General features: G+C 53.3%; 3 protein-coding genes, 1 long non-coding RNA gene and 1 other non-coding gene across 5 annotated transcripts; 2 read left to right on the top strand and 3 right to left on the bottom strand.

Moving 5' to 3' along the window:
- The first annotated feature begins 10,203 nt into the window (after positions 1-10,203).
- On the top strand, positions 10,204-21,500 carry WDR5 (WD repeat domain 5). The gene is given in 14 exon segments (XM_075324336.1): positions 10,204-10,344; positions 10,926-11,059; positions 12,631-12,739; positions 13,110-13,183; positions 15,185-15,274; positions 15,654-15,743; positions 16,349-16,432; positions 16,824-16,879; positions 17,533-17,567; positions 18,734-18,809; positions 19,023-19,056; positions 19,538-19,612; positions 19,756-19,843; positions 20,013-21,500. Coding segments are annotated over 13 exon segments (993 nt in total). The 5' UTR covers positions 10,204-10,344; positions 10,926-10,978; the 3' UTR covers positions 20,114-21,500.
- A 25,691-nt stretch (positions 21,501-47,191) lies between these two features.
- On the bottom strand, positions 47,192-47,320 carry LOC142253847 (U6atac minor spliceosomal RNA). Its single transcript, XR_012726878.1, has one exon. It is a non-coding gene; the product is annotated as a U6atac minor spliceosomal RNA (small nuclear RNA).
- Positions 47,321-72,355: 25,035 nt separating this feature from the next.
- LOC142250710 (uncharacterized) lies at positions 72,356-81,977 on the top strand. The gene is made up of 3 exons (XR_012725260.1): positions 72,356-72,443; positions 78,312-78,452; positions 81,431-81,977. It is a non-coding gene; the product is annotated as an uncharacterized LOC142250710 (long non-coding RNA).
- Positions 81,978-82,328: 351 nt separating this feature from the next.
- Positions 82,329-104,254, bottom strand: INPP5E (inositol polyphosphate-5-phosphatase E). Its single transcript, XM_075322910.1, is given in 15 exon segments — positions 82,329-82,689; positions 84,383-84,519; positions 85,525-85,640; positions 85,925-86,086; positions 86,941-87,048; positions 87,246-87,365; positions 88,695-88,819; positions 89,219-89,316; positions 95,968-96,069; positions 96,071-96,092; positions 96,967-97,013; positions 97,015-97,083; positions 97,086-97,604; positions 97,606-97,797; positions 104,155-104,254. Coding segments are annotated over 14 exon segments (1,821 nt in total). The 5' UTR covers positions 97,669-97,797; positions 104,155-104,254; the 3' UTR covers positions 82,329-82,556.
- Positions 104,255-105,702: 1,448 nt separating this feature from the next.
- SEC16A (SEC16 homolog A, endoplasmic reticulum export factor) lies at positions 105,703-121,647 on the bottom strand. Its single transcript, XM_075324338.1, has 24 exons — positions 121,589-121,647; positions 121,251-121,389; positions 120,621-120,860; positions 120,050-120,147; positions 119,722-119,803; positions 119,534-119,651; positions 119,317-119,428; positions 119,072-119,177; positions 118,858-118,998; positions 118,467-118,580; positions 118,181-118,382; positions 116,765-117,007; positions 116,524-116,606; positions 116,391-116,438; positions 116,163-116,312; positions 115,827-115,904; positions 114,820-114,879; positions 114,619-114,733; positions 114,343-114,480; positions 112,664-112,755; positions 110,756-110,815; positions 109,992-110,051; positions 107,243-107,329; positions 105,703-106,472 (listed from the first exon to the last, which is right to left on the bottom strand). The coding sequence occupies exons 1-24, from the start codon at positions 121,642-121,644 to the stop codon at positions 106,404-106,406; spliced, it is 2,691 nt and encodes an 896-aa protein (XP_075180453.1). The 5' UTR covers positions 121,645-121,647; the 3' UTR covers positions 105,703-106,403.
- Positions 121,648-123,571: the final 1,924 nt, after the last annotated feature.

Here is a 123,571-nt window from a genome sequence, read left to right on the forward strand (position 1 = left end):
CGTGCAATATTATTCATCCCCTGTAAGTTAATACTTTGTAGCGTCACCTTTTGCTGCGATTACAGCTGCAGTCGCTTGGGGTATGTGTCTATCAGTTTTGCACATGGAGAGGCTGAAATTCTCGCCCATTCTTTGTAAACAGCTGGAGCTGAGTGAGGTTGGATGGAGGCGTTTGTGAACAGCAGTTTTCAGCTCTTTCCACAGATTCCCGATTGGGTTCAGGTCTGGACTGTGACTTGGCCATTCTAACACCTGGATACGGTTATTTGTGAACCATTCCATTGTAGATTTTGCTTTATGTTTGGGATCATTGTCTTGTTGGAAGACAAATCTCCGTCCCAGTCTCAGGTCTTTTGCAGACTCCAACAGGTTTTCTTTAAGAATGGTCCTGTATTTGGCTCCATCCATCTTCCCATCAATTTTAACCCTCTTCCCTGTCCCTGCTGAAGATAAGCAGGCCCAAACCATGATGCTGCCACCGCCATGTTTGACAGTGGGGATGGTGTGTTCAGGGTGATGAGCTGTTTGGCTTTTACACTATACATATCGTTTGGCATTGTGCCCAAAAAGTTTGATTTTGGTCTCATCGGACCAGAGCACCTTCTTCCACATGTTTGGTGTCTCCTAGGTGGCTTGTGGCAAACTTTAAATGACACTTTTTATTGATATCTTTGAGAAATGGCTTTCTCCTTGCCACTCTTCCATAAAGGCCAGATTTGTGCATTGTATGATTGATTGTTCTCCTATGGACAGACTCTCCCACCTCAGCTGTAGATCTCTGCAGATCATCCAGAGTGATCATGGGCCTCTTGGCTGCATCTCTGATCAGTCTCCTCCTTGAGTGAGATGAAAGTATGGATGGACGGCCAGGTCTTGGTAGATTTGCAGTGGTATGATACTCCTTCCATTTCAATATGATCGCTTGCACAGTGCTCCTTGGGATGTTTAAAGTTTTGGAATTTTTTTTTAACTTTTAACTTTTTGTAACTAAATCCGTCTTTAAACTTCTCTACAACAGTATCATGGACCTACCTGTTGTGTTCCTTGGTCTTCATGATGCTCTCTGCGCTTTATACAGAACATTGAGACTATCACAGGGCAGGTGCATTTATACGGAGACTTGATTACACACAGGTGGCTTAGGCTAGGTTCACACTTCCGTTGTTTTGCATCAGTCACAATCCGTCGCCTTGAGGAATTACGGTATCCTGCAAATTATTTTGCAGGAATCCAGTTTTTCCCCATAGACTTCTATTAGTGACGGATTGCGACTGATGATGCTGCGTTGCATCCGCTGTGTTGCGTTTAGTAGTTTTTTAACTGACCGCCGGGCGGGTGCAACGCAGCCTATAACGTTTTTTGAGCAGCGCAATCCATAGGATTTTGCTGCGCATGCTCTCTCTGGCTCCCTGCACACGTAACCAGGATACACATCGGGTAACCAAGCAATGCGCTTTGGTTAGTTACCCGATATTTACAGTGGTTACGTGTGCAGGGAGCCAGCGCTAAGCGGTGTGCCCTGGTAACCAAGATAAAAATCGGGTAACCAAGCAAAAAGTGCTTTGCTTTTAGTTACTCGATATTTATCCTGGATACGTGTGCAAGGAGGCCGACACTTCCCCACTCGGCTTCGCCCCCTCCCGCACTCCGCATGTGTACACACTCACACACACTCACACACACACTCACTTGTCCCCAGCCCTGCAGTCCCTGCGGCACTGAAGTCCTCAGCGCCACGGCCACGCTTGGCTCCGCCCCCTCGCGCTCCGCCCCCCGCACACAACGGAGTTCGACAATGATTTCTGTTCTTTGTCATCCGTTGTACAACGCATCAGTCACATGCGTCAAGCAACGCATGTGACTGATGCAAAACAACGGAAATGTGAACCTAGCCATATATTTATCATCATCAGTCATTTAGGACAACATTGGATCATTCAGAGATCCTCAATGAACTTCTGGAGTGAGTTTGCTGCACTGAAAGTAAAGGGGATGAATAATTGTGCACGCCCCACTTTTCAGTTTTTTTGGGTTTTTTTTAAAGTCTAAAATAAGCAATAAATTTCGCTCAACTTCACAATTGTGTCCCACTTGTTGTTGATTCTTCACCAGAACATTAACATTTTTAACTTTATGTTTGAACCCTGAAATGTGTGAAAAGGTTGAAAAACTCAAGGGGGCTGAATACTTTCACAAGGCACTGTATGAGGAGACTCTCAAAGCAGCAAAAAACTAGAGTGTCTGACTTTTTGGGATTAGATCTGTTTTTCTTATAGACACACTACAGTTCAAAAGTTTGGGGTCACCCAGACAATTTTGTCTTTCCCATGAATATCCTACTTTTATTTATCACATGAGTTGCATAATGAATAGAGAATATCGTCCAGACAGTGACGAGGTTAGAAATAATGATTTTTACATGAAATAATTTTCTCTTCACACTTTGCTTTCGGCACAGAATGCTCCTTTGCAGCAATTCCAGCTTTGCAGACCTTTGGCATTCTAGCTGTTAATTTGCGGAGGTAATCTGGAGATATTTCACCCCATGCTTCCCCCCTCCACAAGTTGGATTGGCTTGATGGGCACTTTTTGGTACCATACGGTCAAGCTGCTCCCACAACAGCTCAATAGGGTTGAGATCTGGTGACTGGGCCCCTCCATTACAGATAGATACCAGCTGCCGGCTTCTTCCCTAAATAGTTCATGCATAATTTGGAGGTGTGCTTTGGGTCATTGTCCTGTTGTAGGTGGAAATTGGCTCCAGTCAAACGCTGTCCACAGGGTATGGCATGGTGTTGCAAAATGGAGAGATAGCCTTCCTTATTCAAAATCCCTTTTACCTTGTACAAATCTCCCACTTTGCCAGCACCAAAGCAACCACAGACCATCACATTACCTCCACCATGCTTGACAGATGGCGTCAGGCACTCTTCCAGCATCTTTTCAGTAGTTCTGCGTCTCACAAATGTTCTTCTGTGTGATCCAAACACCTCAAACTTGGATTCTTCTGTCCATAACACTTTTTTCCAATCTTCCTCTGTCCAATGTCTGTGTTCATTTGCTTATTTTAATCTTTTCCTTTTATTAGCCAGTCTCAGATATGGCTTTTTCTTTGCCACTCTGCCCTGAAGGCCGGCATCCGGGAGTCGCCTCTTCACTGTAGACGGTGACACTGGTGTTTTGCGGGTACTATTTAATGAAGCTGCCAGTTGAGGACCTGTGAGGCTTCGATTTCTCACACTAGAGACTCTAATGTATTTGTCTTGTTGCTCAGTTGTGCAGCGCGGCCTCACACTTCTCTTTCTACTCTGGTTACAGCCTGTTTGTGCTCTCCTCTGAAGGGAGTAGTACACACCGTTGTAGGAAATCTTCAGTATCTTGGCAATTTCACCCATGGAATATCCTTCATTTCTAAGAACAAGAATAGACTGTCGAGTTTCACAGGAAAGTTCTCTTTTTCTGGCCATTTTGAGAGTTTAATGGAACCAACAAATGTAATGCTCCAGATTCTCAAGCAGCTCAAAGGAAGGTCAGTTTTATAGCTTCTCTAATCAGCAAAACTGTTTTCAGCTGTGCTAACACACATGTACAAGAGTTTTCAAGGGATTTCTAATCATCCATTAGCCTTCTAACACAGCAAACACAATGTACCATTAGACACTGGAGTGGTGGTTGTTGGAAATGGGCCTCTATCCACCTATGTAGATATTGCATTAAAAAACAGACGTTTGCTGCTAGAATAGTCATTTACCCCATTAACAATGTATAGAGGGGATTTCTGTGTAAATTAATGTTAGCTTCATTGAAAACAAATGTGCTTTTCGTTCAAAAATAAGGAAATATCTAAGTGACCCTAAACATTTGAACTGTAGTGTACATTCAAAGGAAACAGTTGCAAAAAAAAAATCACGTATGAACCTTACAACATGAGTCCGGAAATTTTCAGGACCATAAGAGTAAAGAAACCTGTAACAGTAATCTACTCTACAACGTATATCGCTAGGCCGAGAATAAATCTTTCGTCTTTCCGTAATATCGTTCAAGCTGGAGAAACCTAGATAAGCAACGGGGAAATAACTGACTCCCCTCCTCCTTAGGCTAGGTTCACACTTCAGTTAAATTGTATCAGTCACAATCCGCTGCTCTGGTAAACAACGGAATCTGTTTAGCGGATTCCGTTGTTCCCATAGACTTTTATGAGCGGCGGATTGTGACTGATGATGCTGCGTTGCACCCTCCGCCCGACTGATCAGTTGTGGAACGACTGACCGTGGGGCGGAAGGAACGCAGCCTGTAATTTTTTTTGTGCAGCGAAATCCGTAGGATTTCGCTGCGCATGCTCTCTCTGGCTCCCTGCACACGTAACCAGGCTACACATCGGGTTACTAAGCAATGCGTTAGTTACCCGATATTTACACTGGTTACGTGTGCAGGGAGGCCGACACTTCCCCACTCGGCTTCGCCCCCTCCCGCACTCCGTATGTATACACACACACACACACACACACACTCACCTGTCCCCAGCCCTGCAGTCCCCGCGGCACTGACGTCCTCAGCGCCACGGCCCCGCTCGGCTCCGCCCCCCTCGCGCTCTGCCCCCCGCACACAACGGAGTCCGACAATTAAAAGTCTGTTCTTTGTCATCCGTTGTACAACGCATCAATCAGTCACATGCGTCAAGCAACGCATGTGACTGATGCAAAACAACGGAAATGTGAACCTAGCCTTACACATCAGTAGATCCAGAAATGATGAGTACAGAGTATAAAGATTACTTATAATATTCAGCAATTATACGAGACCAACATTTCTATAACACTACATATAATGAATACAGACTATTGAATATTAACCCCTTAACGACCACCGATACGCCTTTTAACGGCGACAAATTAGGGTACTTCTTCCAAACCGCCGCTTTTTAACGGCGGTCGGAAAAAAGGGTCTAGCACCCCCCAGAGTCGGAAAATGTCCGGGGTTTCAGCTGCCGGGGGTAGCTGAGACCCTGGAGATTATGATTCAGGCCGTTTTTTCCGGTCCCCGCTCACGTCATCACCGGTACACACCGTTTACCGATGATCACCGTAAATGACCGCGCCGGTAAAAAATCATTTATCTCCCATCTGGCATAAACATGTCAGATGGGAGATAAATCTCATCTTCGGTCCTCTCCGGTCCCCCGGTGTCGCCAAAGTGTCCCCCCCCGCCCCCCCTCCTCCCAAACATCCAACATGGCGCCGCCCACACCGGCGCGCACAGCAGCGCGCCGGCCGCATTTCCCCCTTTCCTCTGGTTTCTGTCGCATGTGCAATGACACATACGACAGAAAACTGCTCCCCAGGCCCTGCCAGGTCACCCCCTATTCCCACCCCGGTGTTCCCCGGGGTCCCCCGTACCTGTCTCAGCTCTGATCCCCCGCGGCCCCCTCCTCCTTCACAGTGAACGCCGGTCACACGTCAGCTCAGCTTCCTGCTTTGCTTTCAGAGATGCTGGCTGCTGCTCGGCACACTGCAGCTGTGACCCGGGGAGGGTGGGTGCAAATTCTTTGCACCCACTCTCCTCACATGGAGGGTCTGCACTCCTAGAAAATGGGGGATACGTTCCCTGAACGTGCCCCCCATATTCTAGAAGGTCCAGAATCGCCGCGGGACTTTCACAATGGATTACAGGGACCCGATTTTTTTTTCTTTTCAATAAATTGGTGAAAGAGGGAATGTTTTTGGGAAGTGTTTTTTCATATAATTTTTTTTTTTTTGTCAATATTTTTTTTTGTTACTGTCAATTAGTTATGTCTGGTATCAAATAGACACCGTGACATAACTAATTGCTGGGCTTGATGCCGGGTGACATTACACATCTGGTATCAACCCCATTTTTTACCCCGTTTGCCACCGCACCGGGGCAACGGGATGAGTTGGGGCAAAGCGCCAGGATTGACAGATCTAATGGATGCGCCACTTCTGGGGCGGCTGCGACCTGCTATTTTTAGGCTGGGAAGAGTCCAATAACCATGGCTCTTCCCATCCTGAGAATACCAGACCCCAGCTGTCAGCTTCACCTTGGCTGGTGATCTAATTTGGGGGGACCCTACGTTTGTTTGTTTTTTTATTATTTATTTATAAATAATTAAAGAAAAAACAGCTTGGGGAGCCCTCCAAATTGATCACCAGCCAAGGTGAAGCTGTCAGCTGTGGTTTGCAGGCTACAGCTGTCGGCTTTACCCTAGCTGGCTATCAAAAATAGGGGGGACCCCACGTCATTTAATTTAATTATTTTTTTTTCTTTTTGGGCTGAATACAAGGCTAGGCACCCTTTAGTGCCACATGGAAGTCACTAAAGGGAACAGCTTAGAATATGCAGGGGGGTGGGACGTTATATATGTTTGATATCTATCCATTCATCCATTGTAGCATTTTAGGCTATGTGCCCACAATCAGGGTTTGCAGCGTTTTGGGCGCAGAGTGTTTTCCCTGCATCCATAACGCTGCGTTGTGCAGTAGAAGCACAGTGGAAGGATTTTTAGAAATCTCATGCCCACTGTGCTTCTTTTCTCCGCAGCTGTGGCGCAGCTTCCCGAGCCTCAGCATGTAAATATATGCTGCGGAGATGAGTGTTCTCTGCAGGTAGAATAGAACTAAAGTTCACAGCAGCCTGAACCCAAACGTGGGCATGGGCAGCTGCGTTCTCCCGTGGACAACACTCACATCTCTGCAGGAAGGCTGACACTGTGCACTAGACGCCGTGTCGCTGGATCATGGCTACATAGCCTAACAGTGAGAATATTGTTGCTACAGCAACATTTTTGTGAAGTACCTGTGGATTCAAAATGCTTACTATACTCCTGAATAAAATCCTTGAGGGGTCCAGTTTCCAAAATGGGGTCACTTGTGGGGGGTTTCTAATGTATAGGTACCCAAGAGGCCCTGCTAATGTGACATGGTGCGCGCAATTTATTTAAACTTTTCCAAAATTCAAATGGTGCTCCTTCCATTCCAAGCCCTCCCATTTATCCAAACAGAGGTTTTTGGCCACATATGGGGTATCCCAGCGCTCACAAGAAATTGGATAACAACCTGTGGGGTCCACGTTTTGTTGTTGCCTCTTGAAAAAGTGAGAAATGTGATGCTAAAGAAACATTTTTGTGAAAAAAATGAAAATTTTCAATATGGCAACCTAAGCTTATCAAATTCTGTGAAGTATTCGTGGATTCAAAATGCTAAATATACACCTAGATAAAAGCCTTGAGGTGTCTTGTTTCCAGAATGGGGTCACTTGTGGGGGACCTCCACTGTTTAGGCACCTTAGGAGCTTTCCAAATGCGACATAGCGTCCACTAATTATTCCAGCCAAATGTTCAGTCAAATGGCACTTTTTCGCTTCCGAGCCCTGCTGTGCACCCAAACAGTTGATTTCCACCACACATAAGGTATCAGCATACTCAGGAGAAATTGCACAATAAATTTTATGCTGCTTTTTTTCCTTTTACTATTGTAAAAAAAAAAGCTATGTGGTTGAAGTAACAATTTTGTGGTAAAAATGTATTTGGTTAAAGTAACAATTTTGTGGTAAAATTTTATTTTTATATTTTCATGGCTCAACGTTATAAACTTCTGTGAAGCACCTGGGGGTTCAGGGTACTCACCAAACATCTAGATAAATTCCTTGAGAGGCCTAGTTTCCAATATGGGGTCACTTGTGGTGTTGTTTTGCTGTTTATGTACCTTAGGGGTCCTCCAAATGCGACATGGTGCCCACAATCTTTTTCAGCCAAATTTCCTTTCCAAAATTCAAATATTGCTCCTTTCGTTCCAAGCCCTCCCATTTGTCCATACAAAGGTTTCAGACCACATGTGAGGTATTACCGCTCTCATAAAAAAGTGGGTAACAAACATTTGGGTCAAATTTTTGGAATTACCTCTTGAAAAAGTGAGAGAATTGATGCTAAAGCAACATTTTTGAGAAAAAAAAATTACAATTTTCAATATGACAACGTAACGTTATCAAAATCTGTGAAGTACCTGTGGGTCCAAAATGTTTACTATACCCCTCGATAGAAGCCTTAAGGGGTCTAGTTTCCAAAATGGGGTCACTTGAGGGGGGTTCCTGCTGTTTAGGTACCTTAGGGGATCTGTAAATGCAACATGGTGCCCGCAATCTGTTTCAGCCAACTTTGCTTTCCAAAATTCAAATATTGCTCCTTTCGTTCCAAGCCCTCCCATTTACCCAAAGGTTTCTGACCACATGTGGGGTATCGGCGCGCTCATAAGAAAGTGGGTAACAAAGTGTGAGGTCCAATTTTTGGTGTTACCTCTTGAAAAAGTAAGAAAATTAGTGGTAAAGCAACATTTTTAGGTAAAATGTTAATTTTTATTTTTTTTTTCATTCCACATTACTTTAGTTCCTGTGAAGCACCTGAAGGGTTAATAAACTTCTTGGATGTGGTTTTGAGTACCTTGAGGGGTGCAGGTTTTAGAATGGGGTCACTTTTGGGCATTTTCTGTCACCTCAGCCTCTCAAAGTCACTTCAAATGGGATGTGGTCCCTAAAAAAATGGTTTTGTAAATTTTGTTGAAAAAATGGGAAATTGCTGATGAACTTTGAACCCTTCTAACTTCCTAACCCCAAAAAATGTTTCAAAAATTGCGCTGATCTAAAGTAGACAAGTGGGAAATGTTATTTATTAACTATTTTGTGTGACATAACTCTCTGGTTTATGGGCATAAAAATTAAAAGTTTGAAAATTGCAAAATTTTTACATTTTTTTGTCAAATTTCAGATTTTTTCACAAATAAAATAAAAAAATATCATCCTAAATTTACCTCTAACATGAAGCCAATATGTCACGAAAAAACAATCTCAGAATCACTGGGATCCATTGAAGCGTTCCAGAATTATAACCTTATAAAGTGACACTGGTCAGAATTGCAAAAAATGGCCTGGGCATTAAGTACAAAACTGGCTTCGTCCTCAAGAGGTTAAAATTCTCCTAACTAATTGTATGTGGGGTGGACCGCGTGAGGGGCGGACCGCATGAGGGGTGGGCCTCGTGAGGGGAGGACTGCGTGAGGGGTGGGCCTCGTGAGGGGAGGACCGCGTGAGGGGAGGACGGCGTGAGGGGTGGACGGTGTGAGGAGAGGACCGTGTGAGGGGTGCACCGTGTGAGGGGTGGACCACGTGAAGGGAGGACCGTGTGAGGGGTGGACCGCGTGAGGGGTGGGCCTCGTGAGGGGAGGACCGCGTGAGGGGTGTGCCGAGTGAGGGGAGGACCGTGTGAGGGGTGGACCGCGTGAGGAGAGGACCGTGTGAGGGGTGGACCACGTGAAGGGAGGACCGTGTGAGGGGTGGACCGTGTGAGGGGTGGGCTGTATGAGGTAAACAGTGTCTTGATTTTCACAGGTATACAGCTGCTATGGCGACCGTTCGTCACCTCACAAAATCAGTACGGTCTTTTCCTCTTACCGCTGTATTACCTCAGGTATCAAGACGTGTGGGAATCCCTTGTGGATGGAGACGCTTGTGGCGTCTGATGCTTAGGAGACCATTTTCCTCTCAGGACATCACTATTCTGCCAACTGTCCATAGCAACCAATCACAGAGCAGCTTTCATGTGTCACACCAGGTTGAAAAGTGAAAGCTGTGCTGTGATTGGTTGATATGGGAACCACAGGCTGAGGCAGAGTAGCTGAAGCCTATGGGTGTGTCTTCCAGGATCTAATTATCATATTTCTCCCGCCCAGCGCCGTCTCCAAATTGTAACGTCTATATACCAGTGGCCATTGGCACCTATGCGACGTCATGCCCATGTGACCAGAAGGGGCGTGGCCTCCGTTTACATAGTTCATACCAGGAATATTTACATTATTCTTCTAGGTCCACGTGGGCAGAGAGGTTATTATAATAGAAGCGGGGGGGGGGGGGGAAGACCCCCAAATGGTGGGGGCGAAGCCCAACTCACATGACTATGGTGGACGGGAGGAAACCACCACGCCCACTAACCAAGCCGGTCACGCCCACAGATCCTTCTACCCACTGGGTTTTGCCACAACCGGTCCCAAAAAGAACGCATGCGCAAACCCTGAGCGCCATTCACCAACGCCCCGCCTGAATGAGGCGCAGGCTCTATATTTTCTTTCGCTGTCGAGTAAACTGCGCATGCGTTGATCATGCGCCTGATTTCTGCTTCTGCGCACGCGGGCATTACGGCAGATTTACGCCTGCGCTTTGTGGCTGGCGAGTGTCGTACTGCGCATGCGTTGCTGCCGCTCCGTTCCCGGCCTGGCGCGCAGTCTCCTCGTTATTACCCAGCGCGGCTTCAATGAGCTGAGACCGAGACCGAACACCGAGGTAACCGGGGAGGGCGGAGCCTGGAGTGGGGGAGTCAGCGCGGTACGTGCTGGGACACATCCGTAATGCTATAACTGAGGCCTGCCCGGCACCTGGCGACCTGCAGCCCCGGGAAATAATGCTGAAACGTGCCCCCCCTCCACCCCACCCCGGGCCGGGCCGGCCCCCTCCACCCTCCCCCCTCCCCTCCCCTACTCCACCCCGGGCCGGACCCCCCCCCGTCCACTCCTCCACCCTGGGCCGGACGTCCCCCCCCCCCCCCCTCGTCCTCCGCTACCTCAGGCCGTGCCCCCCTCCTCCTTCTTCTTCTCTACCTCGGACTGTGCCCCCCCCTTTCCTTGTCCTTCGCTACCCCGGGCCGTGACGCCCCCTTCCTCCTTAACCCCGGGCTATGCTCCCTCCTTTACCCAGGGAAATGCCCACTCCTCTGGGCGCCCCCCTACCCCGGCGCAATGGACCCCTCCTCCTCCCCTGCCCAGGGCCGTGTGGGGGGGTCAGCATGAGTGGCCCGAGTCTTTCTTTTCTCCTTTCACCTTCCTGTCTTTTGTGTTGCTGACGCCGCTTGTCCTTCTGTATCGCAGCAGTCTGCACGGCCGGAGCTGACGTTGCCCACGTCACGTGACCTGCGTCCATCATGGCTACCGAGGAGAAGAAGCCGGAGACCGAGGCCTCTAAGACACAGTCCACCCCGTCATCCTCCAGCAACCAGAGCAAGGTCAGCCCCGGTCTGGACCCCACTGCGACCACTGGACCCACTGTAGAAGCTACGGTCACGAGCGCTGACTTCTGCCCACAGAATAATGTGGGGTAGCGGCAGCGCCGAGCCTGGGGGGCGGCCGCCGTGAGTAGATGAGCCTTGGGGGCGGGGGACACCTTCCAGGCGCAGGCACCTCTCGTCGTTCTCTGCTCCTCCTTCCAGTGACATGTCCGGACCCTGGGCTCCACACAATGGCTTTCCTTGTACTTATTGGATTGTGCACATTGTAGATTCAGACTGAAGGCAGTAAAACCACAAAAGTGAACAAGGAGTAAAGGAACACGTGTGGTACCTCAATTTTCTCCTCGGCCCCTATTACACTGGGAGTAGCTTTACACCCCCTCATCATCTCACACCAGCACTGGTTCCAGTGTCGTTTGTCCCGTTAGTTAATTTGTGGAATCACCCGACTTTAGAAAGTTTGTGACCGTCAGGTGTTTTGCAGTGTCAGTGCGCAGCGCTATACAGTAGCCAGAACCACTCAGCAATGCAAACCAGTCATCATGTTAAGATCTGTCATTTTATAAAACTGCTTGAACCTTGAAGGTATCCTAAAGGGCAGCTGTGAAAACCATCAATCAGTATGATGAGACTGGCTCTGATGATGACCACCGTCCCAAAAACGGAAGGCCAAGAATGACTTCTGCTGCAGAGGATAAGCTCATCAGTCACCGGCCTCAAAAACCACTGACTGCTCCTCTGATACCAGCTCTCATAGATGAAGCTGAGACCTGAAGTAGCCACATCTCAACATCAACTGAGGAGACTACAAGGAGCCATCTTTATGGTCAAATTGCTTCTATGAAGTTACTACCGAGGACCCCAGAAAGGAAGAGACTTGTACTGAGTGAGGAACACAAGGACCGATCATGAGATGAATGGGAATCTAACGACTCTGAGAAGCCAGAATCTGAGCCTCTTTTTTTTTTTTTTTGATGTGTGGTGCTTACTGTGAAGCGTGGAGGGGGCGGAGTGGTGGGGTTTCCGGTGACACCAGTGGTGGTTTATTATACAACGCTTCCCACGTGGCCCCCACAGTGTTTTGCAGCGACCACCACTCATCTGCTCTGCACTTCGTGGGTGCATCGTCCATGTTACAGGACAATGAACCCAAACCTCAGAAGGTGTGAGATGGAGGCTGCGTCAGAGGACGTGGCCTCCACAACCACCAACCTCCACCAATGGAGATGGTTTGGGAGGAGCTGGACGCAGACTGAAGACAAGGCGGCCACAGGTGCTCGGCACCTCCTTGAAGTCCTCCAGGGGACTTCTTATGATGAGGGGTGTACAGTCTCCATCAGAGTAGCGAGTGTATTTGAGGGGTGTACAGGCACCATCAGCGTAGCGGGGGTATCTGAGGGGTAGCCCCTTTCTGGAGCTGATTTCTCCTGGTGTCCTTGGTGGTTTTGTGGACAGTACACACCGCTCCACGTCTGGAGCCGTCTGCAGATCCCATCGTGCTTCTACTGTGTATTTCGCTGGACTCTCTTGATTTCATCTCATGTCTTACTTTTTTTTTTTTTTTTCAGCCCGCTCCTGTGAAGCCGAATTATACTCTGAAGTTCACGCTGGCGGGGCATACCAAGGCCGTGTCGTCTGTGAAGTTCAGTCCCAACGGGGAGTGGCTGGCGAGCTCATGTAAGGACGGGGAACCTCCTGGGGGGCACTTCACAGGAGACCTCCTCCCCTCTTCTGCTGTCAGGGACAATCAGATTCATTCTCGTTTTTCTGGAGCTTTTCGGAAAGTGAGATGAGCGAGTCTGTTGTCTCCCATCGGCAGTGACTCCAGTTTTGTCACATCTCCCGTACATTGAGCAGGATTCTCCATGAGTGAATGTGGTGTGGCCATAGACTGGCAGGTCCCGGAGGTGATACATTCCCCAGGCCTGATCCTGATTACACCAGAGAGCAGCAGAATGTAGCCCCCAGTAATGTGTGCACATCCCGGGCTCTGATCCTCCTCGGCTCCGACTTTGTTTCCTAACTTTGTTTTATTTCTCCTAATTAGCGGCTGATAAATTGATTAAGATCTGGGGCGCGTACGACGGCAAATTTGAGAAGACGATATCCGGACACAAGCTGGTAGGTTCTTCTCGCCTGGTCAATGGGAGTAGATCACTTGCCCATTGCTATAGATTCCTAGTATCTGGTGTCCCAGGATCCACACAGTGGGGAGAATAAGGATTTGATCTGCTGTCAGTGTTGCAAGTTTTCTCCCCACACAGAACGGAGCCGGCTGTAAATCCAGAGAATCCCATTGTAGGATTTATAAATAACTAATTTGCAATTTATGGCCCACTCCTCCGTACAGATCTTCTTCTTCAGAGCTTTCAGGTCACTCCTCCGTACAGATCTTCTTCTCCAGAGCTTTCAGGTCACTCCTCCGTACAGATCTTCTTCTCCAGAGCTTTCAGGTCACTCCTCCGTACAGATCTTCTTCTCCAGAGCTTTCAGGTCACTCCTCCGTACAGATCTTCTTCTCCAGAGCTTTCAGGTCACTCCTCCGTACAGATCTTCTTCTCCAGAGCTTTCAGGTCACTCCTCCGTACAGATCTTCTTCTCCAGAGCTTTCAGGTTTCGGGGCTGTCACTGGGCAACATTGAGTTTCAGCTCCTCCATAAATTTTCTATTGGGTTCCGGTCTGCAGAGTAGCTAGGCCTCTCCAGGACCTTGAAATACCGCTCCTTTTTTGCCCTGGCTGTGTGTTTTAGTTTCATTGTCATTCTGGAGATGCAGCCATGACCCATCTTCAATGCTCTTACTGAGGAAAGGAGGTTGTTGGCTGAAATATCACAGTACATGACCCCATCCATCCTCCCTGCAATACGGTACTGTCATCCTGTCCCCTTCGGAAACCTCTGATTCCACCCCTGTGCTTCGTGGTTGTACTCGCCCTTCTTCCTCCAAACACGTAGAGTGGAGTTGATACCAGAAAGTTCTATTTTGGTCTCATCTGATCAGATGATCTTCTCTCATGTCTCCTCTGGATCATCTAGATCAGGGTTTCCCAACTCCAGTCCTCAAGGCCCATCAACAGTGCATGTTTTCAGGATTTCCTTAGCACTGCACTGCTGTTGGAACCAGCACCTGGGCAGGTAATTACATTAACACCTGTGCAATACTAAGGAAAAACCAAAAACCTGCACTGTTGGTGGGCCTTGAGGACTGAAGTTGGGGACCTCTGATCTAGATGGTCATTGGTGAACTTCAACCGGGCGTGGACCTGTGCTGAGAGGGAGGACCTTGTGCCCTGCAGAATTTTAGTCCATGACAGTGTAGTGTGATATTAATGGTTATCTTTGAGATTGTGGTCCCAGCTCTTTTCAGGTCATTGACCAGGTCCTCCCATGTAGTTCTGGGCTGATTCCTGACCTGATTCCTGACCTTTCTCAGATCTTCCTTACCCCACGAGGCGAGATCTTGCATGGAGCTTCAGACCAAGTAAGACTGATAGTCAACTTTTGTTTCGTCCATTCTCTAATAATTTTGCCAACAGTTGTTGCCTTCTCACCAAGCTGCTTGCCTATTGCCCTGTAGTCCACCCCAGCCTTGTGCAGTTCTACAATATTGCCCCTGATGTCCTCAGACAGCTCTGTGGTCTTGGCCATGGTGGAGAGGTTGGAGTGTGATTGTCTGTGGACAGGGGTCTTTTATACAGGTAACGAGGTCACACAGGAGCAATTAATCCAGGTTATGAGAGCAGAGTAGGAGAACAAATACCAGGTCTGTGACAGCAGAATTCCTTCTGGTTGGTTGGTGATAAAATACTTATTTCATGCAATAAAATTCAAATTAATTATTATTTATGAATCATAAAATGGGATTTTCTGGAGTTTTTTTTCTTTTCTGTCACAGGTGAAGCTTCCTACAATAAAAATGACAGCCGGCTCCATTCTGTGTAGAGGAAAACTGCAAAATCCGCAGAGGGTCAAATATCCCCAGTGTACATAGCCATCCTGTGTTCAGCCTCTTGTGCCTGCCAGACACCATTTCGGGGTCCGCTCCTCGGGGGGGGCTCCATGACTTTGCTTCTTTATGAGATTGTCACCGCGTTTTCCGCTCTGATGCGTCTGACTTTTTCAGGGAATATCGGATGTTGCTTGGTCCTCTGACTCCAACCTCCTGGTCTCCGCCTCGGATGATAAGACCCTGAAGATCTGGGATGTCAGCTCGGTGCGTTCCTGCTTTGTATTTGTCCTAGCCTTAACCAGCGGCTCAGACGTGTGTGTGTGTGTTAGTTATATAGGAATATATACATTTATATACACGTGAGGGGAGCAATGTTCTACTTATATTTTGTTTTTTTGGAGGGGGGGTTTCAGTCTCCCGAACCCCTCTCTCATCTTACCCTTCCGTGACACTCCCCCCTCCCTTTTTGGCGCTCTCTTCCAACCCCTCCACCCTTTTCTCGGCGCTCACTCCCGACCCCCCCCCCCCCCCCCCTTTTCTCGGCACTCTCTCTCGCGACCCTCTTTGCTTTCCTCGCTGACGTAGGAGCGGTTTTCTGATTTTTCTTTTTGCCTCTCCTGAATAAATCCTCTTCTTGCTTTAGGGGAAATGTCTGAAGACGTTGAAGGGTCACAGTAATTACGTTTTCTGCTGCAACTTCAACCCACAGTCCAACCTGATCGTGTCAGGTTCGGTAGGTGCTCTGCTTTCTGCGTTGTTGCCGCCTCTGCTTATGTGGTTGCCATATGTTCCGCCGTGTCCGTATGACTCTGGGCTTTCCAGAAATTCCCGCAGACGCTCGGTCAGTCTGGAGAGAAGTCACCGGCACCACGGACGGTGTTATGTACCATCTGCCATTGATGGGCCGGTCCCCGACTCGCACAATTGTAAAAACCTGATGGTTTTCTGTGAAATTGCCCCGGTGATGGTGGTGCCGGGTACACCGGTGCTCAAGTGACATTGTGAGGCAGGCGCTGCTCACAATCAGCTGATGGGCTGCAGCGTTTGCACCTTCCTCACACGAGACCTGGATGTCTGATGGCAGCGGTGGAGGAACAGCGCGGCCGCTGATTGTGAGTTCCGGGCGGCCCCGCACCAGCATCACTGGGACGGTTTAGGTTTTCATACCGGCCTGCAGCATCTGGGGGGTGGGCTCCGTCTCCGCACAGGCTCAGATCTGGGATCCGCCATAGTCTTTCCCAGGGGCTTCTGGGAATTTGTAGTTTTCCTGCAGGGGGAGACCAGGGATCTACACGGCCTCCAGATCTTCTGATCCTGTGATCTCTTCTCTTCCTCCAGTTTGATGAAAGTGTCAGAATATGGGATGTAAAGACTGGGAAGTGTTTGAAGACGCTGCCCGCGCACTCTGACCCCGTCTCTGCGGTAAGATATGTCTGGAGCACTACAAACACCATCATCCTCAGCAGTGACCATCCTTATAGAAGCCCCTTATATAATGTATCACTACTCCCACCATCTCCGCACACAATCCCCCACCCCCCATCTATTACAATCACCACTGCTCCATCATCCCCACCCCCCATCTATTATAATCACCACTGCCCCCATCCTCCTGGTTGGAGCAGTAGTTGGTGTGGGGTAATGAGCGGCTCCTCTCCTGGTTTGCGCTCCATTATACTGGGGGTGTTAGGTTTCAGTCTCTCGGGGGGGGGGGGGGGGGGGGGGGGGGGGGGGGGGGGGGGGGGGGGACGTCTGCTGAGGACACAGGTGGTAATTGGCGTCTGTTGAGCTTTTCTTTCTGCCTCTCCTCCAGGTGCACTTCAATCGTGACGGTTCCCTGATTGTCTCCAGTAGTTATGACGGCCTGTGGTGAGTACACGCTCTAGCCGATGGTAGCACTGGCTCCTCGCAGGGCAGGGTCCGCTCGGCTTTGGCGGGTTCCTCGCAGTAATGTGTCCCCTGTTGTTACTGTTTTGTCTCTGGTCTCTCGGATCCCTGAATCCACAAACTGCTCAAATCTTGAGATCCGCTCCAGAATCCTCAGTCTCTTCCTATGTACTTTTATGGGAATCTACTTTGCTGTTCATAGGAGGAATTTTTTTTTTTTTTTTCTTGAAAATATTTTGAAAAATTCCTTGCGGGGGGGAGGGGGGGTGCGGATCCTTCCTAGTGGGCTTCACTGCCAACCGGGCAATCCAAAAAAATATTCAAGAGAAAATATCAGGTCCCCCCCCCCCCCCCCCATCCCGGTCCGAGGGATGTTTGTAGACATTAGCGGTGCACGGATATAATAGAATCAGCAGTGGAAGCTGGACCGCAGTTTTCTAAGTTGTTGCTGTCCAATCAAAAGGATGCAAATAAACCCCAAACCTCCATGTGAATATAAAAGATTTGAGGATGAGAATTATGAGTGGAGTCTGAGGACTGGACGCGGTTATGGGGCCGCAGCCTCCACCCCAGAGGATAAACCCGGTGACTATACATGCCGCCATTAATCAGTTCCACTTTTTATTTTTCTTTAGTCGAATTTGAGGGCAGTGCCTGAAAACTCTCATCGGTGAGTAGTGGTGCCGCTCCCCCCGCTGTTCTCCGTCCTTGCTCATCACTTGTCCCCTGCCGGTCTGCTTCTGCTGCTTCCCCGCTGGTCTCCTTCTTTGCTCCTCCCCGGCCGCTCCCCCCCCCCTCCCCCTCTGGTCTCCGTCCTTGCTCCTCCCCGGCCGCTCCTCCCCGGCTGCTCCCCCCTCTGGTCTCCGTCCTTGCTCCTCCCCGGCCGCTCCCCCCTCTGGTCTCCGTCCTTGCTCCTCCCCGGCCGCTCCCCCCTCTGGTCTCCGTCCTTGCTCCTCCCCGGCCGCTCCCCCTCTGGTCTCCGTCCTTGCTCCTCCCCGGCCGCTCCCCCCCTGGTCTCCGTCCTTGCTCCTCCCCGGCCGCTCCCCCCCCCCCCCCCCCCTCTGGTCTCCGTCCTTGCTCCTCCCCGGCCGCTCCCCCCCCCCCCCCCCCCTCTGGTCTCCGTCCTTGCTCCTCCCCGGCCGCTCCCCCCTCTGGTCTCCGTCCTTGCTCCTCCCCGGCCGCTCCCCCCTCTGGTCTCCGTCCTTGCTCCTCCCCGGCCGCTCCCCCCCTGGTCTCCGTCCTTGCTCCTCCCCGGCCGCTCCCCCCCTGGTCTCCGTCCTTGCTCCTCCCCGGCCGCACCCCCCCCCCCTCTGGTCTCCGTCCTTGCTCCTCCCCCGGCCGCTCCCCCCTCTGGTCTCCGTCCTTGCTCCTCCCCGGCCGCTCCCCCCTCTGGTCTCCGTCCTTGCTCCTACCCGGCCGCTCCCCCCTCTGGTCTCCGTCCTTGCTCCTCCCCCGGCCGCTCCCCCCCTCTGGTCTCCGTCCTTGCTCCTCCCCGGCCGCTCCCCCCCTCTGGTCTCCGTCCTTGCTTCTCCCCGGCCGCTCCCCCCCCTCTGGTCTCCGTCTTTGCTCCTCCCCGGCCGCTCCCCCCCCTCTGGTCTCCGTCTTTGCTCCTCCCCGGCCGCTCCCCCCCCCTCTGGTCTCCGTCTTTGCTCCTCCCCGGCCGCTCCCCCCCTCTGGTCTCCGTCTTTGCTGCTCCCCGGCCGCTCCCCCCTCTGGTCTCCGTCCTTGCTCCTCCCCGGCCGCTCCCCCCTCTGGTCTCCGTCCTTGCTCCTCCCCGGCCGCTCCCCCGCAGCGATCTTTGTCATGTGGCAGCAGCGCCTGCTCTGTCGTTCGCAGATGATGACAACCCTCCAGTGTCTTTTGTGAAGTTTTCTCCAAACGGCAAATACATCCTGGCGGCCACGTTAGACAAGTAAGTGGAGCGGTCACCGCATCCTCAGACGTCCGCACATTTATACACTTGTTGTTCGATTCCCGGTGACGGCCCCCCACCCTAGTGACTTTTGCACAGATGCAGTTGGGGTCCGGCAGTTTCAGGGTTGCGGTAGAGGCTCCTCGCAGCCATTGCCCTCCGCTTATGCTGCGGTTGCTCCCAGCGGTGTCTGACACTGTTTTTTCTTTGCAGCACGCTGAAGTTGTGGGACTACAGTAAAGGGAAGGTAGGTCCTCAGAGTCTCCACCGCTGAGGTCTCATCTGCTGCATGTAACTCGATACCGCGCCCCCAGCGCTCATTAATTAACGCCTTCGTCTCATCATATGCGCTGATTAGCAGCGACGTCCGCATTGATAGATCTGTTCTCCAGGTATCTTCCCCCGGGAGCCGCCATTGTTCATCAGGCCTGTGCCGCTAATTACTCACTAATTTGTGTAGACTCCAGAACCATCCGGCGGCTAGAATTAAGGCGAGGGGGGATGACGCTGCAGCATGGGGTCCAAGGGAATGTCTGACCACTGCCCCTATCTGAAGGGGGTGGTAGTACGAGGTCACTTGTAGCCCTGGACCGCCGCCCTGACCCTGCCCCTGCCTGGACCCCTGCCCTGACGGCGCCTCTCCTCCACCCTCTATATGTCTCCTCTGAGCCCGCTGCCATCTTTTTCCCATCCAGTATCACTAACAGCAATGTTCTTCTCCCCTCCAGTGCCTGAAAACCTACACATGTCACAAGAACGAGAAGTACTGCATATTCGCCAATTTCTCCGTGACCGGTGGCAAGGTGTGTCCGGCGCTCGTTTCTGGTGATTGCGGGGGGCCGGGGTGTACGTTTTCTGGTGATTGCGGGGGGCCGGGGTGTATGTTTCTGGTGATTTGCGGGAGGCCGGTGTGTACTTTTTTATTCACTATGTCTCTCTATTCCAGTGGATTGTGTCCGGCTCCGAGGATAATCTGGTCTACATCTGGAACCTGCAGACCAAGGAGATTGTGCAGAAGCTACAGGGACACACGGGTGAGCGCCGACAAGGGCGTCATTACAAGAGCAGGATTAGATTGTCAGCTGGGATCAGACATGGAGGGTTCCCGGGCTCAGGAATGATGGGAGTCATGCTCTCTGCCCAGGGTTGGTGCTGATGATGGCGGATCGCTCAGTAGTCACGTTTGTCTCCTCCATCTTTCAGATGTCGTCATTTCCACCGCCTGCCACCCGACAGAAAACATCATCGCGTCCGCCGCGCTAGAGAACGACAAAACCATCAAACTGTGGAAGAGCGACTGCTGAGCCCCCGCGCTGTCAGACTGTCACCGGGGGGTGCCACCTGGAGAACGTTTCTCCTTCAGCCCCATGGACAATGTGAAGCTCTCGCTCACCTCGCAGCCTCACAGCTGGGTTTTTTTTCTTGCCCACGTAATTTGCCCTTTTTTTCCAGTTTCTCCCTCGTTATCGTCCTCGCCCCCCCCCCCCCCCCCCCCCCAAACCCCCATCTTGTACTTGGTGGTTTTCCAGTATTGGATCACATCTGAGTAGCCAGCGATCGGTCTGTAATGCCGGGAGGTCTAACACGTCTGCACCATTCACAGTCAGAGCTGCGCTCACATCTCAATGCGCTTGCAGGACCAGTATGAACACTACAGCAGTGCGGACAGTGAGCCAGCAGGGGCCCTTGGCGTGCTCCCCCGGCCGCCGCTTGTGACTGCAGCTTTGGATGTGAGTGGAGTAAAGGATGTGATTGTGTATTAGACCGCAGTGGTTTCTGAGCAGTGTCCGCCAGATGTCCGGTGAGTGATTGCCCTCAGTCATGGCCCCTGCTCCTCGCCTTTTATTGGGGGTCTCTGCATCCATCGAGGCTGTGAGCATCTTGCAGTTTCCGCCTCTGTTTACTCTTCGTTTATATCAGTTTTATGATCATTTTATTTGTGACCAAAACGAGGGGAGAACGTCCAGACTTCCTCCTCGCCATCGCCGGTCCCCGTCTATGGTTGCTATAGTTCTGTGTTTACCTGTGTTCTGTGGGATCGACTGCTGGGAAAATCTGCAGACCCCCTCCCTTCCCCAACGGCCGTCACAATATTCTTCTACCAGCCCTGATTTATTCCTGCACTCACTGCTGAGGGTTTGTGACACTGTGATTACTGCCTACACTGTAACAAACCCTCCGCTGTGTAAGAATGTTTCCAAGTCCTGAAAGCTTGCAGAGGATGGAGCGGGGATTGCAGCTTCTGCCCGCCGAGGATGGAGCGGGGATTGCAGCTTCTGCCCGCCGAGGATGGAGCGGGGATTGCAGCTTCTGCCCGCTGAGGATGGAGCGGGGATTGCAGCTTCTGCCCGCCGAGGATGGAGCGGGGATTGCAGCTTCTGCCCGCCGAGGATGGAGCGGGGATTGCAGCCCCTGCCCGCCGAGGATGGAGCGGGGATTGCAGCCCCTGCCCGCCGGGGTTGGAGCGGGGATTGCAGCCCCTGCCCGCCAGGGTTGCAGCTCCTGCCCGCTGGGGATGGCGCGGGGATTGCAGCCGCCACCCATCATCCTTCAGCCTCTGCGGCTTGTCCTTCGTCCTCTTTTGCTGGATTGAGCGTGAGAACGGGAGGGCGATGGCAGCGTCACCGATTGTAAAAAGTATTTCAATGTAAAAAAAATAAAAAGGCAACTGCAGGTTTTGTATTTTGGAAATGTATAGTATTGTGTTGCTTCGGGCATGAGTGTATTTACTTCAGATTAATTTAATTTATTTTTTACATACAGAACCATAAGCTGGAATAAAGAGGTGGGTTTTTCGGTGAAGGCCTCGTGCGTGTCCTTCCTGACACAGTGGTGCGGGTTGCTGTGTGAACCTCTGATGGAGACAAACAAGGCTCAAAATTATAGGGGCTTTCCAGAAAAGCCTCTGTCTCCCAGATCCAATTTATTTAACAACAAAAAACAAACCCCTTACTGCCTTACTCCCCCTTACTGCCTTACTCACTCTCCCTGGGTCCAGCGATGTGTTTGCAGCACTGATATCTCATTGTTTTTGTTGCAACCAGTCGGTGAGCTCAGCAGCTTGTGCCAACAAGGCGAGCAGCACCGCTGAGCTCTGTGATGCCCTGCAGACAGATGGACACCTTGAGCAGTAGTGCAGACTCCATGCTGGACCTGGGGATAGGGAGCAAAGCAGAGTGAGGTTTTTGTCTTTTTTTTTTTTTTTTTTTTTTTCTGGTGGAAAGGGACAACTGCTCGTCGTACGTTGCGGTCTCATCCTCATGATATCTGATCCGGACCGGCCATGTGATCGCCGTCTATTTGATCCTCTGCATTATTACAAATCCATAACTGTGAGAACAGAGAGGAGCACGCGGGAAATCCTCTATTCACCAACGGTTATGGATTTGTAAAGGAAAACATAATGATTACATGTGAAAAGCCGGTTCAGCTTGGAGCTGGCGCCTGTTCACATTAGAACATCTTGCCATTATTTTCATTGAGGTGGAACACCCTGAAGACAATATTCACCCAAAAATTTCCTCTTAAAAAAAAAAAAGTACTGCCCAGTTCCCACCAATCTCCAGGCTCCCTCCTTTGCTGTTGCCCGGTCCCCTACAGGTCTCCACACTTCCTCCTCTGATGCTGCCCAGTTCCCTACAGGTCTTCACACTTTTTCTCTTCTGATGCTGCCCAGTTCTGACCCCCCCCCCCCCCCGCCATTCTCCACAGTTCCCCCTCTGATGCTGCTCAGTTCTCTACAGGTCTCGACACTTCCTCCTCTGATGCTGACAAGTTCCTCTCCCCCGCCAGTTCCCACACTTCGTCTTCTGGCTGCCCAGTTCTGACCCCCGCCATTCTCCACACTTCCTCTGATGCTGCCCTGTTCCCCACAGGTCTCCATACTACTTCCACCTGATGCTGCCCAGTTCCCCGCCAGTATCCACACTTCCTCCTCTGATACTGCCCAGTTACCTACAGGTCTCCACACTTTCTCTTCTGATGCTGCCCAGTTCTGACTCCCTAACCCCCCCGCCATTCTCCACACTTTCTCCTCTGATGCTGCCCAATTCCCGCCAGTCTTCACACCACCACCTCATGGTTGACACAGTCCTGTGGTGTCCGGCTGCAAAAGGTCGCAGCGTTTCGCTACACAACTGCTCTCTGATATTCTATTCTTCCTGCATCACTTTCCCTGGAGTCCTTTAAAAACCCACATTTCCCCTTAGTGTTTGCTGGTGATAGTTGCATTCCTATTCAGGCCTAGGATGTAAGCAGTCTGCTTGTATTCATCTGAAGAAATGTTGTTTGTTGCTGTTCTCGCTGAGTTTTCGTGGAGATGTTATTTTGTTCACTTCCCCGTGTGTGTGTGTTCCCTGTGTCCTTTTTAAAGCTTAGTGGAGTTGACTAAGTGCTCATCCTATCCGTTCCTTACCTTTGGGTCCTGGCCAGGGTCAGGTATCCTGCTCGGCGCACAGGTTCTGAACTGATCTATGGTGGTCAGGGGTCACCATCTCTCCCTTCCCTAGACACAGGGCTTCTCTGTCGCTGTACGTGTGGTACTTTCCCATACATAGCGTGACATTATCACCAGCTGTATATAAAACAAAACTGACATTCTGTTTTTGTTGTTTTCTTCGGCGCTCCATTGGGAGACCCAGACGATTGGGTGTATAGCTACTGCCTCCGGAGGCCACACAAAGCATTACACTAAAAAGTGTAAGGCCCCTCCCCTTCTGGCTATACACCCCCCGTGGGATCACGGGCTGCTCAGTTTTCAAGCTTTGTGCGAAGGAGGTCAGACATCCACGCATAGCTCCACTGTTTAGTCAGCAGTAGCTGCTGACTATATCGGATGGAAGAAAAGAGGGCCCATGCTAAAGGGCCCCCAGCATGCTCCCTTCTCACCCCACTCTTGTTGGCGGTGTTTGTTAAGGTTGAGGTACCCATTGCGGGTACGGAGGCTGGAGCCCACATGCTGTTTTTCCTTCCCCATCCCCCTGAGGGCTCTGGTGAAGTGGGATCTTACCGGCCTCCAGGCTCTGAGGCCGGGCTCCATCCACAGACCCGGAGATCCTGCTGGATACGGAGCTGGGTACCGTCAGGGACAAGGCCCTGCAACATTCAGGTACTCTGTGTCCCCGTACAGACAGGCACAGACACACTCCAGCGTTGCTGGGTGTTCTAGTGCGCCGGGGACAGTAGCGCTGCGCGCTTGGGTTATACTCACTGCAGCTTAGCTGAGTGAGTTTATGTGTGGGGAACTACCGCGCCGGCCGCCAATACCGGAGACTGCGGCGCGGCTGTGACTTGTGGTGCGCCGGGGACTTCGCGCCGACCGTGCTTTTACGACGGCAGCGCTTATAAATCTAGTCCCCGGCTTCTGCGGCCTAGTTACGTTTCGTTCCCGCCCCCAGCCCTGTCAGTCAGGGAAGGGGAGAGACGCTGTACAATAGTCAGCGCCGAGGGCTGGAGTCTTATTTACATACTCCAGCCCTCTCACTGGGCACAGTGGGACGCCAGTTTCCCGCTCTTTGTCTGCAGCACGCCCACGGCCCGCCCCTCTTCACAGGACGCCGGCAGCCATTCCTGCACGCAGTCTGAGCTGGAGAACGGACATAGCCCTGGGAGACCCAGACAGGGGATTCTGGCGACCACACACCCGCTGTTAAGCGGGCGGTAAGCAGCACCTAGGTGCTGACCCCACTAGTGCCACAGTGTTGTTTTGTGTACTTTTGTCTGTACCTATATATATATATATATATATATATATTGCACTGTACGGTCGCTTCTTGGCTTATACCCCTATATTGCTCTGAGGAGACAACAGCATGTCATCCGCAAAAAGCAAGGGTGCCAAGGCACAGGCTTTATATGCTGCCTGTACCGCATGTGGGGCTGATCTACCGGCAGGTTCCACTGACCCCCCATTGTGTGCAATGTTCGGTCCCTGTGCCACTTCGTCAGCCGGAGTCTATGCTAGTAGTGGCCCAGGCAGAGACGCCTGTGAACCCTGCCCCGGTGACGGGGACAGACTTTGCAGTTTTTGCTGATAAGATGTCTGTGACTATGACAAAAATTCTAGAAACTTTGCAGTCCAGGCCGGTCACTCAGACCATGGGCACTGTTGATTCAATGTTCCCCGGTCCCCCTCAGTTGGAACTAATCCGTGCTCCAAGGGGGTCCCAGGCATCACAGGCTGAAGGCTCTGACTCGGACGACAGTCCCAGGCAGCCTAAGCGAGCTCGCTGGGAGAGACCCTCGGCGTCATCACGCTGGTCAGGGTCTCAGCGAGAGGATTCTCTGTATGATGAGACAGAGCTAGGTGATCATGAGTCTAATCCTGAGACCGCTCTCAACCTGGATACCCCTGATGGTGACGCCATGGTGAATGATCTTATAGCGGCCATTAATAGACTGCTGGATATTTCTCCTCCAGCGGAGGAGGCAGCAGCACAGCAGGAGAAATTCCATTTCAGGTATCCCAAGCGTAAATTGAGTACTTTTCTGGATCACTCTGACTTCAGAGAAGCAGTCCAGAAACACCATGCTTATCCAGATAAGCGTTTCTCCAAACGTCTTAAGGATACACGTTATCCCTTTCCCCCTGACGTGGTCAAACGCTGGACCCAGTGTCCAAAGGTGGACCCCCCAATCTCCAGGCTTGCGGCTAGATCCATAGTTGCAGTGGAAGATGGGGCTTCACTTAAAGATGCCAATGACAGACAGATGGACCTTTGGTTGAAATCTGTCTATGAAGCTATCGGCGCGTCGTTTGCTCCAGCATTCGCAGCCGTGTGGGCACTCCAAGCTATTTCAGCTGGCCTGGCGCAGGTGGACTCTGTCATACGTCCATCAGTGCCGCAAGTGGCGTCCTTGACCTCGCAAATGTCTGCGTTTGCGACTTACGCTATCAATGCGGTCTTAGACTCTACCAGCCGTACGTCAATGGCGTCCGCCAACTCTGTGGTTTTACGCAGAGCCTTATGGTTAAAGGAATGGAAAGCAGATTCTGCTTCCAAAAAATGCTTAACCAGTTTGCCATTATCTCAGGACAGACTGTTTGGTGAGCAATTGGCTGAAATAATTAAACAGTCCAAGGGTAAGGACTCTTCCTTACCCCAGCCCAGATCAAGCAAACCTCAACAGTGGAGGGGACAGTCGAGGTTTCGGTCCTTTCGAGGCTCGGGCAGGGCCCAATTCTCCTCGTCCAAAAGGACTCAGAAGGAGCAGAGGAGCTCAGATTCCTGGCGGGCTCACTCACGCCCAAAGAAAGCAGCCGGAGGAACCGCTTCCAAGCCGGCTGCCTCATGACTTTCGGCCTCCTCTCTCCGCATCCTCGGTCGGTGGCAGGCTCTCCCGCTTTTGCGACATTTGGCTGCCACAGGTCAAAGACCGGTGGGTAACAGACATTTTGTCTCACGGGTACCGGATAGAGTTCAGTTCTCGTCCTCCGCCTCGGTTCTTCAGAACTTCCCCACATCCCGACCGAGCCGATGCTCTTCTGCAGGCGGTGTGCTCTCTAAGGGCAGAAAGAGTGGTGATCCCTGTTCCTCTTCAGGAACGAGGTCAAGGTTTTTACTCCAATCTGTTTGTGGTGCCAAAAAAGGACGGCTCTTTCCGTCCTGTTCTGGACCTAAAACTGCTCAACAAGCACGTGAAAACCAGGCGGTTCCGGATGGAATCTCTCCGCTCCGTCATTGCCTCGATGTCTCAAGGAGATTTCCTAGCATCAATAGACATCAAAGATGCTTATCTCCACGTGCCGATTGCTCCAGAGCACCAGCGTTTTCTACGCTTCGTTATAGGAGACGAACACCTTCAGTTCGTAGCCCTGCCATTTGGTCTGGCGACAGCCCCACGGGTTTTCACCAAGGTCATGGCAGCAGTGGTAGCAGTCTTGCACTCTCAGGGACACTCGGTGATCCCTTACTTGGACGATCTACTTGTCAAGGCACCCTCTCAAGAGGCATGCCAACACAGCCTGAACGTTGCGCTGGAGACTCTCCAGACTTTCGGGTGGATCATCAACTTTTCAAAGTCAAATCTGTCACCGACCCAATCACTAACATATCTTGGCATGGAGTTTCATACTCTCTCAGCGATAGTGAAGCTTCCGATGGACAAGCAGCGTTCACTACAGACAGGGGTGCACTCTCTCCTTCAAGGCCAGTCGCACCCCTTAAGACGCCTCATGCACTTCCTGGGGAAGATGGTGGCAGCAATGGAGGCAGTCCCGTTTGCGCAGTTTCATCTGCGCCCACTTCAATGGGACATTCTCCGCCAATGGGACGGGAAGTCGACGTCCTTAGACAGGAAAGTCTCCCTTTCCCAGACGGCCAAGGACTCTCTTCAATGGTGGCTTCTTCCCACCTCATTATCACAAGGAAGGTCCTTCCTACCCCCATCCTGGGCGGTGGTCACGACAGACGCGAGTCTGTCAGGGTGGGGAGCAGTTTTTCTCCACCACAGGGCTCAGGGTACGTGGACTCAGCAGGAGTCCACCCTTCAGATCAATGTTCTGGAAATCAGGGCAGTGTATCTTGCCCTACAAGCCTTCCAGCAGTGGCTGGAAGGAAAGCAGATCCGAATTCAGTCGGACAACTCCACAGCGGTGGCATACATCAACCACCAAGGCGGGACACGCAGTCGGCAAGCCTTCCAGGAAGTCCGGCGGATTCTGATGTGGGTGGAAGCCACGGCCTCCACCATATCCGCAGTTCACATCCCCGGCGTAGAAAACTGGGAAGCAGACTTCCTCAGTCGCCAGGGTATGGACGCAGGGGAATGGTCCCTTCACCCGGACGTGTTTCAGGAAATCTGTCGCCGCTGGGGAAGGCCGGACGTCGACCTAATGGCGTCCCGGCACAACAACAAGGTCCCAACGTTCATGGCACGGTCTCGCGATCACAGAGCTCTGGCGGCAGACGCCTTAGTGCAGGATTGGTCGCAGTTCCAGCTGCCCTATGTGTTTCCCCCTCTGGCACTCTTGCCCAGAGTGCTACGCAAGATCAGGTCCGATTGCCGCCGCGTCTTGCTCGTCGCCCCAGACTGGCCGAGGAGGTCGTGGTATCCGGATCTGTGGCATCTCACAGTCGGCCAACCGTGGGCGCTACCAGACCGGCCAGACTTACTGTCACAAGGGCCGTTTTTCCATCTGAATTCTACGGCCCTGAACCTGACTGTGTGGCCATTGAGTCCTGGATACTAGCATCTTCAGGATTATCTCAAGGGGTCGTGGCCACCATGAGACAGGCTAGGAAGCCCACGTCTGCTAAGATCTACCACAGAACGTGGAAGATTTTCTTATCCTGGTGCTCGGCACAGGGAGTGTCCCCCTGGCCATTTGCATTGCCTACTTTTCTTTCCTTCCTGCAATCTGGTTTGGAAAAAGGCTTATCGCTCGGCTCCCTTAAAGGGCAAGTCTCAGCGCTATCGGTATTTTTTCAAAAGCGTCTAGCACGACTTCCTCAGGTACGCACGTTCCTGCAGGGGGTTTGTCACATCGTCCCTCCGTACAAACGGCCGTTAGATCCATGGGATCTGAACAGGGTACTAGTTGCTCTCCAGAAGCCGCCCTTCGAGCCTCTGAAGGATGTTTCACTTTCTCGACTCTCACAGAAAGTGGCCTTTCTGGTAGCGGTCACGTCTCTTCGGAGGGTATCCGAGCTAGCAGCGCTGTCATCCAAAGCTCCCTTCCTGGTTTTTCACCAGGACAAGGTGGTGCTGCGCCCGATTCAGGAGTTTCTCCCTAAGGTGGTATTCTCTTTTCATCTCAATCAGGATATCTCCTTACCTTCCTTTTGTCCTCATCCAGTTCATCGGTATGAAAAGGATTTGCATTTGTTGGATCTGGTGAGAGCACTCAGAATCTACATTTCCCGCACGGCGCCCCTGCGCCGCTCGGATGCACTCTTTGTCCTTGTCGCTGGTAAGCGCAAAGGATCGCAGGCTTCCAAATCCACCCTGGCTCGATGGATCAAGGAACCAATTCTTGAAGCCTACCGTTCTGCTGGGCTTCCGGTTCCATCAGGGCTGAAGGCCCATTCTACCAGAGCCGTGGGTGCGTCCTGGGCATTACGACACCAGGCTACGGCTCAACAGGTGTGCCAGGCAGCTACCTGGTCGAGTCTGCACACTTTCACCAAACATTATCAGGTGCATACCTACGCTTCGGCGGACGCCAGCCTAGGTAGAAGAGTCCTGCAGGCGGCGGTTGCCTCCTCGTAGGGGAGGGCTGTTTTGCAGCTCTAACTTGAGGTATTAATTTACCCACCCAGGGACTGCTTTTGGACGTCCCAATCGTCTGGGTCTCCCAATGGAGCGCCGAAGAAGAAGGGAATTTTGTTACTTACCGTAAATTCCTTTTCTTCTAGCTCCAATTGGGAGACCCAGCACCCGCCCTGTTTCCTTCGGGATTTTTGGTTTTTTCGGGTACACATGTTGTTCATGTTGAACGGTTTCAGTTCTCCGATGTTACTTCGGATTGAATTGTTTAAACCAGTTATTGGCTTTCCTCCTTCTTGCTTTAGCACTAAAACTGAGCAGCCCGTGATCCCACGGGGGGTGTATAGCCAGAAGGGGAGGGGCCTTACACTTTTTAGTGTAATGCTTTGTGTGGCCTCCGGAGGCAGTAGCTATACACCCAATCGTCTGGGTCTCCCAATTGGAGCTAGAAGAAAAGGAATTTACGGTAAGTAACAAAATTCCCTTCTTTATAATTTGGGTCTGGTTACTGTTCTGGCTCAGGAGCTTCAGGGTCGGTCTCTGTAGGTGGCAGGTCTGCGGTCAGCTGTTCAGGAGTTGCAGACTCCTAATATTGGGGATTCTGCAGGTAAACTGGTTCAACCTGAGCCCAAGATTGCTCTCCCAGATAGTTTTGCAGTTTTAGGCTATGTGCGCACTTACCGGATTTTGCCGCGGATTTTCCGCGGATTTGCTGCATGTTTCGCTGCAGAAAATGTTCATAACATCTCTGCAGTGAATCACCAGCAAATCCTATGGAGAAAAAAAATCCTGTGCGCACTGGGCGGAATTTGACAGCTGCATGTTTTGCTGCGGAAATCCCGCAGCAAAAACAATTGCATGTCACTTCTTTTCCGCACATCGCTGCGGGATTTCACTCCATTGACTCCAATGTTAATCGTGAAATCCCGCAGGGAATAATAACGCAGGCAGCAAATTCTGTGCGGTTCACTGCGTTTTCCTGCGGTATTTCGCGGTTTACCTCCGGTAATGTACATCGCCTGTCTGCAGTTTTGCAGGGAAGTGATGTCATTACAGGAAGAGGAAGCCGTGCAGAGAGTAAACACACACACACATCACAGACACAGATCACACACACAGACATCACAGACATAGAACACATAGAACACACATAGAAAGAAAACGGAAATATAGGAAAAAAAACACGTGTGCTCCGCTGCATATTCACCGTCCAGCCGAGGTAAGCACACAGCGGCGGCCCGGTATTCTCAGGCTGGGGAGGGAGAGGGGCAGGGTTAATGTCCCCCGCCTCACTCCCCCTCCGGCAGCCGAGAATATCAGCCGCAGCTGCCCCGGCACTGTCGCATGCATTATGCGGCACTACCGGAGTGTCCTCGGCTCTTCCTGCCGCCGTGTAGCAGTGGCAGCAGGGTAATACAAGGGGTTAATGGTGGTGGATCACCGCCATTAACTCCAGGCTTGATCATGGCAGCGTCTATGTGACAGCTGACATGATCAACCCGTAAGTGAATAAAACACAGACACCGAAAAATCCTTTATTTTAAATAAAACAAACAAGCCTCGTTCACCATTTTATTAACCCCTCCTGTACCAAAGCTCCGGCGTAATCCACAGCTTCGACGTCCTGCGCTGCTTACATCCAGCCGCGACTGTCACAGACACAGCGCTGAATGAAAGCAGCAGACAGCAGAGGTAATTACCGGTCATTTCCCACGGCCGGTAATGTGAACTCACTGCCGACCGTGGGAAATGTAGCGATCTGTCCTCTATCTATCCCTCTATCTATTCTTCTGTCTATCTATCTACTATCTCAGAATTAAATGACTTTTTTTTTTTCTTTTTTCAATGTGCTTTATTGCATTGAATGCAATAAAGCACATCCTAACCCGCACGCGGCAATACCGCGGTGAAACCGCGGCAAACCGCATGCGGTTATCGGGTGCGGTTTGCCATGGTTTTTTACCGCGGGTGCGGTAATCTTTGAGAGCATGCGGAATTTTCTCAAGAAAATTCCATTTCCCAGTGCGCACAGAGCCTAAGAGACAAATGTTTGGTGTTCAGAGAGGCCTTTGGCCTTCTCTGGAGATAAGGAGCAGCGGGTGGGTATTGTGATATCACTGTTACAGGGGATCCACAATCCTTTCTCTTTGCCACATGGCTCCGGTTGTCTCTGGTCAATGGATGGATTTTTTGAGGCCTTGGGTCTCATCTCTGATGATCCTGACAGTCTCCTTGGCTAAGTCCAGGCTCCATCGTCTCCAGCTGGAGATCGGTCAGCAGAGATTACTGTTCAGAATTTCGCAGATGGCCACCGACTCCAAATGGCATAACCTGGCTCTCAGAACCCAATTCTGTCAGGGATTTTCAGAAAGCTTGAATGAAACCTTGGTGATGTATGAAACTCCTGAGTCCTTGGCCGCCGTGTCCTTGTGGATAGATGAGACTACCTTTTCTGGCAAGCCTTTCTCGGGGCGGCACCCAATTGCTTGGGGGGGGGGGCAATCTTGAGATGACCCATCCCTCATGGGTGTTGAGGAGCCTGTGCAGCTAGGGGGAGCCACTACTTCGCATGCTGCCACGGAGATCCACAAAAAAGAGAGGTTATTTTGTTTTTGTGGTGAGGGTCATTTTATTGGAGGCTGCCCCTCTATTCCTAAACAAAAAGGAACATCTGGGGCTCGGCGGACCCTTGGTGGTGTGGGGGTGGATAATCGGGGTGTTTGTCTTCTGCATGTAATTCTTTGTTTGTCCTTACGGCAGAGATGGTGCTAGAGAGCAGAACTAGTGGAGCAGGAGTTGATTAGACAATGCTTTGCCATTCAAACGAGAAAAAAGGAATTCCCTTTCTACAATGCTTTTATTTTAGTGTTCGAAAGAAAAAAAAATAAAAATTGGAACGTAGATCCTGTCCAATGTTTCAGCTTTAAATATCGGCCTTTTTTAAGGATTACATGTCAGGAGAGGTCTGGGAGGGGAAGTGACCAAAGATTGGAGAAGACAAGGCGACGGCCTTTCTAAGTCCGAAAGTGGCTCCACACCACAAGGTTACTGATGTGATGGAGTGTACTGCACAATTACTGATATTACCGCCATAGTGTAACCAGAATTAGGGGGTAATTATACCTGAAGTCACTATCTGTATATATAGGAAAGTGATAAATTGTCTGAGCCCTGCTTAGCGTAGCGGTATAATGAGGAAAATTTCCGCAATATTGCTTACAAGATAGGAATCTGCGCTATATATACTGTGGCGCCTGGTTATCCTTAAATGGGGCACATAGTGGCATGATATAACCTTTTTTTTTTATATAATGAACAATGTAGTAATATCCTTGTGTGAGGTAAATCCGGAGATATGACGATAAATCATGATATTCAAGTTATGTCAGGAAGCCCTCTCCTGGTGTCACCCCCCCTTTCCTTCACACAACTTGTTTAGCAACCCATCCCATGGCCATCTCCTGTGATATGGAAATTAGGTGATGTGGGAACAAAGGACACAGGATGACTCCCTGCCATCACCCTGTAACAAGAGTTGTATCTCATTATAAGGCTCTGGAACTAGCCAGACAGAACGACTCCAGTAAAAAATGGTTCATATCTCGCAAGCCATATTTCCGATAAATACGGCAACCATAAAAATGGTGTTTTCGCATGCGGACGATGCTGGCACACCTTTTTTATGGGAGCGGGAGCTTGGGAAATACCCCAGGCGTGATATCAGCCAATGTGGAACTAGTAGACAAGTCATGAAACCTCTCATTCTGTAGCTAAATTCATAACTGTCACAATGAGAGCATTGGCGTCCGCCTACGACGCTCCCAGGCCAAGTTATGGCCATATTCCATGTTGTGGATTTTGTCCATAACTCCAGCCAGGGGTGGAGCAGTGCTCCCTCTGAGGTCACGAAGGTAGGAGGGGACCTGGATTTGCCCAGGTTGATAACCCTACTTCGGCCATTTTCCAGTGTTCTTTCGCTGGGGGTCACGTGCAGGAAACATCTGTGGGAGTTCCTAGAAACCTGGTCTACAGCGCCCCCCTGTGGCCAGACGCACAAGGTAACTGATTGAATTCCATACCTGTTTGTAAACCATGCTTTATCTGTAACTGTACTCTGACATATGTATATTCTGTAGATTCCCTATTGTATATATTGTAGTTCTAGTGTGCTTTAGGCTGATTAAATTATATAATTAATCTTGGGCTGTTCTGTTATCTCGATCTTGAATCCCACGTCTGTGTGTTCGGCTAATAGTTACCGTGAAGCGGTTGGTGGCAGCGAGTTGTGCCAAGGATTATTGGGGGGAGGCCAGTGAGATTCGGGGAGGTTTTATATATTCCGCCCGCGGAGGTCGGGGGAATATATACCCTACTCTCACTGGGGACCCTTCAATAATCGGCATAAGTAGTATAGCGGCCTCCTTGCTTATTGTCGGGCAATTCCATAATTGGCCTGACTATAAGAGGGGCGCTAGAGAGCGCGTCACGTGCTCTGTCTGTCGGTCGGGAGGTATAAAGGAGGGGTGACCCCCCACTTGTTACCCCCCGATTGTGACGTACTGGTAGCCAGCGCGGGGGATTTCTGAGTGACCCCCCCGGTGGTTCGTGACATATTGGTGGCAAGCGGTGGGATCGAGATAATAGTGTGTGTGAGTGTGAGACCCATACTCCCAGACACTAAAGACTGCCTGCAGCAGCTGTGGCTGCTGGGGTCTTCAGACTAGCTCAACACTAGAGTGTCAGAGTGCAGATACTGTAAGGTGTGTGGAGGCATCAGGTGTCAGTTCTGTGTCAGTGACCAAAGTCTGCAAGAATGGCTGAGAGCACCAGGAGCAAAGCCAAAGGAATGGCCGATGCTCAGGCCAGAGACGATGAGGAGGTTGTCCACGAGCCCTCCAAGAGCCCGACGCCAGAGAACAGCTCTGCAGAGGACATCGCACAACCTGGCACTGCTGGACAAAATGAGGAGGAGCTCGCCCAAGGGTCCTCAACGAGCCAGATGCCAGCCCTCCGCTCTGCAATGGACAGTGAATCACCAGGCTCCGCAGCGGGCCGCAGATCACCACGTGCCATTCCACCGAGCCTGGGAGGCTCGGATAGCCTTCTTCAAATGGCTATGGCCCTTCTCCAGGCTGGAGACCAGGAGGGCTACAAGGAACTCCTGGCAGAGCGCAGGGCAGAGCGGCAGGCAGCGCGTGAAGAGCGCCAGGCAGAGCGTGAGGCTGCGGAGCGACGGCAACAGGCAGACCGTGACCACCAGCTGCAGCTAGCTCAGCTCCGGCCCTCATCAGCCACACGTGACCTTCAAGACACCAAACTTCCAAAGGTCCGTGTTGAGGACTTCCCAGTGCTGGAGAAGGATGGAGACTTGGACTCTTTCTTGACTGCTTTTGAACGGACTTGCTTGCAGCACCATCTGGACAAGGAGCAGTGGGCCAAATACCTGACCCCCCGTTTAAGGGGTAAGGCCCTGGATATCCTTGGGGACTTGCCTGCTGAGGCAGATCAGGGCTACGACACCATCAAGCGGGCCCTGATCCAACAGTACAACCTCACCCCAGAGTCCTACCGCAAGAAGTTCCGGAGCCTACAGAAGGGACCAAAGGACTCTTGGGCTGACCACAGGCGGGCACTTGCCCGAGCTGCCGACCACTGGACCCAAGGCCTGCAGCTTTCCACCGGACCGGAGATCCTGGACTTGTTCATCATGGAGCAACTCTTGTGGAACTGCCCTGAGGATCTCCGCCAGTTCATCCGAGACCAGAAGCCAAAGGGGTCCACGGCTACAGCTGCCCTGGCCGATGACTACACCAACAATCGGGCTCCTGAAGCCAGGAGAGCAGCCACCAGCAGCACCTGGAGAGGGGGTAAGATGAATTCTGCGACTGCCCCACCTGCCCCTAGACTGCAGGGGGTGTCCCCCTCAACTCCCCTCTCCAGGCCCGTGGCAGAACCAAGACGGTGCCACCAGTGCAACCTACCTGGACACTTCAAGGCCATGTGCCCTCAGCGTCCCAAGGCCCCGGCTCCGTCCCCGTCCCAAGGGCCGCCCAAGGTGTATTGTGTGGGTGGGGGTGGTGGTAGGTCCCTGGACAGCTTCCAACCTGTCACCGTCGGCCGGTCTGTGACCATAGGACTGCGAGACAGCGCCTCGGAGGTGACTCTGGTGCGGCCTGAGATGGTGTCCCCCCAAGACGTGATCCCTGGAAAAACCCTCGCTGTCTCCGGGATTGGAGGCATTGACCCGGCGCTGCCTGTTGCTGACATTTATGTGGACTGGGGCGCAGGGCGAGGGGTGAGGGAGGTGGGGGTAACTGATCGGATCCCCGCAAACGTGCTACTTGGGACAGATTTGGGGCAGATAACCTCCCAGTTTGGGCCCCAACCAAGGGCTGAACCTTCAGCCAGTACTGACATGCCTCCGGACAATGTTAATGTGTTATCTATGAATGATGTAAGGGAGGAGGGAGTGAACTCTGATATTTCTGCTTGCATAGACACCATAGACACACACACAGCTGCAGCTGTGACAGGGGAGGGGGTCAGAGAAAGGTGTGACAATGCCTCTACAAGTAATCAGCCTGTGAGCTGGGATCTGTTGCCCTCTGCAGGGATAAGCAGAGAGCAGGGTGCTGCAGGGGGAGGACCAGTGTGTGGGGTGGGGGCTACCACAGCAAATGTGGGGTCCCCAGAGATTTCACAGCGGGGTTCTGTTGCTGCAGGAGGGGAACAGGCAGGTGAGATTGGGGCCGGTCCAGGAGCGGAAGTGCTCCCAGGTAAGATCTCGGTGCATGGTTCCCCCACAACCGGGGTGTCAGGAAGCCAGGTAGGTCTGCCTGAACCGGCGACTTGGTCAGGAACGGAGGAGGAGCAGGCACGACCCACGGTCGCAGCGGCTGTGGCCGCTGTCACCCGCAGTGGGAGTGCTGGAAGCCAAGGGGCCTCCCGGAGGTCCGATAGCTCTTCCCCTTCTGACCAAGTGGCAGCCGAGTCAGGTGGAGGCCAGGACACAGGTCCCGGGGTACTGACCGAAGATGTGACAGTCTCGTCGATTCTGGCCACATCTAGTCAGGGGTTTCAGGCAGCGTTAGAAGCTGACGACAGCCTGAAAGCTCTTAAGGAGCAGGCGGCCCAGCCTCCCTCGGACTCGGACCCGGAGCGAGTGGTCTGGGACCAAGGACGGCTGTACCGGGCCACGGTCCAGCAGGGTTCACCGGAGGCGTGGCCCAGGGACCGACAGTTGGTGGTACCCTATCCGTTCCGGACGGAGTTGTTGCGGATCGCACATGAGATTCCGATGGCCGGACACCTAGGGATCGCTAAGACCAAGGCCAGGTTAAACCAGCATTTCTACTGGCCAAAAATGGGGGCCGATGTGGCTGCCTACTGCCGTTCGTGTGAAACCTGTCAGAGAGTGGGGAAGGCGGGGCCACACCCCAAAGCCCCACTAGTATCTCTGCCAACCATCGATGAGCCTTTCAGGAGGGTGGCTGTGGATCTGGTCGGCCCGCTGGCCATCCCCAGCAGCTCCGGGAAACGCTTCATACTGACGGTAGTGGACTATGCCACCCGGTACCCAGAAGCAGTGGCCTTGTCGTCCATTCGGGCTGACAAGGTGGCCACCGCATTGCTGGAGATTTTCTCCCGAGTGGGTTTTCCCCAGGAAATGCTCACTGACCGGGGGACCCAATTCATGTCCCAGCTGATGGAGGCCCTCTGTAAGCAGGTCCAGGTGCGACATCTGGTGGCCAGCCCGTACCATCCACAGACTAATGGCCTGTGCGAGCGGTTCAATGGCACCTTAAAGCAGATGCTTAAGATGTTGGTCGACTCCCATGGGCGTGACTGGGAGCGGTATCTCCCACACCTGTTATTTGCTTACCGGGAGGTTCCACAGGCCTCAACAGGATTCTCACCGTTTGAGCTCCTGTACGGGCGACGTGTGCGGGGCCCCCTGGCTCTGGTGAAAGAGGCTTGGGAAGGGGATTTGGCCACCCCTGGAGTGTCGGTTATCGAGTATGTCATGCGCTTCCGGGACAAAATGCAGGCCTTGACGCAACTGGTACACGACAATATGGCTCAAGCCCAGGCCGATCAGAAGCGTTGGTACGACCAGAACGCTTGTGAGAGGACCTACCAAGTGGGTCAAAAGGTGTGGGTACTGGTCCCCGTACCACAGGACAAGCTTCAGGCAGCCTGGGAAGGCCCATACCTCGTGTACCAGCAGCTCAACCCTGTGACGTACCTGGTCACCCTGGACCCTGCCCGTGGAAGGCGGAAGCCCTTCCATGTGAACATGATGAAGGCACATCATGAGCGGGAGGCATGTGCGCTCCCCGTGTGCAACCTGCCCGAGGAGGGAGAAGCGGAAACCCTCTTGGATATGCTAGCCCAGGTTAGGGCAGGCGGATCCATTGAGGATGTGGAGGTTGGCCACCAGCTCTTGGAGGACCAACGGTCCCAGCTGTGGGCCACCCTACACCCCTTCCGGGGGTTGTTTACCAACCAGCCCGGAAGGACTGACTTGGCTGTCCATCCCGTGGACACTGGGGATCATCCCCCGATCCGGCGTTCAGCATATCGGGTCTCCCTGGAGGTGCAGCAACACATGCGCCAGGAGATTGACGAGATGCTGAAGCTGGGGGTGATCCAGGCATCCAACAGCGCTTGGGCCTCGCCTGTAGTCCTCGTCCCTAAGAAGGACAGAACCACTCGGTTCTGCGTGGACTACAGGGGGCTCAATGCTGTCACGGTCGCCGATGCGTACCCAATGCCACGCATCGATGACCTGCTCGATCAGTTGGCCGGGGCTCAGTACCTGACCATCATGGATCTGAGCCGGGGATATTGGCAGATCCCCCTGACTCGCAAGGCCAGGGAACGCTCTGCCTTTATTACCCCATTTGGACTGTACGAGTCCACGGTGATGCCATTCGGGATGAGGAATGCCCCTGCCACTTTCCAGCGGATGGTCAACACCCTGCTCAAGGGACTTGAAGGGTACGCGGCCGCGTACCTGGATGACATTGCCGTCTTCAGTCCCACCTGGGAAGATCACCTACAGCATCTAGCACAGGTGCTCAGGCGGATCCACCAGGCAGGTTTGACCATCAAGCCGGGAAAGTGTCAGCTGGCCATGAGCGAGGTCCAGTACCTCGGTCACCGGGTAGGTGGGAGAACACTGAAGCCCGAGCCTGAGAAAGTGGAGGCCATCGCATCCTGGCCCACCCCCAGGACCAAGAAGCAGGTGATGTCCTTCTTGGGGACCGCTGGGTACTATAGGAGGTTTGTTCCATGCTATAGTAGCCTGGCAAAGCCCCTGACGGACCTCACCAAGAAGAAGCTGCCCTCTGCAGTCGATTGGACAATGGACTGCGAGACAGCCTTCCGGGCCCTAAAGGACGCCCTGTCCAGCCCGCCCGTGCTACAGGCAGCCGACTTCACGCGGCCGTTTGTAGTACAGACCGACGCCAGTGACTTCGGCCTCGGTGCGGTGCTCAGCCAGGTGGACTCTGCGAGCCAAGAGCACCCAGTCTTGTACCTGAGCAGGAAGCTGTTACCGAGGGAAGTGGCCTATTCCACAATGGAGAAGGAGTGCCTGGCCATAGTGTGGGCCCTGCAGCGTCTGCAACCCTATCTATACGGGCGCCACTTCATCGTGGAGACGGACCACAACCCCCTCAGCTGGTTGCACACCGTCTCTGGGACGAATGGGCGACTGTTGCGATGGAGCCTTGCGCTCCAGCAATACAACTTCACCATTCGCCACAAAAGGGGCCGTGACCACGGTAACGCAGACGGGCTGTCCCGACAAGGAGAGGTCGCGGACGGGCGCACGGGGGAACACCGGAGTGTGCTGCCCCCTAGCGCCCTCAAAAGGGGGGAGGTGTGAGGTAAATCCGGAGATATGACGATAAATCATGATATTCAAGTTATGTCAGGAAGCCCTCTCCTGGTGTCACCCCCCCTTTCCTTCACACAACTTGTTTAGCAACCCATCCCATGGCCATCTCCTGTGATATGGAAATTAGGTGATGTGGGAACAAAGGACACAGGATGACTCCCTGCCGTCACCCTGTAACAAGAGTTGTATCTCATTATAAGGCTCTGGAACTAGCCAGACAGAACGACTCCAGTAAAAAATGGTTCATATCTCGCAAGCCATATTTCCGATAAATACGGCAACCATAAAAATGGTGTTTTCGCATGCGGACGATGCTGGCACACCTTTTTTATGGGAGCGGGAGCTTGGGAAATACCCCAGGCGTGATATCAGCCAATGTGGAACTAGTAGACAAGTCATGAAACCTCTCATTCTGTAGCTAAATTCATAACTGTCACAATGAGAGCATTGGCGTCCGCCTACGACGCTCCCAGGCCAAGTTATGGCCATATTCCATGTTGTGGATTTTGTCCATAACTCCAGCCAGGGGTGGAGCAGTGCTCCCTCTGAGGTCACGAAGGTAGGAGGGGACCTGGATTTGCCCAGGTTGATAACCCTACTTCGGCCATTTTCCAGTGTTCTTTCGCTGGGGGTCACGTGCAGGAAACATCTGTGGGAGTTCCTAGAAACCTGGTCTACAGCGCCCCCCTGTGGCCAGACGCACAAGGTAACTGATTGAATTCCATACCTGTTTGTAAACCATGCTTTATCTGTAACTGTACTCTGACATATGTATATTCTGTAGATTCCCTATTGTATATATTGTAGTTCTAGTGTGCTTTAGGCTGATTAAATTATATAATTAATCTTGGGCTGTTCTGTTATCTCGATCTTGAATCCCACGTCTGTGTGTTCGGCTAATAGTTACCGTGAAGCGGTTGGTGGCAGCGAGTTGTGCCAAGGATTATTGGGGGGAGGCCAGTGAGATTCGGGGAGGTTTTATATATTCCGCCCGCGGAGGTCGGGGGAATATATACCCTACTCTCACTGGGGACCCTTCAATAATCGGCATAAGTAGTATAGCGGCCTCCTTGCTTATTGTCGGGCAATTCCATAATTGGCCTGACTATAAGAGGGGCGCTAGAGAGCGCGTCACGTGCTCTGTCTGTCGGTCGGGAGGTATAAAGGAGGGGTGACCCCCCACTTGTTACCCCCCGATTGTGACGTACTGGTAGCCAGCGCGGGGGATTTCTGAGTGACCCCCCCGGTGGTTCGTGACACCTTGTAATGGGAAAACCGCCCAGGGACAGAGGTGAATCTATGTATTGTGCCCTGTGGAGACGGCAGAGTCCACTGCAATCCCAGGAAAATAAGTGACAGTAAAATTAACACCAGAGCAGATGCGTTATCCCGGAGCTTCCCGGGTGGAACTGTTCATTGGAATCTTGGCCCCATTTTGCAGGAGGGGGTGGTCATCTCAGCCTTGTGCCCAGACCTTGAGGGGTTGGTGTTGGAGGTTTAGGGGGGACGCCCCGGCCTCTTCCCCTTCACGGAGGTTGTTTGCGCTACCCATTAGCGCTGTAAAATAATTGGAGAACATCATAATTCTGTACTTGAAGGTCATCCAGGTAGTAAAGCAACCCTGGAGCTCCTGTCTCGTCATTTTTGGTGGCCAGGGTTGCATCAGGATGTGTTTGACTATGTCTGCTTGCAGTATTTGCTCATGTACCAAGGTTGCACATACACGTCCATTGGGATCTCTCCTGCCATTGCCTATCCTGAATAGACTATGGATGTATTTATCTGTGAATTGAATTACTGATCTGACTTTGCAAGTAAAACGGTGGTCTTAGTGGTTGTGGATAGGTTCAGTAAGATGTTACATTTCATCGCGTTGCCGGCACTTCCGAATGCCAAGACTCTGGATCAGGTGTTCATCAATGAGATCGTGAAGCTTCACGGGGTTCTTATGATGTGATCTCAGATCGGGGAACCCAGTTTGTGTCCAAATTTTGGAAAGTATTTTGTGCTTGTCTGTGGGTGCAGTTGTCGTTTTCTTCTGCCTCCATCCTCAGTTGAATGGACAGACAGAGTGCACAAATCAAAATTTGGAAACTTACCTTAGGTGCTTTGTCTCGGAGAACCATGAGGATTGGGCATTTTATTTACCATTGGCCGAATTTGCTATAAACCATAGTCATCAGAAATCTAGTGACAAGTCACCATTCTTTGGTGCATACGGTTTTCATCTGCAATTTGATGCCTTTAGAGCGGCTTTGGGAATTCTTGAGGAGGAGCGTTTTGCCTCATCACTGTCTTCTGTATGGCAAGGGGTTCAGAGTAATTTGAAGCTGATGGGAGATAGATACAAATGTATGGCTGACAAGAAACGCTTGACCGGTCCGGACCTAAGTGTGAATGACTGTTCCTGATAGAGAACCACACGAAAGTTGAAGGTTCCTTTCTGTAATCTAGGACTAATGTTTATTGGTCCCTATAAAGTAATCACCGTCATTAACCCAACATCATTTCGTCTGGAGTTGCCTCAGGCTCTTAGGATCCACAATGTGTTCCACATTTCTCTCTGCTCAAGAAGTATGTGGTACCTTAGGCTCCATCCCCCTTGCCACAGGCCGCGATCATGGTTAATGTTAATTTAGAGTTTCAAATAGCTGAGATTGTTGATTCTCGTTTTCTATGTTGTTTCTTTCAATGCTTGGTGTACTGGAGGGGTCACGGTCCAGAGGAAAGACGGTGGGTCTCAGCATCGGATGTAAATTCATTCATTACATACTTCTCCTCCAGATAAGCGTGGTCCTGAGTGTCCAGAGACCACTTGTAGAATGAGCGGTACTGTCAGGGTTGACACGGTCCTGTGGTGTTTGTTTGTAGAAGGTTGTTGCATTTTCTTACACAAACTGCTCCCTAACATTCTATTCTTCCTGCTGTGGTGTAAATGGCGTCCTATGTATCTTCTCTTCTCGGGGTTAATCCCTTTCCTTTTAGGACTCTGCGCATAGCCTCACCTTTCAGCAGTTAATCATAATTTCCCCTTATGTCAATAAATATCCATTTCGCCAGCTTGGTCAGGGGATCTAGGGGCAAGCGGAAGGTTTGGTCAGGGGTCACCATCTTCCCCTTCCTGAAACAGAGGGTTTCCCTACCGCCATACGTGTAGTACTTCACCATACCTAGCGTAACACTGATGTTGCCCAGTTCCCGCCAGTCTTGAGACTCCCTCTTCTGATGCTGCCTAGTTTCCCCCTCTCCCCGGTCTACCAGTGTGACCAGTATTATCACCCCACACACCAGTGTGACCAGTATTATCACCCCACACACCAGTGTGACCAGTATTATCACCCCACACACCAGTGTGACCAGTATTATCACCCCACACACCAGTGTGACCAGTATTATCACCCCACACACCAGTGTGACCAGTATTATCACCCCACACACCACTGTGACCAGTATTATCACCCCACACACCAGTGTGACCAGTATTATCACCCCACACACCACTGTGACCAGTATTATCACCCCACACACCAGTGTGACCAGTATTATCACCCCACACACCAGTGTGACCAGTATTATCACCCCACACACCAGTGTGACCAGTATTATCACCCCCCAGTGTGACCAGTATTATCACCCCACACACCAGTGTGACCAGTATTATCACCCCACACACCAGTATTATCACCCCCACACACCAGTGTGACCAGTACTATCACCCCACAGACCATTGTAACCAGTATTGTTGTGGCGCCTCTGAGGCTTCAGTCGCCACAGAGTATTGCACCCAACATTGGGTGAAATGCTAAACTTGGTTCCTGAGGGGATCAGTCCCGGTTACACATTACACACTCAAATACACACCAGGTTGCCCTGTTCCCACTAGGGACTGGGCTAGGGTCGGGTAATAAAGGTGTTGCCGACAGAGAGGCATTTACAGGATGTCCTCAACAGGGCCCCAGTCCCACTAGCTTAGGACCTGGGAGGGGGGAGGTGCTGCCAACAGGGGGAGTTAGAAGCCAACACAACAGTTAGAGAGTTCTCCAGCAGGAGAGGAAGGGACCAGACGTGTCTCACGGGTGCTCCAGTGGGAAGGAGAAAAAGTTCACACGGTTGCCGTGGGGAGAGGGATCTCTGCTCCCCTCGGAACCGATGCCACACAGGGGGGCAGGACCCTAGGGAAGATCATACTCCACGTTGGTTTTCCAGAATCTGCCTGTACGGGAAAAGTTTCAAGCTTCCCTGACCACACAGCACCCGACAGCACAGTGCCATATAGGAGCCGGGGCCTCGCTCCAAGCCGGACCCCACAGCAAAACCACGGCACCTGCAGATAGGGACAAGAGTACATCTCGTGAAACCGAGGGTCCCCTCATAGCTTCAAGTCAGGGGATCCACAGACAGGCGTTACAAGGAGAAACCTACCGAACACCAAACCAGACTGATCTCTAAAGGGATTCGGGTTCAACGGAGCCCATCATAGCAAGTGACCGGTATTACCTGGGTGAGCGGCACCGCATAAAAGTGAGTAAACAACCTGGAACCGCAGCCATAGACTCCGATTCTTTATTACCGGTACCGCTGCTTCCCGCTGCCATTACTACGCCCCTCATCATCCTCCCCGGAGCCCGATCTACTTGTGGAGAGCGATATCATCCCTGGCTGCTACCACCATCTGTCCCTGAGGACAGCAACAGCAGCAGCGCCCCATTCCCTGGCCACATACCACAGGTGGCGTCATGACAAGCACCTCACAACTACCCCCATCATCTCTCTCCTGCCATCTTCTGTACGCCTCGGGGCAACGGAGTCGGGCTAGACCGCCCGTAACAACAAGAGTCGATGACCGGGAACGAGTAGGTTAACTGCACCTGCCCCGTGGGGCGCTACGTTATCACCCCACAGACCAGTGTGACCAGTATTATCACCCCACACACCAGTGTGACCAGTATTATCCCCCACAGACCAGTGTGACCAGTATTATCACCCCATACACCAGTGTACCCAGTATTATCCCCCACAGACCAGTGTGACCAGTATTATCACCCCACACACCAGTGTGACCAGTATTATCCCCCACAGACCAGTGTGACCAATATAATCACCCCACACACCAGTGTGACCAGTATTATCCCCCACAGACCAGTGTGACCAGTATTATCACCCCACAGAGCAGTGTGACCAGTATAAATCACCCCACAGACCAGTGTGACCAGTATTATCCCCCACTGACCAGTGTACCCAGTATTATCCCCCACAGACCAGTGTGACTAGTATTATCACCCCACAGACCATTGTAACCAGTATTATCACCCCACACACCAGTGTGACCAGTATTATCCCCCACTGACCAGTGTGACCAATATTATCACCCCACACACCAGTGGGACCAGTATTATCCCCCACAGACCAGTGTGACCAGTATTATCACCCCACAGACCAGTGTGACCAGTATTATCACCCCACAGACTAGTGTGACCAGTATTATCCCCCACAGACCAGTGTGACCAATATTATCCCCCACTGACCAGTGTGACCAGTATTATCACCCCACAGACCAGTGTGACCAGTATTATCCCCCACAGACCAGTGTGACCAATATTATCACCCCACACACCAGTGTGACCAGTATTATCCCCCACAGACCAGTGTGACCAGTATTATCACCCCACAGACCAGTGTGACCAGTATTATCCCCCACTGACCAGTGTGACCAGTATTATCACCCCATACACCTGTGTACCCAGTATTATCCCCCACAGACCAGTGTGACCAATATTATCACCCCACACACCAGTGGGACCAGTATTATCCCCCACAGACCAGTGTGACCAGTATTATCACCCCACAGACCAGTGTGACCAGTATTATCACCCCACAGACTAGTGTGACCAGTATTATCCCCCACAGACCAGTGTGACCAATATTATCCCCCACTGACCAGTGTGACCAGTATTATCACCCCACAGACCAGTGTGACCAGTATTATCCCCCACAGACCAGTGTGACCAATATTATCACCCCACACACCAGTGTGACCAGTATTATCCCCCACAGACCAGTGTGACCAGTATTATCACCCCACAGACCAGTGTGACCAGTATTATCCCCCACTGACCAGTGTGACCAGTATTATCACCCCATACACCAGTGTGACCAATATTATCACCCCACAGACCAGTGTGACCAGTATTATCCCTCACAGACCAGTGTGACCAGTATTATCCCCCACAGACCAGTGTGACCAGTATTATCACCCCATACACCAGTGTACCCAGTATTATCCCCCACAGACCAGTGTGACCAGTATTATCCCCCACAGACCAGTGTGACCAGTATTATCACCCCATACACCAGTGTGACCAGTATTATCACCCCACACACCAGTGTACCCAGTATTATCCCCCCACAGACCAGTGTGACCAGTATTATCCCCCACACACCAGTGTACCCAGTATTATCCCCCCACAGACCAGTGTGACCAGTATTATCATCCAAGAGACCAGTGTGAACAGTTTTATCCCCCCACAGACCAGTGTACCCAGTATTACCCCCCACAGACCAGTGTGACCAATATTATCCCCCACACACCAGTGTGACCAGTATTATCCCCCACAGATCAGTGTGACCAGTATTATCCCTCACAGACCAGTGTGACCAGTATTATCACCCCACACACCAGTGTGACCAGTATTATCCCCCACAGACCAGTGTGACCAGTATTATCCCCCACTGACCAGTGTGACCAGTATTATCACCCCACAGACCAGTGTGACCAGTATTATCCCCCCACACACCAGTGTGACCAGTATTATCCCCCACAGACCAGTGTGACCAGTATTATCCCCCCACACACCAGTGTGACCAGCATTATCCCCCACAGACCAGTGTGACCAGTATTATCCCCCCACACACCAGTGTGACCAGCATTATCCCCCACAGACCAGTGTGACCAGTATTATCCCCCACAGACCAGTGTGACCAGTATTATCCCCCCACACACCAGTGTACCCAGTATTATCCCCCCACAGACCAGTGTGACCAGTATTATCACCCCACAGACCAGTGTGACCAGTATTATCCCCCACAGACCAGTGTGACCAGTATTATCATCCCACACACCAGTGTGACCAGTATTATCCCCCCACAGACCAGTGTACCCAGTATTATCCCCCCACAGACCAGTGTGACCAGTATTATCACCCCACAGACCAGTGTGACCAGTATTATCCCCCCACAGACCAGTGTACCCAGTATTATCCCCCCACAGACCAGTGTGACCAGTATTATCACCCCACAGACCAGTGTGACCAGTATTATCCCCCACAGACCAGTGTGACCAGTATTATCCCCCCACACACCAGTGTGACCAGCATTATCCCCCACAGACCAGTGTGACCAGCATTATCCCCCACAGACCAGTGTGACCAGTATTATCCCCCACACACCAGTGTGACCAGCATTATCCCCCACAGACCAGTGTGACCAGTATTATCCCCCACAGACCAGTGTGACCAGTATTATCCCCCCACACACCAGTGTACCCAGTATTATCCCCCCACAGACCAGTGTGACCAGTATTATCACCCCACAGACCAGTGTGACCAGTATTATCCCCCACAGACCAGTGTGACCAGTATTATCATCCCACACACCAGTGTGACCAGTATTATCCCCCCACAGACCAGTGTACCCAGTATTATCCCCCCACAGACCAGTGTGACCAGTATTATCACCCCACAGACCAGTGTGACCAGTATTATCCCCCCACAGACCAGTGTGACCAGTATTATCACCCCACAGACCAGTGTGACCAGTATTATCCCCCACAGACCAGTGTGACCAGTATTATCCCCCACACACCAGTGTGACCAGTATTATCCCCCACTGACCAGTGTGACCAGTATTATCACCCCACAGACCAGTGTGACCAGTATTATCCCCCACAGACCAGTGTGACCAGTATTATCCCCCCACACACCAGTGTGACCAGTATTATCCCCCACAGACCAGTGTGACCAGTATTATCCCCCACACACCAGTGTGACCAGTATTATCCCCCACTGACCAGTGTGACCAGTATTATCACCCCACAGACCAGTGTGACCAGTATTATCCCCCACAGACCAGTGTGACCAGTATTATCCCCCCACACACCAGTGTGACCAGTATTATCCCCCACAGACCAGTGTGACCAGTATTATCCCCCACACACCAGTGTGACCAGTATTATCCCCCCACAGACCAGTGTACCCAGTATCCCCCCTCAGGGCAGTAAAAACATTGGTTAGAGATGCCACGAGGTAAGTGGCGATGCCGTAACCGTATATGTGTTGTGAAGGCCGTGCGGCCTCTTCCATCCTTGTCTAGGGGAGTGCTAACCTTCTCTCCTTTCATACAACACGGTGAATACGAGGCGCTGCGCGGTATATATAGCCCGCCTAACACCGAGAGGGTCATATTAGGGCGACCCCCAGACCCCGGCATATTTCGATTCAGGCCGCCCGGGATCATCACTCCCAACATCGCCATAGAGAAATCTCCGCAGATTCTGAGAGAAATTACCCAAAAACTGTACCAGAAGTGAAAAATTACATATGCAAAATTCTGACCAATAAGAATGAAGGGGCGTGGCTGCTCGGAGCCCGGAAGTTATTCTTCTGCTTCCCCGTTAGACCGGATTCTGATCACGTGATTAGGCGGAGCGGGTGATACCATATACAGGGAGAACGACCAGAAGGGAAAAACGGGAAATAATAAATGACAATTAGTGACGGAAACCGGAGACTTTCCGCCTGTTGTGATCGGCAGCAAGGAAATATCTCCGCCCCTTAGTGCATGACAATAATGTCACGTCTGCCCTCTGGCGGCCATCTGTAGTAGTGCAGGCAGTAAGGTGACTTGTGGCGGATAGCAGTACAGGTGTATGATGTCTGCCCTCTGGTGGCCATCTGTAGTAGTGCAGGCAGTAATGTAACGTAGCTGATAACAGTACAGGTGTGTGATGTCTGCCCTCTGGCGGCCATCTGTAATAGTGCAGGCAGTAATGTAACGTAGCTGATAACAGTACAGGTGTATTATGTCTGCCCTCTGGTGGCCATCTGTAGTAGTGCAGGCAGTAATGTAACGTAGCTGATAACAGTACAGGTGTATTATGTCTGCCCTCTGGCGGCCATCTGTAGTAGTGCAGGCAGTAATGTAACGTAGCTGATAACAGTACAGGTGTATTATGTCTGCCCTCTGGCGGCCATCTGTAGTAGTGCAGGCAGTAATGTAACGTAGCTGATAACAGTACAGGTGTATGATGTCTGCCCTCTGGCGGCCATCTGTAGTAGTGCAGGCAGTAATGTAACTTGTAGCTGATAACAGTACAGGTGTATGATGTCTGCCCTCTGGCGGCCATCTGTAGTAGTGCAGGCAGTAATGTAACTTGTAGCTGATAACAGTACAGGTGTATTATGTCTGCCCTCTGGCGGCCATCTGTAATAGTGCAGGCAGTAATGTAACGTAGCTGATAACAGTACAGGTGTATGATGTCTGCCCTCTGGCGGCCATCTGTAATAGTGCAGGCAGTAATGTAACGTAGCTGATAACAGTACAGGTGTATGATGTCTGCCCTCTGGCGGCCATCTGTAGTAGTGCAGGCAGTAAGGTGACTTGTGGCGGATAATAGCACAGGTGTATGATGTCTGCCCTCTGGTGGCCATCTGTAGTAGTGCAGGCAGTAATGTAACTTGTAGCTGATAACAGTACAGGTGTATGATGTCTGCCCTCTGGTGGCCATCTGTAATAGTGCAGGCAGTAATGTAACGTAGCTGATAACAGTACAGGTGTATGATGTCTGCCCTCTGGCGGCCATCTGTAATAGTGCAGGCAGTAATGTAACGTAGCTGATAACAGTACAGGTGTATGATGTCTGCCCTCTGGCGGCCATCTGTAATAGTGCAGGCAGTAATGTAACGTAGCTGATAACAGTACAGGTGTATTATGTCTGCCCTCTGGCGGCCATCTGTAGTAGTGCAGGCAGTAATGTAACGTAGCTGATAACAGTACAGGTGTATGATGTCTGCCCTCTGGTGGCCATCTGTAGTAGTGCAGGCAGTAATGTAACGTAGCTGATAACAGTACAGGTGTATTATGTCTGCCCTCTGGCGGCCATCTGTAGTAGTGCAGGCAGTAATGTAACGTAGCTGATAACAGTACAGGTGTATTATGTCTGCCCTCTGGCGGCCATCTGTAGTAGTGCAGGCAGTAATGTAACGTAGCTGATAACAGTACAGGTGTATTATGTCTGCCCTCTGGCGGCCATCTGTAGTAGTGCAGGCAGTAATGTAACTTGTAGCTGATAACAGTACAGGTGTATGATGTCTGCCCTCTGGTGGCCATCTGTAGTAGTGCAGGCAGTAATGTAACTTGTAGCTGATAACAGTACAGGTGTATGATGTCTGCCCTCTGGCGGCCATCTGTAGTAGTGCAGGCAGTAATGTAACGTAGCAGATAACAGTACAGGTGTATGATGTCTGCCCTCTGGTGGCCATCTGTAGTAGTGCAGGCAGTAATGTAACGTAGCAGATAACAGTACAGGTGTATGATGTCTGCCCTCTGGTGGCCATCTGTAGTAGTGCAGGCAGTAATGTAACGTAGCAGATAACAGTACAGGTGTATGATGTCTGCCCTCTGGCGGCCATCTGTAGTAGTGCAGGCAGTAATGTAACGTAGCTGATAACAGTACAGGTGTATGATGTCTGCCCTCTGGCGGCCATCTGTAGTAGTGCAGGCAGTAATGTAACTTGTAGCTGATAACAGTACAGGTGTATTATGTCTGCCCTCTGGCGGCCATCTGTAGTAGTGCAGGCAGTAATGTAACTTGTAGCTGATAACAGTACAGGTGTATTATGTCTGCCCTCTGGCGGCCATCTGTAGTAGTGCAGGCAGTAATGTAACGTAGCAGATAACAGTACAGGTGTATTATGTCTGCCCTCTGGTGGCCATCTGTAGTAGTGCAGGCAGTAATGTAACTTGTAGCTGATAACAGTACAGGTGTATGATGTCTGCCCTCTGGCGGCCATCTGTAGTAGTGCAGGCAGTAATGTAACGTAGCAGATAACAGTACAGGTGTATGATGTCTGCCCTCTGGTGGCCATCTGTAGTAGTGCAGGCAGTAATGTAACGTAGCAGATAACAGTACAGGTGTATGATGTCTGCCCTCTGGTGGCCATCTGTAGTAGTGCAGGCAGTAATGTAACGTAGCAGATAACAGTACAGGTGTATGATGTCTGCCCTCTGGCGGCCATCTGTAGTAGTGCAGGCAGTAATGTAACGTAGCTGATAACAGTACAGGTGTATGATGTCTGCCCTCTGGCGGCCATCTGTAGTAGTGCAGGCAGTAATGTAACTTGTAGCTGATAACAGTACAGGTGTATTATGTCTGCCCTCTGGCGGCCATCTGTAGTAGTGCAGGCAGTAATGTAACTTGTAGCTGATAACAGTACAGGTGTATTATGTCTGCCCTCTGGCGGCCATCTGTAGTAGTGCAGGCAGTAATGTAACGTAGCAGATAACAGTACAGGTGTATGATGTCTGCCCTCTGGCGGCCATCTGTAGTAGTGCAGGCAGTAATGTAACGTAGCTGATAACAGTACAGGTGTATTATGTCTGCCCTCTGGCGGCCATCTGTAGTAGTGCAGGCAGTAATGTAACGTAGCTGATAACAGTACAGGTGTATGATGTCTGCCCTCTGGCGGCCATCTGTAGTAGTGCAGGCAGTAATGTAACGTAGCTGATAACAGTACAGGTGTATGATGTCTGCCCTCTGGCGGCCATCTGTAGTAGTGCAGGCAGTAATGTAACGTAGCTGATAACAGTACAGGTGTATGATGTCTGCCCTCTGGCGGCCATCTGTAGTAGTGCAGGCAGTAATGTAACGTAGCAGATAACAGTACAGGTGTATGATGTCTGCCCTCTGGCGGCCATCTGTAGTAGTGCAGGCAGTAATGTAACGTAGCTGATAACAGTACAGGTGTATGATGTCTGCCCTCTGGTGGCCATCTGTAGTAGTGCAGGCAGTAATGTAACGTAGCTGATAACAGTACAGGTGTATTATGTCTGCCCTCTGGTGGCCATCTGTAGTAGTGCAGGCAGTAATGTAACGTAGCTGATAACAGTACAGGTGTATGACGTCTGCCCTCTGGTGGCCATCTGTAGTAGTGCAGGCAGTAATGTAACGTAGCTGATAACAGTACAGGTGTATTATGTCTGCCCTCTGGCGGCCATCTGTAGTAGTGCAGGCAGTAATGTAACGTAGCTGATAACAGTACAGGTGTATGATGTCTGCTCCCTGGTGCCCATCTGTAGTAGTGCAGGCAGTAATGTAACTTGTAGCTGATAACAGTACAGGTGTATGATGTCTGCCCTCTGGCGGCCATCTGTAGTAGTGCAGGCAGTAATGTAACTTGTAGCTGATAACAGTACAGGTTGTATGATGTCTGCCCTCTGGTGGCCATCTGTAGTAGTGCAGGCAGTAATGTAACGTAGCTGATAACAGTACAGGTGTATTATGTCTGCCCTCTGGTGGCCATCTGTAGTAGTGCAGGCAGTAATGTAACGTAGCAGATAACAGTACAGGTGTATGATGTCTGCCCTCTGGTGGCCATCTGTAGTAGTGCAGGCAGTAAAGTGTCTTGTGACTGATAGCAGTACAGGTGTATGACGTCTGCCCTCTGGTGGCCATCTGTAATAGTGCAGGCAGTAATGTAACGTAGCTGATAACAGTACAGGTGTATGACGTCTGCCCTCTGGTGGCCATCTGTAATAGTGCAGGCAGTAATGTAACGTAGCTGATAACAGTACAGGTGTATTATGTCTGCCCTCTGGTGGCCATCTGTAGTAGTGCAGGCAGTAATGTAACGTAGCTGATAACAGTACAGGTGTATGATGTCTGCCCTCTGGTGGCCATCTGTAGTAGTGCAGGCAGTAATGTAACGTAGCTGATAACAGTACAGGTGTATTATGTCTGCCCTCTGGTGGCCATCAGTAGTAGTGCAGGCAGTAAGGTGTCTTGTGACTGATAGCAGTACAGGTGTATGACGTCTGCCCTCTGGTGGCCATCAGTAGTAGTGCAGGCAAGTTTTACCGCCCCTGGTAAAACATGTAGTCCAGAGAACACAAGCGGATACAGAGCAATAGATTATAGTCACCTGCTGTAAAGTCGCCGTCCCCAGTAATGACTGATAACAGGGAGTAATAGATTATAGTCACTTGCTGTACAGTCTCCTCCCCTAGTGATGACTGATAACAGGGAGTAATAGATTATAGTCACCTGTCGTACAGTCTCCTCCCCAGTAATGGCCTGTAACAGGGAGTAATATAGTGTAGTCTCCTGTCCTAAGGTCACCTCCACCAGTAATGGTGGATAACAGGGAGTAATAGATTATAGTCTCCTGCTGTACAGTTGCCTCCCCAGTAATGGCTGATAACAGGGAGTGATAGATTGCAGTTACATGTCCTACAGTCACCTCCCCCATTAATCGCTGATAACAGGGAGTAATAGATTGTACTCACCTGTCCTTCAGCCGCCTCCACCAGTAATGGCTAGGACATGTGAGTACAATCTATTACTCCCTGTTATCAGTCATTACTGGTGGAGGAGGCTGTAGGACAGGAAAGTACAATTTACTACTCCCTGTTATCACAGTCTCCCAACAGGTAATGGCTGATAAAAGGGAGTAATTGACTGTACTCACCTGTCCTACAGTCTCCTCCCTCCAGTAATGGCTGAAAACAGGGAGTAATAGATTGTACTCACCTCTTCCACAGTCTTCTCCTCCAGTAATGGCTGATAACAGGGAGTAATAGATTGTAGCAAACTGTTGTACAGTCTCCTTCCCCCAGCAAGAGCTGAAAACAGAGAGTAATAGCTTGTACTTTGGTGTAGTGGAATTTTGAATTTTAGACACGGTCCACTGTCAATTCCTAATAGTCAGACTGGCCGCACTTCTCTGGAGTGTGCCAGCGTCACATATTTCTATCGGACTGACTGGCACGGACGTGTCTAACAACCCTGTTATTTCTGGATGGTTCTGCTTTTCCTCCATTATTAGATGACTCTGTGCACCCATCATTCAGGCATTGAGAGGATATGTCTGTGTTTCAGTTATTATTTTGTGTTCTCACACTGATGTTTCTACTTACAATTGCCACCGGACCACCCTGAGCTGGGATGACACGTGGTGACCCCTGTGGACACCTGCTATGCACCTAATACAGCTATATCATACTGTGTGTGGGGGAATGTACTGTGGGGACATCATACTCTGTGTGGGGGAATGTACTGTGGGGACATCATACTGTGTGTGGGGGAATGTACTGTGGGGACATCATACTGTGTGTGGGGGAATGTACTGTGAGGACATCATACAGTGTGTGCGGGGGAATGTGCTGTGGGGACATCATACTGTGTGTGGGGGAATGTACTGTGGGGACATCATACAGTGTGTGGGGGACTGTACTGTGGGGACATCATACTGTGTGTGAGGGGAATGTATTGTGGGGACATCATACTGTGTGTGGGGGGAATGTACTGTGAGGACATCATACTGTGTGTGGGGGGAATGTACTGTGAGGACATCATACTGTGTGTGGGGGGGAATGTACTGTGGGGACATCATACTGTGTGTTTGGGGAATGTACTGTGGTGACATCATACTGTGTGTGAGGGGAATGTACTGTGAGGACATCATACTGTGTGTTGGGGAGGAATGTACTGTGAGGACATCATACTGTGTCGAGGGGAATATTCTGTGGGGACATCATACTGTGTGTGGGGGGAATGTACTGTGGGGACATCATACTGTGTGTGGGGGGAATGTACTGTGGGGACATCATACTGTGTGGGGGGGAATGTACTGTGAGGACATCATACTGTGTGTGGGGGGAATATTCTGTGGGGACATCACACTGTGTGTGGGGGGAATGTACTGTGGGGACATCATACTGTGTGGGGGGGAATGTACTGTGGGGACATTATACTGTGTGTGGGAGGAATGTACTGCGGGGACATCATACTGTGTGTGGGGGGAATGTACTGTGGGGACATCATACTGTGTGTGGGGGAATGTACTGTGGGGACATCATACTGTGTGGGGGGGAATGTACTGTGAGGACATCATACTGTGTGTGTGGGGGAATGTACTGTGGGGACATCATACTGTGTTTGTGGGAATGTACTGTGAAGACATCATACTATGTCTGTGGGGAATGTACAGTGGGGACATTATATTGTGTGTGGGGGAAAGTACTGTGGGGACATTGTACTGTGTGTGAGTGGGAAGTGGATATCATTCCCCCTGGGGGAGGGGGTTGTACTTTGGTGGAAGTTCTGTTTGGAGGGAGGGTGGGCATTCTACAATGTGTGGTAGAGGATATTGTATTGTTGGGGAAATGGTACCAATTGGTTAGGGATGTGAGTTTGTATAATAAAGGCCACGATGGTGCACCTCGCTGTGTGTGTGCGCGCCTCACTGTGTGTATGTGCGCTTCGCTGTGTGTGCGCCTCGCTGTGTGTGTGCTCCTTGCTGTGTGTGTGCTCCTCGCTGTGTGTGTGTGTGTGCGCACTCTCGCTGTGTGTGTGTGTGATGCCCTGGCCTATCAGGTCGTCACAGGGTATTGTGCAATCTGCCCTTCTGCACAGTATCCACCCTCCTTGGTTATGGATCCTGGTCCTTTGGTGTTGCTAACAGCTTAGCCAATCAAAATCGTAGGAACACTTTGCACTTTACCCACCAGACACACCATTGGGGGGCCTGAAGGGAATAGGGCCACCCACATGGGGGGGTTGGTAAGGGAAAAGTGAAGAAAGTGACAGTTGAGTTGAGCAGGAGTTGATCAAAGGAGAGGAGAGTGAAGCGGTGACTCCCTGAGAGGGAGAGGTCACTGGCAGGAAGCAGGGCTCCTGTAGTTACTAGGTGGCAGACGTTGGTCTGGGCCTGGTAGGAGCTAGAACCCCGGTCGCAGGGGATAGTGTCGAGGGGCACGGACAGCCGAGGAGGGCAGCCGGCGGCCTTGAGCTATCACCGGGCAGGGGCCAGGGCACGACGGGGTTCGTGGACCCTAGGCCGGAAAGTAGCTTCACGCGTTCCAGTAATTTACCCGACGGGGGTGAAGACTTCAAGATTCATCCCCAACCCGCTCCAAAATCGGGGTACTAGCGCAACGATGGGATAGGACTTTCCCAAATACAGTCCAAAGAAATCCTACGTGTGAACCCTGAGAGCAAGCTCACTCCGTTAGCCATACGGGTGAGCGGGAACCGAAGAGTTTTATACCCGAGGGTCCAAACAGAGACAAAGGTGCCAAGGACAGGGCCACAGGCTAACAGCAACAGCAAGGGCACGGACCCAAGCGTGCTCCCTACAAGCTGCAGCGGTGCTCAGAATTCTGGTTTACAAGCTGTCGGTGTTGTTATTCCTGGACTGAGTACACTGAAAACCCCTGTCCCGATCCCCAATGGCACCCAAGCACCAACAATCCAACGGGCCCCGGGACACAAACCCCCTACCCACGGAGGGGTTAAACATCAGGCTGCCACACCATCGTCACCGGGCTCCTCAACGGCAGCGATGGTCCCTCACATTACCACACACCGTGAGTGGCATCACGCACTTTCTAACCCCTTTGTACATATCCCCCCCTCTTCTTTTAAGTCGAATGTCCTCCGCGTGGACCCCCCGGATCCGGAGACCCCTCGAGCCACCGCGGCTCCGGATCCAAGAGGCTTGGTCGCTGGCGTGGGGGCGGTACATGTCTGCTCCTCGCTGTGTGTGTGTGCGCCTCGCTGTGTGTGTGCTCCTTGCTGTGTGTGTGCTCCTCGCTGTGTGTGTGTATGTGCACCTCTTTGTGTGTGCTCCTCGCTGTGTGTGTGCACTCCTTGCTGTGTGTGTGTGTGTGTGCCTTGCTGTGTGTGTGCTCCTTGCTGTGTGTGTGCACTCCTCGCTGTGTGTGTGCTCCTCGCTGTGTGTGTGCTCCTCGCTGTGTGTGTGCGTGGCGCCCCACGGGGCAGGTGGTTAACCTACTCGTTGCCTGGCCATTTCGGGTCGGGTCAGGTGATGGCACACGGTGGCCTTGCCCGGTTCTGTTGCCCCGAGGCGTACAGTAAATGGTGGGGGAAGCGGGGTGTTGGGGAAAGTTTGTCGTGACGCCACCTGTGGTATGCGGCCAGTGAATAGCCGACGCTGCCGGCTTCCTCACCGGGGCAGGTGTTATGGCAGTGGGAGCGGGCCCCAGGTGGATGATGAGGCTTTTAATGGCCGTTAGTGTGTGGCGCCCTGGACAAGCCAGGGGCCACAGAGAACAACACCCACACACCCCACACTCCCAGTCAGGCACATCAAAGTCAGACACAAACCCTTGTTGCCTTCCTCCAGGGGCTGATGGCCACACCAGGGGGTGGGCCAGGCGGTTGGCTCCGCCCACCGAGGAGTTCACAGTCCTGGAGGCGGGAAAAGAGTTCAGATCAGTTTGAGAGTGGAAAGTGAGAGAAAGGAAAGTGGCAAGTGAGCAGACTGCAGTTGGTCCGGGTGTGTGGCCCGGACGGATCAGCAAGGTTGGCAGACGGTGGTGACCGTCTGCGGGAGTGGCCTATCAGAGTCTACCGTAAGGACCGTGGATGGGCGGTGGCCCGGCGGTACCGGACCGGTACACAAAGAGAAGTCAGCACCATCTGGCAGGGGCTTATGGACCCCGGCAAGTCTAGGAGTCGCCGTGAATTTGCCAAATCCGTTAGCGAAGGGAACCTCCTGGGTTTCCCAGCAGCCAAGTCCCGACAGAAGGCAACCGTCCAACCGTGAGAGGGAAACACAGCCACCGCCAAGGCTACCGTTCCCAGGGCCAGAGCCTGCGGGCAAAAGGGGCTCCTTCTGCTCCCATCCAAGCTGGGGAGCGGGTTACCAGTGGGAACCCATTGGAACCGTTTACAGTACATAGGTGCAGGGAAAGGCAGTCACCACCAACCTGCCGGGAGAAACAACACCGCAGCCGTCTGTGGGACCCGTCCATCCAGCCGTGTGTTTTACCGAGAACTGTGTCCTCATCATTGGCTGAGTGAGTACCACCGTGCCGTGCGGCACAGCGCTGCCCCCGCGACCCTGCACCTCACCAGGCCCCGTAACCCGCCTGCCATCTATCCCTACCCCATCACCGGGCCCCAGGACAACCAACCCCCTACCCACGGAGGGGAGAACTAACAACACAGCTGCTCCCTGTCACCGCTCCCGGGATCCCCGTCTAGAGCAGCGGTGGTGTCACCAATATCACCACAACCGTGGGTGGCGTCACGGACAATCACCAAATCCCCCACCATCCAATCAATCTCCCTTTTCACTCACGGGCGAGGAACGCCACTCGAGTCCCCGGGATCCGGCCCACCACTCGAGCCACCACCGAGCAGCGGCAGCCGCAGCAGCAGCGGCCGGACCCGGGCAGTGGGAGAGCGCAGCGTCCCCTCCTCCGCCCGCGACAACTGCCTAAGCGATAGGCGGTGGCGCCGGTAAGAACATGCCAACACAGTCTCTGCGGGTTCAGGGTGTAGTTTACTCACAACTTCAGTTGCCAGCCCGGTCACACTGGTCACTTCCGTGATGGGCTCAGGTCAATCCCAGATCCGGTAAGGGGTCACCACCGGTGTTTTGAGAGAGAAGGAGAGAAAGAGTCCTATTTATAGGGTGTCCCCCTCACCAGTTAGGTACCCCGGCTGAGCTCCCGCTCCAAGCCCCGGGCCCAGCAAAGTCCAAGTTCTCCAGAGATGTCTTGCCAGAACTATGATCCCGACGGAGCTGTTTTTGATGTGTGTGAGTTGCGCCTATTTCTACCCCCAGGTGGCTGGCTTCAGTGACCGGGAAGTCCCATGATCGTGATGGCCACCCCCTGCCTACCCTCAGCCATCCCACCCTGTGTGAAGCCTCCTAAGCTGTATGTTGTGTGTGAATGTGGAACATCGGTGATTAACCCTCCCCTACCTGAGATAGATACCGCACCTTAATTGAGGCGCCGTACCCTGTGGCAACCAGAGCCTCAGGGGCGCCACATGTGCCTCTTCCCCAACTCTCACAGCTGGGAGTTGTGCCTGAGCTGTATGTGTAATGTCATCAGAGCTGTGTGATGAATCCTATACACCTAACAGTGGGCACTGAGTTGGTTAATAAGCGGTGCCTGGCGCCCCTCATCCTCTGGGTGGTGAATGCTCTGCAGATTAGATGCGCAGCATATCTGGGTTCAGACGAATTAGAAGCTCACACAAATCTTTGCAGGGATAACTGAGCAGAGAAGCAGATTAAAAATTGGCTTAAAGCCGCAGACGAGACTCTGCAGAACGTAAGAAGGATTTACAGGATCAGCCCCGGCCAGAAGTGGCTTCATCCACTCCAACCTCCACTGAGGGAAACGTCTGCAAACCCTGGAAGAACAGTTATATACAGTGCCTTGCAAAGGTATTCGGTCCCTTGAATTTTTCAACCTTTTCCCACATTTCAGGCTTCAAACATAAAGATAAAAATGTTAATGTTCTGGTGAAGAATCAACAACAAGTGACACAATTGTGAAGTAGAACGAAATTTATTGCTTATTTTAAACTTTTATAAAAGATAAATAACAGAAAATTGTGGCGTGCAATATTATTCATCCCCTTTACTTTCAGTGCAGCAAACTCACTCCAGAAGTCCATTGAGGATCTCTGAATGATGCAATGTTGTCCTAAATGACTGATGATGATAAATATAAGCCCCTGTGTGCAGTGGCGTAACTAGAATTTGATGGGCCCTGGTGCAAAATTTGTACCGGGGCCCCCCCTGTACGTGCACCGACACTTAGGGTACGGGATAATGACACTGACACTCGGGGTACAGGATTATGATGCTGACACCTGGCTCTTACCCTCAGCACACAGCTTTCCCATGTTCTGATATCCATCTTGTCCTCAGCACCCAGCTTTCCCATGCTCTGCTATACATCATTCCCTCAGCACCCAGCTTTCCCATATCAGAGCATGGGAAATCTGGGTGCTGAGGGAAAGAGCCTTTTTTCCTCAGCATAAAACGTTCCCATCCCATGTTTGTATCTTTGTCCCCCCTCGTATATAGTTCTTCAAAAACTATAATGGCCCCCACATAGCCTTCCATATAGTATAAAGGGTCCCACATAACCCTTCATATATTAGAATACCCTTCCATAGTCCTCCATGTATTATAATGCATTTCCCATAGTCCTCCATGTATTATAATTCACCCCATAGTTCTCCATGTATTATACTGCACCACAGTCCTCCATGTTTTATAATGCACCCCCATAGTCCTCCATATATAAAGTAGCCTCCATATATTATAATGTAGCCCTCATAGTTCTATATGTATTACAATGCAGCCCCATAAACCTTCATATTGTATTATGCAGCCCCATACTTCTCCATGTACAATGCACTTATATAGTCCATGTATAAGGTGTCCTTCATGTTTATTATGCAGCCCCATAGACCTCCATGTATCATGCAGCCCCAGAGACCTCCATGTGTCATGCAGCCAGCCCCCCCCCGGGTCTCCATGTGTCATGCAGCAAGCCCCTTACCAGGCCTCCATGAGTCATGCAGCCAGCCTCACGCCCCCCCCCCCAGGACTCCATGTGTCCTGCAACCAATTTCCCCCGCAAGGACTCCATGTGTCCTGCAACCAGCACCTCCCAGGGCCTCCATGTGTCCTGCAGCCAGGGCCCCCCCAAGGACTCCATGTGTCCTGCAGCCAGTGCCTCCCCAAGGACTCCATGTGCCCTGCAGCCAGTGCCTCCCCAAGGACTCCATGTGTCCTGCAGCCAGCCTCCCCGTGTACTCACTGATTTATAAAAAAAAAAAATAAAAAAACAAGTACTCACCTCTCCTCCTTCCACTGCAGTTCTGTCCTCACCTCTACTTGTTTCACCGCTGTCCGTCCTCACTTCTGTCATCGTTCCCCCGTGGCTCCGGTCGGCGTCCTCCTGTGCTCTGTGCTCTCACCACACACAGCAGTCGCACAGGAGGGATGTCACCGCGCAGACACGGGGGAAGACTGATGATGCATAGAGCGGCGCCGGCCACTCTATGCAATATCAAAGCAGAGCGCGGTGAGAGACGGGAGCGCGGTGAGAGACGGGAGCGCGGTGACGCCACTGCTGACACCAGACAGGGGGTGCCCGGTGTCAGCAGCGGCGACTGGGTCATATAGCAGCCGCCGCGTGGTCTGGTGCAGAACAGCGCAGCTCCTCTCACAGAAAGGAGCTGGCTGCTGATCTGCCGGGCGGCCGCGGGCCGCTGACCTCCGAGGCCTGGTCGCAATCGCGACCGCTGCGACCACGGTAGTTACACCCATGAGGACAGGTATATATATATATATATATATATATATATATATACAGTTCACAGTTTAGCATAAATTCTGCAGCTTGTCAGTGTACAGTTCAGTAAATGCTGCTGCAGGAAATCCTTATAAAATGAAAAATAAAATACTTTTCTGGCATAAGATGCACCCCAGATTTAGAGGAGGAAAATAGGAAAAAATAAGTTTTAATGTTGAAGAGGGTCCATTTTATAATCCCAGTGCGTCTTAATCCTAATGCTCACCAGGGGGGAGCGGCAGTGGTGTAGTGGCTTGGGAAGGTCACAGGAGGGTCGCGATTCTGCAGGCTTGGAGGAGGGGGTTTTGCGGCTCAGGAGGGTCAGCGATGCTGTGGCTCGGGGTGTAGCCATGGGCGCATTTGAATCCCTCGGCTATGGCTTACCAGGGCGGTGGTGATGGAGCAGGGTCACAGGATGCGCTCAAGGTTGTTGCAGCGGCCGCCATTGATCTGCGGGCGGGCTGTGGAGGTGTCACAACACAGAGTGTCATGGCGGCGGGTAGTCTGTGGAGGCAACTCGGCGGCAGGTGCATTGAGCTGACTGCCGGCTCCATTGAATCATCCGCGTTTGACGAGATGGACTTCAAGAAAATGGCCGCGGAGGTGGCGCGTGCGTAGATAGGACTCCATGGCCATTTTCTTAAAGTCCATTGTGTCAATCTGCGCAAGCGCTGCTTCTGTGGCCATTTTCTTGAAGTTCATCGCGTGAACTGTGAGCGATTCAATTGAGCCTGCAGTCAGCTCAATGCACCCGCCGCTGAGACACCCTCACAGCCCGCCTGCCCGCAGATCAATGCTGTCCACGCGACACCTCTGAGCGCATCTTATGAGCCCGCTCGATCACCGCCGCCTTCATAAAGCCATATCTGTTTTGTAAGATGCATCCTCATTTTACCGCCAGTTTTCAGGGGAAAAAAGTGCGTCTAACAAAGCGAAAAATATGGTAAATGAGAATTCTGAAGTATTGTGAACACGTTCAGGATCTTTTCCTTGCAGATTTGGTTGTAGAAAAAAAAACTGCAGCATGTCAATTCTTTCTGTGTTTATGCTGCGTTTTCCCCATTAAAAGTAATGGAAAAAAAAAAACGAAACCAAAAATACATATAATGCACCAAATTGTGGCAAAACCCTTTGTTTTTGCTGCAGCATTTCTCCTGCCAGTAGATGCAGACTTGATGCAGAAATTTCTGCAAACAAATCTCCATCTTGTGCACATAGCGTTACAGTGTAATAGCACTCAGCAGTGCACAGTCATTTAGCCATATATAGTGCAAAGGACCTGGCTGCCTTCAACAAACTGCTCCAAATGCGTCCCCCACTGCTTACACTCATTGTATGGCACCGATTCTGTGGGTTGTGACCCCCACCAACTCATAGATCAGCCTCAGTCCCTTATCCCCCATCCCCCCAGATTCTAGTGTTCCAAGCACTGGCAGCTTGGTGAATCTTTACATGTTATAATAAAGATATAATGCAAAAAGGGCCAGATCCACTTTTCTGCATTATAGTTACTGTTGACCCTGTCCAGCACATGGCTGCCCATTACTACAGAGCTAATGGGAGAGGGAGGCAGCAGAAGCTGAGCGTCACAAACAAGTCACAAACTTTGTAACTGTGTCAGCCACTGTCTGCAGCCTCCAGTCCTGACCTGAATCTTCATTTCCTGCACTGCCGGCCCGACATGCATCCACAGTCACAAACAGCAGCCAGCCACTGTCTCCATACCCTGGCTGTAAAGAGTAGATGACGCGGCAGGCAGTCAGCCCGAGGTCACAGGTAAAGAGGCTGGAGGGGGCGGAGCCGGCCACTTGTAAAAGAGATCGTATAGTATAGTTACAAGTTAAGTAATGCAGCTCTCGCTCCCTGACACGATCAGCTGTTTATCTTCAGGGCGGGCCCCTAACCTCCCGGGCCCGGTCGCAGTGGCGACCGCTGCGACCGTGATAGTTACGCCCCTGCCTGTGTGTAATCAAGTCTCCGTATAATGCCCCTGTCTGTGATAGTGTCAGTGTTCTGTGTAAAGCACAGAGAGCATCATGAAGGCCAAGGAACACAACAGGCAGGTCCGTGATACTGTTGTGGAGACGTTTAAAGCCGGATTTGGTTATAAAAAGATTTCCAAAACTTTAAACATCCCAAGGAGCACTGTGCAAGCGATCATATTGAAATGGAAGGAGTATCATACCACTGCAAATCTACCAAGACTCGGCCGTCCATCCAAACTATCATCTCACACAAGTAGAAGACTGATCAGAGATGCAGCCAAGAGGCCCATGATCACTCTGGATGATCTGCAGAGATCTACAGCTGAGGTGGGAGAGTCTGTCCATAGGAGAACAATCAGTCGTACACTGCACAAATCTGGCCTTTATGGAAGAGTGGCAAGGAGAAAGCTATTTCTCAAAGATATCCATAAAATGTGTTGTTTAAAGTTTGCCACAAGCCACCTGGAGACACCAAACATGTGGAAGAAGGTGCTCTGCTCAGATGAAACCAAAATCAAACTATTTGGGCACAATGCCAAATGATATGTTTGGTGTAAAAGCAACACAGCTCATCACCCTGAACACACCATCCCCACTGTCAAACATGGTGGTGGCAGCATCATGGTTTGGGCCTGCTTTTCTTCAGCAGGGACAGGGAAGATGGTTAAAATTGATGGGAAGATGGATGGAGCCAAATACAGGACCATTCTTGAAGAAAACCTGTTGAGAGTCTGCAAAAGACCTGAGACTGGGACGGAGATTTGTCTTCCAACAAGACACTGATCCCAAACATAATGTCACCTCCTGTATAATATAACTGATATCTGCTCAGCGGTGATGTGACATACCGTACACTGTGTTCAGAATTATTAGGCAAATGAGTATTTTGATCAAATGATACTTTTTATACATGTTGTCCTACTCCAAGCTGTATAGGCTTGAGAGCCAACTACGTAAATCAGGTGATGTGCCTCTCTGTAATGAGAAGGGGTGCGGTGTAATGACATCAACACCCTATATAAGGTGTGCTTAATTATTAGGCAACTTCTTTTCCTTTGGCAAAATGGGTCAGAAAAGAGATTTGACGGGCTCTGAAAAGTCCAGAATTGTGAGATGTCTTGCAGAGGGATGCAGCAGTCTTGAAATTGCCAAACGTTTGAAGCGTGATCACCGAACAATCAAGCGTTTCATGGCAAATAGCCAACAGGGTCGCAAGAAGCGTGTTGGGCAAAAAAGGCGCAAAATAACTGCCCATGAATTGAGGAAAATCAAGCGTGAAGCTGCCAAGATGCCATTTGCCACCAGTTTGCCCATATTTCAGAGCTGCAACATTACTGGAGTATCAAAAAGCACAAGGTGTGCCATACTCAGGGACATGGCCAAGGTAAGGAAGGCTGAAAAACCACCACCTCTGAACAAGAAACATAAGATAAAACGTCAAGACTGGGCCAAGAAATATCTTAAGACTGATTTTTCTCAGGTTTTATGGACTGATGAAATGAGAGTGACTCTTGATGGGCCAGATGGATGGGCCAGAGGCTGGATCAGTAAAGGGCAGAGAGCTCCACTCCGACTCAGACGCCAGCAAGGTGGAGGTGGGGTACTGGTATGGGCTGGTATCATCAAAGGTGAACTTGTGGGACCTTTTCGGGTTGAGGATGGAGTGAAGCTCAACTCCCAGACCTACTGCCAGTTTCTGGAAGACAACTTCTTCAAGCAGTGGTACAGGAAGAAGTCGGTATCGTTCAAGAAAAACATGATTTTCATGCAGGACAATTCTCCATCACATGCATCCAACTACTCCACAGTGTGGCTGGCCAGTAAAGGTCCAAAAGATGAAAAAAATAATGACATGGCCCCCTTGTTCACCTGATATGAACCCCATAGAGAACCTGTGATCCCTCATAAAATGTGAGATCTACAGGGAGGGAAAACAGTGCACCTCTCGGAACAGTGTCTGGGAGGCTGTGGTGGCTGCTGCACACAATGTAGATCGTAAACAGATCAAGCAACTGACAAGTAATTATTCAAAGATAATTCCAAGTCCATCAACTTGTACTGAATAATTATTGATGATCTCTAGGCCAACTTATCCTACTTCATATTCAAAACCCCAATTTACCTCTACCTCTGTTCTCAACTATATCATGCACACTATTAGTATGGAAACACCTTTGTAAAAATAAGAAAAAAAGCAAACAAAAATAAACTCAAACTAAAATTTTCCTATACAATTTTTGGCATATTTATCAAAAACAGGAATTTCAAAACAATAGACACAACAAGGTGTGGAGGTGGCACTGAGCTATAACTTGCTTGTTCAAACGTAATAAGAATATCTGTGTATATAAATAATCAAAATATAGATGTAGTTGCATAATAATCTGTCTGTCTATGTAGCCATCGCATAGACCCATAATATAATGTAAGCTGTATAGTCATGAAGGAGTTAACCAAAGCCAGAATGTGAAGCTGCAAAAGTGTTATCAGTAATGTTCACACAGAAAGAATGTAAAAGAAACAAACTGCGCTGTGAGAAATTAAGGAGTAAAAGTACTCCCTGTTTAGCTTCAAGGCCGAAGTAGCCTTTCTGTATAATTGGATATATCGAATACACAAGTCAGTTGATGACGCTGTCTGAAAGCAAGAGAGCATGTCTGTGTGTTCATTGTCTTATACATTGATATATTGGCACTGATATACAGCTAATACGGCACTGTCTCTGCCTACCCTGTATGAAGATACCATTAGCGGTTGTGAGGCAAATCCTGGGATATGAAGAGGAATTATGACTGGAAGTCATAATCGCTCTCATCACTCCATGGCAGTGCCCCCTCCCTTCTTGTTCTCAGATGTCCAGCATCTGTGAAGGTGTCACATCCCAGCCATCTCCTGTGATATGGAGATTAGGTGATGTGGGAACAATGGACACAGGATGACTCCCTGCCGTGACCCTGTAGTAGGGGCTGCTATCTAATTAGCAAGGCTATGGAAGTATCCAGACAGAACGACTCCAGTAAAAAATGGTTCATATCTCGCAAGCCATATTTCCGATAAATATGGCAACCATAAAAATGGTGTCTCCGCATGCGGACGATGCTGGCACACCCTTTTTATGGGAGCAGGACCTGGGGAAATACCCCAGGCGTGATATCAGCCAATGGGGAACTAGTAGACAAGTCATGAGTCCTCTCGTTCCGTAGCTAAATTCATAGCTGTCACAATGAGAGCGTTGGCGTCCGCCTACGACGCTCCCAGGCAAAGTTATGGCCCATATTCCATGTTGGGATATTGTCCATAACTCAAGCCAGGGGTGGAGCAGTGCTCCCTCTGAGGTCACGAAGGTAGGAGGGGACCTGGATTTGCCCAGGTTGATAACCCTACTTCGGCCATTTTCCAGGGTTCTTTCGCTGGGGGTCACGTGTAGGAAACATCTGTGGGAAGGATCCTAGAAACCTGGCCTACAGCGCCCCCCTGTGGCCAGACGCACAAGGTAACTGCTGGAACTGTGTATGCCTGTTTGTAACCCATGCTTTGCTTGTAACTGTACTCTGACATATGTATATTCTGTAGATCTCCTATTGTATATATTGTATTTTCTAGTGTGCTTTAGGCTGATTAAATTATATAATTAATCTTGGGCTGTTCTGTTATCTCGATCCTGAATCCCACGTCTGTGTGTTCGGCTAATAGTTACCGTGAAGCGGTTGGTGGCAGCGAGTTGTGCCAAGGATTATTGTGGGGAGGCCAGTGAGATTCGGGGAGGTTTTATATATTCCGCCCGCGGAGGTCGGGGGAATATATACCCTACTCTCACCGGGGGCCCTTCAATAATCGGCATAAGTAGTATAGCGGCCTCCTTGCTTATTGTCGGGCAATTCCATAATTGGCCTGACTATAAGAGGGGCGCTAGAGAGCGCGTCACGTGCTCTGTCTGTCGGTCGGGAGGTATAAAGGAGGGGTGACCCCCACTTGTTACCCCCCGATTGTGACGTACTGGTAGCCAGCGCGGGGGATTTCTGAGTGACCCCCCCGGTGGTTCGTGACAGCGGTCTTCACCTAAATTCCTCCCTTGAAAATATATTCAGGATATATATGATGGTTCAGACTTTGTTTCATTTCTGGACCTAAAAATTAAATATAAACTACTTGACCCAGACTTTAAACCTCCGTTAACTTTGAGATCTTCCCTCTCAAAACTTTTAAAGAACAATTCTCACATCCCAGAAATAGTCAGTGCTCTTTTTTGTAATCTAAATGACAACATTTGGAACATCTGACAACTTTATAATTTTTTCAATAATGATCTAAAATTTGAAAAGCTACTTTATATGGTAAAATGGGAAAAGAAATATAGAAATTCCCGAGGAGAAATGGATTTTCTCTTTAAAAGCGACATATTCTTTCTAACATTTGTTCCTTATTGCACGAATCGTTTTATAAGCTAATGACTCGCTGGTATTACACTCCGGCAAGACTTAATAAAATTAATAATAACATTTCCCCCCTTTGCTGGAGAGAATGTAAAAATATAGGCACACTCATACACATATTCTAGGAATGCCCAAAAATAGGAAACATTTGGACAGAAGCTAGTAATTTGATAAATAAAAATACACATTCTAAAATTAAAATTACACCACAAATGGCTCTACTATCAATGGACCTAGAATCCATAAATCCATGTCATAGTCCAATTATCTATATATGTAATTGCCTGAAGGGGGCTTTACACGCTACGATATCGCTAATGCGAAGTCGTTGGGGTTACGGAATTTGTGACGCACATCCGGCCGCATTAGCGATGCCGTTGCGTGTGACACCTATGAGCGATTTTGCATCGTCGCAAAAACGTGCAAAATTGCTCATCGGTGACAAGGGGGTCCATTCTCAATTATCGTTACTGCAGCAGTAACGCAGTTGTTCCTCGTTCCTGCGGCAGCACACATCGCTCCGAGTGACGCCGCAGGAACGAGGAAGCTCCCCTTACCTGCCTCCCGGCCGCTATGCTAAGGAAGGAGGTGGGCGGGATGTTTCATCCCGCTCATATTCGCCCCTCCGCTTCTATTGGGCGGCGGTTCAGTGACGCTACTGTGACGTCGAACGAACCGCCCCCTTAGAAAGGAGGCGGTTCGCCGGTCACAGCGACGTCGCCGGGCAGGTAAGTATGTGTAACGGGTCTGGGCGATGTTGTGCGGCACGGGCAGCGATTTGCCCGTGACGCACAACACATGGGGGCGGGTACCCACGCTAGCGATATCGGTACGAATATCGCAGCGTGTAAAGCGGCCTTTATTCTGTCTGTCTGTCTTGCTCCAAAATGATGTCATTACAGTGACAACCGTCGCCACACCGCGCACGCAAAAGAGCCTGCGACCAACGGCTCAGCTAACTGAATAGCCCGCACTACGGGCCGACAGGACAACGCCCGACACTTTTCCCCGCACCCACACGGAGCCCCGACTCCCCGGTGAGTGCTGCACACACTGGCAACCCAGCCGACACATACCCACCGCTCGCCTCCACCCCCCGCACACATTACCCCACTTGGCTCCACCCCCCCGCACTTCGCCCTCCGCATGTATACACTGACCACACACACACGAATAGTCACCTGTCCCCAGCTATGCAGTCCCCAGCACTGACGTCCTCAGTGCTATGGCCCTGCTCGGCTCCACCCCCCTGCACTCCGCCCCCCTGCACACATTACCCCGCTAGACTCCGTTCCCCCGCATGTATGCACTGAACACAAACACAAACACAAACACTCACCTGTCCCCAGCTATGCAGTCTCCAGCACTGACGTCCTCAGCACCATGGCCCCGCTCGGCTCCACCCCCCTGCACTCTGCCCCCCTGCACACATTACCCCGCTAGACTCCGCCCCCCCCGCCGTCCGCATGTAAACACTGGACACACACACACACACCTGGATAGTCACATTACCCCCGCCCTCCGCATGTATACACCGAACACACACACACACACACACACACACACACATGCACACACACACCTGGATAGTCACCTGTCCCCAGCCATACAGTCCCCAGCACTGACGTCCTCAGTGCCATGGCCCCGCTCGGCTCCACCCCCCCGCACTCCGCCCTCCGCACACATTACCCCGCAGGATGGGGGCACGTGTCAGGATGGTGGCTGCACCACGATGGGGGCACATACCAGAATTGAGCCACATCACAGCATCAGTATATTTTTACTTAACTTTACACTGTTCATGTACCTTCTTTCATTACAAGCCATGGACATCATTAAACATTAGACTCATCTATTAAAACTGTTCCTTCTGTTGTTTGTCATTTTAAAACCAATAAACAATTCTAAGAATACTAAATTAACCCTAACCCATCCAGTCCATTCATTACCTTATTTATCAATCTACTACCTACATACACAATCTAGACTACCCGATACCTTACAATCGGGCCACCTTCTAGTTGTACATATTCTCCTCATAATAAAAAAATTCCATTGCAGCAAATTGGAATAGTGATGATATAGAAGGGTTAATAGTTTCTTTATTTCTTTATTAAAGATATTTTATTGGTCCATTAGTAAGTATATCTGGTGGTAGTTCATAGTCATTATGGAGCCTTCGGAATGAGAAACAGGCTCAAGGATTATTATTGTCTGCTAAATGTTCTTCTTATCTTCTTCTTATCTCATATGCATGACTCTACATTTTTATTTTGCCAAAACTTAAAGGTCATATGAGGAACTTGTAAAGTCCAGCTAGAAGCCTTTTTTTGCAATATCACATTGATCTGTAAATGGTATAAATAAACTGTACCTTGGCTGAATAAACAGAAAATTGATCATGCTCACATGAATGCAGGTCTTTTCTCCGTGCGCTCGATCTTGATTAGGCCTGAAGAGGTCTAATTCAGAGGACCTCACTGGTGATCCCATAAGCTGACTTTTGAAACATAACAGCTACGACAGTGACGATATACCAAATATAATGGAAATTAACAACAAGCTCATATTACATCACAAATTTGAAAGAAAACATACTATAATTAATAATTCATTTGGCTCTTACCATAAAAGATGGGGAGTATGGTTAGACAATTTAATAGATACTAGATGATTATCGAATCCCAAATATATAGGTTGACTTCTACTACTCTCTGACAACCTAATAAATTTTTCAACATTTAGTCCTAAATAGAACTGCACTTCAGTATAATATGAACAACAACCTTGAACATGTGTGCATGTTCAAAAAAAGAGAAGTGACAAGGTGAAACAATTAAGAGCAATTTTTATTGAAATATAAATTAAAATCATACAAAAATACACTTAAAAAACAGCAAGAAAAAGTGCTAAATGGTAGATGTAATATTAAGGGTCATGGACCGAACATCAGATTATATTGTTTTGCAATAGTCCGATATACATAAATTTCATGGGAATTTTAATGAAGAGTTACCACCCATATTAAATAGATGGGTTTCGCTCAGTTGCTTTATCAAGGAGCGTGCCTCCTTGATAAAGCAACTGAGCGAAACACGTGTCGGAGTGAGGGGCCGTGGACTGTTTATGATACCACCTGCATATACTGGTAAATATACTTCCTAAAAATGTTATGCCTTTTAAATTGCTGTTGTGCGTCTGTGCAGTGAGGTGTGGGAGGTTCGCACTATATGGGAAGATTTGTTAAATCATTTATGGATATTTTTTTATATAATCCAATCAATTAATTATTTATTTGATTATTTATTTCTAACCACCTCGGTGGCTTCCATGTTCTCTAGCACTGTGGCACTTTAATTGCAGTAATTTGGAAAATAAGGCAATTTTTGCTAGGTATATTTATATCTATTTAATATGGGTGGTAACTCTTCATTAAAATTCCCATGAAATTTATGTATATGGGACTATTGCAAAACAATATAATCTGATGTTCGGTCCATGACCCTTAATATTACATCTACCATTTAGCACTTTTTCTTGCTGTTTTTTAAGTGTATTTTTGTATGATTTTAATTTATATTTCAATAAAAATTGCTCTTAATTGTTTCACCTTGTCACATCTCTTTTTTTGAACATGCACACATGTTAAAGGTTGTTGTTCATAACCTAATAAATTTATAGATTTTCTCAAAGACACTCTACTCCAAAGATACAAAAACCTCTGTTCCTCCCTACCCAACCCTCTCTCTCTGTCTTTCTCTATCTTTTCTCCTTTCCTTCTTTCCTTTACGCTATTTTTTTTCCCTCCTTTACTTAAGGTTAATTCTGCCTTTTACTACTTACCCTTCCCACCTTTTTTTCCTTGATCTTTCCCAGGTTTGCCCCAATAAAGTTGTTCTTCCCTAATTTATCCTCCCTAACCCCGCCTTCCTTACCCCCTATATATACTAAATGGTTAATGTAAGTATACTTATTCATAACATAGTCAAACAAATTTATTAATTAAATTAATTCTGTTTTATTTGTTCAAACTTAAAATACAATACAAATGATTGACACTCAGATCAAGCAATGACAGAATCTATGGATGGTCGGCTGCTGAGTGTCATCAGAAAGAAAGGGGGCACTAATTTTTTGGGGTTTTGTTTTTGCATGTTTTTGTTTTTGCATGTCAGATTTCTAAATTTTGTGCAGTTATATTGGTTTACCTGGTGAAAATAAACAAGTGAGATGGGGATATATTTGGTTTTTATTAAGTTGCCTAATAATTCTGCACAGTAATAGTTACCTGCACAAACAGATCCTCCTAAGATAGCCAAATCTAAAAAAACCCCCTCCAACTGCCAAAAATATTAAGCTTTGATATTTATGAGCCTTTGAACAAGAAACATAAGATTAAAACGTCAAGACTGGTCCAAGAAATATCTTAAGACTGATTTTTCAGAGGTTTTATGGACTGATGAAATGAGAGTGACTCTTGATGGGCCAGATGGATGGGCCAGAGGCTGGATCAGTAAAGGGCAGAGAGCTCCACTCCGACTCAGACGCCAGCAAGGTGGAGGTGGGGACTGGTATCATCAAAGATCAACTTGTGGGACCTTTTCGGGTTGAGGATGGAGTGAAGCTCAACTCCCAGACCTACTGCCAGTTTCTGGAAGACAACTTCTTCAAGCAGTGGTACAGAAAGAAGTCGCTATCGTTCAAGAAAAACATGATTTTCATGCAGGACAATGCTCCATCACATGCATCCAACTACTCCACAGCGTGGCTGGCCAGTAAAGGTCTAAAAGATGAAAAAATAATGACATGGCCCCCTTGTTCACCTGATCTGAACCCCATAGAGAACCTGTGATCCCTCATAAAGTGTGAGATCTACAGGGAGGGAAAACAGTACACCTCTCGGAGCAGTGTCTGGAGGCAGTGGTACAGGAAGAAGTCGGTATCGTTCAAGAAAAACATGATTTTCCTGCAGGACATTACTCCATCACATGCATCTAACTACTCCATGTTACGCTCACCGAGGAGCGGCGAGCGTCCGGAGGTGGACCCACTGAACCATGCACCGGACTCACCTGAGAAGGCGACCAGCAGCGAACACCTATACAGGGACTGTGCGGCGCCTCCCCAGAAGGCCTAATTGCACGGTAGCCAGGAACCGGTAATAGGAGTCTCTGTAAGGCCTGGCGTAGCAAGGTTGTGACGTCCGCAGCCAGCAGAACACGGGAATGGCACCGGAGATGTTCACAGCAGGTGGCGTCCACAGTAGGTACGGCACAGATAATGTCCACGGCAGGTAGGGCACGGTGACGTCCACTGTAGGTATGAGCGGTGACGTCTACAGCCGGAATGGTACGGATGGCACTATGGTGAGACAAAGGATTAGAACCAGGTATCAAATGCACAGATAACAGCACAAAAGGGTCTGGACACTGGCAAAGCTGTAATGGAAGCGTTGCTCGGGCGCCTGGTGCCGGGGGAGGTGAACCTAAATACCCATTAGGTAACAGGTGACCTCTGAGGTCGCTTCCAGAAAACGGGGCATACCGCTTTAAGAAAGGGGGCGTGGCCTCACGCACAGCCTAGAGTCACTTACTGCAATTCTGTGTGAGGACAGGAGACAGGAAGAGGCTGCAGCAGGCCTGGGAGCAGGACGTACAGCAGGACCCGGACCAGGGGCAGCGCTTGCAGAGCCATGGGAACGGTAAGAGGAAGGCCGTCGCTGCCTGGGGCTTGGACCGGGAGTGCACGTGGGAGCCATGCTGGGACTGGGCAAATGTGAGGGAGCGCCCCCCCCACAGGGTCTGGTGGGACCAGGTGCTACACTCCCCAGCGTGGCTGGCCAGTAAAGGTCTAAAAGATGAAAAAATAATGACATGGCTCCTTTGTTCACCTGATCTGAACCCCATAGAGAACCTGTGGTCCCTCATAAAATGTGAGATCTACAGGGAGGGAAAACAGTCCACCTCTGGGAGCAGTGTCTGGAGGCTGTGGTGGCTGCTGCACGTAATGTTGATCGTAAACAGATCAAATAATGACAGAATCTATGGATGGTCGGCTGCTGAGTGTCATCAGAAAGAAAAGTGGCTATATTGGTCACTAATTTTGGGGGTTTTGTTTTTTCCTGTCAGAAATGTTTATTTCTAAATTTTGTGCAGTTATATTGGTTTACCTGGTGAAAATAAACAAGTGAGATGGGAATATATTTGGTTTTTATTAAGTTGCCTAATAATTCTGCACAGTAATAGTTACCTGCACAAACAGATCCTCCTAAGATAGCCAAATCTAAAAACCCCACTCCAACTGCCAAAAATATTAAGCTTTGATATTTATGAGTCTTTGAACAAGAAACATAAGATAAAACGTCAAGACTGGGCCAAGAAATATCTTAAGACTGATTTTTCAAAGGTTTTATGGACGGATGAAATGAGAGTGACTCTTGATGGGCAGATGGATGGGCCAGAGGCTTGATCAGTAAAGGGCAGAGAGCTCCACTCCCACTCAGACGCCAGCAAGGTGGAGGTGGGCACTGGTATGGGCTGGGATCATCAAAGATCAACTTGTGGGACCTTTTCAGGTTGAGGATGGAGTGAAGCTCAACTCCCAGACCTACTGCCAGTTTCTGGAAGACAACTTCTTCAAGCAGTGGTACAGGAAGAAGTCGGTATCGCTCAAGAAAACCATGATTTTCATGCAGGACAATGCTCCATCACATGCATCTAACTACTGCACAGCGTGGCTGGCCAGTAAAGGTCTAAAAGATGAAAAATAATGACATGGCCCCCTTGTTCACCTGATCTGAACCCCATAGAGAACCTGTGATCCCTCATAAAATGTGAGATCTACAGGGAGGAAAACAGTCCACCTCTGGGAACAGTGTCTGTAGGCTGTGGTGGCTGCTGCACGCAATGTGGATCGTAAACAGATCAAGCAACTGACAGAATCTATGGATGGTCGGCTGCTGAGTGTCATCAGAAAGAAAGGGGGCTAGATTGGGCACTAATATTTTTGGGTTTTGTTTTTGCATGTCCAAAATGTTTATTTCTAAATGTTGTGCAGTTATATTGGTTTATCTGGTGAAAATAAACAAGTGAGATGGGAATATATTTGGTTTTAATTAAGTTGCCTAATAATTCTGCACAGTAATAGTTACCTGCACAAACAGATATCCTCCTAAGATAGCCAAATCTAAAAAACACCACTCCAACTGCCAAAAATATTAAGCTTTGATATTTATGAGTTTTTTGCGTTGATTGAGAACATAGTTGTTGATCAATAATAAAAAAAATCCTCTAAAATACAACTTGCCTAATAATTCTGCACACAGTGTATATCCTCTCTATGTTCAGTGCTGAGTTATTTGTCTAGGTGACACACAATACGGCTGATAACAGAGGACAATGGCAGCAGAAGCTGAATATGTAGGGATTTGTGGTAGATTCCAGCTCTGAGGCTGCAGTTCTGTGTATGCAGCAATGAATGGCTTTGTATATATATATCTGCCCTATGTCGGCTGTATACGGAGGAGCTATAGGATGGGGGAGGGGCACTGCAGCCTGATGGGGGGGATTGTTCCTCTTGATTTTGGCAGTTTTTCGGTGCTTGTCGCCTTGCCGTGTGGTGACCACCTGTCACTGTGGAACATGAATCAGAGGAAATGTCCACAAATCGCTATAACTGGGAGGGAATGAGGTTATTACACAGATTACTGCTCGCTGCGCCCTAATCCGGCGTCTTTATAAGAAGGTTTATGTGACCTTCCTGCGGAGCTGGATCAGAGCGATGCTGGAGCCCGGACACACCATGAGCTGCACCCACTGAGCCCATGGGGCCCCTGCGACTGCTGCCGCCTCTCGCTCTGCTCTTCTTCTCAGCAGGTGAGTAGTGGGATTGATGGAGGTGGTGGGGTTACGTGCCAGGAGCCGGGGCTGCGCTGATCAGCGTCACCGTAAATACCTGCAGAACGTCTGAACCAGAGATCTACTCTGCAGGAGGCGGTTACTTTCCCCTGTGTATTATGCTGCCCAATCAAAAGTGCGAGGTTTCACACAGGGGAGAAAGAAAACTCCCCCAGAGAAATGCAGACCCGGAACGAGGTGACTAACCAGGTCACACAGATCTCACTGCCGGTATCTGAGATTGCAAGTGGGGAGAACAGAGCTGTGCCTGTGATGGGAACAAAGTGGTGTATGCAATGACGCACAGCTCTGCTCTCCTCTCCTGATCAGTGTCAGTGCTGTGAGATAACAGCTGCAGGGTCACATACACTGCTCTGCATCTACGCCAGGCGCTGGGGCAATATTCCCCCTTATCAGTGATGGAATCAGAGTGGTGTAAGGAATGGTGTTCAGTTTTGCTCTTCTCTCCCGATCAGTGTCAATGTTGTGAGATAACAGCTGCAGAATACGGGAGGACACACACTCAGTCACCTCCACCTAATGTGCCGAGTGATGGAGGACACATATGCTCAGTCACCTCCTCCTAATGTGCCGAGTGATGGAGGACACACATGCTCAGTCACATCCACCTAATGTGCCGAGTGCTGGAGGACACACATGCTCAGTCACATCCACCTAATGTGCCGAGTGCTGGAGGACACACATGCTCAGTCACCTCCACCTAATGAGCCCAATGCTAGAGGACACACACGTTCAGTCACAGCCACCTAATGAGCCCAGTGCTGGAGGACACACACGCTCAGTCACCTCCACCTAATGAGCAAGTGCTGGAGGACACACACGCTCAGTCACCTCCACCTAATGAGCGAGTGCTGGAGGACACACACGCTCAGTCACCTCCCCTAATGAACAAGTGCTGGAGGACACACACGCTCAGTCACCTCCACCTAATGAGCGAGTGCTGGAGGACACACACGCTCAGTCACCTCCACCTAATGAGCAAGTGCTGGAGGACACACACGCTCAGTCACCTCCACCTAATGAGCGAGCGCTGGAGGACACACACGCTCAGTCACCTTCACCTAATGAGCGAGTGCTGGAGGACACACCCCCTCAGTCACCTCCACCTAATGAGCCGAGTGCTTGAGGACACACATGCTCAGTCACCGCCACCTAATGAGCCGAGTGCTGGAGGACACACACGCTCAGTCACCGCCACCTAATGAGCTGAGTGCTGGAGGACACACACGCTCAGTCACCGCCACCTAATGAGCCGAGTGCTGGAGGACACACACGCTCAGTCACCGCCACCTAATGAGCCGAGTGCTGGAGGACACTGTTACGGTTGCTGTGGCACTGGAGACTATGTTCGGATTTCTTGCTACTGCACATGTGCGAGCACTGGAGACTATGTTCGGATTTCTTGCTACTGCACATGTGCAAGCGCTGGAGACTAAGTTCTATCTTGGAGCCATTGCACATGTGCGGTTGACATCATCGCTGACACGAGGTCACATGTCTCTGACACCTTCTAAGCTGATTGGCCGCTGGTCATGTGCTTGTGACACGTGGTCACATGTCTCTGACACCTTCTATGCCGATTGGTCGCTGGTCATGTGCTTGTAACGCTTTGCTCGGTGATAGGCCAGCGTGACGTCATTGCTGTCGTTCTGGCAGCGGGTTGGCTCTGGTGTCCTCCATCTTGGATGAGGCACAGACGCACGCCGCCCGGCGCTCAGTCCTCTTGGTTCATGCATGAGAGTAGACGCTCTGTGCACGTCCCTCTAGGCATTCCTCTGTCTATGCTAGGTGAGCGCTACCGGCAGGGTAGCGTTCTTATACCTTACAGCTTCGGCTGCGGTCCGTATCCTTACCTCTTAGTGGAGCGGACATAGGCAGGTGCCTGAGGCACATGGTCTGGCTGGGCCTTGTGATTCTACTCGTAGGTGGACGTTGCCGCTAGGGTAACGTTCCTTATACTGCGTCTGGCAGTTGTTCGTATCCTCGCACACTAGGGGAGCGAACAGCGGTAGGAGCTTTTTGCGGCTTATGCTGCTGTCCGTCTCTTTTGCACCACTAGAAGAGCGGACCTAGGCAGGTGCCATATCTAGTGGTTCGTGTCCTCGCACACTAGTGGAGCGAACGCAGGTAGGAGCTTTGTGCGGCTTATGCTGCTGTCCGTCTCCTGGCACCGCTAGAGGAACGGACCTAGGTAGGTGCATTTCACACTCACTGCTTTTGTCTCTGTGATTATTAACAGAGACCATTCCACACACCCTCCAAGCAAGGGAGGAATTGCCTTATTTAGTAATTATATTCCTCTGTGAGTTTAACAGAGGTATTGCACTCTGCACTTGTGCTATTACTATTTACAGTGGCACACTTATATACTTTTCCTCACACTTTAACATATCCTCTGCCATACACTGCAGCAGAGACTTTGCACGGTGGACCCTGACTGTCTGATATCCCTTTGGTTTTCATTATCAGGCAGCCCCCGTAACAGACACACACGCTCAGTCACTTCCACCTAATAAGCCCAGTGCTGGAGGACACACACGCTCAGTCACCGTCACCTTATGAGTAGAGTGCTGAGGGACACACATGCTCAGTCACCGTCACCTTATGAGCAGAGTGCTGGATGACACACATGCTCAGTCACCTCCACCTAATGAGCAAGTGATGGAGGACATACACGCTCAGTGACCGCCACCTAAAGAGTTGTGTGTGTTCTAGGTGACCTCTTAATTTGGTTGCCCCTCAGCTCCATCCTTTTAGTGAGAGATTTAAATGTACAGAATAGAAGAACCACATTCTATCTGCCATTTGCTCCACATCTAGATGACTTGCACATTGTGTGCCCTCCTGTGGCCATAATTAGCATTACTGTACAATTCTGTAGTACTAATTACGGCCACAAGAGGGCATAAAATGTGATGAAACTTCTAGAAATGGAATTACAGTGTTCATTCATCGCCATCTTGTGGTTACATGCGTTACTGCAATGTTTAATATTTTTTTCCTGCAAATTCTTTGTTTTCTGGTAATTTATCTTCTCTAATCAAACTTTAAGGAAAAAGTGAACGTTTTTAAGAAAAAATAAAAACACAAATGGTGAAAATATATTTATTCTGAAGAAGTTGTGGATAAAAACTAGTTTACCATTGTATAAACTGTGAGATTCTTGGAACCTGCTCTGTGCTTCTAATTTGACGCATCAAGAAAATGCCAAAGCAGTGTAAACCAAAAAATATAGAAGACTGTATTACCAGCTGCGGCCACAAGATGGCGAATACATAGAACAAGTTACCAGCTTCATAGGTATAAGTATGCATTGCTGCAGTACTACTTGTAGCCACAAGAGGGCGACCCCTCATCCTCGCACTGCAAGGCCTCCGCTGTGCATAGTATTGTCCTGTTCTGCCATCGTGTGGCCATATTGTGTACTGCAAGGTTAGCTTTGCCATTCTGTATATTTTATCATTTTGGCTATTGTTTTTTGTGCCCGGCTTCTTGTTTCTTGTCCTCTTTTAGGGCAGATTTGTTTAGATATTATAATAATGGAGCAGATCCTGCCATCCTTGTGCGCGAAGTGCAGTGACGCAGGGTCCTGTGCTGTGATGATGGAGGACAGGGCGTTGGTTACTGACACATTTTCTGTCCTTCACTTGCAGCTTCTGGCCTCCGGTGCTACAGCTGTAACATCATCTCCGGGGCCAGATACATAGACAAAGGCTGCACCAGCCCCGAGGTCCTCGCCTGCTCCCATTCACACAAGGGATTCAAGCAGCGATTCTGCATCAAGACAGAAAGCGGTGAGTGCTCGGGGGCGGCGGACCCTCACCCAGTGTCCCCGGCCTCTGTGACCCCCGGCCTCTGTGACCCGCCCTCTGTGCTGTGACCCCCAGCCTCTGTGTCCCCCCGGCCTCTGTGTCCCCCCGGCCTCTGTGTCCCCCCGGCCTCTGTGTTCCCCCGGCCTCTGTGTTCCCCCGGCCTCTGTGTCCCCCCGGCCTCTGTGTGCCCCCGGCCTCTGTGTTCCCCTGGCCTCTGTGTTCCCCTGGCCTCTGTGTTCCCCTGGCCTCTGTGTTCCCCTGGCCTCTGTGTTCCCCTGGCCTCTGTGTGCCCCTGGCCTCTGTGACCCTCCGGCCTCTGTGACTCCCGGCTTCTGTGACCCCCGGCCTCTGTGACCTCCAGCCTGTGTCCCCCCGGCCTTTGTGTTCCCCCGATATCTGTGTTCCCCCGGCCTCTGTGTCCCCCCGGCCTCTGTGTGCCCCCGGCCTCTGTGTGCCCCCGGCCTCTGTGTGCCCCTGGCCTCTGTGTTCCCCTGGCCTCTGTGTTCCCCTGGCCTCTGTGTTCCCCTGGCCTCTGTGTGCCTCCGGCCTCTGTGACTCCCGGCTTCTGTGACCCCCGGCCTCTGTGACCTCCAGCCTGTGTCCCCCCGGCCTTTGTGTTCCCCCAATATCTGTGTGCCCCCGGCCTCTGTGTCCCCCCAGCCTCTGTGACCCCCCGGCCTCTGTGACTCCCGGCCTCTGTGACCCCCGGCTTCTGTGACCCCCGACCTTTGTGTCTCCCCAGCCTCTGTGTCTCCCCGATATCTGTGTGTCCCCGCCCTCTGTGCTGTGACCCCCAGCCTCTGTGTCCCCCCGGCCTCTGTGACCCTCCGGCCTCTGTGTTCCCCCGGCCTCTGTGTTCCCCCGATATCTGTGTTCCCCCGGCCTCTGTGTTCCCCTGACCTCTGTGTGCCCCTGGCCTCTGTGACCCTCCGGCCTCTGTGACCCCCGGTCTCTGTGACCTCCAGCCTGTGTCCCCCCGGCCTCTGTGTTCCCCCGATATCTGTGTGCCCCCGGCCTCTGTGTCCCCCCAGCCTCTGTGACCCCCCGGCCTCTGTGACTCCCGGCCTCTGTGACCCCCGGCTTCTGTGACCCCCGACCTTTGTGTCCCCCCGGCCTCTGTGTCCCCCCGGCCTCTGTGTCCCCCCGGCCTCTGTGTCCCCCCGGCCTCTGTGACCCCCCGGCCTCTGCGACCCCCCGGCCTCTGCGACCCCCCGGCCTCTGCGTCTCCTGACCCTAGAATACATGCAGCAGGTTAGTAACAATGGCAGAGGAGATGGGAAGTTTATGGCCGCATCCGACTATTACCATGGAGATGCCCCGGAGCCGACATTTCTGGGAGCTCCACATCGTCCTTATCCTTTCTCCAGTGAATATTACTGATCTTATACTACACTGTGTAAATGTACTGCACAAGTGATGAAAAATAAGAAGCTTCCAAAAGTAACAACAGAGTAGTTTGCATTTTGTTAATTGATTAAGAAAAGAGAAGTGAAAAAAAGAGGAATGTGAATCCCATCCATCTCCTCCGTCCTCGGTGGCAAGTGACCGCCCGTCTCCTCCATCCTCAGTGTCCGGTGATCTCCTGTCTCCTCCATCCTCAGTATTCAGTGACCGCCCGTCTCCTCCGTCCTTAGTATTTAGTGACCGCCCGTCTCCTCCGTCCTAAATATTTAGTGACCGCCCGTCTCCTCCATCCTCAGTATTCAGTGACCGCCCGTCTCCTCCGTCCTTAGTATTTAGTGACCGCCCGTCTCCTCCGTCCTAAATATTTAGTGACCGCCCGTCTCCTCCATCCTCAGTATTCAGTGACCGCCCGTCTCCTCCGTCCTTAGTATTTAGTGACCGCTCGTCTCCTCCGTCCTAAATATTTAGTGACCGCCCGTCTCCTCCATCCTCAGTATTCAGTGACCGCCCGTCTCCTCCGTCCTTAGTATTTAGTGACCGCCCGTCTCCTCCGTCCTAAATATTTAGTGACCGCCCGTCTCCTCCATCCTCAGTATTCAGTGACTGCCCGTCTCCTCCATCCTCAGTATTCAGTGACTGCCCGTCTCCTCCGTCCTCAGTATTCAGTGACCGCCCGTCTCCTTCATCCTCAGTATTCAGTGACCGCCCGTCTCCTTCATCCTCAGTATTCAGTGACCGCCCGTCTCCTTCATCCTCAGTATTCAGTGACCGCCCGTCTCCTTCATCCTCAGTATTCAGTGACTGCCCGTCTCCTCCGTCCTCAGTATCTGGTGACGTCGCCTCCATCACTTCTTCTCGTCCCTTGCACACAGGTTATGGAGGGGCTCAGCAGAGATTGTTCCAAACGTCTTGGAGAACTGACCCCCGATCTTCTGTGTATGAGGCTTGTGCAGATCCTTCTGTCTTTTCATCTGCCTGGCTTTTTCACCATTGAGGACCCCATTTAATCCTGACCGAACCCCCAACTCTATTGAATTGCAGTTCCAGACCAGCCGGACCCCACTCGGGCGTCGCTGTTCCCGCGCAGACCCTCCTCCGGCATCGCTGCTCCCGAGCAGACCCTCCTCCGGCATCACTGCTCCCGCGCAGGCCCTCCCCTGGCGTCGCTGCTCCCGCAGGCCCTCCCCCGGCGTCGCTGCTTCCGAGCAGATCCTCCTCCGGCCTCGCTGCTCCCGCGCAGACCCTCCTCCGGCGTCACTGCTCCCGCGCAGACCCTCCCCTGGCGTCGCTGCTCCCGCAGACCGTACATCGGTAGACAGAAAGATCCGCACAGCTGCATACACAGAAGATCGGAGGTCCGGCCTCCGGGGCGTTGGGGTCCGGTCTCTGCCGAACTCCTCCAGAAACCGATTTGTTTTGTTCATTCAATAAAAACAACATCATGCAGACTCCCATCATCCGCACTTTGACACCGCAGACATATTAGTCAGATGTAGTAAAACCCTGTACCGCGAGCCTGCACTGATTGTGACACCTTCTCTGCCCGTTCTTTTCAGTGGTGCTGGGGAAGCCGGTGAGCAGCGGTTGTGCCACGTCCCGTCACTGTCAGCAGCAGGAGCTGCCGGGGGTGCGGATCCACTGCTGTGACACGGATCTGTGTAACGCAGCCGTGCGGCCGCCCGGCCTCAGCCTTCATCTTCTCCTCTGCCTCCTGGGGACCATCCGCTGCCTCCTGTAGGATCCGTGGTGTCATGGAGTCCGGGCTTCGGTGTGAGGAACGTACAGGAAGACGCCACTAATCTACAACTGACCCCGAAATATCAGGATCCTGTGTGGAGGACGGTATTTGGTGTTTTTATTAATGGCGCATCTCTGGACCTGAAACAACCTAAACTATGACCTGAGAGCCGGACCCCGCATGTCACCCACCGGCTGACTCAGGCCCCTCACGTGTGGGGAGACCACCTTATCTGGGGATGATACGGAGCGCCTCTAATCACGTGTACATTCCCCTCCTCCCGCGATCGTCATCTCTACTGTGTCTGATCGCCCCTATTCCAGCACTCGGACCCCCAATCAGCTTCTCCTGACTGAACCAGAATCTCTAATACAATTTGTAAGATACTTTGTGTCCTCGTTCTTCCTCATTATCTGATTGCTGTCAGTGAATGGACACAGCCTGTGCTGCTCACAGCGGTGAGGACTTGGCACAATGTGTCGGTAGCCTCGGCCGCTGACACATTGGAGAGGCTCATCTGCGGTGTAAGCAGGACCGGCGGTAATGAATGGAAGCCATGTCTGACCATGGTGCTGAATAGCTCCGGAGAATCGCGGAGGGCAGAAGCCGCGGGACACAGACGGCGGACGCGGGACACAGACGGCGGACGCGGGACACAGACGGCGGACGCGGGACACAGACGGCGGACGCGGGACACAGACGGCGGACGCGGAGTCTTCCAGATAAATATCTATTTACATATAATACATCATAGCAAAGGCCCAGGAATGATTGCAGTGTGCGGAGCGCCCCCTCCAGGCTTGTGGTGAGATGGCAGCATTGCAGACAGTGTTTTGCTGATTCTCGGGGGTCTACAGTCAGTGATTGCAGGGGTTTCTCGTCCCGGGGGGTCAGGATGATCCCGGTGCAGGCAGCGCGGTGCTTCTTCCTCACATCGGCCTCGGTCAGGAGATGGCGCAGACGCTGCTGCTTTTTTGGCTTTTCATCACTTGCCGTTTCTGTAATTCTCGGGAGATTCTCCTCTTGATCCCCAGTAGATACAACTCGCGGTCAAACAGTCCGGCCGCCAGCGGGATGCTGAGGACACAAGGGCGAAGTTACAGGGGGCAAACGACGGGAAAACAGAACAAGGGGAACGGAACGGGCGGTGAACCCCAATCTCATATTGTGGGGGGGTTAGGACTTGTGTATAGCCAGGGATGACATGGCAATGTTCTTTACCTCCCCCAGGAGTGGACCCCGGACCTGACCCTCCCCAGCAGACATGGCTACACGCCTCTGAGCACTGACTATTCCTAATATGCAGATTCCAGAGAAAAGATTCTGCAAAACCTGGGATTTATTCATCTAATTGGCTGCTTTGTGGTTTAGGAGTCCAGTGGGTGGAGCTATGCAGTGACGGACAGCTACCTCTGTGTACATGAAGGCTGTCAATCACTGATGGGTCCGCTCACTGGACACCCCCTTTAGTTATCACTTATCCACTGGACAGGTGAGAAGTTTCTGATTGGTGGTGATCAGACCTCCTTGAGCCGCACAATGAGGCGCTGGTATCCCACCAGTGCAGCAGGACACACGCTCTCCCCCCGCACCGTTCATTCTAGAAAAGTCCAACACAATAGATAATAAAAGGCGGCTGAGCATGTGTCCTGCTGCTCTAGTGGGGATAGGAGTGTCGTGTCCTGCTGCTCTAGTGGGGATAGGAGTGTCGTGTCCTGCTGCTCTAGTGGGGATAGGAGCGCCGCGTTCCTGCTGCTCTAGTGGGGATAGGAGCGCCGCGTTCCTGCTTCTCTAGTGGGGATAGGAGCGCCGCGTCCTGCTGCTCTAGTGGGGATAGGAGCGCCGCGTCCTGCTGCTCTAGTGGGGATAGGAGCGCCGCGTCCTGCTGCTCTAGTGGGGATAGGAGCGCCGCGTCCTGCTGCTCTAGTGGGGATAGGAGCGCCGCGCCCTGCTGCTCTAGTGGGGATAGGAGCGTCGCGTCCTGCTGCACCAGTGGGGATAGGAGCGCCGCGTTCCTGCTGCACCAGTGGGGATAGGAGCGCCGCGTTCCTGCTGCTCTAGTGGGGATAGGAGCGCCGCGTCCTGCTGCTCTAGTGGGGATAGGAGCGCCGCGTCCTGCTGCTCTAGTGGGGATAGGAGCGCCGCGTCCTGCTGCTCTAGTGGGGATAGGAGCGCCGCGTCCTGCTGCTCTAGTGGGGATAGGAGCGCCGCGTCCTGCTGCTCTAGTGGGGATAGGAGCGCCGCGTCCTGCTGCTCTAGTGGGGATAGGAGCGCCGCGCCCTGCTGCTCTAGTGGGGATAGGAGCGTCGCGTCCTGCTGCACCAGTGGGGATAGGATCGCCGCGTCCTGCTGCTCTAATGGGGATAGGAGCGCCGCATTCTGCTGCTCTAGTGGGGATAGGAGCGCCGCGTCCTACTGCTCTAGTGGGGATAGGAGCGCCGCGCCCTGCTGCTCTAGTGGGGATAGGAGCACCACGCCCTGCTGGTCTAGTGAGGATAGGAGCACCACGCCCTGCTGCTCTAGTGAGGATAGGAGCGCCGCGTCCTGCTGCTCTAGTGAGGATAGGAGCACCGCGTCCTGCTGCTCTAGTGGGGATAGGAGTGCCGCGTCCTGCTGCTCTAGTGAGGATAGCAGCGCCGCGTCCTGCTGCTCTAGTGGGGATAGGAGAGCCGCGTTCTCCTGAACAGCAAGTTACCACCGGTGCAAAGGGGCTGATGGTGAGACCAGGAAATCACCGCACAGACCCCCAAAGATGCCAAGTGTCACTTACTTGTCTCTGCCGGGTCTGATCCTCACTTCAAATAACCCGAATACCGGCCTGTGGTCGGAGGTCTTCACCAGGGAGCAGGAGGCGTACTTCAGGGCGCGGATGTCTCCCTTATTCCGGCTCTTGTACACCACCCGATCCTGCAGAGATCCAGAGATCAGTGTGATATCCGCCCCGTAGCCCCCAATACTGCAGCACGCAAAGCCCCGGAGAGACAGCGTCACAGGCCCCGGAGAGACAGCGCCACAGGCCCGGAGAGACAGCGCCACAGGCGGGGCCCCCAAGACGCAGCGCCACAGGCGAGGCCCCCGAGACGCAGCGCCACAGGCGAGGCCCCCGAGACGCAGCGCCACAGGGGAGGCCCCCGAGACGCAGCGCCACAGGGGAGGCCCCCGAGACGCAGCGCCACAGGGGAGGCCCCCGAGACCCAGCGCCACAGGGGAGGCCCCCGAGACCCAGCGCCACAGGTAGGACCCCCCAGAGACATAGAGCTACAGGCAGTGCCCCTGAGAGGCAGTGCTACAGGCGGGGCCCCTCGAGATGGGGTGCCATAAGAGGGACCATGTTATCCGGACCACCTGCCCCACAGATTCACTGGCCGAGTGCTGTTATTGCAGTGGGGAAGGGGCCACCCGTGTATCTGTCAAAGGATTGCTGCTCCTGCTCCGGATGGCGTATCGCCGCTCCTCCATTTCATGAGTATAAATAAAGTTTTTGCAGCAAGTATCCAGCGTATTTATTCTGAAGCACCGGCCTCTCTCTCTCCAGGTTTGGCGCCGTTGTAACACACGGGGGACTTCAGGTCCCCCCGGCTTCTCTCTCTCTCCAGGTTTGGCGCCTTTGTGTCCCCCCGGCCTCTCTCTCTCTCCAGGTTTGGCGCCTTTGTGTCCCCCCGGCCTTTCTCTCCAGGTTTGGCGCCTTTGTATCCCCCCGGCCTCTCTCTCCAGGTTTGGCGCCTTTGTGTCCCCCGGCCTCTCTCTCTCTCCAGGTTTGGCGCCTTTGTGTCCCCCCGGCCTCTCTCTCTCCAGGTTTGGCACCTTTGTGTCCCCCCGGCCTCTTTCTCTCCAGGTTTGGCACCTTTGTTTCCCCCTGGCCTCTCTCTCTCCAGGTTTGGCGCCTTTGTGTCCCCCCGGCGTTTCTCGTACCGTGTAGGACGGCGTTCTCTGCTTGGACGTGCTATCATATTCATCACAGCCGATGTCAAACTTATATGTGGGGGGAAACTGAATCGCGGCTTCTTCAAACCCCTTAAATATGGACCCTGAAAAGACAGAGAAACAATAAGCAGAGCGCGCAGGAGGAGCAGCATTCAGTGTCTGGAGCAGACGGCGTGCGGCTCAGCCCTGGGCCCCGGTCTCTTAATCACGTCTTTGCCAGACCCCCCGGGATTGTGTCTGCAGTGGGGGAGGGGTGCACTGCGGTACATACTCATCCGCTATTGTGTTATTACAATGTGCGGAGAGGTTCATGCTCCGCCGCTTTACTCACGTCACCACCAAAGAAGCAAAAAACTAAATAATAAACCAGCGTCAGATCCAACGTTACCGTCGCCCATCTCCTTGAGCAGCTGGTCGTACTGCAGCAGCCGCGACATGTCCTGCTCCGGTTTACGCTGGAGGATGGAGTTCACCCCAGGACGATCCTTGTTCAGCCGGAAATTAAAGTCACCGAACCAGAAAACTTCATCGAAGCGGCTGGTAACGTCCACTGAAAGAGAGGAGACGTCAGACGGAGAAGAGTCAGGTCATCACCCCCAACCTCTGCAGGAATAATCCCCTCATATAGCCCCCACCGACCCCTGATGGAATTATCAGCGCGGCCCCTCATACAATCCCCACCAACCCATGCCGGAATAGTCTGCGCGGCCCCTCATACAGTCCCACCGAGCCGTGCCGGAACGATCCGCGCAGCCCCTCATACAGTCCCACCGAGCCGTGCCGGAATGATCCGCGCAGCCCCTCATACAGTCCCACCGACCCGTGCCGGAATGATCCGTGCAGCCCCTCATACAGTCCCACCGACCTGTGCCGGAATGATCCGCGCAGCCCTTCATATAGTCCCACCGACCTGTGCCGGAATGATCCGCGCGACCCCTCATACAGTCCCACCGACCCGTGCCAGTATGATCCGCGCGGTCCTTCATACAGTCCCACCGACCCATGCCGGAATGATCCTCGCGGCCCCTCATACGGTCTCACCAACCCGTGCCGGAATAATCCACGCGGCCCTCGTATAGTCCCACCAATCCATGCCGGAATAATCCGCGCAGCCCCTCATAGAGTCTCACCAACTTGTGCCGGCATAATCTGTGCGGCCCCTCGTACAGTCCCACCAACCCGTGCCGTAATAAACCGTGCGGCCCCTCGTACAGTCTACACCGACCCATGCTGGACTAATCCATGCGGCCCCTCGTACAGTCTCCACCGACCCATGCTGGAATAATCCACGCGGCCCCTCGTACAGTCCCCACCGACCCATGCTGGAATAATCCCACCATCACGTGGGGTGTGTGGGCGCGGACTGATGAGCAGGACATGACGCCGGAGTCGGCTGGTACTCACAGGGACTGGAGCGGTACGGGTTGGTGTCAGGAATATTACGAGGTAGCGCCAAACCCTCAACGATTCTCTTGTAGTCGAGGATCCGCTCACCGACTTTCCCATCTCCAGCTGAAAAAGAAACCACAATGATACAGATCATCGGCTCAGTATCTCCAGACGCTAAAGCCCCTCCTCGCATAGGTGAGGGTCTGTTACAATGCGTCTGTGTACATAAGCGCAGACCACAGAGAGCAGGTCTACAAGCGACAGTTCACTGACAACAAGCAGAGATCCTGCAGTCGTTATCGGGTCAGACAGATTCTTACATGTGAAATGTGACGTAATCAACAGGAAGGAGGTTCCAAAGAAAGTGAAGGAGGCGGCGAGGGCGCCCTTAGTCTTGATCTGTGAGACGATCCGGGTGGTGACCGTGGCATATTCCACCTCTGTAGGATAAAACACGTCAGGACATTCACAGCGCCGTCCCTCCAGTCTGACCTACAGGACAGCCAACCTTCACGGTGACTTGTGGCCCCAGAACACATGATTCAGAGATGAGCAAGTAGTAAAGCCGTCAGGAGCCCGTGGCCTCCAGAAGGGAGCACGTGGCCACCAGAAGGGAGCTCATGATCAGCAGATGGGAGCCCGTGGCCACCAGAAAAGAGCCCGTGGCCACCAGATAAGAGCCCGTGGCCACCAGAAGGGAGCCCGTAGCCACCAGAAGGGAGCCCATAGCCAACAGAAGGGAGCCCATAGCCACCAGAAGGGAGCCCGTAGCCACCAGAAGGGAGACCGTAGCCACCAGAAGGGAGACCGTAGCCACCAGAAGGGAGACCGTAGCCACCAAAAGGGAGACCGTAGCCACCAGAAGGGAGACCGTAGCCACCAGACGGGGAGCCCGTAGCCACCAGATGGGAGCCCGTAGCCACCAGATGGGAGCCCGTAGCCACCAGATGGGAGCCCATGGCTATCAGATAAGAGCCCGTGGCCATCAGATAAGAGCCCGTGTCCACCAGAAGGGAGCCCGTAGCCACCAGAAGGGAGCCCATAGCCACCAGAAGGGAGCCTGTAGCCACCAGAAGGGAGCCTGTAGCCACCAGAAGGGAGCCCGTGGCCACCAAATAAGAGCCCGTGGCCATTAGATGGGAGCCAGTAGCCATTAGATGGGAGCCCGTGGCCACCAGATAAGAGCCCATGGCCACCAGATAAGAGCCCGTGGCCACCAGATAAGAGCCCATGGCCATCAGATAAGAGCCCGTGGCCATCAGATAAGAGCCCATGGCCACCAAATAAGAGCCCTTGGCCACCAAATAAGAGCCCTTGGCCACCAGATAAGAGCCCGTGGCCATTAGATGGGAGCCCGTGGCCATTAGATGGGAGCCCGTGGCCATTAGATGGGAGCCCATGGCCACCAGATAGGAGCCCTGTAAACCTCCTCCCACCCACCGGCATTCCTAGCGCCTTTATGAATCGTTGGGCCAGCACGACGCCATGCGTGTCACACCTTAATAATGTCAAGCTGGGCCTATAAATCAGAAGAGGCCCCAGGGATGCCGGCAGGAGGTTCACAAGGCACCCATGTGGTGGCCATGGACTACTATCTGGTGGTCACGGGCTGCGGAGATGGCTGCTGGTCCTGTGACTATATTGGCTCACCTCTTGCTGATGTACACTGGCCCCTGTCTCTGCTGCGGACCACCCTCTCCCATGGACACTCATGATATCAGCTGATCGCAGGAGAGCCACATGTTGAAATGAGGGAGAACGGATCTTACCAGAGCAGAACCAGATCAGGTCCCGTCGGATGAAGACGGACAGGTAGAGGACGCCATGAGCACTGGAGTGGAGCAGAACGTAATGTGGCCCCAGGGTCTCCTGCAGTCGGATCTCCCACTCCCGCCTGTGAACACAAGGGTCACATACAATTGCAGACATTAACCTATAAATCTCCTTAATGGCTGTAACACCAGGAACATCTATAAGACCAAACAATGGCTACAGCCACATCTGCCGCAGGCACGAGAGGACACACAAGGGTAAGTGTGCACAGCGATGTAGATGGTGACAGACAGGAAGGGTTGTCATAGGGATATTGGGACAGCCTCAGGGGTTGGGGCAGCTCAGCTTTCCTATACAGGTTGCATCACAATATGATACATGGCTGCTGCCTCTTACAGCGCCACACCATGACCGTGTCTGGTACTGTAGGTCGGCCATATTCATGTGAATCCCAGAAAGATGTGTTACCAGAAGAGAGCAGATAAAACTCTCTAATCTCACACGGTGATCGGGCACTGACCGGTCCGGGCTTCCTTCCTGGACGCCGACAACGTACATGTCTTGTGCAAAATCATCATCTGATGGCAGCAAGAAATCATCCAGGGTCTCCGGGAGCTCCTGCAAAAAGAAAAGGGAGAAACGTCACACACAAGAAGAGAGCACAAAGGAGCGTCACTGCCGACATCCCGGGGTAAGAGAGCACAGAGGCACGTCACTGCCGACATCCCGGGGTAAGAGAGCACAGAGGCATGTCACTACCGACATCCCGGGGTAAGAGAGCAGAGGCACGTCACTACCGACATCTGGGGTAAGAGAGCAGAGAGGCGCGTCACTGCCGACATCCCGGGGTAAGAGAGCACAGAGGCACGTCACTGCCGACATCCCGGGGTAAGAGAGCACAGAGGCATGTCACTACCGACATCCCGGGGTAAGAGAGCAGAGGCACGTCACTACCGACATCCGGGGTAAGAGAGCAGAGAGGCGCGTCACTGCCGACATCCCGGGGTAAGAGAGCAGGGAGGAGCGTCACTACCGACATCCCGGGGTAAGAGAGCACAGAGGAGTGTCACTGCTGACATCCCGGGGTAAGAGAGCACAGAGGAGCGTCACTGCCGACATCCCGGGGTAAGAGAGCACAGAGGAGTGTCACTGCCGACATCCCGGGGTAAGAGAGCACAGAGGAGCGTCACTGCCGACATCCCGGGGTAAGAGAGCAGGGAGGAGCGTCACTACCGACATCCCGGGGTAAGAGAGCAGGGAGGAGCGTCACTGCCGACATCCCGGGGTAAGAGAGCACAGAGGAGCATCACTACTGACATCCCGGGGTAAGAGAGCACAGAGGAGCATTACTACCGACATCCCGAGGTAAGAGAGCATAGAGGAGTGTCACTGCTGACATGCAGGGGTAAGAGAGCACAGAGGAGCGTCACTGCCGATATCCCGGGGTAATAGAGCACTGAGGAGCATCACTGCCGACATCCTGGGGTAAGAGAGCACAGAGGAGCGTCACTGCCAACATCCCGAGGTAAGAAAGCATAGAGGAGCGTCACTACAGACATCACGGGGTAAGAGAGCACAGAGAAGCCTCACTACCGACATCCTGGGGTAAGAGAACACAGAGGAGCGTCATTGCCGGACATCCCGGGGTAAGAGAGCACAGAGGAGCGTCACTGCCGACATCCCGGGGTCAGAGAGCATAGAGGAGCGTCACTGCCGACAACCCGGGGTATCTCTTACATCCCGGGGTAAGAGCACAGAGGAGCGTCACTGCCGACATCCCGGGGTAAGAGAGCACAGAGGAGCGTCACTGCCGACATCTTGAGGAAAGAGAGCACAGAGGAGCGTCACTGCCGACATCCCGGGGTAAGAGAGCACAGAGGTGCGTCACTGCCGACATCTCGGGGTAAGAGAGCACAGAGGAGCATTACTACCGACATCCCGAGGTAAGAGAGCATAGAGGAGTGTCACTGCTGACATCCAGGGGTAAGAGAGCACAGAGGAGCGTCACTGCCGATATCTCGGGGTAATAGAGCATAGAGGAGCGTCACTGCCGACTTCCCAAGGTAAGAGAGCATAGAGGAGCGTCACTACAGACATCACGGGGTAAGAGAACACAGAGGAGCGTCATTGCCGACATCCCGGGGTAAGAGAGCACAGAGAAGCCTCACTACCGACATCCTGGGGTAAGAGAGCATAGAGGAGTGTCACTGCCGACATCCCGGGGTAAGAGAGCACAGAGGAGCGTCACTGCCGACATCCCGGGGTCAGAGAGCATAGAGGAGCGTCACTGCCGACAACCCGGGGTCAGAGAGCATAGAGGAGCGTCACTGCCGACATCCCGGGGTAAGAGAGCACAGAGGAGCGTCACTGCCGACATCTTGAGGAAAGAGAGCACAGAGGAGCGTCACTACCGACATCCCGGGGTAAGAGAGCATAGAGGAGCGTCACTGCCGACATCCCGGGGTAAGAGAGCACAGAGGAGCGTCACTGCCGATATCCCGGGGTAAGAAAGCATAGAGGAGCGTCACTGCCTATATCCCGAGGTAAGAAAGCATAGAGGTGCGTCACTGCCGACATCCTGGGGTCTCTCTTACATCCCGGGGTAAGAGAGCACAGAGGAGCGTCACTACCGACATCCCGGGGTAAGAGAGCATAGAGGAGCGTCACTGCCGACATCCCGGGGTAAGAGAGCATAGAGGAGCGTCACTGCCGACATCCCGGGGTAAGAGAGCATAGAGGAGCGTCACTGCCGACATCCCGGGGTAAGAGAGCACAGAGGAGCGTCACTGCCGACATCTTGAGGAAAGAGAGCACAGAGGAGCGTCACTACCGACATCCCGGGGTAAGAGAGCATTGAGGAGCGTCACCGCCGACATCCCGGGGTAAGAGAGCATAGAGGAGCGTCACTGCCGACATCCCGGGGTAAGAGAGCACAGAGGAGCGTCACTGCCGATATCCCGGGGTAAGAAAGCATAGAGGAGCGTCACTGCCTATATCCCGAGGTAAGAAAGCATAGAGGAGCGTCACTGCCGACATCCTGGGGTCTCTCTTACATCCCGGGGTAAGAGAGCACAGAGGAGCGTCACTACCGACATCCCGGGGTAAGAGAGCACAGAAAAGCCTCACTACCGGCATCCCGGGGTAAGAGAGCACAGAGTAACATCACTACTTATATCCCGGGGTAAGAGAGAACAGAGGAGCGTCACTGCCGATATCCCGGGGTAAGAGAGCACAGAGGAGCGTCACTACTGACATCCCGGGGTAAGAAAGCATAGAGGAGCGTCACTGCCTAAATCTCGGCGTAAGAGAGCACAGAGGAGTGTCACTACCGACATCCCGGGGTCAGAGAGCATAGAGGAGCGTCACTGCCGATATCCCGGGGTAAGAGAGCATACAGGAGCGTCACTGCTTATATCCCGAGGTAAGAAAGCATAGAGAAACGTCACTGCCTATATCCCGAGGTAAGAAAGCATAGAGGAACGTCACTGCCGATATCCCGGGTATCTCTTACATCCCGGAGTAAGAGCACAGAGGAGCGCAACTACCGACATACCGGGGTAAGAGAGCACAGAGGAACGTCACTGCCGACATACCGGGGTAAGAGAGCACAGAGGAACGTCACTGCCGACATCCCGGGGTAAGAGAGCACAGAGAAGCCTCACTACCTATATCCCGGGGTAAGAGAACACAGAGGAGTGTCACTGCTAACATCCTGGGGTAAGAGAGCACAGAGGAGTGTCACTGCCGACATCCCGGGGTAGAAGAGCACAGAGGAGCATCACTGCCGACATCCCAGGGTAAGAGAGCATAGAGGAGCGTCACTGCCGACATCCCGGGGTAAGAGAGCATAGAGGAGCGTCACTGCCGACATCCCAGGGTATCTCTTACATCCCGGGGTAAGAGCACAGAGCGGTGTCACTACCAATATCTGGGGTAAGAGAGCACAGAGGAGTGTCACTGCCGACATCCTGGGGTAAAAGAGCACAGAGGAGTGTCACTGCCGACATCCCGGGGTAGGAGAGCACAGAGGAGCGTCACTGCCGACATCCCGGGGTAAGAGAGCAGAGAGGAGCGTCACTACCGATATCCCGGGGTAAGAGAGCAGAGAGGAGAGTCACTGCCGACATCCCGGGGTAAGAGAGCACAGAGGAGCGTCATTACCGACGTCCCGAGGTATGAGAGTACAGAGGAGCGTCACTACCGACATACCGGGATAAGAGAGCACGGAGGAGCGTCACTGCCGACATCTCGGGGTAAGAGAGCACAGAGGAGCATTACTACCGACATCCCGAGGTAAGAGAGCATAGAGGAGCGTCACTGCTGACATCCAGGGGTAGGAGAGCACAGAGGAGCGGCACTGCTGACATCCCGGGGTAAGAGAGCACAGAGAGTGTCACTGCCGACATCCCGGGATAAGAGAGCACAGAGGAGCGTCACTGCCGACATCCCGGGGTAAGAGAGCACAGAGGAGTGTCACTGCCGACATCCCGGGGTAGGAGAGCACAGAGGAGCGTCACTGCCGACATCCCGGGGTAAGAGAGCACAGAGGAGCGTCACTACCGATATCCCAGGGTAAGAGAGCAGAGAGGAGCGTCACTGCCGACATCCCGGGGTAAGAGAGCAGAGAGGAGCGTCACTGCCGACATCCCGGGGTAAGAGAGCACAGAGGAGCGTCACTACCGATATCCCGGGGTAAGAGAGCAGAGAGGAGGAGTCACTGCCGACATCCCGGGGTAAGAGAGCATAGAGGAGCGTCACTACCGACGTCCCGAGGTATGAGAGTACAGAGGAGCGTCACTACCGACATACCGGGATAAGAGAGCACGGAGGAGCGTCACTGCCGACATCTCAGGGGTAAGAGAGCACAGAGGAGCATTACTACCGACATCCCGAGGTAAGAGAGCATAGAGGAGCGTCACCTGCTGACATCCAGGGGTAGGAGAGCACAGAGGAGCGTCACTGCTGACATCCCGGGGTAAGAGAGCACAGAGGAGTGTCACTGCCGACATCCCGGGATAAGAGAGCACAGAGGAGCGTCACTGCCGACATCCCGGGGTAAGAGAGCACAGAGGAGTGTCCACTGCCGACATCCCGGGGTAGGAGAGCACAGAGGAGCGTCACTGCCGACATCCCGGGGTAAGAGAGCACAGAGGGAGCATGACTACCGACATCCCGAGGTAAGAGAGCATAGAGGAGCGTCACTGCTGACATCCAGGGGTAGGAGAGCACAGAGGAGCGTCACTGCTGACATCCCGGGGTAAGAGAGCACAGAGGAGTGTCACTGCCGACATCCCGGGATAAGAGAGCACAGAGGAGCGGTCACTGCCGACATCCCGGGGTAAGAGAGCACAGAGGAGTGTCACTGCCGACATCCCGGGGTAGGAGAGCACAGAGGAGCGTCACTGCCGACATCCCGGGGTAAGAGAGCACAGAGGAGCGTCACTAACCGATATCCCAGGGTAAGAGAGCAGAGAGGAGCGTCACTGCCGACATCCCGGGGTAAGAGAGCAGAGAGGAGCGTCACTGCCGACATCCCGGGGTAAGAGAGCACAGAGGAGCGTCACTACCGACATCCCGGGGTAAGAGAGTACAGAGGAGCGTCACTACCGACATCCCGGGGTAAGAGAGCATAGAGGAGCGTCACTGCCGCCATCCAGAGGTAAGAGAGCACAGAGGAGCGTCACTGCCTATATCCCGGGGTAAGAGAGCACAGAGGAGCGTCACTGCCTATATCCCGGGTTAAGAGCACAGAGGAGTGTCACTACCAACATACCGGGTTAAGAGAGCACAGAGGAGCGTCACTGCCGACATCCCGGGGTAAGAGAGCACAGAGGAGCGTCACTGCCGACATCCCGGGGTAAGAGAGGCACAGAGGAGCGTCACTGCCTATATCCCGGGGTAAGAGCACAGAGGAGCGTCACTACCAACATACCGGGGTAAGAGAGCATAGAGGAGCGTCACTACTGATATTCCGTGTAAGAGAGCACAGAGAAGCGTCACTGCCGACATCCCGGGGTAAGAGAGCACAGAGGAGCGTCACTACCGACATCCCGGGGTAAGAGAGCACAGAGGAGCATCACTACCGACATCCCGGGGTAAGAGAGCACAGAGGAGCGTCACTACTGATATCCCGGGGTAAGAGAACATAGAGGAGCGGCACTACAGACATCCCAGGATAAGAGAGCACAGAGGAGTGTCACTGCCGACATCTCAGGGTAAGAGAGCACAGAGGAGTGTCACTGCCCCGGGGTAAGAGAGCACAGAGGAGCGTCAGTGCCAACATCCAGGGTAAGGGAGCACAGAGGAGCGTCACTGCTGGACATCCCGGGGTAAAAGAGCACAGAGGAGCGTCACTGCTGACATCCCGGGGTAAGAGAGCACAGAGGAGCGTCACTGCTGACATCCCGGGGTAAAAGAGCACAGAGGAGCGTCACTGCTGACATCCCGGGGTAAGAGAGCACAGAGGAGCGTCACTGCTGATATCCCGGGGTAAGAGAGTACAGAGGAGCGTCACTGCCGACATCCCGGGGTAAGAGAGCACAGAGGAGCGTCACTGCCGACATCCCGGGGTAAGAGAGCACAGAGGAGCGTCACTTGCTGATATCCCGGGGGTAAGAGAGCACAGAGGAGCGTCACTGCCGACATCCCGGGGTAAGAGAGCACAGAGGAGCGTCACTGCTGATAAGGCGACATCAGGTGCAGAGAAGACGAGGAATGAGGAAGCGATCAATGCTACAAGGAGTTAAGGCCTGACACCCCGGGGACGGCACAACCCTCAGTACAGGAAAGTAAGTATTTATAGCCTCCCCAGGACAGTGCAGGTAAATATAGAGCGCAGTGTAAGAAATGGAAAGCTTCTGCACCCTGATGACACAAACAAGGGGAGCAGATGTCGAATCACCGCAGAAGAGACTCCTCGGCCGGCTCCTCGTACAGTAACCATGGAGGGGACCTAATTATTAAAGGGGACAAAGCCGTTAGCGGTGGCCCCCTCCAGACATCCCTCTGCTGCGGTGTTACTGGGTGGAGGACGCCGGGGTATAGATGGGAAAATCATTGGTACATGATTCATGTTATTAGGGGCAGTGGCATCTTCCTACAAACATCCGAGAACTCCACAAAAAGAATACAGAGGGGAAGGGGGGGGGATGCAACTGCAGGGTCTCGCCATCTGAGTCTATGAAGGTGGAGGAATATCAGCAGTGTGTAGGGGTCTGATTGGTCGGAGTCCGGCCGCTGCCCCCGGCCCACACACACTCCTCGTCTTACCTTCCGTCCCTGCATGTTCCAGGTTGCGATGAAAACTCGCAGCAATCTCTCTGGGAAATATCGATCCAATTCCTCGGCTCCGAGAAGAGCGCCGCTGGCCAAAGAGGCTCCCCTCCAGATAGCTCCTGAGGAGACAGATGACAGACCGTGTGAAGGTGGTCTGAGCTGTAGTATGTTTGTTTAAATGAAATAAGAATATCTGTGTATATAAATAATCAAAATGTAGATGTAGTTGCATAATTATCTGTCTGTCTATGTAGCAATTGCACAGATTTATGAAAATAAGGAGTTAAATACTCCTTACTCCCTTGTTCTAGCTTCAAGGTTAGAAATGCAGATTGTAAAATTAAATGTCTTAGAATACACGAGTTCAGTGGAAGGCGCTGGCTCAAGGAGAAAGCATGTCTGTGTGTTCATTGTCTGATGCATTGATATATCGGCACTGATATACAGCTAATACGGCACCGTCTCTGACTATCCCAAACGAAGACTCCATTAACAGTCCTTCACCCCAAATTCCTCCCTTGACAACCGCTGCAAACATCGCTGAATACGTGCGTGGGGTCTGCATGTCCCCCATGTGCAGACACCAGCACGAACCACCACACAGCAGTATGAGACCCCCGCTTCCTGTATCGGGGGCGGTTACTGAACGCTGCAGCCCCTTCAGTAATGAGAACTGCGGTGCATTTTAGGTGATTGTGCCTTGAGATGGGCGACACGGGGGAAGGAGCGAGCCCCGCAGAGCCCCCACCCTCACATACAGCGGCTCTATGATAGGTCCCAACCGGCAAGAAGACCCCGGCTCAGCCGCCGTTCAGTGGGCTCATCCTGGCACTGCAGCAATGACATCATATACATCATGTGAACGCTGCAGCCAATCCCCGGAATACAAGCCGGGTGATAAAAGCAGGTCTGGGCCCATACTGGCATCTGTCCCATGGGAACAACATACAGACCCCAAACACAGGTAACACCAGATTGTGGGGGTGTCCTCACCTGCTGCGCACATCTTTGGAGCGGAGGGGTGTCAGCAGGCTGTAGGTTGCTTTTCATGGACTCATTGGAGTGGAGGTTGCAGCCGGCGCCGTTCAGCCGTGTGTCGCCCAGGCTGCTCTGCTGTGGCGGAGAAGCTGCTGGTGCCTATAATCCCTGTAATCCGGCTCCATCCTATTAGTCGTCCTCGATGTCCTCGGACTCGTGTTGGTTTCTATCTGGGGGAGAAGCTGCAGGGGCTTCGTGTGGGTGAGACGAGGTTTATGGCTGATTTTTGGAAACCTTGACGCCATGCTGCCCTGCAGGTGAGTGCTTCCGGATGGCTCAGCTGCCGGATCCTCGATGGCAGAGGCTTCCTGGAGAGACCCGGTGGATGAGCCACTTTCGTTAGGGTCCGTTAAGCTCCCGTGGCTCGTCCTAAACCTCCGGCGCCAGCTCTGGTCGTCCAGGGAGAAGGCTCGCTCCAGCCTCCGCAGCCGCGGCTTTGGTCTGCTGGGGGGTTTGGGGCACAGCATGATTTGTCAGGTTCTTACAGGGGGCAGCTGGGCACCATCCGCCTGCTTCTCTATCCAGTCCCTGATCTCCTGCTCTTTGCTAAGGGTCAGGTCAGCGTGGCCCATCATCTCACCATCATCTGCCACCCACAGGCCCGAGGTCAGGAGCCGCAGAGGAGTGAGACATCTTCACCTCCATCTTAGTGGGCATGATGCTGCAGGTTACCACCCATGAATCTCCCCGAAGTCCATGAAGAAGAGACAAACCGGGCTCCAGCCACAGATCCGAGGCTCCATCCCGAGGAGGCAAGGACAGAGGCGTCAGTGCACGGAGCAGGAGCTGCAACCACAGACACAAGGTGATCAGCCCTCACTGGTTCCTATAGATACCGCCGCTCCACACACCGGACCCGCGGGAATCCGTGACGAGAGCGCTGCTACTCTCTGAGTTAATGAGGACCGAGCCTCCCGGGACACAGCCCCCCCAACACCCTGCAGCAGCCCCCCGACACTTCCGCAGCCCCCCCGACACCGCCGCTCCGCACACAGGACCCCGCGGGAATCCGTGACAAGAGCGCTGCTACTCTGAGCTAATGAGGACCGAGCCTCCCCGGACACAGCCCCCCGACACTTCCGCAGTCCACCGACACCCGCCGCTCCGAACACAGGACCCGCGGGAATTCGTGACGAGAGTGCTGCTACTCTCTGAGCTAATGAAGACCGAGCCTCCCCGGACACAGCCGCAGCCCCCCAACACCCTGCAGAAGCCCCCCCGACACCGCCCGCTCCGCACACAGCACCCACGGGAATCGCTAAACAGGACTTAGCCTCCTCGGACACATCCGCAGCTCCCCAACACCACCAGCCACCGCCGCAGCCCCCCCGACACCTCCGCAGCCCCCATAACACCGCTGTTCACCACCGCACCCCCCCCCCCCAACACAGCCACTCTGCACAACGGACCCGCGTTAATCCGTGACGAGAGCGCTGCTACTCTCTGAGTCCGAGCCTTCCCCGGACAACCTCCGCAACCCACCAGACACCGCCGCACTTCCCCCCCAACACCGCCACTCCACACACAGCACCCGCGGGAATCCGTGACGAGAGCGCTGCTACTCTCTGAGCTAATCAGGACCGAGCCTCCCCGGACACAGCCGCACCTCCTGACACCTCCACAGCCCCCCGACACTCCGCCGCAGCCCCCCCGATACTGCCACTTCCGCACAAAGCACCCGCGGGAATCGCTAATCAGAAATGAACCTCACCGGACACATCCGCAGCCCCCCAACACTGCCGCAGCCCCCCGACACTGCTGCAGCCCCCCGACACCACTAGACACCTCCGCAGCCCACCGCTCCGCTCACATGACACGTGGGAATCCGTGACGAGAGCGCTGCTACTCTCTGAGCTAATGAGGACCGAGCCTCCACGGACACCGCTGCACCCCCCGACACCTCCGCACCCCCCAATACCACCGGACACCGCTGCTTCACACACAAGACCAGCGGGAATCTGTGACAAGAGTGCTGCTACTCTCTGAGCTAATCAGGACTGAGCCTCCCCGGACACCTCCTCAGCCCCCCGACACCACCAGACACTTCCGCAGCCCCCTGACACCACCGCTCTGCACACCGACCCGCGGAAATCAGTGATGAGAGCGCTGCTACTCTCTGAGCTAATCAGGACCAAGCCTCCTGGACACCTCCGCAAACCTTGGACACCGCCGCGCCCCCCGACACAGCTGCTCCGCACACAGGACTCACGGGAATCTGTAATCAGGACTGAGCCTCCCAGGACACCACCGCAGCCCCCCCAACACCGCCAAACATCTCGCAGCCGCCCGACACCACTGCACCCCCCCAGACAACCGCCGCAGCCCCCTGACATCTCCACAGCTCCCCAGACACCGCAGCAGCCGCAGCCCCCAACAACCCCGGACACCTCCGCAACCCACCGGACAACGCCGCTCCGCACACAAGCACCCGCGGGAATCCGAGACGAGATCACTGCTACTCTGAGCTAATCAGGACCGAGCCTCCTCAGACACCGCTGGACACCCCCAGACACCGCCGCAGTCCCCGACACTGCTGCAACCCCCCCGACACCACAGACACATTGGGGATTCCCTGCCCCTCCCCCCCACACACATCAGGGATACAATTACCCTCCCCCCAGAGGCATCAAAGTAATCTCCCTCCTCACACACATTGGGGTAACCTCTCTCCCCCTCACAGACATCGGGGTAACCTCTCCTCCCCCCTCACAGACATCGGGGTAACCTTTCCTCCCCCCTCTCACAGACATCGGGGTAACCTCTCCTCCCCCCTCACAGACATTGGGGTAACCTCTGTCCCCCCTCACAGACATCGTGGTAACCTCTCCTCTCCTCACAGACATTGGGGTAACCTCTCCTCTCCTCACAGACATTGGGGTAACCTCTTCCTCACAGACATCGGGGTAACCTCTCCTCACAGACATTGGGGTAACCTCTCCTCCCCACACAGACATTGGGGTAACCTCTCCTCCCCTCACAGACATCGGGGTAAAATCTCCTCTCAGACATCGGGGTAACCTCTCCTCTCCTCACAGACATCAAGCTAACCTCTCCTTTCCTCACAGACATCGGGGTAACCTCTCCTCCCCTCTCACAGACATCGGGGTAACCTCTCCTCCCCTTTCACAGACATCGGGGTAACCTCTCCTCCCCTCTCACAGACATCGGGGTAACCTCTCCTCCCCTTTCACAGACATCGGGGTAACCTCTCCTCCCCTCTCACAGACATCGGGGTAACCTCTCCTCCCCTCTCAGACATCGGGGTAACCTCTCCTCCCCTCTCACAGACATCGGGGTAACCTCTCCTCCCCTCTCACAGACATCGGGGTAACCTCTCCTCCCCTCCCACAGACATCGGGGTAACCTCTCCTTTCAGACATCGGGGTAACCGCTCCTCTCCTCACAGACATCAAGCTAACCTCTCCTTCCTCACAGACATCGGGGTAACCTCTCCTCCCCTCTCACAGACATTGGGGTAACCTCTCCTCCCCTCTCACAGACATCGGGGTAACCTCTCCTCCCCTCTCACAGACATCGGGGTAACCTCTCCTCCCCTCTCACAGACATCGGGGTAACCTCTCCTCCCCTCTCACAGACATCGGAGTAACCTCTCCTCTCCTCACAGACATCGGAGTAACCTCTCCTCTCCTCACAGACATCGGAGTAACCTCTCCTCTCCTCACAGACATCGGGGTAACCTCTCCTTCCCTCACAGACATCGGGGTAACCTCTCCTCCCCTCTCACAGACATTGGGGTAACCTCTCCTCCCCTCTAACAGACATCGGGGTAACCTCTCCTCCCCCTCTTACAGACATCGGGGTAACCTCTCCTCCCCTCTCACAGACATCGGGGTAACCTCTCCTCCCCTCTCACAGACATCGAAGTAACCTCTCCTCCCCTCTCACAGACATCGGAGTAACCTCTCCTCTCCTCACAGACATCGGAGTAACCTCTCCTCTCCTCACAGACATCGGGGTAACCTCTCCTCCCCCCTCACAGACATCGGGGTAACCTCTCCTCTCCTCACAGACATCGGGGTAACCTCTCCTCTCCTCACAGACATCGGGGTAACCTCTCCTCTCCTCACAGATATCGGGGTAACCTCTCCTCACAGATATCGGGGTAACCTCTCCCCCCTCACAGACATCGGGGTAACCTCTCCCCTCCTCACAGACATCGGGGTAACCTCTCCCCTCCTCACAGACATCGGGGTAACCTCTCCCCTCCTCACAGACATCGGGGTAACCTCTCCCCTCCTCACAGACATCGGGGTAACCTCTCCCCTCCTCACAGACATCGGGGTAACCTCTCCTCCCCTCTCACAGACATCGGGGTAACCTCTCCTCCCCTCTCACAGACATCGGGGTAATCTCTCCTCCCCTCTCACAGACATCGGGTAACCTCTCCTCCCCCTCTCACAGACATCGGGGTAACCTCTCCTCCCATCTCACAGACATCGGGGTAACCTCTCATCCCCCCACAGACATCGGGGTAACCTCTCCTCTCACCCACAGACATCGGGGTAACCTCTCCTCCGCTCACAGACATCGGGGTAACCTCTCCTTCCGTCACAGACATCGGGGTAACCTCTCCCCTCCTCACAGACATCGGGGTAACCTCTCCTCCCCTCACAGACATCGGGGTAACCTCTCCTCCCATCTCACAGACATCGGGGTAACCTCTCATCCCCCCACAGACATCGGGGTAACCTCTCCTCTAACCCACAGACATCGGGGTAACCTCTCCTCCCCTCACAGACATCGGGGTAACCTCTCCTTCCGTCACAGACATCGGGGTAACCTCTCCTCCCCTCACAGACATCGGGGTAACCTCTCCCCTCCTCACAGACATCGGGGTAACCTCTCCCCTCCTCACAGACATCGGGGTAACCTCTCCCCTCCTCACAGACATCGGGGTAACCTCTCCTTCCGTCACAGACATCGGGGTAACCTCTCCTCCCCTCACAGACATCGGGGTAACCTCTCCTCCCCTCACAGACATCGGGGTAACCTCTCCTCACAGACATCGGGGTAACCTCTCCTCCCCTCACAGACATCGGGGTAACCTCTCCTCACAGACATCGGGGTAACCTCTCCTCACAGACATCGGAATAACCTCTCATCCCCCCACAGACATCGGGGTAACCTCTCCTCTCACCCACAGACATCGGGGTAACCTCTCCTCTCACCCACAGACATCGGGGTAACCTCTCCTCCCGTCACAGACATCGGGGTAACCTCTCCTTCCGTCACAGACATCGGGGTAACCTCTCCCCTCCTCACAGACATCGGGGTAACCTCTCCCCTCCTCACAGACATCGGGGTAACCTCTCCTCCCCTCTCACAGACATCGGGGTAACCTCTCCTCCCCTCTCACAGACATCGGGGTAACCTCTCCTCCCCTCTCACAGACATCGGGGTAACCTCTCCTCCCCTCTCACAGACATCGGGGTAACCTCTCCTCCCATCTCACAGACATCGGGGTAACCTCTCATCCCCCCACAGACATCGGGGTAACCTCTCCTCTCACCCACAGACATCGGGGTAACCTCTCCTCCGCTCACAGACATCGGGGTAACCTCTCCTTCCGTCACAGACATCGGGGTAACCTCTCCCCTCCTCACAGACATCGGGGTAACCTCTCCTCCCCTCACAGACATCGGGGTAACCTCTCCTCCCATCTCACAGACATCGGGGTAACCTCTCATCCCCCCACAGACATCGGGGTAACCTCTCCTCTAACCCACAGACATCGGGGTAACCTCTCCTCCCCTCACAGACATCGGGGTAACCTCTCCTTCCGTCACAGACATCGGGGTAACCTCTCCTCCCCTCACAGACATCGGGGTAACCTCTCCCCTCCTCACAGACATCGGGGTAACCTCTCCCCTCCTCACAGACATCGGGGTAACCTCTCCCCTCCTCACAGACATCGGGGTAACCTCTCCTTCCGTCACAGACATCGGGGTAACCTCTCCTCCCCTCACAGACATCGGGGTAACCTCTCCTCCCCTCACAGACATCGGGGTAACCTCTCCTCACAGACATCGGGGTAACCTCTCCTCACAGACATCGGAATAACCTCTCATCCCCCCACAGACATCGGGGTAACCTCTCCTCTCACCCACAGACATCGGGGTAACCTCTCCTCTCACCCACAGACATCGGGGTAACCTCTCCTCCCGTCACAGACATCGGGGTAACCTCTCCTTCCGTCACAGACATCGGGGTAACCTCTCCTTCCGTCACAGACATCGGGGTAACCTCTCCTTCCGTCACAGACATCGGGGTAACCTTCCCCCCCTCACAGACATCGGGGTAACCTCTCCTTCCGTCACAGACATCGGGGTAACCTTCCCCCCCTCACAGACATCGGGGTAACCTCTCCTCCCCCCTCCTCACAGACATCGGGGTAACCTCTCCTTTCCCCTCCTCACAGACATCGGGGTAACCTCTCCTCCCCTCACAGACATCGGGGTAACCTCTCCTTCCGTCACAGACATCGGGGTAACCTCTCCTCTCACCCACAGACATCGGGGTAACCTCTCCTCTCACCCACAGACATCGGGGTAACCTCTCCTCCCGTCACAGACATCGGGGTAACCTCTCCTTCCGTCACAGACATCGGGGTAACCTCTCCTTCCGTCACAGACATCGGGGTAACCTCTCCTTCCGTCACAGACATCGGGGTAACCTTCCCCCCCTCACAGACATCGGGGTAACCTCTCCTTCCGTCACAGACATCGGGGTAACCTTCCCCCCCTCACAGACATCGGGGTAACCTCTCCTCTCCCCTCCTCACAGACATCGGGGTAACCTCTCCTCCCCTCACAGACATCGGGGTAACCTCTCCTCTCCCCTCCTCACAGACATCGGGGTAACCTCTCCTCCCCTCACAGACATCGGGGTAACCTCTCCTTCCGTCACAGACATCGGGGTAACCTCTCCCCCCCCTCACAGACATCGGGGTAACCTCTCCTCCCCCCTCCTCACAGACATCGGGGTAACCTCACCCCCCTTCCTCACAGACATCGGGGTAACCTCTCCTCCCCTCTCACAGACATCGGGGTAACCTCTCCTCTCAGACACGGACATATCAGTCACAGCTCCCGGTGTCTCCGCCACCCCTCTGATATTTCTCACCGCCGAACACCTCTCGTGACGGAGAGACACATCCCGGCCCCTAGTAACCAGGACAATGAGCGTCTTAGAGACCAGAAAACCTGAACAGACTGCGCACAGCGGCCCCTGGTGGCCGGAGGAGATGACTGCGCACGGCGGCCCCTGGTGGCGGGAGAAGATTGCGCACGGCGGCCCCTGGTGGCGGGAGGAGGTCACTGCACAGACTGCGCACAGCGGCCACTGGTGGCGGGAGGAGATGACTGCACAGACTGCGCACAGCGGCCCCTGGTGGCGGGAGGAGATGACTGCACAGACTGCGCACAGCGGCCCCTGGTGGCGGGAGGAGATGACTGCACAGACTGCGGACAGCGGCCCCCTGGTGGCGGGAGGCGGTCACTGCACAGACTGCGCACGGCGGCCCCTGGTGGCGAGAGGAGGTCGTTGCACCTGGGCCCCTATATTTAGGGTCACATTTATTTCCGCTGATCGCTGTTTCGGGGGGTGTTTGCGGCTGGATGTCCTTTTTTTTAGTCCGTAGAGGTGAAGACCCGTCCCTCCGCCGCTCCTCGTACATTTCTCCTGATGTTTTGCACGGACAAGGCAGCGGGGGCCGGTGGAAAGTGCAATATTTAGGCCACGTTCACACCTTCAGTATTTGTAACAAAAGCCAGGAGAGGAACATCCAGAGGAGGAGGATGGTGGATACACGGGCCACGTCTGCCCAATACTGCAGGTGTAAACGTGGCCTCATAAAGACATTTGTACATTACAGCCGGACACATCTACGTGACATTGTACATCAGTATCAACGCCGCAGTCTCCCACCACTGACATGGGAGTCTTCCCGCCGTGCTGAGGTTGAAATAACACCGCTGCAGCCAATCACAGGACACCCCAGGATGATCCCTAGGGGACACGGCCTTTAGTACTAGTGCCAGTCTGGGGAGGGTTTGGGCCAATTAGCAGAAGATAGTGGCACCTCCTGTATTATACCCCAGAGCTGCACTCACTATTCTGCTGCTGCAGTCACTGTGTACATATATTACATTACTGATCCTGAATTACCTCCTGTATTATACCCCAGAGCTGCACTCACTATTCTGCTGCTGCAGTCACTGTGTACATACATTACTGATCCTGAGTTACCTCCTGTATTATACTCCAGAGCTGCACTCACTGTGTACATATATTACTGATCCTGTGTTACATCCTATATTCTACTCCAGAGCTGCACTCACTATTCTGCTGGTGCAGTCACTGTGTACATATATTACATTACTGATCCTGAGTTACCTCCTGTATTATACTCCAGAGCTGTACTCACTATTCTGCTGGTGCAGTCACTGTGTACATATATTACATTACTGATCCTGAGTTACCTCCTGTATTATACTCCAGAGCTGCACTCACTATTCTGCTGGTGCAGTCACTGTGTACATACATTACTGATCCACTATTATTCTCCAGAGCTGCGCTCAGCCTTCTGTTTAGTACAGTGACAGCCCGTGTATATCGGACCCCTCCCCCGCACGCTCAGTGATTGTTGTGAGATCAAAGCTTTTGTGTATTTTTTTTATTTAAATAATTTTATAAAACATTAAAAGCGTCCAGTCTGTGTCTCTGTCCGTCTCTGACGTCCGGGCGTCCCGCGGTGTGCTGCAGACACAGGAGGGCGGGGGAGGGGCGCTCACCTGATTTTCGGAGGAGAATCCTTTGATTTATTTCCAGGAGTCGTTTAATCAGAGAATTAATTATATTGCACTTAAAAAAAAAAAAAAAAAAATCACAGAGATCAGAAAGTTGAGGGTGAAATCTACAGGAGGGTGGAGGGGTAGAGGAGGGGTACAGCAGAGGAACGCACCGCCCCCGGCCCACCAGGACCGGTGATACACAGGCTGCACTGGCCGCAGGTGTCAGGAGACGTCTTCTGGCGTTCATTAGTCTCAGTCTTAATATATTATTCTCTGGGTGGGGGAGGGGCGGAGCGCGGCCTCATCATGGCGGCACTATTAGCGCTCGCGCTGTGCAGCGTCAATGAGGGAAAGGCCACAAGGAGCGACGTCTTCTCTCTCCATACGATGGTTCTAGAATGATCCGGGCCCCGGGGGGGCCGAGGGGGAGCGACAGTCACTGCAACAACAACGCGCTCTGACTAGTCCAGGCGTTAATCACTTCACCCAGAAGATGAATCCAAGTGTGCGCTCAGAGGCACCGGAGACTGCAGCCGGACCTGGTGAAATGTTCAGGAGGATCCGCAGCCCACGGAGCATCTACTTCAGAGACGGATACTTCCGCTGAGCAAGCCGGACAGGCCGCGCCGCACCCGAGGAGGCAGGAGGCTGCGGTACAGGAGGAAGAGTCAGGGCCATGTGCAGTAATACATCACCTCCAGAGCTGCACTCACTATTCTGCTGTTACATCATGTCTGATCCTCCAGAGCTGCACTCACTATTCTGCTGTTACATCATGTCTGATCTGCTAGTCACCTCCAGAGCTGCACTCACTATTCTGCTGTTACATCATGTCTGATCCTCCAGAGCTGCACTCACTATTCTGCTGTTACATCATGTCTTATCCTCCAGAGCTGCACTCACTATTCTGCTGTTACATCATGTCTAATCCTCCAGTCACCTCCAGAGCTGCACTCACTATTCTCCTGTTACATCATGTCTAATATCCTCCAGAGCTGCACTCACTATTCTGCTGTTTCATCATGTCTGATCCTCCAGAGCTGCAGTCACTATTCTGCCGTTAAATCATATCTTAATCCTCCAGTCACCTCCACAGCTGTACTCACCATTCTGTATTTACATCGTATCTTAGCCCCCAGTCACCTCTAGTGCTGTACCCACTATTCTGCTGTCACATAGTGACTGATCCTGCAGTCACCTCCAGAGCTGCAGTCACTATTCCAGGGATATTTTGGGTCTTATCCTCCAGTCACCTCCAGAGCTGCAGAAACAACTGATCCTTACAAGCTAATGTCAGTAATGTGCAGCAGAGGGGAAACAAGAATCCTGCTTGTTTGCAGCTCTGGTTGTGAGTGGTGCACGTCTCGGGGTCAGTGTTACATCAGTAAGTGTTGTGCAGATTTCGGAACTTTACTCACTTGTGCAAAGTTTGCAGGATTATAGAAGGGAACGGCGGCAGCAGCAGGAGGAGGAGGAGCGGCGCCAGGGGCCGAGGTACCAGAGACCTGGAACAGAGACAGAATGGGTCAGATCTCCCTTTTGTTTCGCAGCGACGGTGAAGGAGCCGGCAGAGCTGGAGAGATACATAGTGATGACATCAGCTTCACCCGGTCACCACACGTGACGGGAGTCGGGGGGCACAACTGACTAAGACCTTGTATTTTTCACCAATTTTCAGGATCTCTGCTTGCTGTCATTACACAGGACTCTATGTATACTGTCACCAGTATTCAGCCCGACCTGACCTGACCCTGCACACAGAGGAGCGGAGGCCGGGGCCGCATCATCTCAGCCTGACCATTCTGTTTACATTCAGCAAATGTGAAGTCCAGGAATGGGATTTTCAGCTTCTGGATGTAAACAAGAATGTTTCCAGTCACTGACAGCAAGCAGAGGACGGGTGAGGGATGGAATGAGCCCTGGAGCTGTCACTGTGCAGAGACCCGTCCGCTCTCCTACAACCTGAGTCTACAGCTCTGCAGGAAAACTCCTTCACCGACCATCCTGGAGACACCGGTGAAGAAAGGACTGGAGGACGGATCATGTGGCATGCACTGGTGAGGAGGGACAAGCAGGCTCCGCAGCATGCACATACCGTGCCGTTAATATATTAGTCAGGAACCAAAGCCCTCGGCCGTCCGGGACCGAGCGCCCGCCACCCCCGGGTCGTCCGAGGCCGAACAACTGACAAATCCCAGCCGTCCAGGACCGAGCGCTCACCACCCCCGAGTCGTCCGGGACCGAGCGCCTGTCTTGAGTCATCCAAGAGGGCAAATAGGCAGCAGTGGAAGTGTCCACAGAGTCAGCAATAGACAATACTTTATACTCAGCCTTATTTCCTAACATCCGGCTTGCCGTCAATAAACTAATTCAAAGGTGTATTTGGGGGTGAGACCGGGGGCGGGACCGGGACCAGACAGAGACCGGGGGCGGGACCGGGACCAGACAGAGACCGGGGGCGGGACCGGGACCAGACAGAGAACCGGGGGCGGGACCGGGACCAGACAGAGAACCGGGGGCGGGACCGGGACCAGACAGAGAACCGGGGGCGGGACCGGGACCAGACAGAGAACCGGGGGCGGGACCGGGACCAGACAGAGAACCGGGGGCGGGACCGGGACCAGACAGAGAACCGGGGGCGGGACCGGGACCAGACAGAGAACCGGGGGCGGGACCGGGACCAGACAGAGAACCGGGGGCGGGACCGGGACCAGACAGAGAACCGGGGGCGGGACCGGGACCAGACAGAGAACCGGGGGCGGGACCGGGACCAGACAGAGAACCGGGACCGGGACCAGACAGAGAACCGGGGGCGGGACCAGACAGAGAACCGGGGGCGGGACCAGACAGAGAACCGGGGGCGGGACCAGACAGAGAACCGGGGGCGGGACCAGACAGAGAACCGGGGGCGGGACCAGACAGAGAACCGGGGGCGGGACCGGGACCAGACAGAGACCGGGGGGCGGGACCGGGACCAGACAGAGAACCGGGGGCGGGACCGGGACCAGACAGAGAACCGGGGGCGGGACCGGGACCAGACAGAGAACCGGGGGCGGGACCGGGACCAGACAGAGAACCGGGGGCGGGACCGGGACCAGACAGAGAACCGGGGGCGGGACCGGGACCAGACAGAGAACCGGGGGCGGGACCGGGACCAGACAGAGAACCGGGGGCGGGACCAGACAGAGAACCGGGGGCGGGACCAGACAGAGAACCGGGGGCGGGACCAGACAGAGAACCGGGGGCGGGACCAGACAGAGAACCGGGGGCGGGACCAGACAGAGAACCGGGGGCGGGACCAGACAGAGAACCGGGGGCGGGACCAGACAGAGAACCGGGGGCGGGACCAGACAGAGAACCGGGGGCGGGACCAGACAGAGAACCGGGGGCGGGACCAGACAGAGAACCGGGGGCGGGACCAGACAGAGAACCGGGGGCGGGACCAGACAGAGAACCGGGGGCGGGACCAGACAGAGAACCGGGGGCGGGACCAGACAGAGAACCGGGGGCGGGACCAGACAGAGAACCGGGGGCGGGACCAGACAGAGAACCGGGGGCGGGACCAGACAGAGAACCGGGGGCGGGACCAGACAGAGAACCGGGGGCGGGACCAGACAGAGAACCGGGGGCGGGACCAGACAGAGAACCGGGGGGCGGGACCAGACAGAGAACCGGGGGCGGGACCAGACAGAGAACCGGGGGCGGGACCAGACAGAGAACCGGGGGCGGGACCAGACAGAGAACCGGGGGCGTGACCAGACAGAGAACCGGGGCGGGACCAGACAGAGAACGGGGCCGGACCAGACCGAGAACGGGGCGGGACCAGACCGAGAACGGGGCGGGACCAGACCGAGAACGGGGCGGGACTTTTGCGTTCATTGACAGCAAGCAGAGATGAAACTAGAGAGGAGATCCATTGAAGATGAGCAGAACACAAGCAGAGCGGCCGGAGAGCGACCACCGCCGGCCTCACCCCCTGTGACCACAGAACGCGTCTGTGTGAGTGACCCAAAAGTGGCAGACGTGAGGGAACGAGAGCGCAGGGTGAAGACAAGGTAAGAGAAGGCAAGCTAAATTAGTACATGAAACGTGTCAAAAAGAAAGAAAACATCAGGGTGGAAAAAAAAAAGCAGCAGCAGCACCCCTGCGGTGGCCAGCGGCGTGTACCTGATGGAAATGCCGGCTTACTTCACGAGATAAGGAGCTCAGAGAGCTAGACCGAGAAAGCTACAAAGAAAAAGCAAAATCCACACACAACTAATGAGAAAACCATGCATCATCCAGCGTCCCACCCTGCAGACGTCCGGCCGAAACACAGCACACGAGGACGGCCGATGTGCGGAGAGCGCGGGCCGGGAGGGGTCTGAGGCCGGGGACATGCGCCTCACAGGGGCCATCACTAACAAGCCCTTTCCCAAACATGACAGCAGCGCTGCGCCTCATCCCTGGAGATAAAGGGTTGTACGGAAATCTGGAATCACTAAGGGTTTCCTTACATTGCTCAAAACAAGTGAGCTGAGCGAGGCGACACGACTAGTCGGAATGTGGCCGGGAGTGTACATATCGCATAGGTCACATGTCTGCCCGGAGAATCCTGACAGTGCGTGCAATAAGGGGAGTCACAGACTGCAGACTTCCATACCGGGACAATCCCTTTAATTACACACCACTTGTTGGCAATGGCCGCACAGTTATTTTTAGGAAACCGCTTGTTAGCAGCCACATTGCTGAAGAGCGCTGGACCCCGGCCCAAAAGCCTGAAGAAGGTAAAACTGACGTTAAGTGCAGCTCCCGACACTGGACGATCAGCGCTTTACCCAAAGAGGCGCAAACCCCTCCTCGGTATGTAGCGGCCGGCTCCTCCGCATGGGCGATGATGGGAAATGACACGATGCAGAATGGGGGCACTGCCTGATCCCGCTGGATCTTACCTCTCCGGAGGGGACGTCTTCATGATTAGCCACTGGGAGATCCAGGCCAGAGGCCAAAAACTGAAAGAGAAGCGATAAATATTCACCAGGGTCTCACACACCGACCGGCGAGCAATCTCCCCCAAAGAGAGCGGCCACCCTCCCCCCCCCCCCCCGAAGAGAGCGGCACCCTCACCCCCCCCCCCCAAAGAGAGCGGCACCCTCACCCCCCCCCCCCAAAGAGAGCGGCACCCTCACCCCCCCCCAAAGAGAGCGGCACCCTCACCCCCCCCCTTAAAGAGAGCGGCACCCTCACCCCCCCCCTTAAAGAGAGCGGCACCCTCACCCCCCCCCAAAGAGAGCGGCACCCTCACCCCCCCCCAAAGAGAGCGGCACCCTCACCCCCCCCCCCCAAAGAGAGCGGCACCCTCACCCCCCCCCCCAAAGAGAGCGGCACCCTCACCCCCCCCAAAGAGAGCGGCACCCTCACCCCCCCCCCCCAAAGAGAGCGGCACCCTCACCCCCCCCCCCCCAAAGAGAGCGGCACCCTCACCCCCCCCCCCCCCCAAAGAGAGCGGCACCCTCACCCCCCCCCCCCAAAGAGAGCGGCACCCTCACCCCCCCCCCCAAAGAGAGCGGCACCCTCACCCCCCCCCCCAAAGAGAGCGGCACCCTCACCCCCCCCAAAGAGAGCGGCACCCTCACCCCCCCCAAAGAGAGCGGCACCCTCACCCCCCCCAAAGAGAGCGGCACCCTCACCCCCCCCAAAGAGAGCAGAACACTCACCCCCCCCCAAAGAGAGCAGAACACTCACCCCCCCCAAAGAGAGCAGAACACTCACCCCCCCCAAAGAGAGCAGAACACTCACCCCCCCAAAGAGAGCAGAACACTCACCCCCCCAAAGAGAGCAGCACACTCACCCCCCCAAGAAAGCAGCACACTCACCCCCCCAAGAAAGCAGCACACTCACCCCCCCAAGAAAGCAGCACACTCACCCCCCCAAGAAAGCAGCACACTCACCCCCCCAAGAGAGCAGCACACTCACCCCCCAAAGAGCAGCGCGGCCCCCCTTTACTCCCCGCAGAGAGCAGCGCGGCCCCCCTTTACCCCCGCAGAGAGCAGCGCGGCCCCCCTTTAGCCCCGCAGAGAGCAGCGCGGCCCCCCTTTACCCCCGCAGAGAGCAGCGCGGCCCCCCTTTACCCCCGCAGAGAGCAGCGCGGCCCCCCTTTACCCCCGCAGAGAGCAGCGTGGCCCCCCTTTACCCCCGCAGAGAGCAGCGCGGCCCCCCTTTACCCCCGCAGAGAGCAGCGCGGCCCCCCTTTACCCCCGCAGAGAGCAGCGCGGCCCCCCCTTTACCCCCGCAGAGAGCAGCGCGGCCCCCCTTTACCCCCGCAGAGAGCAGCGCGGCCCCCCTTTACCCCCGCAGAGCAGTGCGGCCCCCCTTTACCCCCGCAGAGAGCAGTGCGGCCCCCCTTTACCCCCGCAGAGAGCAGCGCGGCCCCCCTCCCTCACAGAGAGTAGCAGGATATCGGATGGGCGCTCGGCCTCCGGTAGATATAAGTAATCCTGTCATTTATTACGCGCTCGCTCCACTCTCAAGAACACAGATTTTTCATCTCAATATTTACCGCTCGTTACCTAGGTTACCAACCACCACATAAGTATGGCCAGCGGTGGCCGGTGAATGTCCCTCACGGCTTGCTGTATACCGGGCCCCTGTATTGGCAGCTGTGCCCGATCCCCTGGTGTCAGAGATCTGCACCCCCTGCCAATCATCAGGAGCGCCCGCCACAAACCGGACTCCAGGAGGCAGAGGCCAAGGAGCCTCCAGCACGGATCTCCCCGGTGATGATCACTACTTGGCTGAAGGTTTAGGGGATCCAGTGAAAGGTTCCCGAATCTCCCATTCATCACAAGGCGGCGTCTCACCTGTGTGTGTGCGGAGCCGTCCACGCCGGGCTGATCGGACGACTGGACCATCTCTGCCTCAGAACCAACCGGCGGGTGACATTCTTCTGGGACTGTCAGAAACCATGGAAATAGATCACCATCATGCAAACACCACAGCAGCAGCCACCGAGACCACCGAACCGGACCCTGTATAATAACTTCCCCCGGGAGCAGAGCGCCCCTGCTGCAGAGGATGTGACCGGACCCTGCATAATAACTGCCCCCGGGAGCAGAGCGGCCCCTGCTGCAGAGCATGTGACCGGACCCTGTATAATAACTGCCCCCGGGAGCAGAGCGGCGCCTGCTGCAGAGGATGCGACCGGACCCTGTATGATATCTGCCCCCGGGAGCAGAGCGGCCCCTGCTGCAGAGGATGCGACCGGACCCTGTATAATAACTGCCCCCGGGAGCAGAGCGGCCCCTGCTGCAAAGGATGTGACCGGACCCTGTATGATAGCGGCCCCCGGGAGCAGAGCGGCCCCTGCTGCAGAGGATGCGACCGGACCCTGGATAATAACTGCCCCCGGGAGCAGAGCAGCCCCTGCTGCAGAGGATGCGACCGGACCCTGTATGATATCTGCCCCCGGGAGCAGAGCGGCCCCTGCTGCAGAGGATGTGACCAGACCCTGGATAATAACTGCCCCCGGGAGCAGAGCGGCCCCTGCTGCAGAGGATGTGACCAGACCCTGGATAATAACTGCCCCCGGGAGCAGAGCGGCCCCTGCTGCAGAGGATGTGACCAGACCCTGGATAATAACTGCCCCCCGGGAGCAGAGCAGCCCCTGCTGCAGAGGATGTGACCCGGACCCTGTATAATAACTGCCCCCGGGAGCAGAGCGGCCCCTGCTGCAGAGGATGTGACCAGACCCTGGATAATAACTGCCCCCGGGAGCAGAGCGGCCCCTGCTGCAGAGGATGTGACCGGACCCTGTATGATATCTGCCCCCGGGAGCAGAGCGGCCCCTGCTGCAGAGGATGTGACCAGACCCTGGATAATAACTGCCCCCGGGAGCAGAGCAGCCCCTGCTGCAGAGGATGTGACCGGACCCTGTATAATAACTGCCCCCGGGAGCAGAGCGGCCCCTGCTGCAGAGGATGTGACCAGACCCTGGATAATAACTGCCCCCGGGAGCAGAGCGGCCCCTGCTGCAGAGGATGTGACCGGACCCTGTATGATATCTGCCCCCGGGAGCAGAGCCGCCCCTGCTGCAGAGGATGTGACCAGACCCTGGATAATAACTGCCCCCGGGAGCAGAGCAGCCCCTGCTGCAGAGGATGTGACCGGACCCTGTATAATAACTGCCCCCGGGAGCAGAGCGGCCCCTGCTGCAGAGGATGTGACCGGACCCTGTATAATAACTGCCCCCTGGGAGCAGAGCGGCCCCTGCTGCAGAGGATGTGACCGGACCCTGTATGATATCTGCCCCTGGGAGCAGAGCGGCCCCTGCGGCAGAGGATGTGACCGGACCCTGTATGATATCTGCCCCTGGGAGCAGAGCGGCCCCTGCGGCAGAGGATGTGACCGGACCCTGTATGATATCTGCCCCCCGGGGGTAGAGTGGCCCGTGCTGCAGAGCATTTGACCGGACCCTGTATATCATCTGCCCCCCGGGGGGGTACATGGATGAAGGATGGGCAGGTGCAGATTAACCACTTACCAGCGTTCGGGACAAAGAGATTTGTAGGGATCGGCATCGGGGTCAAGGGAGCAAACAGATCAGCTGGTGGCGGCACAGGGTGGGCCGGTTTGTTGCCCCCAGGGTTTAACACGTCCACATATCGAGCCCGAGCTCCAACTGGCGGAGGATGAGAAGCAGAATGGGTGCGCTCAGCATATGTCAGCGATACACAAGGGGAGAAAGAAGCAAAACCTGATGTAATAGGTGGTCCCGTCACTTCTGCTGCCCCTGGATTGGGAGGAGCGATATCTGTACCTGCTTTTATGGAGAACATGTTCACTGAAGGATTGGGGGGGGCGCCGGCCACTCCTGGGCCTGAGGGGGCCGGTCTCTTCGGCATGCCGGACGGAGGCGGAGGCAGCGGCTTGTTCTGGAATGAAAGGATCCCAATTGGATCATTCACAATAACCACAGTGCATCCTCCGATGAGGACGAGACCGGACACCGGACACTCACATCCTCCCCCTCCGGCTCATCCTGGTTAATCCACCGCTGTCGTGCTTCATCCCACACAATCTACAACACAAAGAAAAGTCTTCAGCAAGTGACCGGCGAAACGCCAGAAGTCAACAATGGGGACAGTGGCCACCGCTCGTGTGACCGGCGAAACGCCAGAAGTCATCAATGGGGACTGCGGCCACCACTCGTGTGACCGGCGAAACGTCATAAGTCACCAATGGGGACTGCAGCCACTGCTCGTGTGACCGGCAAAACGTCATGTCATCAATGGGGACTGCGGCCACTGCTTGCGTGACAAGCGAAACGTCAGAAGTCATCAATGGGGACAGTGGCCACCACTCGTGTGACCGGTGAAACGCCAGAAGTCATCAATGGGGACCGCATCCGTACACATCACAGGGGGACTGCAGAGCTCCGCGGCCGTGCACATTGCAGGGGGACTGCTGCGCTCCGCAGCCGTGCACATTATTGAAGACTGCAGCGCTCTGCGGCCGTGCACGATACAGGGGACTGCAGCGCTCTGCGGCCATCTCCGCAGCCATCGCGGGAGGACTGCAGCACTCTGCGGCCGTGCACATTGAGGACTGCAGCGCTCCGCGGCCGTGCACATCGCAGGGGGACTGCAGTGCTCCGCGGCCGTGCACATTGAGGACTGCTGCGCTCCGCGGCCGTGCACATTATTGAGGACTGCAGCGCTCAGCGGCCGTGCACATCACAGGGGGACTGCAGTGCTCCGCGGCCGTGCACATTATTGAGGACTGCAGCGCTCCGCGGCCGTGCACATCACAGGGGGACTGCAGCGCTCCGCGGCCGTGCACATCACGGGGGGATGGTTTGCTCTGCTCACACTGCTGGAGGAGAAGTGCCGCATCTACCACGGGGCCTGGTCAGGGTCTGTCCTCAGATCAGACATGAACCTAGTGACTGTGGAAGAGGCAGAGACGCCGGCGGACAACGCTGCCCCCTAGAGCACAGAACGCAGAATACAAGCCGCTCGTCCTTACAGATTTGTTCCTGTCGTCGGGCAGGTGGGCCTCGTTCTTCCCTTTCCTCATCAGCCAGCCAAACCAACTTCTACCGCTCTACAAAATGGTATGAAGAGAGAAAAGTATCAGAACCGGAAGCCGAGCGTCTGCTACAGGGCACAGGAGGGTCAGTGATACATAGCCGTAACCGTACGTCATGGTGAGACCCCCAGGAAACGCTGCGGCAGCAGGGGGACCCTGTACTGACAGCCAGAACATAGAGCGGTGAGACCGCCCTGTACAGAGCGGCTGCACTGCTCTGCATTAATGTGACCCCGTGGTCTCTGCGCCCGGCGGCAGCTCGGCACGGCTCACCCCATGGGAAGCAATGGCCTTCGTGTCTTTCTTTGGCTCCGGCTTTTTCATTTCCGGTATAGGAGGCGGCGACGGCTGTAAACCGATGGAGCTCCTCCGGGTGGAGCCGACTGAGTGGGTGGAGGATTCAGAGGTGGTCCGGGTCCGTCTCTGCACATAAGAACATATAGCGTGAGGGGGACGCTGCGGAGCAGGGGGTGAGTCTCCCTATAACACCCTGCGGCTCACCATGTGAGACGACGACTGAGACACCGTCCTGGACCTCGGGCCCGGAGCCTAACAGAACAGCAAGGGTTAATAGTCACCAACAGCCGCATTAACCCTGCATGGGATTCCAGCCAATCAGGATGTGGATAATTACCATTTTTGCCATTTCTCCATAGAAGTCAAATCCAGAGTCGTGGAAGGTGGTCTTGGTGGGGGAGTTTGTCGGGGGTCTCTGGGCTGAAGACAAAATGAGAATGAATGAGGCTTGTACTCCAATATGGAGGAGAAGATTAACCCCGTACCCAGGCAGGTCATCTACAACAAATGGAGGGGTCTGTGTGATAAATCAACCCCCCCCAAGTGTCCATGGTGCGGACCCCGAGGGACGGGCTCACCTGGATCCGGGATCCACTGCTCTGGAGGAGTGAATTCTGCAGAGTGAGGAGGGCTCGGCACTGATTCCATGGGAGCCGGGGTATACATAGGCCCCTGGTCACCGCTTACAGGTACAAACCCGGGTCCAGGTGCTGGCATGGGGGGAAATGCATTGGGGGGAAATGCATTGGGGGCCACAGAGCTCGGCAGATCACCGCCCGGGGGAAGGGGTGGTGGATAAAGAGCAGCAGCGTTATCAGGACCTGGAAAGAAAAAATCATGAACAACCTTACAATAAAAACTCAAACAACAGGCGCCGGCACAAAGATCATAGAGAAATATACAGGGGCGAGGAGAAAAGCGGCCTGGTGTCCCCCCCTCTAACAGGTAATGTCACCCTCCCACCAGGAAACCACCCTCATGACCACCGAGAGAAGGCACCACATCCACCAACATCTGACAGCATGGCGCAGACCGAGAGACCTCCAAGGGCAGAGCTCACAGCCGAGAGACGAAGGACGGGTCACCGACCACTCACAGCCGAGAGTCTAAGGACGGGTCACCGACCACTCACAGCCGAGAGACTAAGGACGGGTCACCGACCACTCACAGCCGAGAGACGAAGGACGGGTCACCGACCACTCACAGCCGAGAGACTAAGGACGGGTCACCGACCGCTCACAGCCGAGAGACGAAGGACGGGTCACCGACCGCTCACAGCCGAGAGACGAAGGACAGGTCCCCGACCGCTCACAGCCGAGAGACGAAGGACGGGTCACCGACCACTCACAGCCGAGAGACGAAGGACGGGTCACCGACCACTCACAGCCGAGAGACGAAGGACGGGTCACCGACCACTCACAGCCGAGAGACGAAGGACGGGTCACCGACCACTCACAGCCGAGAGACGAAGGACGGGTCACCGACCACTCACAGCCGAGAGACGAAGGACGGGTCACCGACCACTCACAGCCGAGAGACGAAGGATGGGTCACCGACCACTCACAGCCGAGAGACGAAGGATGGGTCACCGACCACTCACAGCCGAGAGACCTCTAGGGGCAGAGCTCACAACCGAGAGACGAAGGACCAGTCACTGACCACTCACAGCCGAGAGACGAAGGACGGGTCACCGATTATTCACAGCCGAGAGACGAAGGGTCTCAATATTAAGTGATACAAATTAATTCAAAACAATAAGGGGCAGCATTAGGTTCATTCTTTTGGTTCGGTCTTCCAGTCACAGTATCTCATGTGAAATTAATTGCCCACCCCTGGAGTAGAGGCATCGCCCCTTATGATCCAGCACATTCATCCCTCTCGGGTTCATTACTTCCCCTTAGTGTTGGTTGGTGCCCCCCATACATGACACAGGAGGGGGGCCGCGCTGTCTGGCTGCTGCTCCAATTATTGTGGTGTCATTGACGGTCCCTTACCCGGCAGCGCCAGCTGAACCCCCTGCGTGGCCATCATGTTAGGGAGGTAGTTGGTCAGCAGTGGATTGTCGGTGGCGGCGGGCACATCGTGTATAGCAGTGATGCCCTCAGACTGGCTGATCTGGTCTTGCTCGGAGCTGGGCGTGCTGCAGGCGTACTGCTGTGGAGTCGTCCTGCCAGTGTTGTACACCACCGTGCCTTGCTACAGGAGGTGGAAGACAACAAGAGAAGCATTGGTCCTCCCGTCCTGCTCCATCCACGTCGGGCTGAACCGCTGCACACGTACCTTCATCTGCATGTCCAGGTGACGCAGCCTCAGAAGCCATGGAGGCTCCACAAATAACTCCTGCTCAGGCTTCTCCTTTAACTGAGGATCGAAAAACCTCAAATGTGAGGACACCTGAAAAAACAGCATACACAGGGTTAACAGGATTACGAGCGCTCGGGAGCTGCGTATACATAGGGGACAGTCACAAAGTATCAGGCCAGGAAAACCGAATCTGCCAAATATTACCCCAACCAGAAAAAAACAGAGCAAAGTGCAGAGGTGGGCTGGGGACCCCACACGAGGCTCGGCCTGCTGCCATTTACTGGGGTAAATCCAGGAGGAATCCACAGACGATGATGTATAGTTCACAGAGCGGCCATTATTCTGCACCATGTGGGGGTATGCTCACCTCGAGCAGCTGGCCCACCAGCACGGAGGAGTAGAAGGACGGGTGCCTGGTGATGGTCTTGGAGATGACTTCACAGTAGTGGAAGGCCTGAGCGGAGAGGCCGTACTCAGCCAGGCGACAGGCATAGACGAACTTAAAGACCTGCGAGAGAAAGTCCAATCAATCACCGAGCAGGGCCCGGTCCCGGAGCACAGCGGACCCCCGCAGCCCCTACCTGAATATTGGGGAGGGAGATGGTGTGCGCCCCCAGGGACTGGGCGTACTCGTAGGCCTCGGTCCTCTGGATGGCTTCATTACTGGCAAACTTAGCAAAAGGCAAACTGGGAAGAAAACACAAGGTAACATCATGGGAAATCCATAGACCTGGCACCTGTGCGCACCCTGACGAGGAGCGGCTGACAACAGCGGACAGTAGACGGCAGTGTGGGTATAGGACATTGCCCACTGCTGCGCTCTCACCTGTGGTTGGAGCCGATGAGAACTAACTTGGTTGTTTTCTTGGTGAATACGCCAAACCCGACCTGCGCCATTAAATAGCAGAAATGAGCGGCGTCCAGGAGCCCTCGGGAGGCTGCGGGGGGAGAAGGTTATACATGTGAGGAGCAATTACAGCTTTATGTATAGGATCATCATAGACGCCTGGGCCGCAGCCTCCGCCGCTGACCACCACACTCACCCAGCGTGTCTCCCATAGTCACGATGGTCCGGGTGGGGACATCCACATTATTGGTCAGGTTGGAGAGCACCATAGCGAGATGTGGCCGCCAGTCGCCCCATTTCTCGTCCCCACAACACTGCAATCAGCATATTACATTAGAATACAGGCTTTGGGCGCAGTCACCCCCGCCCACTCCCGACACTCACCGTGGCGGCTGCCGGCATCCTCCCAGACAGCAGCTGATACACCGTCTGCAGGGGATCATTAATCGGGAGACTGTTGGCAAACCTAGGACCAAACACAAAAGGGATGACAGCTGCGACATCTACCAGCTGGACCACCATGGTGGTGGTGACCGGCCCCCACATCTACCCAGACCCCTCTCCCTAACCTCCAATAGCCGCCCTCATTATAAGAGTTATAACACCAGCACAGAGTATTTCCAGGACACGGTGAGCCTGGATCAGGCAGGTGTAATGTGGGAGTGCGCGGGGCGGTGGCTCCACATCCGTTACATAACGCAGCATTCCTCACCTGGTCATTACCCGGGCGTGTGTGCGACTATCCATTTTACTGGCGAGCAGCAGAGCGTGGCCCCACAGCCCGTGCTTCATGGCCGACTCCAGCGCATCCTATCAAAGGGACAAGGAAATTCAGTCCGGGCGCCGCCGATCCCCTGTCACTCACAACCAGACACATGAAATATTCAGAAAGCAAAAGACTCCGATGTCACAAGAAAAAGAGAAACCGCGCCAAGCGGTAACCAGACAGGGGAAAAGGGAAGGTGCAGGACTCCCCAGCGGTAACAAGACGGGAGAAAGGGAATGTGCAGGAATCCCCAGTGGTAACGAGGCGGGGAAAAGGGAATGTGCAGGAGGCTTCGCGGTAACAAGACGAGAGAAAAGGGAATGTGCAGGAGACCTCGCGGTAACAAAATGGGGAAAGGGAATGTGAAGGAGACCTCGCGGTAACAAAATGGGGAAAGGGAATGTGCAGGAGGCCTCGCAGTAACAAGATGGGGAAAGGGAATGTGCAGGAGACCTCGCGGTAACAAGATGGGGAAAGGGAATGTGTAGGAGGCACCAAGAATAAACAGAACACTCACCTTTTTACGTCCGAAAAGCAGCAGCTCCCTGAACCTCTCCGTCTCCTTCTCCAGAACGACCCCCGAGTCAGGAAAGGTGTCTGTGAGGAAGGAGAGCTGCGATGCCCCGGACTCTTCCTCCTGCTCCAAAGGCTCGTTGGTAAAATCGATCAGATTCGCTTCGTTGGGCGACTTCCCTGGAAGCCAGACGGTTTTGTGGTCCTGGAGGAGAAGCTCCGCAATGTCGGTCCCTACGACGGTCTAAAAGAGTAAGAATGGGTTACGTGGGTTGTCTTCAATTACACTGAGGCGTCCATGGTACCTGCCGGCAGCGCGCCAGACCTGTAGATGTCAGCAGCATTACACAACCCCATAAACTACACCCCCACCGGGTTATGTGACATCGGCAGTATTTCTGACACCCATCATCCACCCTAGGATTACAGAGCGTCCTCCTGTCAGTGTGGTCAGCAGTGCAGCACCACAGCCAGCTCTGTGCAACACCGAGCTCGTCACTCCCACAACCACATCCCGGGAGTGGTAGGAGGCTTCAGGGCATGCTGGAACTTGGAGTTCACCAGTAGACCGAGCAGAGATACACGCAGCCGCACACAATGCATCACTGCAGCCTCCGAGGTCAGGACTACTCACCCCATTCTGCCGGCACATGAGAACGATGAAGTCCCACAGCAGACGCGCAGACTCCTGGTCTAACAACTTCTCGTTTTGTGAACAATCTTTGGCTTTATTTTGTGCAAAATTGATGACGTCGACTTTGTGAGTTTCATCTCTGCAGATTAAAAAAAAAAAAAAGAGTGAACGGGAAACTTCCAGGCAACAGACACGAGCCACAATCCAACCAGCATATACAAGGGCGGGGGGCCGAGACTTCTCACATTTACCCTCCCCCGATGACGGATATTCGTGGGTGAGCCATGAATTAGACCCCAGGAGGTCATTTTTATTAATATAGGTGAGAGGATTCTTACTTCACCAGGGGTCCGGGGAAAGCTCTCATCCGCTCCTGCTCCGGGCTGTTCTGCATGATGATCTGTGGCAAAAAGAAAGGAAGGGCCGTGAGTGAACGGGCGGAGACGGGGGGCGCCGATAGGGAGCGCATCCGGGGGGGGGAGGTTATGGCGCAGATGAGTGGGCGCAGATGAGGGGAGCACAGACGGGCGCAGACAGGGGAGGGGGGGGGGGCGCAGACAGGGGAGCACAGATGAGTGGTGCAGATGGGTGCAGACGGGGGAGCACAGATGAGTGGTGCAGATGGGTGCAGACGGGGGAGCACAGATGAGTGGTGCAGATGGGTGCAGACGGGGGAGCACAGATGAGTGGTGCAGATGGGTGCAGACGGGGGAGCACAGATGAGTGGTGCAGATGGGTGCAGACGGGGGAGCACAGATGAGTGGTGCAGATGGGTGCAGACGGGGGAGCACAGACGAGTGGTGCAGATGGGTGCAGACGGGGGAGCACAGACGGGGGAGCGCAGACGGGGAGGCGCAGACGAGTGGCGCGGGTGCAGACAGGGAGGCGCAGATGGGGGAGCGGGAGGCAAGAAGTTGACCCCAGATGAAGAGGTCTAGCACTTTGCCTCCTCTTACAGTAAAAATTGTGACAATCTGCCCGAAACGCAGGACACTCTGAAAACCTCACTCATTTCCAGATCGCTCTAAGGCTATGTGCCCTCGGGAGATTAAACCTGCGGATTTATCTGCGGAATATCCGTGGATTTTCTGATTTTTCCAGATAAATCCGCAGGTTTCAGCAAGTACACACACTCCCCATGTTATCCTATGGGACATGGGGAGTGCTGTGTCCATGCTGCGGATACGTACGGCTGTGGAACATGCTGCGGATGTCGCGCAGCTGCACATAACTGCATGTCAATTATTCCTGAGGAATTACCTGCGGAAATCCCGGCGCTCCACTATGGAGATAGAGGCCGGGACTTCCGCAGGTAAGTCATACGAATGTCCGCAGGTTTACCGCAGATATTTCACTGGAATCCCGCAGCTAAAACTAGCTGCGGATTCCGGGGATCAGCTGCAGGAAACCTGCGGACGTACCTGCGGATATATCCGCGGGTACATTGTCCCGTGTGCACATAGCCTAAGAACCAAAACATCGCAACAAGTCGTTTGAGCAACAAGCTGAGGAGACGTCCCCAACCACGGCTACAAATGAAGGGAATTTTGTTACTTACCGTAAATTCCTTTTCTTCTAGCTCCAATTGGGAGACCCAGACGATTGGGTGTATAGCTACTGCCTCCGGAGGCCACACAAAGCATTACACTAAAAAGTGTAAGGCCCCTCCCCTTCTGGCTATACACCCCCCGTGGGAACACGGGATGCTCAGTTTTAGTGCCAAAGCAAGAAGGAGGAAAGCCAATAACTGGTTTAAACAAATTCAATCCGAAGAACATCGGAGAACTGAAAACCGTTCAACATGAACAACATGTGTACCCGAACAACCAAAAATCCCGAAGGAAACAGGGGCGGGTGCTGGGTCTCCCAATTGGAGCTAGAAGAAAAGGAATTTACGGTAAGTAACAAAATTCCCTTCTTCTTCGGCGCTCCATTGGGAGACCCAGACGATTGGGACGTCCAAAAGCAGTCCCTGGGTGGGTAAATTAATACCTCAAGTTTGGACTGTAAAACAGTCGTTCCCTACATGGAGGCAACCGCCGCCTGTAGGAGTCTTCTACTTAGGCTGGCATCCGCCTAAGCGTAGGAATGCACCTGCTAATGCATGGTGAAGGTGTGCAGACTCGACCAGGTAGCCGCCTGGCACACCGGTTGAGCCGTAGCCTGGTGCCGTAATGCCCAGGATGTACCCACGGCTCTGGTAGAATGGGCCTTCAGCCCTGATGGAACCGGAAGCCCAGCAGAACGGTCGGCTTCAAGAATGGTTCCTTGATCCATCTGAAAGGGGGATACCACCTTAGGGAGAAACCCCGGAATTAGGC

The sequence above is a fragment of the Anomaloglossus baeobatrachus genome, chromosome 9 (assembly GCF_048569485.1).
Source record: "Anomaloglossus baeobatrachus isolate aAnoBae1 chromosome 9, aAnoBae1.hap1, whole genome shotgun sequence".
Taxonomy (NCBI): domain Eukaryota; kingdom Metazoa; phylum Chordata; class Amphibia; order Anura; family Aromobatidae; genus Anomaloglossus; species Anomaloglossus baeobatrachus.

Bases quoted from the DNA above. Each gene is read 5' to 3' on its own strand.
- SEC16A (XM_075324338.1), bottom strand. From the start codon at position 121,644: ATGCAGAACAGCCCGGAGCAGGAGCGGATGAGAGCTTTCCCCGGACCC. The intron at 119,429-119,533 runs GTGAGTGTGGTG...CTCCCCCCGCAG, and splicing joins GACTATGGGAGACACGCTGG to CCTCCCGAGGGCTCCTGGAC. The intron at 106,473-107,242 runs GTGAGTAAAGTT...CCTGTACCGCAG, and splicing joins ATCCTGCAAACTTTGCACAA to CCTCCTGCCTCCTCGGGTGC.